At 44.1% G+C, this 144,179-nt stretch overlaps 1 protein-coding gene across 2 annotated transcripts; it reads left to right on the top strand.

Moving 5' to 3' along the window:
- The first annotated feature begins 44,470 nt into the window (after nucleotides 1–44,470).
- Nucleotides 44,471–120,046, top strand: C1AH9orf92 (chromosome 1a C9orf92 homolog). 2 transcript variants are annotated; one of them, XM_030814692.1, is made up of 4 exons: nucleotides 44,471–44,547; nucleotides 108,145–108,272; nucleotides 108,766–108,829; nucleotides 119,940–120,046. In XM_030814692.1, the coding sequence occupies exons 2-4, from the start codon at nucleotides 108,176–108,178 to the stop codon at nucleotides 120,010–120,012; spliced, it is 234 nt and encodes a 77-aa protein (XP_030670552.1). In that variant the 5' UTR covers nucleotides 44,471–44,547; nucleotides 108,145–108,175; the 3' UTR covers nucleotides 120,013–120,046. The 2 variants fall into 2 exon arrangements, with proteins under 2 accessions (XP_030670552.1, XP_003260460.2); XM_003260412.3 differs by lacking the exon at nucleotides 44,471–44,547 and adding an exon at nucleotides 67,731–67,792.
- Nucleotides 120,047–144,179: the final 24,133 nt, after the last annotated feature.

Raw genomic sequence — 144,179 nt, 5'->3', positions numbered from 1 at the left:
GCACATCGTGGATTAGGTTTCAACATAGGAATCTGGGGGGACACAAGCTTGCAAACCCTGGTGTGGAGCAAGCAGAGAAAAAGCAAACTCAGGCCCAGATCCCTAAAACCAGGTGTGATGCAGGAGGCGGCACCCACGGCACCAGCAGCCCAGCAAAGAAACTGCTAACTGAGGTCACGTCGCCTGCCATCACCCTCTCACAGCAAGGGGTTAAACATTTCTTTAAAAACCCTACAGTGCCTTGGAAATCAGCTGAATGGCCTTTCTGAACAGCTCCAAATGTCCCGGGTGCACTCCCTGGCTTTCTGACGAGATATAAACGGTGGATTTTATGGGCAGCGGCATGGGCCAGTGGGCTAAGGACAGGCCGGGGAGTCAGCGAGGACGCCGCTTCCGCGCCTGGTGACCGCTTGACTCAAGGTGTGACCTTGGGCTGGTTGCTTAACCTGTTTACACCTTAGTTTCCTTGGCTGAAAAATGGGAGTCCTGATACCACGGGGCCTCACAGGGGGGCCGTGAGCGGCAGCTAATTGATGGTTGAAATGCACCCTGGATGTATGCAGCGCTAGTAAACTGCTAAGTAATTATGCGGCGCCTCGGCATGCTGGCAGCCAACACGCAGGGCACTCTTCCCAGGCCAGGGGCCCGTGTAGCAGGCTGAGAATGCCTGGCTCAGCTAAACACCAGCCATTCACCTCCCCGGTGAGCCCCTCCTCAAGGTCATTCATCTCCTGAAGATCTTTCTCCTCCGGGCGCTGACATCTCTTCCCTCTCAGACCTGCTTTTACCCTTCTTTTCTGCAAGGTGGGGCTTTTTCTTTAATTGACAGTCTTGTGAACAATCCTGTTTGTTGAGCAGCCACTATATGCAGGACACTTTGCTAGGTGCTTCCCATGTCTTCTCTCACTGAGGCCTCCCCACAGGAAGAGTCTGGGGGACTCTATTGTTCCCATTTAACAGATGCAGAAATCGAGGCTCAGAGAATTTAGGCACTCTGTGTATTCGTTCAGTGGAGCCTGTCCATCACTGCGTCCATTTAAGGGACGAGGCTGCACAGTCCCAAAGAGCCATGCGAAGGGTTCAAAACTAGAGTTTTCTGAGAGACCTTCCCATCGCTCTGCATAGCCCTCCCTGTTAGCTCTTTATTTCATGTAGTGGACCAGGGGATGGAGCAGGAGCATCACTGCGCTGAGGTGCAGGGAACCTGGATAAGCTTTCCCTGTCTCGACTGCAAAACTATTGTGAGGCGTGGGGCAAGTCACTTGACCTTTCTGAATCCATTCTGTCCCTGTGACATCCCTTTTGGCTCTAATATGTAACAACTTGACACTGCGGATGTATATCACATTCACAGATACCTACTCTCTGCTTGTTCGAAAATTTAACAGATAATATATCCACTCTGCCCAGCTAGGCTAAGTGATCCTTGTGGTCAGAGATCATACTTGTATCCAGTCGTCTGCAGTAAAATGCACATACAGAATGTGCCAGGGAGTGTGTTAGGAGTGAGAGTGTGTCCCTGCCCTGAGGAGAAAAGTCTAGTCAATAAGACAGATGCATGAGCAGGAGGTTCCAGGAAAATGTGGCCCTATACCCCAACAGAGGTGGCCTTCCCGCTTCTTGGGTCCACCTGGTCTGACTTGTCAGTGGGCAAGAGCTGTCGAGCTAGCCCCTGAGGGGCTGCTCCTTGAGAAACCAAGTGATTCCCATCAGCTCATTTGGGAAGGGGGAAGTGGGTAAAGAAAGAGTTGAGTCTGCCTGACACCTCTCTTACAGGGAGGTTTGGCTCTGGGGGCTGCGTTGACAGAGACCTCATCCATTGGATGCACAAGGATGCTAGAGAAAGCCAGCGGTCCTCCCCTCCTGGGACTGATCAATAATCTCAAATCCCCAACTGCCCCAGAGGAGCACTCATAGGTCACAAAGAATAAGGAACAATGCCATCATCAGTTTGAGCTGGCACAGTGATGGTGGCACTGTTTAATTTTGTATTTCTTAAACTGTTGACAAAGCTGTGGAACATTTCACCAGCCCAGGCCTCAGACTGCCAAAATCCAGGCAGGCTGACCGCCCCCTCCCTCTTTGGGCACGCTCAGAATAGCTGCATCGAGACCCTGCGTGCCTGCTCCTCCTGCGTCTCTGCCCCTCTGTGAAGGCTCTGCCAGCTGGCCCTTTTCAACCTTCCCAATATTTTCACTGTTCTCCCCCTTCCTGGTCTGAATAAAGGATTGGCAAAAATAGCGTAATTCTTGGTACCTGCAGGGCCAGCTGCCAGCCGCCAGTCCCACCATCCCTACCCCTCCTCCTCCCCAAATCACAAGGCCCTGCTGCATTTCGGTCCACATTTCTCACCCCTGAGCCTCAGCTCCCAGGAGAAGGGCCAGAAGAATGTGAGCTTCCTTTAAATCCTGCTTTCCCGGATGTTTCCAAGTAAATGGGATCAACCATCACTTCCTATTAGCACAATTTGGCCTTTCCAGCAGTGATGGGCAGCCCTGGGCTGCTCTGCAATCACTTAGAGTCATAAAAACCGCTGCATGGGCTACCCCTGCATCATGGAGGGCTCTGGGGAGCAGCTGAGGGAAGAGGATGGGGGAGCAGAACACCGATAGCTTTGAATCTTTTGCTAAGGCCGTCTGTGCCAGGCTCTCCCCGCCCAGCCGGCTCTGTCCCCTTTCATTGGATGGCACCAGGAACTCACCAGGGACAAGGACATGGAGCTACAGCAGGTAACATGAGTGGCTGCAACCCTCAGCGCCTGTGCCAGGAACTGTTCTCAGGTCTCAGGCAATCCTGCCATAAAGTCTATGATACATTTAAACACGAGGCTCAAAGAGATTGACTCGCTCAAGAAGGGGCAGAGCTGGGATTCCACTGTCATACTCCTTCTCCTTCCCCAAGGGGCCATCCACTTGCCTGCAAGGGAGGACCCTATAATGTAACTCAGCTCAGAGTAAGCTGTGCCCCTTATGGGAGACACTTCCTTCCAGAAGGGCCACATCAGAGCAGAACAACCAGAGTTAGCTGTCTGGAAGTCACAGGGACCACCTCTTCAGGGCCCACCCAGGCACTCGGTGGTTAAAAGTGAACATGTAGGATTTATCCCTCTGCCTCCAGATGTATGGGGACACTGCTTCCCTCCAGGGAACAGACCCCAGGGTTGCAATTCCAGCTCCAAATTTTCCAGTAGCTCATCTGACTCCCCTGCATAGAGCATGTGGTATGGACAGCAGGGCTGGAGATTTTTTAAAAAAATGAAACAAAACTGAAAAAATCCTGATGTGGAGCTGCTGTGAACCTGGTGTAAAAGCAAGTGTGTGAGAAACAGATCTTCAGATCAGTCCTCTCGCCGGGCTCTGAAACTCCTTCACCAGTCCATTTCCCAGGGTGGCCGGTGGCGGGGCCCCAAGGCAGAAGTGCATTACTGCGGCGGAGGATTCCCGGCTTGGCCTGCATCCCGTCTGTCCTTCCCAGAATGACCCTTCACTCCTTCATTCTTTTCGTGCAAGTTTCTGCCAAAGGAACACAGATGGAGAGTGAAAAATCAGGGCTGGGTTTAGATAGGGGGAAAACATTCTCAGAATGCCAATATGTTCATCCTGGATGAAAAACTTAAAACAATTAACGAATCATTTTAGGGTTTATGTGGCAACACACACACACACACACACACACACACACACACACGTACAGAAAATGATTGGTTCTCATGTTGTGCTTCTTTGAGCTATTTCTAGAAAATAAAGGTGCTCGCTGGAGAATATTGCAGAGGTGTAGGGCTAGCTTTCAGGCTTTTCTTCCGTTTCAGTCCTCAGGGCCTCTCCTGAACCTCTTGCTTTTTGTTCTTTCCCCCTGCCTCTCCTTTTCCTCTCTGTCATCTCAAGTCCTCAAGTTCTCCTCTCCCTCTCCCAACAAAAACTAGCTTTGCAGAAAGACTGTCACTCATTTACTCCACAGGGAAAAGGACTGACATAAAGTGTCCCCTTCCTGGAGGTTTTGCATTTCCAGGGACAAATGGCTGTGAACGTGTGGAGTCTCATGCCTCAGAAGCACTGAGGTGGGGGATGCGGGAGGCACCCTGAGTTGAGGGCTGCTGACTCCTGCTTGCCTCAAAGGCCTGCTCTGAGGATAAGGTCTTGTCTGCTGCCCCTTGCTGTTTGGAATCACCCCTGCAGGCTCTGAAGGTGCTTGACGGATAGAAAGAAGTCTTGTTTTTTTTTTTGGATGGAGTCTCTGTTGCCCAGGCTGGAGTGCAGTGGCGTGATCTTGGCTCATTGCAACCTCCACTTCCCGGGTTTGAGTGGTTCTCCTGCCTCAGCCTCCCTGGTAGCTAGGATTACTTAACATGTGTTTCTTCTTCACATTCCAAGCAACGTTCCCACCCTCCAAATAGAGGCACATTGAGAATGAGCACAGTTTCGGTTGTGGCTAACTGCATTTTCAGGGACTAGACCTACTAACCTGACTGAGGATGGTCTAGTTTGGCAGGCGCTGCCCCGGAGGTGCCCAGAGCTGGAGTTGGAGGGCTCTGTCTGATAAACAGTGCTCTGGCAGCAGTGAAAGGGCAGAGGGAAGGCTCAGGCCAGACGCTGAGGGGAACTGACAGTAGAAGCATGCCTTTGCCCTTTCTTCTCCTGAGTGACAGGGTCCTGGAATTTGAAAACCCCTAAATGTGACATGGCCCGACCTTTGGCATCTGGGTTTTGGGAACTGGTAACATGACAAGAGAAGCTGCTCGGACTGAAGCCCGTCCTAAAGTGGACAGGGCTTTGCTAACACCATCTCATTAGGTCCTCAAGAGTGATGTGGGCAGATTTCTCACTAACCAAAGCATCAGGCTTTCCTTCTAGGGAATGGGATGAGGGTCTGCTGAGGTCACCAGATGTGTGAGTGACAGAACCAGGACTAGAACCCAGGTCTTCTAACTCCCAAGGGTCATCCTGCTGACTTTTCCAGAGGTGTGAGAAGTAATCCTACAGGTCACGGCAAAGTTCAACAACAAATAGCATGCAAGTTCCATTTATATGTGTGTAATGTATACATTACAGAGAGATTTATACATAACAGAAAGCAACACTTTCTAGCAACTCATGGTCATTTGATCTTCTCACACTATTTAACTTAGTTTTCATAGGAGTAACATTTCCTCTTTGTTCTCATTATATCATGTTTATGAACATTTTGTTAAATTACTTATTGCAATAGGCTTATTTTTGCAGTAGGAACAAAGATCCACAGAGTCTTAGTAGGCCTTAGGATCAAAACATCACACTGTAACCCTTAAATATACACATTATTATTTGTCAATTAAAAACAAATCTAAAAAAGATTGGGAAAAAATGAAGACATCAAAAATGATCCTTCATTCAGATTACTTGGCAAGTGTAAATTTTTGTATCACTTTAAGGAAATGGAAGCTGGAAATGCCAGGGATGGTTTGCTCAGGAAAGACAGCTGGACACGCCCATCCATGGACCCATACTCAAAGGAAAGCTGTTGTGCCTAGATCTGAGGACTGTGAAAGGATGTACATTTATGTTTTAAGTTAAAATGTTGAAGGTGTGTCATATAATTTTCTCTGATTTGTCTTCTTGAACAACTTTTTCCATTAGCTGACAAACAGCAGTCCATATTGCATCAGATAAAAGGGACCCTGATCTAATAGCTAACAGTTATTGAGCAATTATTCAGTGCAAGATGCTATGCTTAAGTGCCTTTTATGTAACAGCTCTTTTAATCCTCATAATCTACCCAGGAGTTAGATATTAATATTCCCTATGGTGGGACATGGGCCAATTTTAAAAGATCTTGGTCTCTCCTGCCTCCCATCCACTCTCCCTTCTCTTGCCAGCTAGTAGCCCATTGCTGAACTGCATCCCTATAAACCAGTACCCTGCCTCTCACAGCCTTGTGTTAGAAGGTGCTGAAGTCCTCGGATCTTTGGAAAGACCAGCCCCTGATGGATCCATGGGGGAGGGGTATGGTGGCTTCCAAATGGCCCAACCCGGTTCCAGGTTTCATGGACAGACATGAAGCAGTAGACAAGTAAATCCATGGGGTGGGAGCTGTGAAGTAGAAAAACTGGTGGAATGTGCTCAAAAAGGATAAAGCCCAGCTCTGGCCCTTTCCTATGAAGAAGGGTGAAGGGCCAGACTGGAATATGCAGCAGCAAAACCCTGGGAAAACCCGTCCGAGGTGCTCAGGTGGCATGGGGTTGTGGTGGGAAGGACTGGAAGTTGGGGAAGTATTCCTGGTGGCATGCAGACCCGGGGACAGAGCTTCCTGCTTCAAAATGGAGTCTAGAAATGGGGCAATAACAGCAGCAACAAGAACCACTGAAGGAAGAACAGAGAACAGTGCCTCCTTCAATGAGGGGTATCATGGAACCCGTGAGTCCTGCAGCTCATGAAGCTGCAATCAAACATATTTAGTGAACAGTTGTAGTTGAGGCAAAACTCCAGGGTCCATTCAGGTCCATAAGGTTGGATGAGCAGGATGCTAGGGGGGGAATGTGTCAAGAGCTATGCACTGGGAAGACAGACAATCCTTGCGACACACACACCTGATGAAGCACTCATATCCAGGATACATACAGAACTCTTACAACACAAAAAGAAGAAGACAAATAGCCCAATTAGAAATAGGTGAAAGATTTGAGTGGACACATCACAGAAGAAGATATGCAAGTAGCCAATAAGTCCAACTTCATCAGTTGCCAGGGAAAGGCAAATTCAAGCCACAGTAAAATAGCACCATGCAGACACTAAGGTAGCTAATGTCTAAGGCTGTCGACCAACCGTGGGTGAGCAGTGGTGTGCCCAGGGTGGAGCAAGCAGGCTGAATAAGGGGGTGCATTCTCTATAGAGAATTTTCAAACAATAGTAAAACTGCAAAGACAATCTGCTTTTTATTATCACCATGCAATGGCAATTCTAAACAATGTCAGTGATAAGATATTCCTCCCCAGCTAGGGCAGACCTCTCCCACAGCCCCTCCCTTGGCACCCCACTTCTCTTGGCCAGGATGTGGAACCACATCCCAGCGGGATATGTGTGTGTGTGTGAGATGTAGTACAGCCACCTCAGAGAATTACTTGGCAGTTTCTTTTAAAATTGTAGAAATTGCACTTCTACATATTTACCCAAGAGAAATGAAAACACATGAAATGCATGTTTATAGAAGCTTTATTTATAATAATCCCCAAATGGAAACAATCTAAATGTTCATCAATAGGTGAATGAATAAACAACATGTGGTATATCCATACAATGAAATGCCGCTCAGCAACTGAAAAAGAATAAGACCCAATGCTCACAACCAGTAATGAATCTTAGTAACATTATGCTGAGCAAAAGAAGCCAGACACAGAAGAAATCACACTGTTTGATTCCATTTATTTGAAGACCAAGAACAGGCAAATCTAATATATAGTGACAGAAAGCAGAACAATGGTTGCCTAGGGCAGAGGGTGGGGCAAGTATTGCCTGGGAAGGGCTACAAGGGAACTTTTTGGTGTGCAGGTAATATTCGTTAGATTGATTGCCCTGGTGGCTAGATGGGTGAATGTATTGGCCAAAACTCATCAAAACTGTGTACCTAAAATGTGTGCACTTTATTGTATGTAAATTACACTTTAATGAGTTTGATATGAAACCAAAGTTTGAAACAAAGGAGAAAAAAAACCCTAGGGTTGGGACCAGGACGGATATTGATTAATTCAATAATATGTCCCAGGCTTTTTGTGGTTATTGCTGAGCGGAACCCCATCAACAACATTCCAGAGCTGTGCATGTAGACCACACTTGCAGGGTTCAATCTGGAAGTGCATTTACATTAACCATTATGGGGAGCTCTGCATGTTTGAACCCACAGAAGTTTATATTTCTTCCCTCTGAAGTGTTTTTATGCGTCTCTCAAGTTCCAATATTTTTAACTGCTTCAGAAGTAGGTAAAAACTGCTGTTTGAATTACAATGATAGCGATGATAGTAACAGCGAACGTTTATTGAACACATACGGTGGCCAGATACTGGGCTCTGTAATTTACCTGCATTGTTTTATGTTATCATCACATAACCCTGACCCTGTGAGGCATTGTCTCCGTTTTTTCGAAAAGGATGGCAGTTCAGAGAGGTGAAAGCTCTTGTCAAGAGCACACAGCTGGTCAGAGCAGTTCTGGTCAGAACTGACGTTCAAGTATGTCGGATTAGGTTGCTGTGTTCTTGTCACTGCACCCCAGGGCTTCCTACCCTGGGCCAGGCTGACCCCTCCTTCCGCCGTGGGAGGGAACAAGGCATGCCTGGTGCTGCGGAGCGCACATCGTTGCTCTGCTGCCAGCGTCTTCAGGGCAGCTTCCCGTCCCAGAGGAGCCCGCTGTAGCTCAGGCTTCCCTGCAGTCACCGCGGTGCCTGGCAGATAGACTCACACTGTGTGACGAGTTCTTGTTAGCATCATTCATGGACTGCAACCAACTGCAAAGTTGAATTGCCTTGTCCTCATGGGCTTTCGGGGTGGGGAGAAAATTCCTCCCTGACCTTCTACTCCTGCCCCGAGCTGTACGTTCTCCCTCTCTTCCCTCCCCTACGATTCTGTGAAGTTTATTCTTTTGAACTGTGACCGTGACTGTATATATCTCTGGGTGTCTTCTAACAGGAACCTGTGTTCCTTCCACCGCTGAGCTGGCTGGAAAGAGGTTATGCAGGGCCCAGGGGAGTCCTGGAGGAATTTGTTCAATTCTGCTGGGGTCTGCAGCCTGACACTCAAGTGCATAAGTGCGGCCGAGCCTGTTTGACAATCAAACCCAGGCATGAACGAGAGGGGGGAGGGGCTGGGGGGCGGTAGGAACCCCAGGCTGAGCCAGCGGCTTGTGTGAGGAGGCCTGTCTGGAAGCCTGGTAGGGGACGTGACAGGGAAGAGGGGCCCCAGCTGGGGAGGGGATACATTCGGAGAAGAGAGGAGAAGATAATGGAATCCAATAGAGCTCCCGAAAACGTGTCATCTTGCACCGCCGAAACCCTTTGAATAAGCTAAATCCTTAATCAGAGTAGCCTAAAACTGCGATGACTACATGGAGACATGTTAGTCCAGATAAATCCTTGCAGGTTTCAAAGATCTGAAGGGCCCGGGCACTTCCCTGTGCAGCGGCTGCCCTCTGCCCTCTCCTCCATGATGTCATTATTGAAGTTGCGCTCTCACCGCGCATGGTGTGAGCTGACATTGACAGTTGTAGCACTCTCACGCCGACTCTGGAGGATTATTAGCTTTGAAGCTATTTGGCCTTGAGCGGTGAATTCCTTTTTGAGCTCACACTGGCTTATAATATCTGAGAAGGCTTGCTCCACTCTGGCCCCAGCTTGAATTAGGAGAAGAAGGCCGCTTTCCAACTTGGAACTGATCCCAGCAGGAACAGAACAGGGAATATTATCCATTTCTGATGGGCAACAAAGTTAGTGTTCTCGAATCCCCCAGAGGCCTTCACACCGAGTTTCCATTTGAACATCAGAGTTGGAGCCGCGGCCTGGGCTGCGTTTGCCGGTAATCGCGGCGCAGTCTTGCAGCTCGCAGCTGGACCCAGAGGGGGACTCGAGGAGTACACGCTCCTCTGGCCTCTAATCTGTTTGTTATTAGGCTGTTGGAAACCCCTCAGTGGGGCTGGAAGCTGATGTCAGAAGAGTATAATTCAAGTGAATGTTTGGAAAAAAAATAGCAGGGGGAAAAAAAGCGCCCTTCTGTGATAATTTGCATGTGGTGAATGTAAGTGTCTGGGGGGATTAATTAGCTGAACAAAGCTGAGGAAGGGACTGCCAGTGAATGGGCAAACATAGTGACCCGAAGAGCTTCTGACCTGCCCTTAATTTCTTCCCAGGATTTAAGCTAAGGTCTTGCAAAGCTTATTCCGGGGAAAAGGGACCCCTCCCCAATCCCCAGTGCCTCTCCCCATCCCCAGGCTCAGCCCACGACGGCTTTTCCGTAAAGAGAAAAAGTGTGCTCATCACTCTCCACAAACTGTGCCAATGTGCACAAAAGCAGCTTGGGGAATGTGACATGGTGGCCTCAGTTTCATTAGGGACCAGCAGCTGGGGTACATGATGGTCTACGGAGGAATTACGCACAGCTCTCTGATGAAAGAAAGGAAGAACTCCCAAGTTTTGGGGTTGCTAATTTAGAGAGAAGAAAAGTTTTCTTGAGATTATCACTTATTTATCTACATGTTCTTGTTTGTCTCACAGTTATCACTTATTTATCTGTCTGTGTGAAGGTCAATCTTCCCCAATACTATTTATGTCCATAATTTATAGACTGGCTTTCTTATGATGCAACTGGTTTTTGGATGTACCAGCCTTGGAGCTTATAAAAACAAACAAACTAGATGCCTTCAGATTAGAGCTGGCCCCCGTTTTTTCAGTTGGCTAGAAAAAAACTCAGCACCACTGCCAAACATCAAAGCTGAAGAAGTAAATGTGTCCAGGAGAAGATGCTAATAGAGGTGAAAGTACAGCCTTCCTGAAAACGGGGAACCCAGACCACAGCTGGAGGGGATGGGTTAAGTTACAGGACACAGACACACCTAACAAACCCAAGCACATCCCTCTTTGCAGTGGTTCAGTTGAATAAACCCCTTACATGTTATTTCTGTGACGCTCAGGCAAGTAAACAATGCATTTCCGGGCCAGGTGTGGTGGCCCACGCCTGTAATCCCAGCACTTCGGGAGGCCAATGCAGGTGGATAACTTGAGGTCAGGAGTTCGAGACCAGCCTGGCCAACATGGTGAAACCCTGTCTCTACTAAAAATACAAAAATTAGCCAAGCGTGGTGACGGGCGCTTGTAATCCCAGCAACTCAGGAGGCTGAGGCAGGAGAATCACTTGAACCTGGAGGCAGAGGTTGCAGTGAGCCGAGATCACGCCATTGCACTCCAGTCTGGGCCACAGAGTGAGACTCCATTTCAAAACAAAAACAAAAAAACAAAGCATTTCTGTAACTCTAGTGGACGCTCCCCACCCAGTCCTCACCATTTCTGAAATTGAGACATCTTACAGTTGACATGTGCATTAGATGTATCAGTGCCCACCAAAAGGTGATATTAACATGATATGTCTTAGAGTGTGTGCAACAAGGAAATATGGTAGGAAAAAAGTATTTAATATTTAAAAAATGACAGTGAGACTTGTAATCATTATTTCCACAGTCTAACTTGTAAAAATGATTTGGGTATACACTGAGGTGAGAGTCTGTGAACTGGCTTTGTTTACCTGTGTGCCTGTGTGATATCCAGACAACGAATGGGTGGTTCCGATGCTGACATTCCCATTATTGACTTATTTATGAAATTGATGGGTGCTCACCTCATCAAGGTTTACTTATTTCGGCAAAATGATAAATTGCACTCTTTTTTTTCTGCCTCAAGGCAAGTTGGTGAGCTTTTTTATTTTTTTTATCTTTTTCAGGTCTGTTAATAATTTCCAAAGAAAAGAGCAGTGAATTGTTGAATAAATAAACCATTCTTGATGACATTTTAAGCACTGGAATGACAATATATGTGCATGTGTGTGCTTGTGTGTGTGTGAACGCACAAAAGTGCAATCTATTTCTGATTAATCCTATTAATTTGGGAAGTACTATAGTAGCTGTTTCTGTGTTTAAGTGTGTGCATTTACATATGCACATGTAATATCTTGCAGAGAAGAGTTTAAAAATAGATAGCTAATGTGCAGGGTTAGCTAATGACAGATAATTAACTAAAAACAAAGCATGAGAAATTTCCAAGAGTAATTTAGTAATTTATAGCCACAATTTCAAAGGTAGGGTGGGCTGCCTTGGGAGGTAGTAAGTTTCTGGTCACTGGATGTGCTTGCGTTACAAGTGTTGAAGGACCACTTGATGAGAATGTTTTGGTTGGAGTTCTTTTATCAGATGTGGGGAATTGGATGTGGTGAATATTTTAGCCCTTTTCAATGAGAGAATCTGTAATTCTGTGACATAGAATATACAATATCATCTTAAGTGAGAGTGCATTGAAGTCAGGGATTACATCTTATTTTGGCATAGTCCATGTATATAAGATCAATGTATGGAAACATGAATGGATGGAACTAGATGATTTTTGATTTTTGATACACCTTCCAGCACAAAGATGGCAGTGGAATTAATGTATGTCAGCCTATGCAAATAATGCATATGTGGCACGACTTTCTTGATGCATGACTTTCTTCCTCAGGAATGTATTTTACTGAATCTCTGGTTCTCTCTCTTTTGCTGTCTGTGCTCTTTGAACCTGAATTTTTGGTGGCACGTGTGATGGAGTTAAGTTATACCCACAGACATTTGACTATTCACTTGCCAGCCCTATAGTGCTGAGTTGCCTTGGAATAGACTTGTTGACTGCCTGGGTCACACACTGTTCTACCTTCCTGAGGAGGGGTATCTCATGTCCCAGTGAACACCCTGTACCCTGGGCACCAGCTTCTCCTTCAGCCTCACCTCTTACACATCCTCACCCGCAGGAGACCGTGCTCCACCCTCTTGCGGGGCTGGCTTAGCTTGCCTCCACCTGACGGACATCACCTGAACAGAATATGTCACTGTTTTACCAGGAATCAATTTTACACTAAGCCTGAAATCTGGTGGCACACTGCTGAGAAGCAAGAGAACCATTATTCTGAACGTTTCTGTACTGTGGAACACCTAGTGTTCAGTGATTAAACAGACCGGGTCGTACTTTAATCCTCAATGCTCAAGTCATCCAATCACCTTGAGTATGAACTTTTCCGATGCTCTGTGTTTTTTGTAAGAAGTTGAGCTTCTCCTGTACTGGGCATGATTTTCAGAAACTGCTGAAAATCAATGAGGGTTGGCAGAGCCAGGGTAGAGCAGCTTCTAAGCATGGGTAGCTCCATAAAAACAATCGGTGACAATAGAGTAGGCTTTCAACAGCAGTTTAGCAGTTTAGCACCCTGGAGCTGACTTAAGTCATACAACTGTTTTTCTGACTCTGGCCCCAGATTCAGCTTTGCTCCTTTTTTTTTTTTTTTTTTTTTTTTTTGAGATGGAGTCTCACCCTGTTGCCCAGGCTGTAGCTTTGCTCTTGAAGTTTAGCTTTCTGATGTCCTTGAAAGGGTCCTTGGGCTATGCCTGGGCCACATACATATATGTCTACTAAGCAGTGCCCTGCACAACTAGGGAGTGGAGGTGGTAGAATAGATAGATGTAGATTTAGATGGAGACCTGCTCACCAACTGTTGCTAGCTACCTCTCCCCACTAATTTTATTCTTTCTTCTTGTGCAAAACTGAGTTTGCCTAGTTTGCTTCACCACATCGTAGGTTCAATGGAGACTATAAAGGAGATAGGTTCTTGTGATTTTCGATCCATGTCTTCCATTTCCTCCCAACAGTTGGCAACACTATTTTCCCCGCAGAAGAATGCTGACCTCCAGTTTCACATGGAACGCACTGGGGCTCAGCAAGTCTTCCCAGCAGCTTTGATTTTAATTCTAGTGATGTGAGCATTGAGGACTTCTCAAGAGGATATCTTGCAAACTTCAAATTGCTATTGCCTTTTTGGGACTTTAAAGCAAGTTTCTTGTGCCCCTAGGCTTCCCCGAGGACACTTCCAAACACCAAATTTGCTTTGACTTAAAGAAAGTCGACAAGTGCACATGCAATAGAATGGTAAGGAGCAGTGAAGAATAAAGATGTAGCAGAGTTGCAAATTCACTCACACTCACTCAGATGTGCAATATTGTATAGTTTCTGTGTTTCCTAAAGCTGACCTGATCTTCCTTAGATATTCCCCTACTTGCCAATTAACACTATAGCAGTCTCCTCCAAGTTAAGTGTTCTTATTTTAATTTAAATAGTTTATTAATCAGATGTTCAATCCTTTCCCAAGGCTGGTTTAAATGTTCCCTTTTAGAAATCTCCTCCTCTTTAGGTAAAGCTCATTCTCCATCCCAAGGTGATTTCAGGGTGGTTAAGGAAGCTCGCCTACTATTTGGTGGAGAGGAGAAAGGGGATCATGTGAGATCCTCCAGATTCTTGCTGGTCTTTGCTGCAAAGTGGCCAGTCTAGCCTGCTTCCTGTACTGGTAATCACTGCCTACCTGGAGTTCTGGGGTAACATGCTGGCATCCTCTTCTGATCATGTTTTCTGATTTCAGGGCTGCTTCTGGCCTCTTCATTTTGATCATGGTTTTCATCCTTTCCACCAGTCTTTTTAGTACCTTCACATCTCTATACTCTAGTTCCCCAATGTGCCATCCCTAGGGCAGTAGGGACCTAGGAGCATTGTTCTGGGCTCACTTGCTGGTTACCTTCTCCCTCCATTGTTGCCCCATTGCCTTGCACCATGCTGGCAGTGACCACTCACAGGACTTCTCCTTAAGGCTTGTAGCCTTCCACTAGAATCCCCAGATATGCGTGACAAGAAATGCTTCAATACTCTGCTGACATTTGCAGCCTTCCCCTCTGTCTATCTAATATGCCCCCGCCCCCTTTCCAGGATACAGGACTGGAGAGAAGAACTGGGGACCTAACTGGCTTCCCTTGACTCCCCTGCCCTCTGCCTTCTTCATCCAATCCCTCAGGCTGAAAGCAGCCAGCTTTCCACTCCTCCACATCCTATCCTGATGGCATATAGTAAATCTCTATGATCTATTCCACCAGGTATGGCTCTTGATACACTAATGGGAGCTAAAGGAATTTAGAAAATCCCTTTCCTTCTCAACAATGCCTGGCTTTGAAGACTATTTTCTTGCTTAAGAGGTCAAGAAAGTCAGCTTTGAGATTCAAACTGATCAATGGCCTCTTTGTTCTAGGCAGTATCCCTGGGGCCGTAAGCCTCGTGCCTCAGCCTTGGAGGTGGAAGACGGCAGGGGAAGGTGATTTAAGAGGAAACTGAAAAGTTAGAAGTGTAATATTTGCAAAATATTATTCTTGTTACAGAAATATGGTTCTTAGCTTTCATGAAGCACCGTTAAACACTCCCCTTCTAGGAAATGTCCATTTATACAATTTTCCTGTTGGAAACATCTATAATTTTCGACTTCCTTCCTAAAACACTTTCCCCAGAGTCATATGTTCTTTGAAAGACTGTCTTTGAAGGATTCCATTCCACATCCTTTCTCTATTTTTCTGGCTAACAAACAACACTGAATCAGCAATATGTGTTATTTTTACCTATTTGCTCTTTCTCCGCAACCGGAGACTGTCTCCTCATTTAGCACCCTTTTCATTTGTAGGAGCTCTTAAGCTAGGAGGGCATTGTGCAGAACAAAATTACAAACCTTGTGGCTGGAAGAAAGTAGGATGGTTTGGTAGCAGTATGCTGGGTGGTTGCTGTGATCATTACTAAGAAAGAACTGCCAATTTGCTTTTCATTCGGGGAATAAACTCTAGTTCTTCTTCGCATGCCATCTCCACGATAATGGCCATGACCCCAAAGAAAATGGACACAGCACGGAGAGGAGTACGTTTTCCTTATGCTTGTCAAAGCATGTCAGTGTTCTCCCATGGAATGTAGTACTATTCTCCTAATGCAATTAAGCAGCGCCTTCTTTTTCCATGGAAATGCACTTACAAATGTCAGACTGGCTTGCGGTCACCAGTCTGGGAAGAACTTTTGTTATGGAACCTGAAACCTGGCCTGATTACACGTTTTGCACAAAACCCCAAAGTTCACATGAACTTTTCAACTGGTGAGTTTGGCCAGGGGTTCATCGTGGATTCACTCGAGTTTTGGGGCAGAGGGTTTTGACTCAGTGATGCTTAGTATGATATTGAGTTTCTGGTGTCTTCTTGTTACCGGAAAGAGGTCCCCATCCAGACCCCAAGAAAGGGCTCTTGGATCTTGCACAAGAAAGAATTCAAGGGTAATCCACAGAGTAAAGCGAAAGCAAGTTTATTAGGAAAGTAAAGGAATAAAAGAATGGCCACTCTATAGGCAGAGCAGCCCTGAGGGCTGCTGCTTGGCCATTTTTATGGTTATTTCTTGATTGTATGCTAAACAAGGGGTGGATTATTCGTGAGTTTTCTGGGAAAGGGGTGGGCAATTCCCAGAGCTGAGGGTCCTTCCCCTTTTTAGACCATATAGGGTAACTTCCTGACATTGCCGTGGCATTTGTAAACTGCCATGGCGCTTGTGGGAGTGTCTTTTAGCCTGCTAATGCATTATAGTTAGCATATAATGAGTGGTGAGGAGGGCCAGAGGTCACTTTCACGGCCGTCTTCATTTTGGCGGGTTTTGGCTGGTTTCTTTACCTTAACCTGTTTTATAAGTAAGGTCTTTGTGATGTGTACCTTGTGCCAACCTCCTATCTCATCCTGTGACTAAGAATGCCTGACCTCCTGGTAATGCAGCCCAGTTGGTCTCAGCCTAATTTTACCCAGCCCTTATTCAAGATGGAGTCACCGTTTTTCAAACACCGCTGACATTGTCACTCTTCCCAAATCTTGCAGGGAGTGCTTTCATCCCCATTCTTTGGATGTGACAAAAAGCCACTTTTCCTTCACAAAACTCAGTGGAAAGTATGCCATCTCCATGAGATGCTTCAAGTTAGAAAACAGCTCGTCTCTGCTCATCAACATCACCAGCCCTGCCCCTTGACTCCTCCCATAAGTTTGGTTCCACCTGGCCTGCAACGACAGTCTTGCCCTTCATTGGGAGCATATATGCAATAAAAATCACAAGTCTTTACATGAGTATTGATATATAACAATTGCTCAACATGTTCACATACTCTGTATCAGTTAATTCTTATAGACACCTGCACTGCCCCCACACTGCCGCTGAAGAAACTGAGGCTTGAAATTGAAGTTCAAGGCCATGGCCAGAGGAGTATGTGGCAGAGACAGGATATAGCATAATGGTGGTCCATACAGCCCTTCTTACCATTGTACATTAGTGGTTATGAGAATGGGACTTACCTTGTGGGTGCAATATGATATAGCACCTAATAGCACCAGCTACAGAACTTCCTTTCCAAGTCCACCTACATTTGTGGGGCCCAGTGCAAAATGAAAATGCAGGACCCTTTTTTAGAAAGCAGGAAAAAATGGCACTAATGCTATAGAAATATAAAGCTTTTTCCTTTCCTCTGTAGTCTCTCTCTAAACTTACCATGGGTTTTAAAATTTGCTTTTTAATGCCATTTACATGAAAAAATGAAAAATCTTGAATTATTAGCATACCTTTTACATTCAGGTTTATATTGGGAAAGGCCACTTTTAAATGCGGACATTACAGCATTTAACTGCTGTGTAGTCATCAAAATTACACAATTTGTATTTTGTAGCTTGCACACGTATCTCATTGTTACTAGAATGGTGGAAACGCTCCACGAAACTAACCCAACTGTTTTATTTCAGTTCTTGATATGCGTGCGTTCTACCAACACTCTCTACCTTCAGCTAGCTGCTGAGTAAGGAAAAGGAGCTTTGGGCTGTCCTATCTCTTCTGTTTCCTTATCATTTTCAGTGTAAGTGGTTGGCTAATAAAGGGAAGTAATAACAGCAAGAAAGGATATTTATATTTCCTAGAATGCCATTGCCCTCTTTCTATGTTTGAAGCAAATTCTAGTTCAAATGAGGATGAAGCCTCTCAGGGCTCTCAGCGCCACCCCTTTCCCACCACTCCCAGCCTGTTCACTTAATTTGTAGACATAACACACTTATCTTGTACTCACTTTGAGTCTCGTCCATGGGTTTCTAACATTCTCCGCCATGGGGCAAATACTCCATGTGAAGGGGATGGCAAGGGACAGCAGATACTCATACTGTGCCTGTCTCCTCTGCTTACAAGTGTGCTGCATGGTCCTATCAGCCTTCACTTATAAAACCCAAGTTCAAAGATATTATGTGACAGCAGCCCTGCCTCATATGGGCCTGATTAGGGCCATTTACCCCTGTTAGGATGGGTTACTTCCCTTGTTGCCTGAAGGCTTCTTGTCTCCAGAAGCCTGAAGTGACTAGGAGGTTCCCGTAGCTTCAAGTTTAATGGGACTCTTGCTGGGAAGCAAGGTGTCAATAACTTCCAGCAACAGTCATCCAATTCTGTAATCCTTATATTTCCCCCAAACCTCTTGAAAGTCTGAGATATGAAAATACCAGCATATTTCCTTCCACCACTATCCCACCTCAGCTCACCGTTGGTGCAAGTGCTAACAATCACATTGCTTGTAAAACCCTAAATGACAAGGATCATATCTTGCAAACCACCATATTCCCATTGCCTTGCCCAGGAGCTGTTGGTGCTGCCTGTTCCTTTAGTCATGTGTAGACACATAGAAGGTGCCATTTATGAGAAACAGGCCCTTATCAGACACTGAATCTGCTGCCACTTTGATCTTGGACCTCCCAACTTCTAGAACTGTGAGCAACAAATTTCTGTTGTTTGTAAATTACCCAATCTAAGATATTTTGTTATAACAGCACAAATGGACCAAAACAGTAAGGCACTAGTGATATGGTGGTGAGCAAAACAGATATTGTCTCTGTCTGCACAAAGCTTATAGATTAGGAGGGGACACAGACTTTAAGCAATAATTATGAACTATGAGGAGGACCATGAAGACACATTACAGGGAGCCCTGAGATTATACAAGAAATCCTGAAATCTAGGGGGTTAGAGTAGATTTCCCTGGAGAGCTGATCTTAGAAATCTGAGGGTCTTTTTAAAAAATTAATTTATTTTAATTGTATTTTTCCATAAGCTATTGGGGTATAGGTGGTATTTGGTTACGTGAGTAAGTTCTTTAGTGGTGATTTGTGAGATATTGGTGCACCCATCAACCAAGCAGTATACACTGCACCATATTTGTAGCCTCTTATCTCTTGCCTTCCTCTCACTCTTCCCTACAAGTCCCCAAAGTCCATTGTATCATTCTGATGCCTTTGTGTCCTCATAGCTTAGCTCCCACATATCAGTGAGAACATGCAATGTTTGGTTTTCCACTCCTGAGTTTCTTCACTTAGAATAATAGTCTTCAATCTGGTCCAGGTCACTGGAAATGCAGTGGTATATATATACCACAGTTTCTTTATCCACTCTTTGATTGATGGGCATTTAGGTTGGTTCCACAATTTTGCAATTGTGAATTGTGCTGCTATAAACATGTGTCTGCAAGTGTCTTTTTCAAATAATGATTCCTTTTCCTCTGGGTAGATACCCAGTAGTGGGATTGCTTGATCAAATGGTAGTTCTACTTTTAGTTCTTTAAGGAATCTCCACACTGTTTTCCACAGTGGCTGTACTAGTTTACATTTCCAGTAGCAATGTAGAAGTGTTGTTCCCTGTTCGCTGCATCCATGTCAACATCTACTGTTTTTTGATTTTTTGATTATGGCTATTCTTGCAGGAGTAAGGTGGTATCACATTGTGATTTTGATTTGCATTTCCCTGATTATTAGTGATGTTGAGCATTTTTTCATATGTTTATTGGCCATTTGTATATCTTCTTTTGAGAATTGTCTATTCATGTCCTTGGCCCACTTTTTGATGGGATTGTTTATTTTTTCCTTATTGATTTGTTTGAGTTGTTGTAGATTCTGGATATCAGTCCTTTGTCAGATGTATAGATTGTGAAGATTTTCTCCCACTCTGGGGGTCGTCTATTTGCTCTGCTGACGGTTCCCTTTTGCCACGCAAAAGCTCTTTAGTTTAATCAGGTCCCAGCTATTTATCTTTGTTTTTATTGCATTTGCTTTTGGGTTCTTGATTATGAAATCCTTGCCTAAGCCAATGTCTAGAAAGGTTTTTCCAATGTTATCTTCTAGAATTTTTATAGTTTCAGGTCTTAGGTTTAGGTCTTTAACCCATCTTGAGTTGATTTTTGTATAAGGTGAGAGAAAAGGATCCAGTTTCATTCTCCTACATGTGGCTAGCCAATTAGCCAAGCACCATTTGTGGAAAGGGTTGTCCTTTCTCCACTCTATGTTTTTGTTTGCTTTGTTGAAGATCAGTTGGCTGTAAGTATTTCGGTTTATTTCTGGGTTTTCCATTCTGTTTGATTGGTCTATGTGCCTTTTTTTATACCAGTACCACGCTGTTTTGGTGGCGATGGCCTTATAGTATAGTTTGAAATCAGGTAGTGTGATGCCTCCAGATTTGTTCTTTTTGCTTAGTCTTGCTTTGTCTATGTGGACCCTTTTTTGGTTTCATATGAATTTTAGAATTGTTTTTCTCTAATTCTGTGGAGAATGATGGTGGTATCTTGATGGGGATTGCATTGAATTTGTAGATTGCTTTTGGCAGTATGGTCATTTTCACAATATTGATTCTACCCATCCATGAGCATGGGATGTGTTTCCTTTTGTTTGTGTCATCTATGATTTCTTTCAGCAGTGTTTTGTAGTTTTCCTTGTAGAGGTCTTTCAACTCCTTTGTTAGGCATATTCCTAAGTATTTTAATTTTTTTTCAGGTATTGTAAAATGGATTGAGTTTTTACTTGATTCTCCGCTTGGCCGCTGTTGGTGTATAGAAGAGCTACTGATTTGTGTACATTAATCTTGTATCCGGAAACTTTTAACTGATAAACGAACTGAATTCTTTTATCAGTTCTAGGAGTTTTCTGGAAAAGTCCTTAGGATTTTCAAGATAAATGATCATATTGTCAGCAAACAGTGACAGTTTGACTTCCTCTTTACCAATTTGGATGCCCTTTATTTCTTTTTCTTGCCTGATTGCTCTGGCTAGGACATCCAGTACTATGTTGAAGCGGAGTGGTGAGAGCGGGTATCCTCACTTTGTTCCAGTTCTCAGAGGGAATGCTTTCAAATTTTCCCCATTCAGTATTAAGTTGGCTGTGGGTTTGTCATAGATGGCTTTTATTACATTAAGGTATATCCCTTGTATGCCAATTTTGCTGAGAGTTTTAATCAAAAAGCGATGCTGGATTTTGTCAAATGCTTTTTCTGCATCTATTGAGATGATCATGTGATTTTTGTTTTTAATTCTGTTTATGTGGTTTATCACATTTATTGACTTGCATATGTTAAACCATCCCCGCATCCCTGGTATGAAACCCACTTGATCATGGTGGAATATCTTTTTGATATGTTGTTAGATTCGATTAGCTAGTATTTTGTTAAGGATTTTAACATCTATGTTCATCAAGGATATCCATCTGTAGTTTTCTTTTTTGGTTGTGTCCTTTCCTGGTTTTGGCATTAGGGTGATGTTGGCTTCATAGAATGAGTTAGGGAGGGTTCCTTCTTTATCTTGTGGAACAGTGTCAAAAGGATTAGTACCAATTCTTCTTTGACAGTTTGGTAGAATTCTGCTGTGAATCCATTTGGTCCTGGATTTTTTTTTTGTTGGTAATTTTTAAATTACCATTTCAGTCTTGCCTGTTATTGGTTTGTTCAGGGTATCTAATTCTTCCTGATTTAAGCTAAGAGGGTTGTATTTTTCTAGGAATTTATCCATCTCTTCTAGGTTTTCTAGTTTAAGTGTGTAAAGGTGTTCATAGTAGCCTTGAATAATCTTTTCTATTTCAGTGGTGTCAGTTATAATATCTCCTATTTTGTTTCTTAGTGAGGTTATTTGGATTTTCTCTCTTCTTTTCTTGATGAATCTTGCTAATGTTCTGTCAATTTTATTTGTCTTTTCAAAGAACCAGCTTTTTGTTTCATTTATCTTTTGTATTTTTTGTTTGTTCAATTTTATTTAGTTCTGCTCTGATCTTGGTTATTTCCTTTCTTTTTCTGGATTTGGGTTTGGTTTGTTATTGTTTCTGTAGTTGCTTAAGGTGTGACCTTAGATTGTCTGTTTGTGTTCTTTCAGACTTTTTGATGCAGGCATTTAGGGCTATGAACTTTCCTCTTAGCATCGCCTTTACTGTATCCCAGAGGTTCTGATAGGTTTTGTCATTATTATCATTCAGTTCAAAGAATTTTTAAATTTCCATCTTGATTTTGTTTTTGACCCAATGCTCATTCATGAGCAGGTTATTTAATTTCCATGTATTTGCATGGCTTTGAAGGTTCCTTTTGGAGTTGATTTCCAGTTTTATTCCATTGTGGTCTGAAAGAGTGCTTGACAGAATTTCAATTTTCTTAAATTTATTGAGGCTCATTTTATGGCCTATCATATGGTGTATCTCGGAGACAGTTCCATGCACTGTTGAATAGAATGTGCATTCTGAGGTTGTTGGATGAAATGTTCTGTATATTTCTGTTAAGTCCATTTGTTCCAAGGTATAATTTAAATCCATTGTTTCTTTGTTGTTTTCTGTCTTGATGATCTGTCTAGTGTTGTCAGTGGAGTATTGAAGTCCCCCACTATTATTGTGTTGCTGTCTATCTCATTTCTTGGGTCTATTAGTAATTGTTTTATAAATGAATTTGGGAGCTCCAGTGTCAGGTGCATATATGTTTAGGATTGTGATATTTTCCTGTTGGACAAGGCCTTTTACCATTATATACTGCTTCTCCTTGTCTCTTTTAATTGCTGTTGCTTTAAAGTTTGTTTTGTCTGATATAAGAATAGCTACCCCTGCTCACTTTTGGTGTCCATTTGCATGAAATGCCTTTTTCTACCCCTTTACTTTAAGTTTTTGTGAGTCCTTATGTGTTAGGTGAGTCTCCTGAAGGCAGCAGATGGTTGGTGAGTCCTTATCCATTCTGCAGTTTTGTATCTTTTAAGTGCAGCATTTAGGCCATTTACATTCAATGTTTGTACTGAAAGGTGAGGTACCATTGCACTCATCATGCTCTTTGTTGCCTGTGTACTTTGGTATTTTTGGTTTTTTGCTTTTGCTTTTTAGCTTGTATTTTTGTTTTATAGGTCTCGTGTGATTTATGCTTTAAAAGAGTTCTGTTTTGACGTGTTGCCAGGATTCGTTTCAAGATTTAGTGCTTCTTTTAGCAGTTCTTACGGTGGTGGCTTGGTAATGGCGAATTCTCTCAGCATTTGTTTGTCGGAAAACAACTGTATCTTTCCTTCATATATGATGCCTAGTTTGGCTGGATACAAAATTCTTGGCTGATAATTGTTTTGTTTGAGGAGGCTGAAGATAGGGCCCCAATCCCTTCTAGCTTGTAGGGTTTCTGCTGAGAAATATGCTGTTAGTCTGATATGTTTTCTGTTATAGGTTACCTGGTGCTTCTGTCTCACAGTTCTTAAGATTCTTTCCTTTGTCTTAACTTTGGATAACGTGATGACAATGTGCCTAGGTGAAGATCTTTTTGTGATGATTTTCCCAGGTGGTCTTTGTGCTTCTTGTATATGTATGTCTAGGTCTCTAGCTAGGCTGGGGAAGTTTTCCTCGATTATTCCCCCAAATATGTTTTCCAAGCTTTTAGAATTCTCTTCTTCCTCAGGAACAACAATTATTCTTAGGTTTGGTCGTTTAACATAATCCCAGACTTCTTGGAGGCTTTGTCCGTATTTTCTTATTCTTTTTTCTTTGCCTTTGCTGGATTGGGTTAATTCAAAGACCTTGTCTTCGAGCTCTGAATTTCTTTCTTCTACTTGTTCAGTTCTATTGCTGAGACTTTCCAGAGCATTTCGCATTTCTAAAAGTGTGTCCAAAGTTTCCTGAATTTTTGATTGTTTTTTCTTTAAGCTATCTATTTCATTGAATATTTCTCCCTTTACTTCTTGTATCATGTTTTGGATTTCCTTGCACTGGGCTTTGCCTTTCTCTTGTCCCTCCCTGATTAGCTTAATAACTAATTTCCTGAATTCTTTTTCAGGTAAACCAGGAATTTTTTCTTGGTTTGGATCCATTGCTGGTGAACTAGTGTGATTTTTGGGGGGTGTTGAAGAGTCTTGTTTTGTCATGTTACCAGGGTTGGTTTTCTGGTTCCTTCTCATTTGAGTAGGCTCTGTCAGAGTGAGGGTCTAGAGCTAAAGGCTGTAGTTCAGATTCTTTTGTCCCATGGGACATTCCTTAATGTAGTACTCTCCCCTTTTTCCTATGGATGTGGCTTCCTGTGAGCTGAACTGCAGTGATTGTTGTCTCTCTTCTGGGTCTAGCCACCCAGCGAGTCTACCCGGTTCTGGGCTGGTACTGGGGGCTGTCTGCACAGAGTCCTGTGATGTGAACCATCTACAGGTCTCTCAGCCATGGATGCCAGCACCTGTTCTGGTGGAGGCGGCAGGGGGTGCAGTGGACTCCATGAGAATTCATAGCTTTGGTGGTTTAATGCTCTATTTTTGTACTGGTTGGCCTCCTGCCAGGAGGTGGCACTTTCCAGAGGGCATCGGCTGTAGTAGTGTGGAGCGGGATCAGCAGTGAGCAGGGCCCTAGAACTCCCAAGATTATGTGTTCTTTGTCGTCTGCTGCCTGGGTGGGTAGGGAAGGACCATCGAGTGGGGGCAGGGCTAGGTGTGTGTGAGTTCAGACTCTCTTTGGGCGAATCTTGCTGCAGCTGCTGTGGGGGATGGGGGTAAGACTCCCAGGTCACTGGAGTTGTGTACCTACGATTATGGCTGCCTCTACTGAGTCATGCAGGTTGTCAGGGAAGTGGGGGTAAGCTGGCGGTCACAGGCCCCACCCAGCTCCCACGCAAACCAAAGGGCCGGTCTCACTCCCACAGTGCCCCACCAACAGCCCTGAATCTGTTTCCAGGCGGAGGGCGAGAGGGGCTTGAAAACTTGCCCGAGGCAATCCGCCTTGCAGCTGCGAAAGAAAAAAAAGGGCTTTAGTTCTTCCCCTGATTTCTGGCCAGGAGGCTTCTTGCCCCATACAAATTGTTACAAAGTTTGGCTAGAGAATTCCTTCTCCCTGTGGAGTTTCACCCTCCACCCCTCCTCTGGCCACCCTCCGGGCAGGAATGGGCTGCTTGGGGATCCATTGAGCTCCCAGGGCCTTTCTGCTGCTTCCTGTACCCCTGTATTTCACTCGGCTCTCTAACTTTGACTCAGCTCCAGGTAAAGTTGGAAGTTTCTCCTGCAAACATACCTTCAGCTTCTCCAGTAGGGGTGTGTGTTCGGGAGAGGAGGGTCTCCCTTTCACACTTCTGCTGTTGGGGCACTCACAGTACTGGGGTATCTCCCAGGTCCTGCAGGAGCAGTCTGCTTCTTTCAGAGGGTCTGTGGGTCCTCTTGGGTTTGCTGGTTTGTTCTTGTAGTCAACCTGGATCTAAAATTCATGACGCAAGCCGCCAGATGCTGCTCTTCCTGGAGCTGCAATCTAGTCCTGCCTCCCATCCGCCATGATCCCCTTAAACTTGAATCTGAGGTCTTAAAGGAGAAACAATGGCCAACTAGGCAGTAAATCCAAGGTTCTTTCTAGTTTCTATGTTCTGCGAGAATTACTTGATCCTAAAACTATTAAAGAGAAATTAACATTTTATTTTAAGAATTAGGACTAACTGGGCTAGGTTAGCAATGAGAAAATTCATTCCTTCTTGATTCCTTGGGCACAGTTGCTCTTTTCTGTGTCCTAGAGTGTGAGTGTGTGAATTTGGGAGGATCCCAGCATTGCTGGCAGAGTCCTGGGGTGATTGAGGGGCGGAACACTTCACCACATCATTCCGGGTGAGAGAGTCAATTACTTCTGCTTTCTGTCAGATCATAGCTAGAATCCCAGATAGCCAAATGGACAGTGGAAGCCAAAGTCTTTTCTACTTAGTGGCTTTCTCGTGACAGCCCCCAAAACTTTCACAGGCTGTTTTAAGTGAGTGCCAAAAGCACTGCTGCACTACAGAATGACCCCCTGGCTAAATGAGTGTGCAGGCAACAGCTTTTACATCAGAGTCTAAAACAAGAATTGAAAAACTCCTTGTCTCCTATCCATCTGCTTTCCAGGGGCATGAGATCCTCACTGCCTCAGTCCCTTTGGGCTGCTATAATAAAGTGCAGTAGACTGGATGGCTTATAAACAACAGAATTTTATTTCTCAAAGTTCTGGGTCTGTAAGTTTGAGATGAGGGTGCCAGCATGATTGGGTTCTGGTGAGAGCCCTCTTTTGGGTTGCAGACTGCTGACTTCTCATTTGCTCCTCACATGGTGGAAGGAGGGTGAGAGAGCTTTCATGCCTCTCCTTGTAAGGGCACTAATCCCTTTCACAAGGGCTCCACCTTCATGACTTAAGTATCTCCCAAAGGCCCCACCTCTTAACACCATCCCATTGGGGGTTAGGATTTCAACATATGAATTTTGGGGGGCACAAACATTCAGACCATAATGAGAGGTGACAGCATGCTGGCAGTCCTCACAGCCCTCGCTTGCTCTCGGCACCTCCTCTGCCTGGGCTCCCACTTCAGCAGCACTTGAGGAGCGCTTCAGCCCGCCGCTGCACTGTGGGAGCCCCTTTTTGGGCTGGCCAAGGCCAGAGCCGGCTCCCTCAGCTTGCAGGGAGGTGTGGAGGGAGAGGCACGAGTGGGAACCGGGGCTGCATGTGGCGCTTGCAGGCCAGCTGGAGTTCCGGGTAGGCGTGGGCTTGGCGGGCCCTGCACTTGGAGCAGCCCCCGGGCAATGAGGGACTTAGCACCCAGGCCAGCGGCTGTGGAGGGTGTACTGGGTCCCCCAGCAGTGCCAGCCCACTAGCGCTGCGCTGCACTGCGCTCGATTTCTTGCCAGGCCTTAGCTGCCTTCCCTCAGGGCAGGCCTCGGGACTGCAGCCCGCCATGCCTGTGCCTTCCCCCGCCTCCGTGGGCTCCTGTGCAGCCCGAGCCTCCCCGAGGAGCACCACCCCCTGCTCCACGGCGCCCAGTCCCATCGACCACCCAAGGGCTGAGGAGTGCGAACACACGGCGCGGGACTGGCAGGCAGCTCCACCTGCAGCCCCGGTGCGGGTTTCACTGGGTGAAGCCAGCTGGGCTCCTGAGTCTGGTGGAGATGTGGAGAACCTTTATGTCTAGCTCAGGGATTGTAAATACACCAATCAGCACTCTGTATCTAGCTCAAGGTTTGTAAACACACCAATCAGCACCCTGTGTCTAGCTTGAGGTTTGTGAATGCACCAATCGACACTCTGTATCTAGCTGCTCTGGTGGGGCCTTGGAGAGCCTTTGTGTCGATACTCTGTATCCAACTGATCTGATGGGGACGTGGAGAACCTTTATGTCTAGCTCAGGGATTGTAAACGCACCAATCAGTACCCCGTCAAAACAGACCACTCGGCTCTACCAATCAGCAGGACATGGGTGGGGCCAGATAAGAGAATAAAAGCAGGCTGCCCGAGCCAGCAGTGGCAACCTGCTCGGGTCCCCTTCCACACTGTGGAAGCTTTGTTCTTTCACTCTTTGCAATAAATCTTGTTACTGCTCACTCTTTGGGTCCAGGCTGCTTTTATGAGTTGTAACACTCACGGCAAAGGTCTGCAGCTTCACTCCTGAAGCCAGTGAGACCACAAGCCCACCGGGAGGAAGGAACAACTCCAGACGCGCCGCCTTAAGAGCTGTAACACTCACCGCGAAGGTCGCAGCTTCACTCCTGAGCCAGCGAGAACCACGAACCCACCAGAAGGAAGAAACTCCGAACACATCCGAACATAAGAAGGAGCAAACTCCAGACGTGCCACCTTAAGAGCTGTAACACTCACCGCCGGGGTCCGCGGCTTCATTCTTGAAGTCAGTCAGACCAAGAAGCCACCAATTCCGGACACAATAACACACACATTTTCTGAGACCCTACTGTGTGCTGGGGGCTCCCATGGGCTTTACCTCATTCTATCCTGCAAATCCATTTATTTTTTCAGATGAGGAAACATGTTCATAGGTGTCTAGTTAATTAGTCAAGGTCTCATAATGAGTTTGTGGCAAAGCTGGGTTTCAGAACCTAATATGTAAAGCTCACCTTTCTCCTAGCATCCCATGCATGCATTGTCTATTCTGATGTTTGGACTATTAGAAAAGCTGATACCAAAGCATCCTTCAGTCTTCTTCATTCCACTGTGCTCCCTGTTACACGGGCCAAAGCCCTTGAGAACATTCTTGATTTCTTGATATGAGAAAATATCACATGTTCAATCCATCATCAATAGATAAAATAACAATAGCCATTTATGTATACATAAATACCATTGACATAAATATCGGTTATTATGTGCCCAAGTACTGTGTTAAGTGCTTTGCCTTTATTATCTCATTTAATGCTCACAACACCCTGTGAGATAGGCACTACGTCCTATTTTTCAGATGAGGACATTAAGGTTCAGAGAAGTTTAATGACTTGTTCAAGCTCATGTGGCTAGCATGTGGTAGATGAAAGATTTGAACTTATGAAGTTTGTACCCAGGGCCTATGCTCCTAAATCATTACATTTTAAGTATGTCTAATTGACCGTATCCTCCAAAATCTGCCTTGAGTTTGTTTTATCCGACTCAATAGCTACCATATATTTCAAACTACCTTTACTTTATGCCTGGACTTTAGCAACTGTCTTGTTAATAGTCTCTTTGCTTTCATTCTACATTTCCCCTGCAATTCCTTCTTCACAAAGAAGTCAGAGAGGGCTTTTGAAACATAAACCACATTCTGCCACCCCCCAGCAAGAGCCTTCCATATGCATCACCATGACCTGTAAGGTTCTGTGGCCTGCCTTCCTCTCTGATCTCACTCCATGCTGTCTCCCAACATTCATTAGCCTCCAACTCCATTGGCCTCCTTGCATTTCTTGAATACACCAATTTCTGCCACAGGGCCTTTGCACAAGCCAGTATGCTTTTGTGCCAAAGTTTTAGGTAGCTCGGTCTCTGCCTTTTTTCAGATATTTGTTCAAATGTCATCGCCATAAAAAAGCTATCCCTGACTACCCTGGCTGTGGTAGGCAATATTCTAAGATGGCCTTTATGATCCCTGCCCACTGGGGTAATGTCCTCGTGCAAGTGGAAACTATGATTCAAGGGGATATAATCCCTGTCGTGAGGTTACTATTCACTTGACTTTGAGTCGGTGAAAAAAAAGATTATCCTGAGTGGGCCTGACCCAATCAGGTGAACCCTTGGATGAGAAAGAAGCAGTAACAGACATTCTCCTCCTGCCCTTGGCAGCACAGCCTCCATGAGTCCTCCAGCTGCAAGGAAACAAGTTCTTCCAACAAGCCCATGAGTTTGGAAGAGAACCCCAAGCCTTGGATGAGACCCCAGCTCTGACTGATCCTGCGATTACAGCCTTGGGAGACCTAACGAGGGAACCCAAGGAACCTAGGCCTTGATTCCTGACCCATGGAGTGAGACAACAAATGTATCTCCTTGTTAGCCACTCAGTTGGTGGTCATTTGTTAGGCAACAATAGAAAATGAATACACCATCTAAAATACCTCCCTCAACAATTTTCCATCCCTTTGCCTGCATTATTTTTCTTTATAGCATTCTTTTGCTATCTGAAAATGTATTATGCAGTTATTTACTTGTTTAGTCTGACTGTCCCACTGTACTACAGTCACCATGAAGGCAGGGACTTTGGCTCATTTACTGTAGCTCTCAGCTTCTCAGAGTGCTGTCTGACACACAGTGGGTACTCAATAAATGCCTTATGTTGAATAAACTGATAAATAAATGTTTACCTAATTTAAAAAATGGTTCTTACAGGTAAACTTCAATTTAAAGAAACTTGGCATGCAGAATCTCAATTTATATATAAAAAAGAGGTTAGTACTGATTTTTGTTTCCTAAAAGGACACAGAATATGAAACAACTCACCAAAAATGTTGCCACAACTTTGTAGGAGCATATGTATTGTATAAAGCAGGCTAAGCCTGGCTGTTGGACAGCCTCATTACTGTTTCTTTTGACAAATGCCAGTGTATTTTACCATCAAACATATAGGAACAGGACAGAAGACGGGCAACCTTGACAACACGTACTTGTTGAAAGACATTTCAGTTAGGAAGGCAATTGAATGGATGGAACGTATGATAAAAGTGCTGTCAATAATATATTTGCCTTAAAAATATTCCAATGATGGCAGTGCCCGGGACAATCTAATGGTTTATTTAAAATTGTTACAATGGTGAAATGCTTGATGAATTAAAAATTCATAACCAAATGGGAAAAATAAACTTGCTAATATCCAATACTCTCCCTCTTTGTTCATTTGTAAAGATAGATGATACACTGAGATACATTTGGACTTGTTTTTCATTTTTCAAGGAAGGGAATTTTGACATTTGAAACAGAAAGAGATGTTTGCAGGCTCTTAGAACGAGATGCTTCTGATCGTGGTGGAGCCAAAGTGAGCTCCCCGTGCAGGCTTTCTGCTCTGCGCTTCCTGGTGTCACTGCTATTGGATGGGGTGGAGGACTGACAGGTGGGAGTGCTCAAACAGGCCACCAGGTATGTCTCCTCTGCCTCCTGCAGTGCACCAGAAGCAATGCTGGGGAAGCGTGGGTTTGTTTTGAAACCCTGAGATGCTTCTCACACAGAGGGGAAGTTTAGAAAAGCATGAGTTCTGAGATTGTGGTGTCACGTCTGACTTTGTGGGCTACATTGCTTTGCCTGTAGCCATAAGTTTTTTGTTCACACCTCCAGTAGGGGGAGCGTGGTGTCTGACTGTGGGAGGCAGCCTTGGGGCCAGAGAACATCTCGGTAGTCCTGACTGTGAACACTCATCCCGTTTCCACACACAAAATAAAATGACTTCTTTTTCCTTGAAGAAAACATCTGATAAAAGAACAAAGCATCCTGCAAACTTACCAGTAGGATAGACAGTGTTGCTTTTCTTGAGCAAAACCTTTTCTTCCATATAGATAAGGGTCCCGGTGGGTTTAATCTGCATGTCTCCTGGGACTCTGGGATCTGAAGGCAGGCCTGGGTCAGCTTGCACCTGACATACTGTCAGGGTTACCTTCTTAACGATGCACCTATCCAGCTCCCCTTGCCTTCTTTGCTGGCTCTGCTTCTGTTTTGGTCCTCAGTAGCTCTCCCCTGGATCGCCACAAAGTTCTCTAACTGCTTTTCATACTTCCAGTTTTGTTACTCACCCCTCCCACCTCCCCATTCAGCTTCCTCTGGGGCCCCTCCCTAGGGATCAGCTACACTGAACTTGTTGTCCTCAGAATGTTCTAGGTTGTTTCATGCCACATGGTTGTTCCTCACTCTGATCCCCCTTGCTTGCCTGGGACACCTTAAGTCAGCTCAAACTCTGCTGTGGAGGAAGCTCTTCTTCAGACTCAGCTCCTAATGAATTTTCAGTTTAGTAGAATGCTGACTCTGGGCTAGCAGGGGGCAAAACAGTGAAGGGAGGTATGTAAAATGCCACCCCTCTCTTGTCCCCCAGGTACTCTGCAGAGAGCTTTCACAACACTTGCAGCACTTCACCGTACTTATGTCTTCAGTTCTCTGCCTTCCCTCTTAGACTGTGCACTGCTTAAGGGCGAGCATAGTCACTAATTCATCTTGATCTTCCCAGTGCCTATACTTGAGGATGCTCAACAAGGTGTGTTGATGAATAATAATAAATTACAACATCAAACACTTACAGAGGGCTTACCATATGCGAGGCTTTGTCCTGAGTGCCTTATGTCTAATAACTCACAAACCTGTGAGGTAGGTTTTGTTATTATTATCCCTATTTTTCAGATAAGGAAACTGAGGAAGGAGAGTTAATTTGCCCTAAGTCACATAGCTGAATGGCATGTGACTCTACAGTCCCTTCTCTAAACTATCCAGGGTTCAATGATGATGGAAAGGGGCAAAGGCAGTTAGGATACAGTAAAGCCAGGAGGCACGAGCTCCATCTTCAAGCTCAGTTTCACCTTCAGATCTGATGCTGATGGAGGCATCAAGCACCACAAAGGCTGATACAAGAAAACCTGCTGGCTGCCCCACCATGATCAAGACCTGTCTGACTTTTCAAGGAAGGGACAATCTCATATAGGGAGGAGTGATGGGAAGTCTCCCTGCTCCCTGTTGCTTTCTTGTGGAGGAGTCCACTATCACCACAGTTCTGGGGTTCACTGTGAAGATTTGTTCTTTATCGCCAACTGGAGGATCTGTATTAGATTCTGTTAAAGAAGCAGTGACTATCCAAAAAGTTGCATAACCAGTTCCTAAGAACAGCATGGGAGGAAACATGGACATTTCACACTTCGCAGCCGTGAAACTGGCAGAATAAAGTTGGCTCTGGTTGGTCCAAACTTTAAACCTAAGGCTTCTACTCAAGGTAAAAATGCCTTTCCTTTGGAGTAAAAGGAATTACAGTGTTCACTGGGAGTGGAGCTTGCCTGGGACAACTCCAACCACAGTGAACTGTGATGGTGGTGCAGCAATAATGGAACCAGATCTGAGCCCAACGGTGGACCTGGGCTCCAGAAGAAATGGTCCAATGGGAAAAAGTGGGCAAGAAGTAAAAAGGCAATTCACAGATGAAATACAAATGCCCAATAAACATTGAAAAGCCATATACTTTACTCCAGAAATATTTTTTATAAAAAACCAGTTTTTAAAATCTGGTGTATTGATACAAATTAAAATGATAATTTTAATTGCTGGCAAAGGTACTCCAGAACAATACTCATGCAAGTGTAAATTGGTACAAATTATTAAAATTTTTTGAAAAAGTACCCAAGGTAGCTGTCCTATAGAAATAATGAGATGCGATGGTCAAAATGAACATGCAAGGGTGTTTAATTAAAGTTCTACTTATAGTACCATGAAGCTAGGAATGACATGAATATCCATTAATAGGGGAATGGTTACTAAAGATGGGTTACCTCTTCAATTAGAGCTATTTTCCCATGGAGGAAAAATAAAATCTGTATATTCTACCGTGAAAAAACCTCAGTTAGCGAAAAATACAATAGTCCACTCTTAATAAGAAGCAACAACACACATTTTTTGCATGGTGAAAATTTTGAGGAATAATGAACAAACTAATAAGAGGTGTAATGTGTGGTTGTATGTGTAAATGTGCATGTGTTTGGCAATTATTATTGACTGCCTACCTAGGGTCCACTGCCTCATTCTTACCTCCTAACAGAACCCTAACTTTACCCAGGTATCCACCCCACAAGGAAAGAGATAGTATTCCCAGCTCTGGGGTGAATCCTGATGAGTCTACACCAATCCTAGTGGTCCCATTTCCTTCCTGGTGATTGGTTAGGAACGGGCATGTGACTTGGTCTTGGCCAATGAAAGGCAATGGGGATCTACTGTTGGGCTTCTGGGAAAGGTTTACCTGTCTTAAAAAAAATGGAGTCATGCCTTCTGCTGAAGTTGTCTTGTTTGAATGTGACAGTTGGAATCACTATGGCCATTTGGGAACCATGAGGAGAGCTAACGCAGGGACCAAGTCCATACATTGAGAATAACAGAGAGGAAAGATAAAAGAAACCTGTGTTCTCATTGATGTGAGTTACTGAGTTAACCAACACTGGAACCATGCTGCTTTGGGACTTCCTATTATGTAAAATAATCAATGTCCTATTGCCTGTATCAACAGAAGCTCCGTGTGTTCTCTTCCATTTGCCAGAGGCCTCCCAACTGTTGTACTAATGAGGGTTTGGGATTTCAGGAGCAGGATGACTTCCACTTCCTAATTTATTTGTGTCTTAAAAGCTGATGAGATTGTCTATAAATTTTATTTTCTCTTTTGTCATTTCTCATATTTTGCAAATAAAAAGTAGAGTATAAAATTAAGTGTGGGCTACAGATAAATCTCCCTGTCTGCACCCTACACAACAGGGCAGTGCATGTGGTTTACCCTGACTCTGGGTCAGACAAACCTGGCCTCTCTTTTCTACCTATAAGACTTTGCATAGAAATCTGAGCAGTCTTCTTAGCCACAGAATCAATTATAGCCGCTACCTCTTATGTTGCAGTGAAGGTTAAATGTGTCCAAGGATGAAATCTGTCTGGCACCTTGATAAATATTATTCCTTCTGCTCCCCAAACTCCAACTCTAATTTTTCTCAGAACTTCTGTAACCCCAGAAAATGAGGTATGAATGGTGATAATAAAGAAATTGGGCTTGGTAAAGAATGGAAGCTCAGGTTTCAGTCCGACCAAAATGGCCCAGGCAGTAAGTTGAAAAATACATCCAATTTGAAAAAGGAGTTATCCTAAGGGCATCGGATAATGTGCTGAGTGATTAAAACATGCCCCAAATCTCTGTCAGTTACACACAAGTTCCTTGAGTTTTTTTAGGCAGCGAGGAAGGCTGCAGATGAGGGGGTGCCACACCTGGAAGTGCTTGCCCCATCTTTAGGCTGCTGCATGGGTGCATGGACGCTGGTTGTCTGCTTTTGCAAAGTTCGCTTAGAACAGCTTCAGCTAAGCACGTGGGCTCCACCCACCTTCGAAATCAGTGCTTTGTACAAGTTCAGAGGCAACAAGTCCTCCATAGCTCCTGGGGCCCTCTGCTCAGTGGGCCACAAAACACAATTGCGCTCAGCAAGCCCTGGTCATCAGTAATAATGAGACGGCTTTGAAACTGCCACTATGAAACCCTAAACCAGGCACAGACCCGCATGCTGGGCCAAGGACTTGGGAAAGGTTGGCCAAGGTTCGCAAGCAATAGCCTGGGTTTGCAGAGAGCTTTCTTAGCTTGGGTTTCTTCAGAGGCTGAGTCTGTTTCAGCAGAGGCTGGTCTGGGTGGTATGTGAATGGGCTGATTTACTGGGCTTGGGCAGAAAACAAGCAAAGCCTGGGGCTGTGAGTAGTTTTCACTTTGAGGTTTTGGGGGAAATGATTGAAGCCTGAGTTTTACCTTCTGGAGGGAATTCTGGCCTCCCTCCCCAACCTCATTCCCATAAGGCTCGTATATTTCTTTCACCCACTGTCCCAGCCTTCTAAGGTGCAGGGTGTGAGTGAAGGGAACTACCTCAAACAGATGGGCTTTTCAATAATTTGTACATGGAAACCTCAGAAGAAAATGGTTTTCTTTTTAATATGGTCTTTAAAGTCAAGCTTTTGATGGCACAGCTCAGTAACTCCAGAAGATATTATTTGGATTTCCCTTCTTCCTTTGAACAAAATATGACAAATAACACCTGGGCTGCCCCTTTCAGTCAGAGCCAGGGAAGACCTTGTCTGCTGTTAGCCTCTGGGTCCCAGCAGTAGGACAGAGTGATAGAGGGCTTAGGGTGGTCCCATAAGCAAACTTCCTAGAAACGTGTCCGTGGTGGCCCCCTTTATACCCTATCCCATGGATTTGGAAAAACCCAGTTTCAGGATAATTTCCTAAATATTCAGTCAGGGTCTCAGTGGGAAGCAGACAACACATTACAACAGGGGGTATTGAAAGGAGGTTAGTGAAGGGACTGTTTTCAGAGGTGTGGGCAGTGGTAAGGGAAGTCTAAAAGGTGCTGGAGAAGCACCCAGGCTGAGCACAGCCAAGCACCAGGAGGGCTGATGGGGTGAGGGGAGGAGTAGTGAGTGAACCTGAAGAGGCAATGGTGGCTGAGGGAGGGCCACCCAAGGAGCTCTGGGAGAAGAACCAGCCACAGTCACCCTGTGGCTTGCTCGGAGGAAGTTGGGGCATGAAAACCCCACTCCACTCTTCTCCCAGCTTCTGATCTGCTAGTGCCTCATTGTGGCTGAACCTAATCAGAAGCCTGAGAGCAGTGGAGCGCATCTGAGTGTGGTCTATAAAGTTCCCATACCTTGGGCACAAAGCAGGTGGGGGAAGGTGACACTGAATGCAGTTGTGCATCACACTCACCTGGAGAGGTTTGGTAACAAGTACGGATTCCCAAGCTGCTCCTGGAAGATTCCAATTTAGGATGTCTGGGATGGGCCCAGAGAAGCTGTACCCTTCCAGAGTTCTCTGGGTGGTTCTATGGCCCAGCCAGAATGGAAAACGCCTTCCTAAGTCATCATAATTAGTCTGTTCTCATGCTGCCTTAAAGACATGCCTGAGACTGAGTAATTTATAAAGGAAAGGAGGCTTAATGGACTCACAGTTCCACATGGCTGGGGAGGACTCACAATTGTGGCGGAAGGCGAATGAAGCACAAAGGCATGTCTTACATGGTGGCAGGCAAGAGAATCTGTGCAGGGAAACTGCCCTTTATAAGACTATCAGATCTCATGAGACTTGTTCCCTATCACTAGAACAGCATGAGAAAAACCTGCCCCCATGATTCAATTACCTCCCATCGTGTCCCACCCATGACACGTGGGGATTATGGGAGCTACAATTCAAGATGAGATTTGGGTGAGGACACAGTCAAACCATATCAGTCATGTGATGGTCTTCTGAATTAAGTGCTATCACCTGGATCTCAGCTCGAGTTGTCCATTGATCCCTGACATCACGTTCAAAGTGGGCAGTAAGGTTTATCCATTTATTCCAAACATTTGCTGAGCACCTAACTGTGTGCCAGGCACATTGCTGGGTGCTAGGGGGCCAGTGGGAATAAAACTTCCCTGAATAGGCCTCTCAAATTCTCTCTTGCTTCTGTGGAAAATTTTATATCCTTGGGAGTAAGACGGAAACATTTTTGGGAGATCACCATATGTTACCAGAGGATACCTTTCAATATGTTCCTTAATCTTCAATTCCTTTGTTTGCAAAATGGGCATGACAATGGTACTTTCTCGCAGGCTTATAAGGAGGATAGAGTGAGAAAATATGTGTAAATCTTAGCTGGAGCCCTGAACATCATACATATCAAATACTATTATTATTAATTTTACCATTATGATTTATTAGTAGGTCTCCCTCATCCCCTGACTCCAAAATAGCAAATAAATGAGAAAATGCAGGTAGCATTTTCTCTATTTTCACTACCCTCCATTTTTGAACATTTCCTTCAGAAGAAATCTTGGCGAAGTCCATGACATGATGGAGTGTATTAGTACCTACACAGCTGCCCTGTCCATATTTTTCCTCAGTACATTTCTGTATAATTTTTAAGATACAAAGCAGGTTCATAGGGATGCAGGGAATTTGGAAATGGTTTGAAGGTAGTGATTTTAAGAGTTGAAAAACAGGACTAATGGGGAAAGATGAAAAGAACTACAATTATTAACTTGGAGAGGAGATGACTGAGGGGACGGGGAGCCATTCTCTGAGATGAAAAGACTATTAAGGAGAAAACGCCAACTGTTGCTTCTCTGGAAAAGGTGAAACAAACAGAAAGCGGGGAGTGTGGCAAGAGGGAATCAGCTCTACTTTAAGGATCATTTCCCAACAGAGCTGGGTATGAGCTCCAGAACTGGCTCAAAAATACCACGGACTTACATGCCAGTCTCTGGACATCCTCCCCTAATGGAATCACATTTGAGCGGGCGAAGAGTCCACAGCAGGCAATGGGGTGGGAAGGCAGGACTGGGTGAAAAACTGCCTGCCGCCACATGCCTCTGTGGCCCCAGCCTCCTCATCTGTCAGGGACAGGTGTGGGACTGCGCCTCCAGAGACTCAGTGAGTCCTAAGGCCCACCTGAAATTCCCAGTCACTGTGGATGTTTGCGGGATGCCCCGTGTGGTGAACACTTTGCTGGCTGGCACACCTTCTGAAATGCTGCATTCTACTTTGAAGATGAACAGTCTTTGTTGACTGGTCAGTTAAAAACTCATCATACTATATATGGAAGCTCGGTATGATTCTAGACAGTTTTTGGGCTCAAAAATGATTTCGTGTTGCAGTATTTCACAGGGTTTTCTACCTCAGGATAAGTCAAGAAGCACCAGATGCCTTAGGTGCGGAAGACCCACTATCACCCGCTGAGCGCCTTCTATTGGCCAGGTGCTTGATGTACGTTTTAGGACAGTTCTATTCTCCTTTTCCCTTTTTGCCTCTTGTGGTCTGTAGACACAAGGCAGGGATACCAGAGGAGACTTTTTTGTTTTTTTTTTTAAGCAAAATCCTGGTGTAGAAGCGTTGTGGATCTGGGCAGGGTGGAAGGCCTGCTCATATTGCAGAAACCACACTGAGGGAGTACCCTCCCGTCTTCCACCTCCTGCCCATTGTTCTACTTTCCCAACTCGTCCAGAAGGACACTAGACCAAGCTGAAGGACTAAGCAAGAGAAGAGGAAGAACCCTAAAGAAAAGACGAAAAAGAGGAAAAGGCTGGAAGGCTGAGAGAGAGAGGCGAAGAGGAGATGGGATGTCCGGGGTGGAAGACTTCTTTGGCTAACCTCCATGGCTTTGTGGGCTCTCTAAGGGCTGACAGCTAAAAACCCCAAATAAAGAAGAAATTGGGGATAGGACAGTTAGCAGGTTAGACTGCAGAAACTCTCCTGAATGTTTATTCTTTGCGGTATCTGTAGTACTTGGAATGTCCAATTAAACCGACTATAAAATCTATTTTTTAGAGCATTCTTCTAGACCAGGGGTCAGCAAACTTTTTCTGTAAAGAGCCAGAGAGTAAATATTTTAGTCTTTGAGTCCTGTTGCAACTACTCAACTCTGCCATTGTAAGTGAAAGCAGCCATATACAACTCATAGACAAATGGGCATGGCTGTGTTCCAAGAAAACTTAGTTTACTAAAGCAAGTAGCTGGCTGGATTTCGCCACAGATCGCTGCCCCCATTCTAGATCAGAGCTTCTCAAAGGTTCATGCACACACTCATCACTTCAGGATCTTGCTAAAATGTAGATTCTGGACCGGGACCAGATTCTGCACTTTGAACACACTCCCAGGTGCTGCTGGGGCAGAAACCACACTTTGAGAAGCAAGGGTCTGGGCATCTCAAACTGCAGGGGCCACAGAAGCCAGAAGTGGATGTGAGTGAGGAGGTGGGTGTAAGGGCAAACACTGGCTGAGAGCTGGGGTCTGTGGGACCTGGACTGAGCTTGCCTGTCTAGAGGAAGCGGCTCCTCATCCTTGCAGGTCCTGCTGTCTGTTGATCTGTGGAAATACTGTCCTGTGTGCCCAGATATTCGGCTTCATCTAGAGGAACCGGAAATACAGGTTTTTATGGGAAAATGTTCTGATTTTTGTGCAAGTCAAATAAAACACCTAGCTGGAATGGCACTCACCCACAGACTGCCATTTTGCAACCCTAGTTTCAGACCCTTGAGCAGTTACCCAGGACTGCACTGGGCCTGCCTTCCAATGATAGGAGTGTGGTGCTTGGATTATGCACACAGCACCTCTCAAGCTCAAGGCTTGGAAAAGAAGGAATGATCTTGATTTTCCAGATGTGGTTGATGAGCCTTGAAGAAGTCAGGAAGAGGGCTGCAATTCATGCTTATGGTGACTAAAATTAAAAGCTACATCCTCAGGCCGATGACTTTAGAAAATGCACCTCCTCTGAACAGACAAACTGTACAAAGCCCTCTTTGGCAGGGCAGAAACTCTACAACTGATGGTGGTAAATGGCAAGCAACTTTTCCAAACTCCTTGGGCTAGCAGTGAAGAAGCAGGGATTTGAACCCAGGCCTTTCAGACTCCAAATTCCATGCTTCCTCCACTACCACCCATTGACTCTAATTTGATGGATATTTGAAAGTGAAAAAGTTCAACCTGTCATCTCCCCCTAATCCCGGATCTAAGCCACATTTGTAAGATGCAGGCACAGCCGATGTGATATTTTTATCTGAAATATTTACAGGTGGAAAGGATTAAAGCAAGTGATGGACTATTGAAGGTTAATGCCATCTTTTAATATGGAAAAACTACTCTCTCTACAAGAAATATACTTATGGGATAATCTTGAGATATGTGTGTGCGTGCTCAAAATGTCAGCTAGAGTTTCATTAATTTCAGCCTCCCCCAAGAACACTATGTTATGGTTCTGAGGCTGCGTGTTAGCGTGCTGACACAGGTGGGACCCACAGCACCCGGGCCTCAGGGGTAAATTTATGGTATGATGTGTGAGGAATCCATCATGCAATTTGGCCCATGCCCCCAGCTGCTTAATCAGAGATGGGGGATGCAAGACAAATGTTGTCTCCTGGCTTTGGGTGCTGTGTCTGTTTCAAGCTTTGACCCATCAGGACAAACACTCCCACTAGGAAGGCCAATTAATAAGATGGCTCATTAACAGCCAGCCTCTCAGAACACGGAGTGCTTTGCCCTCAGCTTCTTCTGGGCTATTATTTAACCATTCTCTAGGCTGAAGGATCATGTCCTAGAGTTTTTAGGCAAGCATAGGCCTTTGTGAGGTATCTAAAGCATAACCTCATTTTCTCTGGATGAGTTGTGAAGATCATGCTTACAACTGGACCACAGCCAGTGTGTAAAGATGATGGGTCCAGCAATCCCGTCACGGGCATCTACTTTACAAGCCCATTTGAAGGGCTGATCTTCCTCCCAGCAGAACAGAGATTAAGAGGCAGCCTCAAGGGGCAGCTGGCCTTCAATTCCTCTCCCAACTCTTCCAGTTGTAAGCTGAGTAAATTGTGAGAATACACAAGCCTTACTTTCTTCATCTGTGCCATGGGGGCAATAGTAGCAATTCCTACTTTGCAGCATGGTTGGGAAGACTAGAGACCCTGTGTGGTACTTTGCTAGTACCCAGCAAAGTACTTGACCCTCAGTAAACCATTGCTGGGTTGTGTCCTAGGTTTGGAGGTGTCCCTTTCTATGGTTTTGCTTCTGTGTAATGTCCTGGCTAAAATGACCCGCTTTGGGGCAGCTGGACTAAGGTTAGGGTTTCTACTGTACCTCTTTCCAGCTGTGCAATCTGGGATGAATTATTTAATCTCATGAAGGATCACTTTCCTCATCGGTAAGATACAGATAAAAATAGTTCTTACTTTGGAGAGCTAGGGTTAAGATTGGATGGGCAGTTGTATGTAAAATGCTTATGTTACATTGCTTGGCATAACCAGGCACCTAGTAAAGGTTGTAAATAGTAGATAGGATATGTACTTTGGAATCTGTGAAGGCTTTGGCTACATGGAAAGATGATATTTCTGCCCCTTATCCAAAATACAGTTGACCTTTGAATAGCATGGGTTTGAACTGTGTTGATCCACTTATAAGTGGATTTTCTTCTGCCTCTGCCGCCCACGAGACAGCAAGACCAACCTCCTCCTTTTCCTCCTCCTCCTCCTCCTCCTCCTCCTCCTCCTCCTCCTCCTCCTCCTCCTCCTTCTCCTCCTCCTTCTCCTCCTATTCCTCCTGTTCCTCCTCCTCTGGCTACTCATCCTAAAGATGAGGGAGATGAAGACCTTTACGATGATCCATTTCCACTTAATACACAGTAAATATATTTTTTCTTCCTTCTGCTTTTCTTAATAACATTTCCTTTTTCTCTAGCTTACTTTATTGTAAGAATATAGTATACGATACACATAACATATAAAATATGTGTTGACTGTTTATGTTATTGATAAGGCTTCCATTCATTAGTAGGTGATTAGAAGCTAAGTTTTGGGGCAGTCAAAAGTAACATGTGAATTCTCGGTTATGCAGGGGGTTGGCATCCGTAACCTCTGTGTTGTTCAAGGGTTGAGTGTATATCAAAGTAATATGGAAAGCCTAACCAGCCTCAGGAACTTTGATCTGTAAATTCTGACATTGTACCAAGTGCAAACCTATTTGCACTTACTGGGAAAATAACTTTCTAGGGTGCAGAAGGTATCTTAAAAACCATCAACTGCAGCTCAGCCCCTCTTTCTGAAACAAATACATGAGCCCAATGAACCCAAGTCAGAGTTACTACTTTTTGGGCAACTATACTGTGTGGCATGCGGAGCCGGATGCTGGGTAAGTGCTCAGTCCAGCAACCTTGGAAGGCTACTTTTATTATTCGTATCTATGCCGGAGGAGCCCAGGGCTCAGGGTAGATGAGTAACCAGAGCTCAGAAGTGAGAGAGCTGGGACTTGAGCCCTCTCACTCCAAACTCCATGGTAATCACCTTTGTCAGCTGTCCTGAGGCATTCAGCAAGACAGGTGATCGTGTCTCTCTTTTGTAGAGAAGAAAACTGAGGTTCAGAGAGGTCAAGTAACCCACACATGCCCACACAGCTTGGGCCGGCTCCTTGCCCAGAACCTGGGTGACTTCTCCTGTAACCCACTCACAGATGCGTGTGTGTGCTAGCGGAGGGTGATTCTTATCTGGGTCCCTTAAAGAAGTGACGTTTTCCCATGATTGTTTTCCTGCTGGCAACCCCTGTCATCTTCAGAGGAGACCCAGAGACTGTGGGCAGGGTGGTGATTCCCTGAGTCAGCCACGGAGGGCAGAGTTCCCTGTGATGCCCAGACAGTGAGCCTGTGTCTCAAGTACACATTTCTCACTATAAAGCAAACAACCCGACTGGCAGAGCACTGTAGGGAAAATGACATCACTGCAGAATTTTAGGGCTAATCATTTAGCTGGATTAGCCCCAAAGTGCTGTGTCTAAAATCAGCATCCCTGCCTCTTTATGTACTCCAGATGAAACACATTAGCAGAAATATGGCAAGGGACACTCACAATACACGGTTCTACACTCTCAGCAGTTTTTGCAAATCTGCAATTAGTCTAAAGGGCCTGGGTAAATTAGGCCTCTTGATAAATGAAGCACCTAGACAGGCCTCAGATTTATTGGATCCCGCTGTCCCGCTGTCCAGAGCCCTTGTCAGCTCCACTGCAGAGCGGGGACTGTACAGGGAAAGAAAACGGAGCCAATTCAGGCTCGGAATTGCCCCCAAGTCTTTGAAAAGCCTGTGTTTGAGACTGCTGCCTCGGTGGCCTTAAAAGTTTCTGCCGGGAACATAATAGGTGAAATAGGAAGCCTTTGCCAGGAAGTTTGTGAGGGGGTAGAAGAGGCCTGTTATACACTCCAGGCAGAAGGAGAGATGGGGGAAGGGTTTTTGTTATAGGCAGGAGGGAGGGGGCCACCAAGAGGCCTGCATGTGTCAGCAATTCTTCACCCCATCCCACCCTGGGCCTCTCCAGCCTCCTCATGTCAGAGATTAGCAATGGGCATCGACGGGTACCAATGGGAACCACCAGCCTCTCTCCCAGCACTCCAGGTCTGGGCTCTGGTTGTTAGTTAACACACTCCTTTCCCAAATGCAATTTTCCACATGCTTCAGATATTAATAATAAATGACCTGGTGTTTTGACAACACAGAAAGGTTACAGAGATTCTAGAAAAGCACCCTCACCTCCAAAGTTGGGGGGTGGGTGTTTGTAATGCCTTAAAGCAAGCGTCCAGGGGCCAGAAGACTGTGAGTGGTTGTGGCTTAGGTACAGGGGACATATGGGAAGGGGGTAGTATGGGCCTGTTGTTCTGATTCATGTCTCTGAATCCTGAGAAGCGGTTTGCAGCCATATTGGGGTGACACCTGCTAACTTTGCTGCTGGTGCTGCTGCCGCCGCCGCCGCCGCCGCTGCTGCTGTGAGTGCTGAAGTCAGCTGAACCAGGCCAGTAAGGGGCCAGCAGATGCGCAGATGTTTTTGGGGTGGCGAGAGTTATTTTTTGTTAAGTCTATCTTATTTATTTATTTATTTATTTATTTTTGCAACATTTTCTTTCCTGATTACTAAAGTAATTGCTGTTTGGGGATAGTGGGGACATGGTCTGAATTTTTAATTTAAAAAGTAGTAAAGGACAATTTGTAGTAGGAGACAATTTGAAACGGAGGTCCCTGTTTTGTCTGTGTGTGTGTGTGTGTGCGCGCGCGTGTGTCTGTCTGTCTGTCTGTCTATTTCTTGCTCCCTCCCTATCTCTTTCTGTCTGTATCTTACAATCTTAGGTCCTCTGTCTGCTTCCTTCTGTGTGTATCTCTCTGTTCTCAGTAACCCAGCAGAGCATGTTGTGGCCCTCTGTACCCCCAGCACAGTCCCCACAACTGAGCACTTTGCCACTTAACTCTTGGTGGCTTGGGCAACTGGGTCCACGGGCTCCTTTGGGGTTAGGAGCACCCCAGGGTGTGAGCTTTCCAAGACCACTTTCTCCCAGAGGCTGCAGGAATGGCCTCACTGCCATGCTGCCTTCAGCTGCTGTGATTCAGTGTCTCTGGTCTGCAGATCAGCTGGGCGATTCTCCTGTCAGCCCACATTGATTTTCCTGTGGATTACACTACCTCCAATCACAAAAGAAATTGTGCTCCTCTCCTGGAGTGTCAGGGCAAAATGAATAGCAAACATTTTCCTACAGGCAGCTCAGCTCTCCTGTCAAAGGCCACTTGAGCAGGCAGGGCACTGTCCTTGCTCCCCCAACCCCCAAATCTTTTCTCTCCAACTCAGTGGAAAAGTTTCTGGGATGAAGTGGGGCATCACATGCAACTTGGAGCACACAGGATACCCAATTGTGCCTCAGTGAGATCCTTTGGTATCTTAAGACCTTCTAAATTATGGAATTAAGAGGGTTTAGAGGGGGAAAAGAGCGGGTGACACCAGATGTGTTAAGAATTTAGAATGTGCTTTATCATATATTAAAAAAAGACTCTTTGAATATCATCAAAGAGATTGAGCAATTTTTATTCCTTTTAAAAATACTGATTGGGGTCTCTGGTCTCTGGCTGGTATGTGTGTGTGTGTGTGAGTGTGTCGGGGGGACTGTATCACAAGGGCCTCTCTTCCTACGCTTGGTTGGTGCCAGGTCCACTTTCTGAAACCCTGGCATGCAGGGCGAGCCTTGCTTGTGTGGGCAGCTTTGGCATGGAGTCCTGGCACGGTGGATGAAGAGAGGCGTCAGCACTTTTCAAACAACTGACTAGCAGCAGAAGGCGGGCGCCAATCTCCAAAGTGGGCTTTGTGGGAGAGAGGTCTGTGTCCAGGCAAACAACCTGCTTGTAGAGGCTGGAAGAGGAAATGGCCAAAGACACTTGAAAAGTAAGAGAGAATCTTCTCTAGGGACACTGGGGGGCACATAAACACACATTCCTGCCCAGTTGAGCATGGGTTTCTGTGTATCCCATGTGTGTGTCATGAGATACTTATAGCAAGAATTTTCACTGATAACTTAGCCAATGTTTATTGAACAACAACCATGGGCCAGACACTGGGTCAATGCTCTGCCTATCATTGACCTCTCTTTTCACTTGTCATCTAGATTGAATCCTTGCAGTGGGGAAGGCAGTGTCATCCCTGTTGACGTGATCTGGAAACAGTGCATTAGAGAGTATAGGAGACTTGCCAAGGTATTGTAGATTGAATTGTGTCCCTGACCCCAAGAAATGTGTTGAAATCCTAACCTTCCCCACCTGTGAATGTGACGTTATTTGGATAAAGGGCCTTTGTGGATGATCAAGTTAGGAAGGAGCCATTAGGATGGGTCCTGATCCGATATGACTGGTAGAAAAACCAGGGAGATTTGGACACAGAGGGAAGACCATGTGAAGACTCAGGGAGAAGAGGAAGGACAACCATCTGTAAGCCAAGGAATGCCAGCGATTGCTGGGAGGGAGGCCTGGACGAGATCCTTCCCTCACAGTCCTCAGAAAGAGCCAACCCTGCCAACAGCCTGATAGCGACCTTTTAGCTTCCAGAACCATGAGACAGTGTATGTTTGTTGTTGAAGCCACCTAGCCTGTGATACTTTGTATGGGAGCCCCAGCAAGTAACTACACAAGCTCACCCAGCCGGTGGGTGGTGGAGCTGGTGTGTACGTATCCAGGCCCTGCCTGTCCCCGCGGTTATGCAGTGTAGCCTGCACACTGCTGGTTTCCTTGATGAGTGCCCAGCCAGCGCCTGGATGTGTTCCCGTGGGCCTTGGATGTTTAGGAGTTGGTATGTTGGCATGGTTTGGGGGCAGAGGCCAAAGGGATACTTTAGGATGAAGCTAGCGTCTTATATATACTTTTGCTTACAGGTCTAGGAATCTGCTAATTTTATCATTTATATAAAGAACTTTAAAATGTCTATATCTTTTGACCTATTGCTCGAAATCTATTAAAATAATGATAAAAATGGTGACATATTTCTGTAGAATTATATATCATAGTACTACTTATGAAACAGGTAGGAACGTTCCACATCCCAGGAATGTATGAAATGCCACGTTTCTATATTTTCTAAAGTGAAATGAAATCTGATAGAAGTCGATACTAGCCAAGGGTGGTGAGAAGAGCTCTGAATTCCTCTACGCCAGCTGGGTCGGCAGAACCTCTCCAGCCATAGTGTGTGGTGTCAGCCCATAGACAGCCACGTAGCAGTGCCCGTCTGAGGTCACCCAGAGCATCGGGCTCAGATAGGGCCATATCTCCACCATAGGTCACAGTTCAAGTCTTATTTCTTTTCCCAGTCTTGGGGAGTCATTTAGCCAGGGAGGAGCCCATCTGTTAAACGTCTGCAGCCCACATCCTTCAACCTCTTCCTTGGACGATGTAGTCTACAGGTGTCAAGGGCCTCTGTCTTTGAAACAAAAAGCCCTCTCACAAAGTACCATAATCTCCTTTAAATAAGCAAAATAACCTTTCAGAAGTACATTTTCTGTCTCTCTCAGGGAAAGAGAGCACAGCAGTTGTTGAGAAAGATGTTTCATCTTTCTCTCATGTGACCACAGGAGTCAAAACAAACACAAATAACAAAACAACACAACTTCCAAATAACATATCCCTAACACAAATAATGGCTACAGTTAAATGCCCAATCATTCAGACTCATTACATTGATTATAATCCAAATACATACATTAGACATAGACATTAAATTTTTAGTTAACATTAATAGGAGACAAAGTTCAAGTTGTAATGTGAAGTGAAAAAATAGAACATTATATTATTTTCTATTGCTGCATAACAAATTATTGTAAGTTTAGCCACTTACAGCAACACCCATTTACTATCTCATGGTTCTGTAGGTCCAAAACCCCAGCAGTCTTGTTTGCGTTTTCTGCCCAAGGTGTTGGCCAGAGTGTGTTCTCATCTAGAGCTGGGGTCTTCTTTCAAGCTCATTCATATTTTTGGTAGAACTGAGTTCCTGTGGTTGCAGGCCCAAGGTCCCTGTTTTCCTTGCTGGGTGTCAAATGGGAGTTGCTCTCAGGCCCTGGAGGCTTCTAGCATTCTTTGCCATGTTGGGCTGTCTATCTTCACAGTCACCTAAGGAGACTCCTCCTTGTTTCAAGTCCCTCTCATGCTTCGTATCTGTCTCCAGGAAAAGCTCAATCTCTGTCAAGACTCACCTGAACAGGCTAGACCAACCCAGGATCATCTCCCACCCTTAAAGTCATGCCATGGAACATAACCACATCATGAGAGTGATGGCCCATAATAGTCACAGGTCCCACCTGCCCACATTCAAGGGGGAAGGGATTACATAAAGCCATGTGGATTCCGGGATCATCTTAGAATTCTGTCTAATACAGACACCAGTCATAGATACAGCAAGATCTCAGCCATGTAATGTTTATGAGCTCAGAAGAACACATGTATGATATAAACCTCAATATTAATAAGACTTTTCTGTGGGGTAGGATTATGGATGACTTTTATTTTCTTCTTTATACTTTTCTGTATCTTCTAAGCATTTTATAATGAGCACGTTACATTTATGATCAAAGAAAACACCCACATTATTTAGATAAAGAAATAATTGGGCCTCAAGCTAGGATAGTAACGCATGACTAGTAGGCATTTGCTCTGTAAAATTAAGTGTGTGTAGCCGAATGGTTTGTTCGTTCATTTATTCTTTCGTTCATTCATTCACTGGCCCCCTTGGGAAGAAGGTGCAGACAGATTGCATTTTCCTATAGGACTGCATGCTGATGGGGTCCCTCTGTTCAGAATATCTCTGGAATCGCTTCACACTTTTCAGCAAAAAAAGATTCCAAAAGACAAGTAGTATTTCTATTTGTTATTACTCCTGGGGAAAAAAAAGCAAAGGAAAATTACTCAGACTGTTTGAGAAATACTTTGCAATTTCTATTTTCTCACCAGTATCCTAATAGCTTGATAATGTTTAGGTTTTGAAATTTCATATTGTCTTTGTGAGCAGAAAATACCAGCTTCTCATAAATAACTGAAATGAAACAACAGAACTCTTGGCTCGAATTCACTTTTCAGCCCGACGTGTCAGAAGGAGCCCAATGCAAAAACTCTCTCCCGAAACAGAAGCGTGGCCCAGGGAGACCAGCAACACAAATGATCCAGAAACCCTTATGGTGGGAACTCCCTCCACTAACAGAGCAGAATTGCTCAAGGATGGGAACATCAGCATGTGGCAAACCATCAGAGGGACATTGACTGGCCATCTCAGGCCATCCCGTGCCAGTAGCAAGTCTAGGGGCTGAAGTCCAGTGAGAGCATGAAGTAAATGAGGTTGTGCAGAAGAATAGGGCAAGGCTGCCCTGTACCAAAGGGTGATGTTGGCATGATTTGCCTTTGGACTTCCTTGTCTCCTCTTCCTTCTTCATTCATTCCCCTTCCCTTCACTGGTGCCCACTCCTGCCCTGGTGCCGGCTTCCATCTCCCACCCACTTTCAGTTAATGAAGATCATTAAGGGTTTTTTTTTTTTTTTTTGAAATGCAGATACTCTCAGGAGTATCTGCATTTTAATAAGGAATTATAAAAGGTGAAAAGGCCTTGAAGATAGCAAAGAATAGTTTGCTAATAGTGGAAGGACCAGTAAGGAGGTTATTTTTGCTTAGGGGCCCTGCCCGATGCCCCCAAAGTCATCTTCCAAATACTATTTTTTGTACAGTGTTGACCTGGCTCAGGAACGGGCTGCAGGGATTCTATTCTGTCAGCATTAAATGGGTGTTGACAGCTGGAAGAAAGGCATCAAAATATATAGGAAACAGCGTTCTTGAAATGAGAACTAAAATATCTGCTGTGTGTCTTCCACACCGTGTCAGGGGGAGAATCAGATGAGGTCATGTATGTGACAGAGTCTCATAAGAGACTCAGAAATGAACACATGCAGAGTAGTATCAGGATACGTGGCTTATGTGGTTGTCCCCAGCACAGTCAGAGAACAAAAGCCTGGGTGCAAAGATGATCGGGCTTTTGACACGGTCGCCTGCCTTAGAAACTGACACTAATTCATTAGGCCTTTTCTGCAGGTAGTCATTATATGTAAATGTCATGAGCGAATCCACTGAGATATAAAGGAGCATTCGCCCCTTGAGAGTTGTTCTGGGTTCCAGAGACTCACCTCATACTATGCCTCAGTTTCTCATTTGGTAGACCTGAAGATGAAAATAAGTATTGGTCTTCCCTCAGCAGAAATAGGAGAAGTGAATGGGCAGCTGGGGTGAAGATCTTTGAGGCCTCCCTGAAGAAGGGGGAAGAAGTTCTTCTTCCCGAGACGGGGTATATTTGGGCAAAGGTGAAATCATGTTGGTTTTAGTTTTTTTCCAACTTATCAATTATTTTCTAAATATAAACTTATAAACTATGAAGCATGAGAAGTAAATGGAGAGCCATGAAACTTCCACCCACTTAACGATAAATAACACCGTCACCCTCCACTCCATCCCAGGGTCTCTTCCTCACGCTGGGCCCTTCCCTTCCCATCACCTGAATACATGGCAAGGAACCACTATCTGAATGGTGCTTTTATTTTTTAAAGCAATATTCTTTATTCCTATTTCGTATCACAGTTTGACCACATATCCATTAACCATATATCACTTAGTCCTGCTTATCTTTTAAACTCCATATAAATGCCATCACCAGGTATGTATTCTTTCGGGACTTGCTGTTTTCAGCCAACGTTATGTGTTTGTGATTTGACAGTTTTTATGCCTCTAGGTTTGGTTCATTCATTCTCATTCCATTGTGTTCCATTTATGAATATACCACAAATCAGTCGTCTCTTCTCTTCTTGATAGCACAGCTTTAGTCTTTGCATTTATTTTAAACACGCTTTCACTGTAGGATTTAGGGTGCTTGTCTTAGTTCAGGCTGCTGTAACAAAATACCAAAGATATAATCTTTGGTTTATACCACAGAAACATATTTCTCACAGTTTTGGAGGCTGCCGGTCTGAGAGGGGGGTGTCAGCATGGCCGAGTTCTGGTGAGGGCCCTCTTCCACTTGCAGACTGCTGACTTCTCAGTGTGTCCTCACATGGCAGAAAGGGGCTGAGTGAACTCGTGGGCTGCCTTTTCTGAGGGCATTAATCCTACTCACGAGGGCTCCCTGCCCAGACTTAATCACCTCCCGAAGGCCCCACCCCCTAATGCCATCATGTTGGGGGTTAGAATTTCAGCATATGAATTTCAAGGGCAGAAACATTCAGTCCATTACAGTAGTGTTTATTCCAGTAGAGGTAAAGCCAAGGTGTGGTTAAATAGGACTAGGTGATTGGGCAAAGGAAGTAGGAAACTAACTGTTTTTTTTTTTTGAGACGGAGTCTCACTCTGTCGCCCAGACTGGAGTGCAGTAGAGCAACCTTGCCTCGCTGTAACCTCTGCCTCCCGGCTTCAAGAGATTGTCCTGCCTTAGCCTCCTGAGTAACTGGGATTATAGGCATGCGCCACCACGCCCGGCTAGTTTTTGTTGTTGTTGTTTTTGGTATTTTAATTAATAGTAGAGATGGAGTTTCACCATTTTGGCCAGGCTGGTCTCAAACTCCCGAGCTCAGGTGATCCGCCTGCTTTGGCCTCCCAAAGTGCTCAGATTACAGGCATGAGCCGCTGCGTGCCCTGCCAGAAAGTAACATTTTGAAGGTAAACCAGGACCTAGCCCCCAACTCTCCTAATGGTCTTCCTTGTACATGTTATCTCACCATTCTCAGAAACACTTTTTCAGTAAAGAAGTTGAGTTGGATAAGCCTCAGATTCTCTTCTAAGGCCACCTCCTAATTCAACAAGTTGTTCACTCACTGAACACATAATGAACATCTATTTGCCTCCATTACTAGATTCAGTAGAAAACGAAACAGGTACATCACAGAATTTCAGACCACAGAAGATATCAGAGAAAAAAGGAGTAGGCCACTAAAAAGTTTTTTGTTTTTGCTATTGTTGTCTGGTTTGTTTTTAAATTAGAAACTGTAAGTACTATTATAGAAACACCCATGGGTGAGGATACAGAGATCTGGATGGATCTATTTTAGGTAGAATTGTCGGGAAAGGCCTCCAAGAGAATGAATAGCTAAGCTTGAGAGGCACCAGCCACACATGGTCAGGAGGAAGAGGATTCCAGTCTCAGAGAACTGCCTGGGCAAAACCTCTGGGTAGAACAAGAGCTTCGTCTGTTCTAGAACTTGGGGGAATTATGTGAGAGGGAAGCATGCCTCCAGGTGAGCCCTGACTCTTCAGGGAGGGGCTCTGTGGGCCATCAAAAGGATTTGAGTTTTTTCCTAAGTGCAAATGGAAGGTGTTAAAGGATTTTTCAGTAGGGGAGTGACATGGTCAGATCTGTGTTTTTTAAAGATTACTGTGGCTGTTGTGAAGAGAATGGGTAGGAGGGGGCTAAAGCGAAAACTGCAACTGTCGGGCCTCGAGGGAGGTGATGGGGCTCAGGTTGGAGCGGCAGTCATGGAGGTGAGAGGGAGGGGACGGGCTGGGTCCCAGGATGATGTGGAGCCAAGTAGGGGCATTGCCACAATGTATTTTTAATTAGAAACATAATCAACATTGGGGGTAAATGGGGAAATAATAAGAACCAAGCTCACTTCACTAGAGAAGAGAAGGTTCAAAGAAAATGGGGTTGGTCAAGATAAGGAAGTTGGAGGAAGCTGTGATTCTTTAGTAATGGGACACTACAGATCCTCTGCGCATATGCCTCCTTCCCTCCCTCTCTTCCTTCCTCCCTTTCTTCCATCTTCTAACTACCTTGTCTGAAGACTGTCTCTAAAACTCTTCTCAGTTTGAAGATAACCTTCTTTACCAGAATGGAGCAGACAAGAGCCACCTCCCCAGTCTTCCAGAGGAGAGGGGACATCCAACCCCTCCCAATCCTTCCTGGCCAGAAAAAGTGCCTGAACCATTGTGTCAGATCCCAGTCTTGGCATAGGCTTTATATCTCCCTAACAATATACTGCCCATTTAAAGAACCGTAAAACATGACCGAATGGGGAATAGCAGTGGCTGTTTAGTATGCTTTAAAATTCTTTAATTTGCTGTGCCACAATAACTTGCACTTTAATAAAAGCAATCTCTCGTCTTAATAGCTACACAATAAAGAGTTATTTATATGAGTCAGTGTGCAGGCCCGGGCCTTCCAGGTGTGCCCCAGATTTTAAGCACTCCGAGCGATTTGCAGGCTGGCGCTGCCTGATGCAGCCCATGGAAGGCTCCTGACACTGCCATTTTGCAGTGTCACAACTCCAGGGCCACGGCCCGCCCCAGGCTCCTGGCCCTGCACAGCCCACTCGGCGCGCTGATTTATTTCGGTATTACGTTTAATTGTTTCCTTCTTGTGGAAGCCTTAACATGCAATGCTTGTAAATCTGACCCAAATCCTCCATATGGCACTCTGGTTTTCCATTTTCAAATGCATTCGCCCTGGAATAATGACTGTGGTATAACTCAATTTGAGTTCTGCTGCTGGGGACTTTATTACATAATGCTTTCTAATTGACCCTCATAGTTTAATAAGACAGAACATTTCACCAGAACATTGACAAAAGTTATTAATTTTCACTTCAGCAGAGACCCTTGTCCCAATTAAATCCCCTGATAATGCCTGACTGACTGACCTCGTTATGGCTAATGCTTATTAGTGCTGCAGAGGGGATAGCATCACACACTGTTAAAATGCCTAAATGAGCACATACAACCATCCACTGTGATTACAATTTACATACACGACAAATTTTACTCCCTAATCCTTGTCTGGCAATGAATGTGGCATGCTGCTGTCATACCACGGGATCAGCCATTGAGGATCTGGGAGGTGTAAAAATGCTCTGCGAGTGTGCTAAGCTACACCCAGTTAAATTCTATCTGCCTTTCTAGGAAACTATTTCAAGTGTGTGGGCGTCTTGAAACAGGGAGATTGACTTCTGCCCTTTCCTTTTTTAATGAGAACAACTAGTACTCATTTGTTTGTTTGTTTTTAGCTGACTTCAAAAAATAGAAAACCCACGAGCAGCAGCAGCAGCAAAAGGCTGTGATTTCAGCCTTCCTGCTTGGGTAGCTCCTACTCCCTGAAGTGGACTTTTCTTCCCTGAGTTTAGTTATATTTTTACATTTTTTCTGAGCTTTCATTTTGCAGGGGACAGTGGGTGGGGGCTTGTAGACTCAGCTTCCAGTGAGGGTATTGTAGACACCACCCCATTTAACTAATGACAGTGCCACCTACTCAAGCTAGTCCCGTATTGTGGGACAAGCTGTTGGAAGGTCAGTCGGAAGAAGAATGTATATTTGCACGTGCTGATAAAACGGAAGCCTCAGACTGGCAAGAAAATGAAGGCGAAAAAGCCTTACAGTGTCTGAGGCTTCAGATTGTTTTTCGACCTTTCTTCTTCTGGTCCACACAGCAGTGTTTATCTTTGAGGCTATCTGACCACGGCTCGATGTCTGTTTTTCCTGCGCAATGTAGTCATTCCCCCTGGGCTGTATGATTTGACACATGACAACAATCTAAGAGCAGAAATCAAACTTCTCAGACTCGTGGCAATGTGACAAGTAATGTGTATTGACACAGCAAAGTGCATTCTGGAAATACGAGTGGTTGGGCGGGCACAGCCCCTTGCTCAGCTAGAGATAGCTTAACTCATAGGCTTCAGTTGCCCACAAAGATAAAGCCAAAATTTAAATAATAATAATAACCAGCTGGAAGCTGCAATTCATTGAACTCTTTTCTGTCTCTCTTTTTCTTTTGGTACCATCATGTTGAAAGCAGAAATTTTGTGGGAAAAACAATAGTAATAGTAACAAAAGAAGAAAGTGAAAAAAAAAATGAAACTAAACCTCCTTAGGGAATATTTTAAAGTACTGCATATTCTCCTCCATCACTCATTCTGCAGATGTCTACTGAGTAGCTCCTTCGTGTTGGGCACTGTGCTAGGTTTCCAAATACTAAGGTGAATGACCTAGAGATAGGGCACATCATACCTACTCACAAGACACCCTACCACGTGATGCTACAAAGGTTTATGGGACTCCCAAGAGGGGGCACGTAACCCATATTTGATAGTTCGTTCCTCCATGCGTTCGACACATGGGCCTTTAGCCCTACTATGTGCTAAGTGCTACTGAGTCTGTCTATTCCCAGTGTTAAAGAGTGACTCCTAGTGGTGACCCAAGGTGTAGCGGCTTCCTCAGTGAGACAAGCATTCAATAGGGCATTGCCTATGAAAGGCTTTCACTGCCTGTTTGTGGCATCAATGATTGATGGCACATATACCGAGGAAAAGTGAACTCATTTGCCCAAAAGAAGATTTTTTAAAACACTGCTGTGGGAGAAGAATCATCACAGAGTTGTGTAATCGCAGGGAGAAGAAGGATCCATTTGAAGGATGGAGGTAGGTTTAGAGAAGATGTTGTGAAGGAGGTGGTCACAGAGTTCTGGGTATGGCTTTGGTGCTTAGACTTGAACCCACATCCTTTTCCCCTGTTGGGGTCTCCTGCCGTTGCGCTGGAGCCAGGTCAAACTGGCCCAGAGAGCCAGTTATGTCTAACTCTTTCCTACGGCATTTTCAGTTCTGTCGCATTGGTAGCTTGAGTTTAGCCATGGTGGGAGTATTTACACCACAGAAATTGGCAAACTCTACAAGCCAGAACTCTTCTTCTACAGCTACCCCTGCCCCCAGAACCAGTTGTTAAACACTGATCAGCATACCACTGTCTGCACACAAGAATCCCTAGCTGTGTGAAAAACTCAACACTGATTTCATTAGATGACTGGCAAAGGCTTATACCACAATGCAAAGCTCTGGTAAAAATTCACACCATGCCTTAGGCTTGGGGCCCCTAACTTCCATGAAGGCAGTGCTGGGACCCTATGCTCAGGTTGTCCACAGAGAGACAAGAAAGACTTCTAAGTCTGTTGAGAAGATTCTGAGCCAATTCCCTGAAGCAACTGCATGGACGAATTACAGAAGTGGTGTGAACTGGTCAGGACAGGCTGCTGCCCTAGATGACGGGTGTCCCACTCAAGGGCACTTTACTCAAGGGAGCAGCTGTGAAATAATAGTAATGGGGATGATCCAGGGCTTCTCTGAGAGAGCCAGAAGTGGAATACACCATGCTTGGGGATTTGTGTTCTCTTTCAACTCAGTGACCCCACTCTCTAGGAAACATGACTCACTTAAGGCTGGGCTCTGTCTTCTCAAGCTGAGCACCTTGTCCCATGGAGTGGAGCCCACAGGGAATGGGGAGGACTCAGAAGTGTGAGGAAGGTCTGTCTCCTAAGGGTTGAGGAAGAAATCCGAGTTGATAGATACCTCTTCCCTCCCCAGCAACGAGGGCTGAATAAATGGCCACCGATGGGAAAGGCAATAGGGCACTAGAATAGCATGTGGAAAGGCACAGCATTGTGGGCAGAGGAAACCGTGGAGATTTCTGTGGGACCTACGGTGTGTTCTCAGGGGAGAGGGTGATGGCAAGAGGAGAGCATAGAAAAGAAGATGGGACCCAGACTGTGTGGGCTGTGGTGTTTGTTCTTTATTCTGTAGCCAACAAGGAATCAACACAGATAGTTAGAATAGGGGAACGATATGGTCCAATCTCTTTTTAGGGACATGGAGGGTAGAGAAGTAGGGGAAGAGTTTGATGGCTGGGGGACCAAGACCAGGCTTTTGCAGACACAGTTATTTGCTTATTCAGTATCAGTTCTCATTTTCTTCCTTCCTAACAGAACCTCAATTTTATTCAGAGAGGCAATGTGTGCTGCATGCGAAAGAAAACAAAAGAAAGAAAATAATACCATTCCCAACCTTCCTTGCAGAGGGAGAGGTCAGACAACGCAGTTCTGGCCAATAGAAATGTCAAGTGATATTTCCCTGGGTGGAGCTTCCAGGAGAGCTCTTTGAAAGGGGTCAGATTCAGGAGGCAGTTGCTTCTTCTCCCTTGCCCTTCCCTTTCTTCTAACCTGGAATGTGGATTTGGAAGAAGCGCAACCATTTTGCGACCATGAGGTGACAAGCATACTGAGGATAGCCATATGGCAAGTGTGGCTGATTGGAAAGATAGGAGGCATGCGGGGTCCCTGGAGGCATTGTGGGGCTGCCATATTGGCTCTAGATCTCCTGCATCTGGATTTCTTATTGTGTAAGGAAAAAATCGTACTCTATTTGGTTAAGCCACGGCAAGTTCACCTTTCTGTTACATCAGCTAAACCTATTCTTAACTCTTTCTGGTACTGTTTCATAGGTCCAGGTGACAGCCCCTGAGTACCTGAACTACACAGCAGCCAGTGGCATGAAGAGGTGAGGAACAGCTCTCAGGTAGACTTGGCAGCAACATCTTGTTAGGGAGAGTGAAGCCTGAAAGACAGTGTAGTTCCTGAAACTGACTGAAATATAGACGGCAGAATCGGCCCACCCCAAGGATTCAGGTTTAAGGGCTGGGTAGGACACATGCCAGAGACGATGAGCTCAGTCAAGGGCAGAATGAGTTTGAAGTGCTCAACGTGCAATGTAGACGGGGCATCTTCTGGGCCACTGGAAAGGCCTGTCTGCATTCGGGAAAGAGGTGGGGAGAGTTCTGAAAAAGAGATATGGCAGTTACCGGCAAAGTGATGGTGGCTGGATCCATGGGAGTGGACAGGATTACACATGAGACAGATGTGTGAGGAGAAGAGGGGCAAAGAGACAGCTTTGGGGAACACCACCAGGCAATGGACAGGCGGTGCTGGGTTGGAGGATTATGGGGGATAGAGAAGGAGAGTGAGAAGGGCTGGGAGAGAGCGGGGAGAAGAATTCACAGAGGCTGGGTCCCAGAAGCCAAAAGCAGAGATGGTCTCGAGAAGGAAAAGAGCAGTCAAGAGTGCCAAATGCAGTGGAGTTGTCAAGGAGGATGAGGAATGAAAATTAGCCTATGGATTTGGCAATTATGATGTCAGTTTTTCTGCTAAAGCTGCTCCCACTGAGGTCACTAATGAAGCCAGAGAAATAGAATGATTTGCCCAAAGTGACATCGTTAGTAATGAGTCTAGCATTAGAAACTGAGGCTCCCGACTCTGGTTAAGTGCTCTTTCTCTTTTATTACACATACTTTTAGGCTGCCCCAAATCACAAAATCAGGTTTTCATAGAACAGCTTTTGGGTATCATTTATGATTAGGTGCAAAAACCTTCTAGCTGTCTTTACTGATAAGTTAGTTTAAATAGGTGTCACTTTGTCCTCAGATTAAAGTATCTTCTTAGCTAATATTTTGATGTGCTGAGATCTCCTAATGGAGAAAGAAGCAAGTCAAGACAGGCACTGTCCACTCCCCTGCTTGTCACTCAGGGCTCTCAGCCCTGGCTGGAGGCTGTCTTCATTTCTCGGTCCACGTCCTGCCCCACAGCCAGAGGCTGAAGAGAGAGTCTGAAGTATTGCCTGGCAGAGGAGTGCTGTTTCTTTCATCTCAAGCAAGAAGGAGCCTTTCCAGAGACTGGCCCATCCTGAGCAGACTAGTATCCAGCTGGACATACAGCATTGACCCCCGTGGGGACCAGAAACAGCCTGGGCATGTGAAGCTAGCGGGCAATATTTTAGCCAGAAGTTCTTACTCTATTTCCAGACCAATCAACATGAAGGTCACAGTGTCTATAAAAAGCCTGAGCTATCTATCTACATGAGAGGTGGGGTTCAGAGAGAGAGGCAAGAGAGTCCGTCTTGAAATTCTCAAGGCTGAACTTGAATCTGTCTCTCTGTCTTTTTTTTCTCCCCTCCCCAAAGCAGAGGTCAGAAAGGTGTCACAAGGTGAGGGCAAGATTGTCAGAACCCCAGTGTGTTTCAGCCCCTGCTCTCCCAGGCGATCACACACCTATCAGTACTGAGGATAGCACAGTAGGTGCACTGGCAGAAACCCCTCTTGCAAAACCTTCCCTATCCGACAACAGAAAGTAAAGCAAATAAACATCCTGAGGCTGTGAAACTCTCCAATCGCCACCCCCGGCCCCAGGCTGACAGGGGGCGAGTCAGCAGCCTGGATATATAGTGGCAGTTGGCAGGAAATCCCGGTGGGCTTGCTAGGGGGGCCCCTGCAATCCATAAAGGAAAATTGTCTCAGCAGAGCAAGAGGTTTTTGTTGTTGTTGTTTTTCCTGAGCAAATGAGCACTGGTGTTTTCTCCCATGCAAGAAAGCTGCTACAGATCTGGAGTCAATTTTTCTCCGATGGACAAGGTAGTGAGGGCCTCTGGCTGATTAAAGAGAGTAGCTACCATTCACTATTTCTCAGAAGAGGGAACATAAAGACAGAGATGCAGCCAAAATAAACAGATGGCTGGATCGGGTGGAGGATGCTGTCACGAGCACACACACAGGTAGCATGGGCCCCAGGCAACCACACAAAGCCATTAAGAGGAGCCAAAACTCAGCAAAGAGTTCTAGAACCCTGGGAAACAGATTGTGCCCTGCCCCAGGGGGGTCTCCTTGGAATTGTCACTGATCCAAAGGTAGTCAAGTTTGCACTGAGCAAGCAAGGAAGCCCGGACACCAGGAGGACTGAGAAAAGACAGAACTGAGAGTAAAGGGGTGAGGCAGCGAAGTCAGTGTAAACTCAGAACCCCTCAAGTGGCTGGAAGGTTGAGCAGCAGAGAGGATGGTGTACCGACTGGCGGGCTGCTTCCAGAACCAACTCAGGGCCACTGAGGCAATTCCACAAACATTTACTGAATGCCTTGTAGGTACCAGAGCTCTGCCTTTGAGGATCTTGTGGTCTGGGAGTGAAATGTTTATAAACAGATAAATGACACTGCAATACAATGATTATGAACAGAATCCTGAAGGACCATAAGGAAGAGAGCTGTCAGGGAAGGCTTCAGAGAGGAGGTGACACTGAGGCTGGTTAATAAAGACCGAGCACGGTAAAGAAGGAAAAATTGTACCAAAGACTATAGTTGGGTAACCACAAGACTATCATAATGAAGGCTCTGGTTGCAGAGAAAAAAAGTTCAGTTAAACTAGCTGAAGTTATGAGGAACATTACTACAGAAGTACAACAGAGACTCTTACCAGAAAGTAAGAGGAAAGAAGTGCTGTGTGTTGCCTTGGGGACTGGACCCAGGAAACCATGATCCAGTGTCAGTTCCTGACAGAGGCACATGGACTTGCATCCACCAAGCTCTGTGCCTCTGTCCACTCCCCGTCTTCCTGAGGTCCATTCTTCTCTGGTTACATGTGGCCTAGGAATCCCATATCTTTGCCTCATAGGCATTCGTGGCTTGCTCTGGCAACAACTTCAGGACCGATTTCCTATGACCTTTCAGGTAAAGTGCCTATCATCCTGTGGGCACACCTGACTCCATCCCTCAGTGTTCTACTTCTCAGGACAGAGAACCCAGTTGGCTCTGATTAAGTCATTCATATCTGATTGGTAAATTGGTGCCCGGAGCCAGAAGGGGTAAGTGCAGGTTGTATATAATGTCTCTCTTTCTTTCTTTCTTTCTTTCTTTCTTTCTTTCTTTCTTTCTTTCTTTCTTTCTTTCTTTCTTTCTTTCTTTCTTTCTTTCTTCTTTCTTTCTTTTCCTTCCTTTCTTCTTTCTTTCTTTCTCTTTCTTTCCTTCCTTCCTTCCTTGCTTCTTTCTTTCTTTCCTTCCTTCCTTCCTTCCTTCCTTCTTTCTTTTTTTGACAGGGTCTCGTTCTGTCACCCGGGCTGGAGTGCAGTGGTGCAATCTTGGCTCACTGCAGTCTTGATTTCCCAGGCTCGGATAATCCTCACACCTCAGCCTCCCAGGTAGCTGGGACCACAGGTGCCTGCCTCCACACCTGGATAATTGTTTTGTATTTTTTGTAGAGATGGAGTTTCATCATGTTGTTCAGGCTGGTCTTGAACTCCTGGGCTCAAGCAGTGTGCACACCTCGGCCTCCCAAAGTGCTGGGATTACAGGCATGAGCCAACACACCCAGGTGAATGTCACCTTTCAAGGTGTGAGCAGGCGTGGACGGGGAGGTGATGACTGGCATGTTTACTAAGGTGCATGTACTCGTGTGAGCACTCTGGAAACACAGGGTATCTGCCATAAGTGTCCAGGATAGACTTTTGGCTCTCTGGGCTGCAATTGTACAAACCTTTATCTTAACACCGAAAATATTATAAAAATTTATCTTAATTTATCCTTCATCACAGTTTAAATCTTAAGGGTAAACACTTTAATCATATGTATTCATGTTTACCATTGCAATTCCAGAAAATAGCATAGCATCAGGCACCTGTAAGGCTGAATAAACTTTGATTGTCTCGGTTATTTCTGCCATCATTTTCATTCTCAATTTTCCATTCACTGTAATCCTCTGTTACCTGCAGCTTCCTATGGTGGGAGAGAGGCATACTCAGTATGCTATTTCAGTGGAAGACTGAGAACAGAGATTTTACACATGTCAGAAGTGGACTAAACTTGTGTCCAAATTCCACATGTATGCAGAGGGTCCTAAACTGTGACCACTATAGAATAGTATCTTAGTCTGGGCTGCTCTAACAAAAGTACCATAGACTGAGTGGCTTATTTCTCACAGTTCCAGAGCAATCAAGGTGCTGACAGATCCAGTGTCTGGTGAGGGCCTGCTTCTTGGTTTGCAGATGGCCATCTTCTCATTTATCCTAACACAGAGGAGAATAGAGGGAGAAAAACAAGTGCTCTCATGTCTTTTTTTATAAGGGCACTAATCCCATTTATGAGGGTTCCATCCTCATGACTTAATTACCTCCCAAGGGCCCCACCTCCTAATACCATCAACATCGAGGGTTAAGATTTCAGCATATGAATTTGGGGTAGATGCACAAACATTCAGTCCATAGCTGATAGACATAGCTAGGTGCGTTTACCCCAAGTCTTCTTGCAGGAGGTGCCAAGGAGACATGTGGGAGAACTCATTCTAACGGATGATAAAATTGGCAGATGTATGTCATCTCAATGGCAGAGAAGCAGACAGTGTCTGAGTGTACCTGTCTCAAGCTGCATGGACTCCTGTCTGAATACTAAGAAAGGGGAGCTGGAAGTTAAAACAAATCAGGGTGCTTCACTGAAAGATCTAGAAAACGTGTGGCATAGGGCATCACTATCTTGGCACCTGAGGACAAAGAATAGTATGGAAGGTAAAAAGGCTCCTACCTTCTATCTTCATGGTGTGGCTTTGGGATCTTAAGAACTGCAGTCTGCGCCATGGCAGTGCAGGTGTCTGGCAGCACCTAGGAGGTGGTGCCAGCCAATGACAATACTCAGCAGAAGTGGCAGCAGTGCCCAGCATCAGTACTAGTGCCAAGTGGTCAGAGACATCCAGAAGGTAGACATTGGCTGAGGAGTCCGGAGGATACCATTCTCATCTGACTGTCTTGTTAGTGGGATTCACTCTCTGAGATTCACTGAACTATGTAGAAAAGTATTTGGTAGGGCTTGAGGGCCTGGCAGTATCTGTAGAATATTACTGTAAGGCGATTCCATTTGTACCCACAGGCAGTCTGACCCAGGGAAACTTGGGTGACATGTAAACTGAGGCACCTAGCTTCCTCTTGACCCGTGGTCGAATGTCAGGAGTTACTGCTTATTCCGTTATGGGCTGAGTTATGTCTCCTTAAATATACATGTTGAAGCCCTAACTCCCAGTATCTCAGAATGTGACTGTGTTTGGAGCTACAGCCTTTAAAGAGATGATTAAGTTAAAAATGAGGCCATTAGGGTGGGCCCTGATGTAGTCTAACTGGTGTCCTTTTAAGAAGAGGAAATTTGGGCGCAAAAAAGAGACACAAGAGATGTGCTCACATAAAGAAAAGTCCATGTGAAGAGGCAGCAACAGGGTGACTTTCCAAAAGCCAAGGAGAGGGACCTCAAAGGAGACCAACCCTGATGGCACCTGGATCTTGGACTTCCAGACTCCAGAACTGTGAAAAAATAAGTCGTTTAAACCACTCAGTCTGTGGTATTTTGTTAGGGCAACCCTAGCAAACGAATACACACACCATATAAGGCTCAGCAGGCATTAGGACCCTCTTTGAAGGACATGCAGGAGATCCCAGATCAAATAAAGTAGTCAGTTCCTACCAAGAAAAGCCAAGGGCGCGAAGAGATTGAAAAGAACAGCCGCCGATGGAAGAGTGTAATCAGAGAGAAATGAATAGAAACTGCCCAAAGAAAATATGTGCTACCTAGCAACAAAAACACGAAGTGTAGAGAAGAGGCCAGACAAATAGCTCTAAAGAGGATGTGGTAGTGGTAGGGGAAGTAATCAAAACTAGGAAAGCGAGAAAGTATGAAAAAAATCAAACAGCGATTCAGCTAGAGAAATTATAGCGCAAAGTTAAGAAAGTGCAAAAACATGATAAGGAAAGCAAAGGTGAGGAATGAAAAGAAGATTGCGAGAGAGGTTAGGATAAATAATAAGGCATTTTTCAAGTGCAGAAGGAACAAGAGGTCAGTACAAGAGCCAATAGGGCCTCTAAAAGCTGGCAGAGGCAATTTATTGACAGAACATGAAGACATCGCTAAAAAATATTAAAGGGCTCTCCCCCACTCCCGCTCCTTGCTTCTCTTTTCACAAAGGAAGGTGGGGACATATGCTGAAGCAGACATACATTTCCCAGGAGTGGAAAAAAGACATATTGAAGGAAATCAGGATCGTGTCAGCACAGGTGATCAAGAAATTAGGACATCAGAAAAATTGCCTAAAGTCTAGAGCCAGGCCAGAGCCTCATGGAATGAGGGACCCAGAGGCCAGCGTGGCCCGAGGCCAAGGCCAGGGAGGGATGAGTACGGGTCCCGGTGCACAGGCGCAGAAGCTGCTGCAGGAAGCAGTCTTGGGCCGAACCTGCAAGTTCATCTTGTGGACGAGTTTTCATCTCTGGTAGGGGGAACGGATTCAGGGTTGAATCAGGCTTTTATACCCAAAGCAGCTGGCATTTGATCATCTTTGATGGGGCCCTTGTTTTTAAGAGTACCTGCATGACCTAAGTTTTGGGCAAAAGTTCACTCTCCTTCCCAGATCATAGTCGGAAGACCTGGGTTCAAGTCACGACTCTGCTACAGACCTGCCTGTGATTTCAGGCTAATCGCTGAGGGTCACAGAGATATAGCTGCCTCTTCTCTAAAAGGAAGGTGAGCATTCCCTTGCTCTAAAACGGACTGTGATGCTCAGATGAAATCATTACTCATTCACCAATACGACAAGTAATCTTGAGTGCCTTTAATGTGCCAGGCATGTTGTAGGTCCAGGGAGGGAGGAGTAAAGACAGATCCCTGCCCTTGCATGGTTGACATTCTTTTGTGGGGGAAAGAGAGAAATAAACAGAAAAATAAACAAGGTAATTTCAGAGATTGAGGAGAGCTTGGGAACAAATGCATAGCTGTGCAAAGCCCTGCCCCTACTGGTAGTCAGGGTAAATGGCATTGAGTTGAGGTCTGAACTAGGAGGAGGAAAGATCTGGGACAGAACATTCTAGAACGAGGGCAGCAGGCTTCAGTCCTAAAGTTAATGTGTAAAGGCATTGTTTAGAGCATACGGTGTGGCCAAAATGCTGGCTCTGAGTGACGTTATCAAGAGCCTTTTCTGAGGCTCAGAATTTGATATTTCTCTTCTGTCCCCTTCAATCTGACTAGACTGTAAGGGTTGTCAAATCAAGGCAAATTTCAACAAGACAAACCTGGCAATGAAGAAGTATAAAGCATACAACACATATAACACTGATTCCTGGAGGAGCTGGGAAGGACACCCTTTTTCTTTGCAAACATAGAGCCTCCCTTGTCACAGGGAGACTGAGGCTATGGTCACTGCTTGTGGCCTGCCAGAAAGTCCTAGACAAATAATCAGTTTCAGGTATATTGCTTACCTTGGGCTCTACAGATGCTGTGTAGTGAATGTGGTAAAACACGAAGATGCGTGGATGTGCTTCCCTGCTAAAAAGGACCAGCCCTCCTTGAAATGGATTCCTTTCCATTCCCACACTCTGCAATATTGTGATTGAGTCATGCAGCAATTAAAGAGAAAAATGTCACTATTGTGCTTCCAAATATATTATTTAATTTTCATAAAACAAATCAAACTCTTGGTCTTGAATGCTGAGAGAAGAAAATAAATGGAACCACAAATCTCTAACATTTCATGTTAACACAATAGTTCAATAAGAGAGAAGTTGAATTTCCTTTCACAAGTGTTTATTGAGCACCTACTAGCTTCAGGGCATACGCAAAATAAATACTACCTGGTCTTTGTCGTACACTAACTCATGGTCTCTACTTTGAATCACACTCTTTCAAAATATAGTATCTATTGGATCAAGAGAAAAGCTTTTATAGTGATTTTTACAAAGAAATAAAGCAGAAGCAATTATACTTCATTTAGGAATACTGAATACTCACAGGTGAACATGTTTTCAAGCACACAAACCCCCAGATTTTTGTCTCTAGTAGAGCCTTAAAAGGAGTTCTACAGGACAAGAAGATGGGATTTATGCTCAGACAGGCCGGGACTGAAAGCCTAGCTCATCTCCTCACTAGCGGTGTGATACTTGGCAAGATACGTAGCTTCTCAGTTTCCTCATCTATAACATGGGACTCATGGTACTGACCTCATGGAGTTGCTGTGAGGATAAAATAAGATCATGCATTTAGGCTGAGAGCTTGGCTATTGTAGGTGCTTCACAATTGCCCCTTTCGCTTTTTAACTGGGGTCATTGAAAAATAAGCAATTAGATGGTTGAAAGTGTGCAATTGTTTGTGTCTTCCTTTTTAAAAAGGAGCTAATACCAGCTCAATGTTTTGAAACTGTTGCCTACAATGTGTTTCATGTCTTTCTGTCTTCAGAGAGAATAACTCGTCATTTGATAGCGTAATCCTCTGATTCTCTGGGTCACACCAGCCTGAGGCAGAACAGCAATAGCAATAGCTCAGCGACAGAAGAGACACTGCCACTGCTTGTATTGAGGGAAACACCCCTCCTAAAATCCTCCACGTGGTGCTGCAGTTTCTAAGTTTAGTCATGATGCAGTTCACCGAGTGCCTGCTAGGTGCTACTGAGGATAAAGTGGCAAAAAACAAACAAAAAAAACCCATGCAGCCCTTGTTCTCAAAGCACTTGTACCTTGGTTGCTGAGCCACATGACCACACAGATGCATGCTGGTAATCATTTGACTGCAACTTCTTGCAACTGTGGCAGGTCTTAAGAAGAAGGTGTACATGGTGTTATAGGAATCTTAAATAGGGAATTCATCTTAGGCAGGGAGATGAGAAGGCGATGCTTGAGCTGAGTGGAAGGCCAGGAAGAATGAAAAGGAAGAGGAGAAGGAAAGCATTCTAGTCAAAAGAACCGAAGGAGGCAAGTGCCTGGGGCTGGAGTACAAAGAATGGTGAGGCTGGCACCATGCACAGCCTGGTGGGCCTCGCTGTGAGTTTTCTGGGCTTAACTTAGGAGCAATAAAAATCTCCTGAAGAGCTTTGTGTAGGTATGATTAGATTGGAAAGATCACTAATGTTGGAAACTGAAAAAGAAGTATGTAAACCTATTAGAGGGAGTTATGAGTATCTCGAGAAGAGTTGATGGTGGCTTGGACAGGGTGGTGGTAGAAGTTGATAGAGGGAATTTTATAGATTTTAGGTTTATTTAGGGGATGAAAATGAGAGGAGCTTGAAGATGGTTTGTATGGAATTTGGGAGGAGGAAGGCAGGTTGAAAGGTGAGAAAGCCTTGAGAGATTCCTAGAATTCCACCTTGAAAGATGGATGAGAGGGGACGGGAGGGAGGGGGTCACTGAGCTGGGGAACACTGGAAGGCACTGGGGACATGGAAAGATCACGAGTTCTGTTTTGGATGTTTGATCTTGAGACTGCCATTGAGAAATATGAAAGATGTCGAGGAGCAATTTAGATTCTTGGATCTGGAGCTCAAAGAAGCCTGGAATAGGTGTAACAGAAACCATTATTTTTTTTGGAGGAGGTCCTTAGAAACACCCTGAGATGAGGGGTCATGTACAAGTTACTTATTAAGGCTGTGTTCCCCAGGGAGACTGGTCAGGGAGTGGGGAGTGGAGCAGGCGAAAGGAGGAAGCTGAGCACAGGGTTATCTCAGGGTAAGGTATTATCAAGGGGTAAGCCCTGCAGAGGACAGGCTTTCGCCTGATCTCTCAGGGGCTCTGGTGAATAAGCCACAGCTTCCCCAACTATTGCAAAGGAACCTCACTGGGAGGGGCTGTGCAAACTCCTGGGCAATCCCTGAGGGCAATCTTCTTCCACCTCTTCCTCCTCCAATGGCTGCAGGTGCAGCTGAAAGCTCACCACAGCTGGTGAGGGGTGAGGCACAGAAGCCCTAAAAAGAGATCCCAGGGCAGCTGGGTGGAGTGCTGACATCCTCACTATTGGGGTGGACAAGAATTGCCTAGGGAGATGGAATAAGAAGAGAGATGGTCAAGGCTGCTTTACTGAGGCCTTCCAAAACGTACTGACTGATTAGAATAGAAGCTTAGAAAGGAGGCTGAGGACTACCGTTTCACAACCACCCTGCAAAGACAGCAGCAATATAAGTATTATTATCTCCATTATAAAGATGGGAAAACCAAGGCTTGGGGAGCTTAGAAATTGAACACAGAGCTCCTGACCCTAAGCCTGGTGGTCCTTTAAACCCAACAAGGGAAGGTTTCCCAGCGTTGGAGCGCCCGAGTAGTGAAAAGAACTGGTCCTCTTTTGAAAGTGTTTATAGACGCCAATGCTCATGATTTAATAATACTCACCTTGCCAGATTTCAAAACCTGGGGAGAAAGGGAAGCTGGGGGGTGATTTACAGTGAGTTTTACAAAGAAATAAAGCAGAAGCAATTATACTCCATTTAGCAATACTAGACACTCATAGATGAACATGTTTTCAAGCACATGAACCCTCAGATTCTCATCTGGCATAGAGCCTTCAATGGAGTTCTACAGGACAAGATGGGCTCTGTGCTCAGGCAGGCCCGGATTGAAAGCCTAGCTCATCTATCCACCAGTTGTGTGATACTGGGCAAGATATGTAGCTTCTAAGTTTCCTCATCTGTAACGTGGGACTCATAGTACTTACCTCATGGAGTTGTGTGAAGATAAAATGAGATCATGCCTTCAAGCTGAGAGCTTGGCTATTATAGGTGCCCCTTTTCCCTTTTAACTGGGGACATTAAAGATAAGCAATTAAATGATTGAAAATGTACAACTGCTTGTGTCTTCCTTTCTGAAAAGGAGCTAATACCAGCTCAGTGTTTTAGAACTGATGCCTAGCAACGTGTTACGTGTTTTTGTCTCTTCAGAGAGGTGGGGAGGGGAGGCTGGAGCCATTCCCCTGCATCCCCGGAGACAAAGGTGAATGCGATGAGGGTTTGAGGCAAATGTGTGGGAGTCTGAGCTGCCCAGAGCACAGAGCCCAGCCTGCTTGCTGTCTACCAATGCTTTGAATTTATTTTCTGCCTCTGGGGAAGCTGCTGTTGACTTTGTCCATTAAGCAGGCTTGCAGGATGTCTGCTGACCCCAGGTTCCTTCTCCCCTGAGGAAGCCCCACTGCCTCAGAGATCAGCAGAGGTGTGCTCATTCCCAGGGCTTCCCCAATCCAGAGGGAGTGTGTTGGGGGTGAAGTGAACTCTGGGCTGGGACATAGGGGCATGCCTCAGGGACACAGAGCACGACCCTCTGTTTGCCAACTCTCTGACTCTCTGGCTTGAGGAGCAGTGAAGAAAATCAGAACTAAGAATACCTGCCCCCTGAATAGTCTGGGATTAATTAGGAGACTGATAATGCACAGTGTATGCCTAGGATGAAAATGAGTTATAGTCTCGTTACTAATATAGCTGGGTGGATGATTAGTATATAAAACAAGGCCACTTCTCAATAAGCCAGAGGTCATTAGGTGTCCCCATAGAGTGACTTAAGCCAACCTTGTATTTTTGAGGAATTCCCACTGATTTACCAGGGAGTAAGAGCCAGCAAATCAAAGATGTTTTGCCCAGTTTAGTAAATAAAATGCAAAGACCCTGCATGATGCTTGTGTTTGTTTGTTTGTTTGTTTTTTTCCCTTATAGAAAATATTTTCCATGGAATTGAACACCAACATTAAAAGTAAAAAGGGGGTGGGAAGAAGAAACCTAAAACCAATGTAAGTTGGAAGCAAACTAGTATTCATTTCCTGTAGAGGAATTTTATACTTTTTAATGGAGTTACTGTGGCTTTTTATTTCAGTATAAGGTGAAGAGTCAAAGTACGAGGATTTAAGGCTTCCAAGTGTGTGCAGTTATATGAACAGACCCTTAAATTTGCCAGCACGCCCCAGGCACTGCTCCTGCATAACTAATGTCTCCCTCACCAGGTCCAGGGCGGAGGGCCCTTTGACTCCCCTGGAAGTTATGCAGGGATAAGGGGAGTGTCAGGAATGCAGGATTAGGCCTCGTAATTGAAGCTGTCATTAGCTGAAGATGCAGGCGGGCTTGTGAGCCTTTCCAAGTTTGCATTTGTTATGAGATGAAGATATGGCTCCTTTGGTATAAAGGGGGTAGAGGGAATTCCTGCAAGTCGGCAATATCTACCCCCCACCACCACCTTTTTAAGTTGGTTTGTTCTACAACATTCATTATGCTCTTCTTAGTAGATCCCAGAAAAATCATCATTTAGAGGATTTTCCTTGTCTTTTGAGGAAGGCCAGCTGGAACCTTCTGAAATGATTCCCATTCAGCGTGCAGCCACAGACAGTACCAATGGTAAGGATGAAACACTATTTTTGTAAAGTACATGTGGATACAGCAATGCCACTTAATTAGACACTCTTATTGGATGATGAGAATAGAGACCATGGGGCTGAGCATCCTCTATGGCATGAACAAGCCAGGAAAGTGAAAGGTCTTAAGGCTGTGGAGAGAAGAGATTACTGTGATCATTCCTCATATCCATGCAAGTAGCATTCTACGTACACCTGTTCTTTTTCTATTTAAGTTTTTTTTACTGTGGTAAAATATAAATAACAAATTTAGCATTTTTAGATGTACAATTCAATGGCATTAAGTACATTCACATCATTGGGCAATTATCACCACCATCCATCTCTAGACCTTTTCCATCTTTCCATACTGAAACTCTACTCATTCAACAACAACTCCTTCCAGGCCCTGGTCCCTGTATCCCTCCAGCCCCTGGTAACCTCTATTCTACGTTCTGTTTCTATGAATTTTACTCCAGGTACCTCATATAAGTGAAATCACACAATATTGTTCTCTTTGTGCCTGACTTATTTCATTTCATATAATGTCTTCAAGGTTCATCCATGTTGTAGCACATACCATTCTTTTTTAAGGCTGCATAGTATTCTCTTGTATGTATATACCATATTTTCTTTATCCATTCAGCCATCTATGAACACTTGGGTTGCCTTCACCTTTTAGTTATTGTGCATAATGCTGCTATGAACATGGGTCTATAAATATTTCCTCCAGACTCTGCCTTCAATTGTTTTGGGCATATACCAAGAAGTAGAATTTCCAGATCATACAGTAATTCTATTCCTGATTTTTTGAGGAGGCTCCGTACTGTTTTCCATAGCAGTTGCACCATTTTACCTTTCCACTAACTGTGCAGAAGGGTTCCAGTGTCTCTACATCCTCACCAACACTTGATACTTTCAGCTGGCTTTTTATTGTTAGTTGCCATCCTAATGGATGTGAGGTGGTATCTCATTGTGGTTTTGATTTGCATTTCCCTAATGATTAGTGAATCTGAGCATCTTTTCATGTGCTTGTGTATAAATATTCATTTCAGCCCTCATTTTCAGTTCTTTTGGGTGTATACCAGAAGTGGAAGTATGCACCACTCAAACGTTGGAGAAGCCCCCATAAGACTTGCTGGGCAATACTTTGAATGGGTTATGACAAACCCTGAGGGTATAAGAAAACTTCAATCAACCAGGATTGTAAGAGGTAGAGAATATTCTGGCTAACAGAAGATTTATTAGATCTTTTCATTTTTGTTTCAATCATGCTTACTAAAATTCTTCCCAAAATATTTTATTATGTTTCTTAGATGAGTTCCACAACCTGTCCTAGGAGAATTTTCATTATCCTAGAGGAATAGTATAGGATGACCACCTGGGAACTAGATGCATAATGCTGGAGTTTTAGGAGAGGCATCAGATACGTTTAGCCATGTTATAGGCCAAAAGGTAACTGTTGTATAGGATTGTGAACCTGAAGTCAGTTAAATATTTGGGGTCGTGGTTTCAGAATAAATGGTCTGTAGCTCTTCTTTCTGGCAGTGACTGGAGAGCAGGGCCTGTTGTCTATTAAGGCCACTCCTAGTTCACGAAAATAAAACCATGTCAACTTCGTATAAAAGAATGTTTATCTTTCTGTTCTCCTAGGAGGGAATTGGAGGCCAGGCTGGGAAAGTGTCTTGTTGATCCAAATGTGGTAGCATATCATTGATGTTTCAATGGAAAAAGAAAAGTGCGTTCAGAATTCATCTTTTGTTTCTCCTCATTGCAAATGAGAATTAAGGCGGTTCTGCATGTATTCATAATGATATCCCTAGCACCAGTCTAGTGCCAGGCCATAGTATGTGATCAATAACTATTTATTCAATGATCAATGGTGCCTGCTCCTTTAAAAGACTGCCCTGCTAACCTCATTCTCGTGTAATGTCAAGATGGTAGTTCTCTATCCGCATTGGAATTGAGCCTTTGGCTGGCCAAGCTGGGTCCCAGGTGTTGGTAGTGTAGACAGGCCCCCTTTTCACCCCTTATTTGCATCTGTTTGTGACTGTTCCTCTAATTGCATGGGTAACATTTTCTTTGGGAAAGAGGCAGAAGGAAAAGGGAGATATTGGGTAGAATGCAGGAACAGCTATTTTGAGTCTGGTCTGGCAGACAGGGTTTGAACCCACGCCTAGAGGATCGAGAGTTGGAGCACAGGAGAGCTGTTCTCCTGAGAAGGTGAGATTCTGGCATGGATCTGCTGCTTTGGGGCCCAGGTGATCCCATAGCCACAGAAGCTTCTATTCTTCTCTTTCCTGCAAGGATCCACAATCTGCTCTGGGCACATAACAGATGGCAGCCTGGGTGGGAAATGGCACTCTGGGGATGCTCACTGTCCTGGGGCAGCAGGGGCTTCTTTAGGCAGCTCTATGGGAGCCATAGAGGAAGGACAGGAAGGAGATGCAGGAGAGGAAAGAAATGCGGGCACCTGGTGCCCACTGAAGTTCCAACAACAAACTGCAGGCTCACGCAAGCTCCTTTCTGGAGCGCATGCAGGGTTCAAAATCATAGCTTGTTATGTGTGTGTGTGTGTGTGTGTGTGTGTGTGTATAATCACCAGCTGGTGAGACCTGGGGTATATTTATTTGTGCTCCAAATTACTACCTTTGTACCTACAAACAAACAAGCACAAAACAGATACCCACTTTGGTAGCTAATAGACAAGGAAGGGACAACAAACTCCACACCAAAAAGTCATCTATAATTCTAAACAGATTTATTCACAGCTTGGTAGAAAGAATGGTCTTTGTGTCAAATAAAAATCCCAGGTTTGAATAATGATAACAATGATAATAACAGCAGACACTTTCCCACAGTGTTCCCTGTGTGAAAGGTACAATTCTGAGTAATTTATATGTTTTAAATAATTTAATCCTCCCAACAGTCCTATGAGATAGGATATCTTAATACAGCCACTCTACAGAAGAGGAAACTGAGGCACAGAGAAGTTAGGTAACTTGGTCAAAATCACACAACCAGTATGCGGCAGAGTTAGGATTCAAACCCAAGAAGATGGCTTTATACCATCATGAGATATGGTAAAGATATCATCCTTATTGAGGTATAATTTACATACCATAAAAATCACCCTTTTAAAGTGTATAATTCAGCAATTTTTAGTATGTTCAAAGTTGTACAACCATCACCACTATCTAATTTTAGAACACTTTTATCACCCCAAAAGAAGCTTGATATCCACTTGCATTACTCCCCATTCCTCCTTCCCCCTCCTCGTAACCGCTAATCTACCTTCTGTCTCTACAAGTTTGCCTATTCCGTGTTGCACATAAATGGAATCGTATAATATGTAGTCGTTGTGTCTGGCTTGTTTTTCACTTAGCAAGATCCTTTCAAGGCTCAGCCATGGTGTGGTATGTATCAGAATGTCAATCCTTTTTATGGTCAAACGATAGCCCATTGTATAGATACAACATTTTGCTTATCCATTCATTAGTTGATAGACATTTGGGTTGTCTCCACTTTGTGGCTCTGATGAGCAATGTTCCTATGAACCAACTATGCTATATTGCCTAACAAAATTGTATTTAAAAAAATAAAACCAGAATATATTTCACATATGATAACTAATAAGCTAATTTTCTGGGAGATTCAAGGATTGCCTCTCTAAAGCCAGGCAGGCACTCCTGTACCTATCTGTATTTAAGGAGCTGATAAAGGTGGCAGAGATTATGCCAGATGATGTATATAAAAGTGCTTTCTAAAACTTTAAAGCATCAGTCCAAATATTGGTCATGAACAACATGAGCTTGTCCAACAACTTGAGAGTTCTAGTTAGAGGATAGTTAGATGACTAATTGAGGTTTTATTGTTAAAAACACTATTTATTTTAAAAGGTTCTGTGCTGTGTTAACTGGGAGGCAGGAAAAGGGCCCACTTTGTGTCCATAGCCAGTCACAATGGGCTGTTCCACAAGTGTCACTGTGGGTCCCAGGGATACTAGTTTTTCTGCTACCATATTCCTCTTTCCTATTTGTTACTCACTTTTGATATCTTATTGATCATTCCTCATATAAAGAAAAGGAAATTTTTAACTCTCTAAGCCAGTTACGAATATGTTTAGCTGCATATAACAGAAAACCTAACGGTGACTTAAACAGAATTGTATTTTCTTACATAACAAGACATCTGAAGGCTGCTTTGGCATCCGTGGTGTCGGGACCAATGTCTCTGTGCTGATTTTAACCTTTCTCTCACGTTCACAAGAGGCTTGCCTCACCTTGAGCGGTCATGACTGTGGTCAAGACAGAAAAGGGGCTTGGGTAGGGGTGGTGTCAGGAGAGCTGAAACCCTCCAAGAAGCCGCCAGCTGACTTGTGCTTCTGTCTCATTGGCTAAGAGATCACCAGAGAGGCTGGGAAATACCATATTTAGATTTTCCAGCTGCTATAGTAGAGAGAGGTGAAGAAAAAGGGGGTTGGAAATAGGTGCCAAGTTATTTTTTAAAATGTGTTAGCCACACCTGCCTCTCAAGAGAAGTTAGGAAACCTAGGCAGGTGAGAGGAAGAGGCAGCAGCTCTGAGCTCTGAAGGAAGAGGCTGGCATGGCCCCCTCGCTTTTCCAGGGGTTTTGCTCAGTGAAGTTCTTCGTTTGCCATTTCTGCTCTCAGACTTGTGATTTCACTGAAACCACTCATCTCCCCACAGACACTGGTTTGGCTATATAATGGCTGAAGGCATGTCTGGATGTTTTAATGATGTGACCATACTGCATTGTGACATGATGTGGTCCGGAGACACTGTGGCCAGAACCAGTCTGGCTGGCTGAGCCATGTCTAAATCTCAGCAAGTTTGTCCAGGGTTGAGGGGCCAGCTTGGAGTGTCACAAGTGTTCTGCCACAGGCTTTCTGAATCTGTTCCTCCTCATTAGGATTAAGATGCTGGAGGACAGGACCCAGGACTCACAATTCTGTTCTATTTCCCTTTCCCTGCTACCCTCCCCCACTGTACTGGAACACTCCTGGGCACGTACGCGGGTCTCAATAAATGCTTGGTGGATAAACTCACATTCCTGGTGACTGGTCAAAGATGTGTCACTTCTTATGAAGTGTGCCAAAAAAGTCACTCACTCACTTGTCCAGTAAGCACTTTAGCAATTTAATCTGTGAACCAATTACTTCAATACAGTTTCCAGAAATAGAGTTGTTCATCCTTTGAAGTAGGTTAATTGTCAACCGATATTTTATCTTTGTTGATTCATCTGACAGACAATTAGGGCTTCTAAAGTGTCAGGCACGGTGCTAGGCACAGAGGAGCACAGAGAAAATCATAACACTGCCCGGGAGGCCTCAGAGGGGAGTGGGCTGGACAGGCGTGTCAGCAATGCACCCAGGTCTCTGAAGGGCCGCATCAAAGCTCTGTGGGCCAGTGGGGAGAGTGATTCGTGGCAGGGAGGAGTTGTGGGGTTGTGAGGTTAGATTGGCTGCTGGAGTCTCCTTCCTTAGACATTCTAAGCTGACTGCTGGCCTGGTTCCACCAAGGAGGTCCGGGTGCATGACTCTGTCTGCCTTCTCCACTAGATGGGCTCACTGATGAGAGCACACTGTTTTCTGGAGCTTGTCCACATATGCTCCAAGTTGGCTTTTTCAAGAAGCAGGATAAAGAAGAACATCAAGGAGAGTCAGAATGAGGTTTAGGAAGCCTGAGGCCCAGGTCGCCTCTCTGAGGGAAGCTGGTGGCTCTAGCCTTCTTCGTTCCCCAAAGACTTTGGAGGGATGGGGTGAGGTGTTGGAGGATGTCTGGGAAGGACTGTCTACAAGATGCTCACTGGTTAAGACACTCTGAGGGTGGAACACTACAACACAACTTTCTTCACAAAACAATCAATTTAGGAAATAACATCAGTGTACTTTTGGAGGCATCTTACATTCTCATTCAAATGAAATGGCTTTATGGAGTCCTATGTGGAGGGTGGAGGGGATGCATATTCTTGGGACTTGGATGACCCATTTATGTGAATACTGGAACAGCACTGAGAAAAATGCCACCGCTCTGTAGCCTCTAAAGGGTTAACATCAGGGCATATTTGAAACTTGGTAGCCAAAGGCAGCTATGTGACCTTTTATTGTGAAATCAAATTGGAAGCTGTAGCACAAAGCTGGGGGTGGAGAGTGGAGCCAATGGCCCTGAAGACTGCAGGAGCGGGACCCTCACACCGTGTGGTTAGTGACTGAGTTTGAAAACCAAGCCAGAATGAAGCCTGTATCTCCAAGGGGCATTTCCAAACCAGTAGTTGAAGACTTTTTACAAATTAAATTTGTACTTCTTGCTATCCTTTGATTTTTAGTATGCAATAACAAGACAGATTTGCTAAATCTGGAAGTTGGTAAGCAAGGATGTAATCATTGGTAACTCCTTATCCAAGAATCTCACTGAATATTTCGTATGCTGCCTCATTAATGCCTGTCCCTGCCCATTGATCTCTGGCAACTCTAGGATATTGCTTACTCCTATTTTACAGATGCAGAAGATGAGGGAGAGAAAATTAAATACCTTCAAGGAGAATTAATCATGCAACAGAACCAAGAGCTCTAAGTGTTCTGGCTTCCAGTTCTTGGCCTTGACAGTAAAACTGAGCTTTTTTTTTCTCCTAGGAACAGCTAGAACTTTCACTTTATGGAGCTGACAAAGAAAATCACCATTTGCTGAAAAGGTAGTGAAATGCCAATTCTTTGCTCTCTGGTCAAGGCAAGTTCCTTGAAAGTGCTTAAAGGAGGTTGATGTAAGCCAGATCCAACCGTTTTGTCTCAATTGCAGTGGTGGCCCAGCCACAACTAACCAAAGAAAGGTGGGGGAGCAAAATCTAAACCTATGACTGAACTGAATTCCCTGTTTCTTTGATTGAATTGACTCTTCTTTAAAATGTTACTGAATTTACTGGCCAATTAATTACAAGAGTTGAACTGGTAGTGAAACTTCCGTGGAAGACTTGCATCCATGCCTTTCATGTGTTTGGCTTAAAAATCTATACAATGCATACAGCTGGGTGGGGGGTAAAGTGAGTCAAAGAGAATGCTTTCCAAGCCATATGCTTGTCCTCCAAGGTGACCCCTAGCTACCTCCAAGCTCTCAGACAGTGGAAGGCCCTAAAGAGTGAAGAAGTGAATTCTGAGAGTGTTAGAAAAAGCTGGGAGACTTGCCTGATTCCTGTTGAACTTCAGACCCAAAATGTATGGCGTAAGCAAGAAACTAGAAATTGGCCTAGGAGGCAATGGTAATCATTTTTGGTCAATTAAGCCTAGAAATAAGCAGAGATTTAAAAAACAAAAATTAGACTCGGAAGTAAGCTCTTAAGAGGCTACGGCCCTAAACCAAGGGGTTTGTTCTTTGTCTGTTGAATGCTGTTAGGTTGGTGCAAAAGTAATTGCACTTTTTGCCATTAAAAGTAATGCCAAAAACTGTTATTACTTTTGCATCAACCTAATATTTAATAAAAGAGAATATTTTTGAACTAATATTTTGTACCAGACTTGGAGCTAAGCCTTCATATACATTATTTCACTTAATCTTCACAACAAGCCCAGGAAAGAAGTACTCTGATTATAATTTATTTTTTATGGAAGAGGAAATGAAGCTCAGAGAGATTCAGTCACATCCCTAGGGTCTCAGAAATGGTAAGGGAAGTAGGCAGAATTTGAACCCTGGTCTGCCTGACTCCAGGGACCACACTCTTAACTATTTCTTCCCTGTTTCAATATTTATTAAATATCCACAATGAACAAGGTGCTTCTAATGTGTTGTACAACTATATGAGCCTCTCAGAATTGCCTTAGATGTGACCGTCTGATTTTTTGTCTTGGGCTACATCACGAAAAGTCAAACATTACAGTCGCTGAGGTATAAGAGACAAGGACCCTGAATTAAGACATTTTTTGCTGAGAATGAAGTGGAAGATTCCTGGAGATCCTAAGGAAGAGAGGGTCTCAACATGACAAATCATATGAGTACCTTAGGCTTGAAGATTAGGAGTGGGGAATGAGAAAGAAAATGGCCTCAGGCAAAGACAATAAAACTTGATTGCAGTTTGACATGGTGGCAACTTTCCTTAAAAGAAGGAAGGGCTGGGAGAGAGATGGTGGTGAATAGAGGGAAGAAAGTATGTTCAGGTTTTGTGTGTGTGTATGTGTGTGTGTGTGTGTGAGATAGACAGAGAGAGAGAGATAGAGATAGAAAGACATTCCCTGAGTACGCTACAGTTAAAAGTGATGGAATAGAGGAAGTCTTCTAGAAACAAAGTGCAGAGGTAGCACAGAGCCCCAGGGAAGAAAGCGTGGCTGTGGAGGAGGTGAGATTAATCAGCTTCCCCTAAGGCAGCCACCATTAAATAAAGGATGCAGGGGGAGGGGGGGAAGCATTCTGGAAAGGCAAGGGTCAACAGTGGTTTCAGTGACAGCTATTCAGGGGCAAGGGAACAAAGGTGGGAAGACAGTGGGAGGAGCCCAGTTGGCAAGAATGCAGAAACAAACACCAACCAGGAAATCAGTGGAGGGACAAAGGCAGGAGAAGGGCTGTATTCCTCCCTAGCTGGTGTTTAGGGGCTGGAAGTTGCAGGTGGGAGGGTGGCAGTTAAGGCCTATATGACCACAGGAGGCAGAGGAAAGCTTGGGGCAATCATAAGGAGGGTACTTAGATGCCTCTCTAAAAACTGAAGTTCACTGTGGCTATAAACTGTGAACAAATGTGCCCCAGGCATGTACAGCTTTGGTCCATCTGGCCAGCTCAGTGCTTACCACACAGACACCTGATCTGGTCATTAGAGTGGCTGCAAACACCAGCCCAAGTCTACCAAAACCTGTTTCTGGGAGTTTGCTTTCTGATGGAGGAGGCATCTGATAGACATGTGTGAATGAGGGTAAAAAAATTAAATGCTACAAGAAATGGCTCGCTTTGTAAAGAAGTCCTTTTTTTTTTTTTTTTTTTTTTTTTTCCCCAAGTTGAAGGCCCAGTGAGCTTCACTTTGCAACCGGGTGGAATAAAGGGGGAGGATGTGGGTTTTGGGTCAGAAAGCCTGGGGATTGTGACCTAGTCCTGCCACTTTTGAATTGAGCCTGGGCTGTGATGTCCTCACAGTTCTCATCAATGGACCCTGTGCAGAGTCAGCGTCCAGACAGTGGCTGGCAGCGGAGCGGGCCATGCCTTTGCTGTGGGAGTGGCAGGGAGGTGTGAGGGCAGAAGAATCTGGTAGGACTCAGCAAATTTCCCAGAGCCCGATTTTATAATGGTGTTGAGTAATAAAATAATATAATTTTATAGTTACCCGTCTTTTCCATATAGCCAGGGAGGACAAATCATATCTTGTTTCAAAATAACAGATGCCAAATTTTAGGAGTCTGAGAGCTGGGGATTATGTGATAATAATATGAGGGTCGATCTGTTTTTTTAAAAAATAAGTTTATCATGGCATATTTATTTATTATTACAGTTATTCATCTCTCTTTAATCTATCCTATCCTGTCTGTCTATCTAGCCATCCATCCATTAATCCTGGCTGGAGACACTTGGCAAACTGAGAGACTCTTATCCCTACCTTCTAAATATGCAAGTGTGAGCTTATGAAGTACAAAAAAAGTCGATTTTATATCTGCTTTTAGTGCCACATTCAGACTGTAAAAGCTGCTGTTAAAAAACCTTTAGGTAAATATTTGAAATATTCTAAAACTGACATTCTGAATGATATTCTGATGCCACTTCAATAATGTTTTATAAAATTCAGAGGAAAAATAGAATTAAGTAAATTTGAACTTTCCCTTTTCCGAGACACTTAAAGGCCGTACTATTTGCATATTCTAATGTGGGATCACTGTAGCTGGAGGTACAAAGCTTCAAAAGAAACTGTCCCTAGCAGGCCAAAAGAGCATGAGCCCTTATGGCCTCCGGCCTTTCATCTGTATAAGACAAAAATCAAAGTCTTTCCTTTTCAAAGTGGCTTCTGTGTAACCACTCACCACAGCCCATGCTTTCCAGAGCTGTCTTTGGAAGCACAATTAGAAGGTTTAAAAACCAGAAACACAAGCTCCATCCTATTTACACATTTAAAGTAAAGGTCATTCTCAGAAACTGGGCTTCCCAGATTTCTCCCCCTGAAATCCCTTAAGATATGTAATACCAACATAAAGGGAATCACAAATCCAGTTTTCAGAAAATGGCATTAAATATAGATTTAAACTTTGACCTTTAGTCCCAAGTGAGAGGACAAAAAATTCTCTTTACAGTGAAGGGCATGTTGCTACTAAGCTTCAATGAGTAGGAGCGAACCTGCCTGGTAGTAGCCAGGATTAAGAAGCGCCAATCGATTTACCTCCAATGCAGGTGTGCTGCAAATCCGCTGGGCCCAGATGCAGCGCGTGATTGGGCCAGGCTCATCTATATTCTAGAGTTTGTAGAAGTAGCTTCTGGGAAACGGGGGTCTTCTCGGCTTGGGGAATTGACGTTTCCACGGCAATATTTGAAATGCGTTTGGAGTGAGCAGGAATAAGAGATGGAATACACAGGGTCTCCCACTCCACATTAGGGTCATGAGTAATAGTGGGAAATCCATGGGTAGCAGAGTGACGGATTGGGCAAACAGGGAAATCATGGAGACCCAGAGCATTCATATTTTTACATTCCTTATTACCCTGATTGCTCTGCAGGTGCTGACCAGGGCCCCAGGCTGCTGACCCACTCTGCAGCTCATCTCCCTGCTACATCACTGACAAGTTGATATGGGGGCCCAGGTGACGGCAGGGCGGGGGTGGGTGGATGATGGGCAGTGGGTAATAGAACTTATTGGAGAAAGGGACTATTGGTTATGTGCACACCCAGAAACAGAAGGAGAAATATTCCCTGACCATGGGCTTTGCTAGAACAATTAGGTAATAAAATATACAGGAAAGAGCACTGGACTGGGAGTCCATTTGTTTTGCTTCTAACTAGCAGGGTGAACTCAAGATGACTAAAAAGCACATTTTTTCATTTCACTAGAGGCAGTGACCTTTAGCACAAACCTGATCTTGCTGATCTTATATCCATGGTTGCCTGCCCTGTGCCTGGCTAATACGGGGTACTTAGCAATGGTTGTTGATTGGATAAATGAGGGAAAGAAGAAAATTATTTGTTGTGTGTGGCCCTGGCACTCATCCATTCTCTTTAAAGAAATGGAAGCGTGAAGAGGTGAAATAACTTGATCGAGACCCCACTACTTGTCAGTTGCAGGAAGAAGAAAAAACAAGGTATGCTACAAATAATAACAATGATGATGACGAGGGTTAAAATAATCAAGCACTTACTATTTGCCAGGAGTTGTGCTGTTTGTGTTAGTGATTTCCTCTTCTGTATCCAGGGCTGGGAAGCCTGAAAACTACATCTCCCAGACATCCTTGCCAGGTTCGGTTCCATTCTGTCGATGGGAAGCACTCACAGAATACAGGGAAATGGGAGCAAAAAGTCATTATTTTGATATTTTAACTGATCTAGTGTCTTGTGCTGGTGGCTGCAGCAGCAGCAGCAGCAGCAGCAAACAAGAGCAGGTGACCACGGGGCCCCTAACATAGCTGGTGAGTGATAATGCCCTGGGGTTTGTTGAGCTCCTGGGCCCCTGCAATGACCACAGAGGCCCAGGTCCTTGCTTTTTCATCATGGCAGCCAAGGTAACAACAGCAGAGGAAGTGGAGGCTCCACAGCAGCCCCATGGGGCAGAGCTTGTGAGCTACGGGCAACCGCACCTCCCTACGGGCTCCTGTCCCAGAGGGCAGGGTCTTCCTGTAGGTACCTATCTCTAAACAACACTGCCTTCCTGGTTTTGCTCCAGCAGCCCTTCCAAAACATTCATACCCAATCCCTTGTATTAAACTTCCTTTGTTGAAATACCCAGGGTGGTTTCTGTTTCCCGACAGGACACTGACTGATAATACTTTTCGTGGCTTATCTCACTGCATTCTCATAGAAGCCTGGGAGAGGTGAGCTGTTAAATCTATACTTCCTATTCACAGATGAGGTAACTGAGGCTAAGAGATTCTAAGTGACTTGCCCCAGGTCACACAGCTATGTCGTGGCAGAGTGAGGACATAAATCAGGTTCGTCCGATGGCTAAATCCATGCATTTAACTCTGCCCCTCAAGAATGCCTCTGCTCCCTGCCCCTGGGTGAGTTTATCAGGGCCTTTTTGGTATTCAGGGATGGGGGCTTCGTGCCTGTGCTGTGTGAGACTGGCTTCCGTGGACCCTCTCCAGAATGCCCTTTCTCCAGGGCCCTTGTTTTCTGCCTCTTACCCTGAGCCTCATGATGTAGTCATTTCCTTCATAAAAAATGTTATAGGGACTGGTCCCTCTTTTAATGCAAAAATAGCACAGGGCATGGCACTTGTTGGCAGGAGAAGCAAGGAGGTTACTTCAAGTGAGGGTTGCGGAGAGGAGGATGGAGGAGGATGAACAGGCTTAGGGTTATTACACAGTCGACAGGGGCCCCTGTTCTGTCAGGGCAACACTGAGGGCCCTGGGCCCTGGCTGGGGGTGGGGGTGAGCCGAGGGCCAGGATGGAAGGAGCTGGTTCATAGATATTGTTTAGAATGGTGTCGGGCTGTGAGTACTTAATGTGGTTAAAGAAAGAAAGAGCCATGAGGCATTTAGTGCTGCAGGAGACACCAGGCTCAGGGGACACTTGGACCAAAAGGGCTGAGGCAGTGCATATCTGCACTGGGAGGGAAGAGCTGGGGAGCCAGCACAGACATGCTGTCAGGGGTTCCAGGGGGCTAGAAAGGGATAGTGCAGGCTCTGGGCTTTGAGCAGGCTCTGGAGTAAGGGGTAAGATAAGAAGTGGCTGTACGGGAGGGAGCAGGAGAAAGCACAACTGGAGGTATCTTCAGACTAAATTCTAAACTCCCAGGATAAATACTACAAAACTTCCTGTCTCCCTTCTAAATGTCTGAGAGCCACTCTGAGAGCCTTCAGGTGCCGTTCAGCATTGAAGCTTCCTCCACAGGAGACAAATCCAAGGAATAATTTGGCATCCTCTGTATTAGTCCATTTTCACGCTGCCGATAAAGACATACCCAAGACTGTGCAATTTACAAAAGAAAGAAGTTTAACGGACTTACAGTTCCACATGGCTGGGGAGGCCTCACAATCATGGCAGAAGGCGAAAGGGATCAAGTCACATCTTACGTGGATGGCAGCAGGCAAAAAGAAGGCTTGTGCAGGGAAACTCCCGTTTTTAAAACCATCAGATCTCGTGAGACTTACTCACTATCATGAGAACAGCATGGGAAAGATGCGCCCCCAAGATTCAATTACTTCCCACCAGGTTCCTCCCATGATACCTGGGAATTGTGGGAGTTATGGTTCAAGATGAGATTTGGGTGGGGACTCAGCCAAACCGTATCATTCTCCTTATTCTTTCCAGCCTCTCTCCATCTCTCCATAAGTTCTGTCCACCTCACCCAGCACCCCTGGCCCAGAGCTCAGGACTCCGTCTCTGCTGTGACTCAGTAAGGAAGCTCCTTTACATCAGAACCTTGCTGAAGGAACCTCCCTCATGCCCAAGTCCATGTCTCCTCTCCTGTTCCTCTAGCTTCCTGCCATTGGACTGAATAGCTATCTTGATAAATGCTCTTGAACTTACAATATCAATGGCTTGTTATAACTTAAAATGTTCCCCTTCCAAAAAGCATTTGTATTTTAATACAAGCCTTCAGCACTTCATTCAAAGGAGTGAGTAATGTGGAATTTCAAATGTCATTGACATGAAATTTATATCAGTTAAGAATGCCTTTGGCTGTAACAGAAAGCCATACTACAGTGGCTTAAAGAAGTAAAGGTGTTTATGATAGACACACATTCACACCCACACCCACACCTACGCAAATTGTTGATGTGTCTGTCCAGGGCTTATATGGGAGCTCTATCCCATCACTACTGGCCAAACTTCCCTCTCTCTTCCTGCTTCATCCCCATGGTTGCAAGAAGATCACATGAAGTATTACAACCACGATGGGGCAAAGAGGATGGAAAAGGTGGAAGACACAGAGACGACCTCCCCAGGGACTCCTGCTGACATCCCCTCGGCTAGAACTGAGTCAAATAGCCAGCCCCCAGCTGCAAGGGAGCCTGTGGAAGAGACCTTTTAATTTTTATTTGTTTTAAATAATTTGGCATAGTGACACTCAAAATCAAAAAGGAGGTTCTTTTAGTAAGTGGAAAAGAGAATGGATGGGGAATTGGCCATAACAGTGTCTGCCATAAACAGCAACATGCTGAAGAGACCTCAGAGAATATGGTGTCCCACCCTCTTCCTCTATGGAAAAGGTGCAGAGGGACGTGCTGAGAAGGGAAGAGATGGACCTGTGTGAAACCACACCAGTCTCTGCCTCTCAGCCCACTGCCCACTCCATCACCCCACGTCTCATCTCCTAGAGCCAAGGGGTGTGCTTTAAAACAAGGAAGAAGAGGTCTCCCTTTCTCCCGTGGCCACCCGCTCTACCCGTTGCAGAAAGCCCCCCCTGCTGTCCTCTGGTACAGTTAGAATGGCTTTGGTTTTTTACATTTTTTCTTTGCCATTTTAACCATTTCTAAGTGTAGAATTCAGTGGCGTTGACTACGTCTACAATATACTTCATGTGCAGTCATTGCCACTATTCTGTATTTTGCTTTTCATTGCTAATGTAATGTTGGGTTTTCCAGATGTAGGGTTTAGAGATGGAGATTGGAAATAAAGGCAGCGAAATGTTTAATTCATTCAAAAACACAAAGTGCTTTTACTATTAGATGTGTCTAACAGTTTAGAAAGACATGTAGTTTCTTCCTGGGAACATGTGGTTTCTGATCTGGATTATTTATCCCCCTCCAATAAATGTTATGTGTAACTCTCTTGCACAGAAAGCTGGCATCAGGGCCAAGCTGCCCCATCTTTTATTCAAGGGCATCAGTATCAATCCCCTTGTGTTTGTACTCAGATTCTACAAATAAATTATTTTCTTTGAATGTTCTCGGGGCCATTTTGTGATTTGGGGCAGATGAACATACCTCTGGATTCCTAATCCCTATGAATTGGGCCATGACCAGAAAATGATGAGAAATTTGGGGGAGGTAAAGAGAGTTTCCAGCCCACAAACAACCTTCCACTCTTGGAAAAATTCCTCTGAGTCTCACGGGCAGAAAATGGAGTCCTGTAACTTCAGTAGACAGTAAGACTCTGGAGAGAGACAACTGGTGCAATTTCCATCTCTTGAAACATTTAAAATGTATCTGATCAAAGGAGGAGAAAATTAACCACAGTGTAGGAAACTGGCAGGGGGACGGACAAGATGACCTAATTTGCCTTTCCCATTACTAATTTCAGTAGGAGTCGTCTCTGGGAATTCCACGCTGAAATTCCAAGGCAAGAGCTCCACAATGGGAATTTGTGGCTTCGGAAAATGACACTCTGGACTCCTGATTTTCGAAGCCTCTGCTGTTGCATCCTTCGGGGTTTAGCGTCAAACTAAATTCTTCTCGGATATACACATGAGGCCCCGTTCTTATCTACATAATAACTTTGGAGAAATTTTCCCTTTGGGTTTCAAAGGATGTGATTTAGGCCTACGAAAGTTGGGGCTATGCAATGAATTCATTACTTGCTGAAATAAAAATCAACACAAATATGTCTTTGCCTTAATAAAAAAAAAAAGAACCCATGCCACTTAGTTGCTTTACCAATCTCTGGATTCAATTAATTTTTAACATGGAAGTAAAGTCCCTTTTATTTTTTTTCTCCTTTCAAACCAGACATTTATTTTTAACAAGGGATGAAATCATCTGAGAACAAAACGGGACATCTGTTACTTTATATCTGTTTATTTTAAGTACTTAAATCTGAGTTTGATTTCACACAATTTTGACATTGTTGCTTCATTAATAATCCTTACGTAATTGCGACCTCAGAGTGAGCCCTGCGATTGCAGCATTCACTTCTCATTAGCGCAGAGTCTGATAGGAAAGCCAGAGTCACCCTGGGATGGGAGAGGCTTCCATGTTCAAAGCTGGTCCACACGCCAACCCCAGCAACAGCAGGAAATCACCTCAAAAGGCACAAGGAGAAGGCCTCTGATGGAGCCCCAACATGAGAAAATGATGGCCTGTAGTCTGCTGTTCATGTTTGCATGGTCCGATTTTGCAGAAGTTGTTAGACGGGCAACCTAGTGGCAGCAGTTGTTGCAAGAAAAATACAAGATTGCATACGAAACACATAGAACTAACACCTACATATGTGTACACAACAGTGTGTTGGACCACAGGTACCGCTTCATCTACCAGATCAACCAACTGCCTTCCAAGAGCCCTGGGATGCAGAGTGGTGTGCAGGTAGGAAGTATGAGAGAGCTGCAGAGCTTCACAGAGAGGGGCTCTCTGGCCACAGTGTGGCTGGCAGATGGGTGTGGCCTGGAACCTGAGGCTGAGAATGGAGAAGTGGGGCTCAGAGATGGGAATGTGAAATAAGGGCAGTAGAATTTTTAATTCACTCAATTCATTAGTAGAACATATACTTACTGAGCCCTATGCCGAGCACTGGATATATGTGGTAAACAGATGATCCTTCTGCTTATGAAGGTTAAGAGATTAGGGAACTATGAGAATGACAGAGGGGTCTATTTGAGATTTAGTCGTCATAGAAGGACACTCAAAGAGATAAAATTTAAGCTGACACTAGAAGGATGGGAATGAGCTAGAAACAGGAAGAGGAAGGGAGAGAGAATTCACGCCAGAGGAAACAGCCTAATGGAAAGCCCGGAAGGGGAAAGAGATTGGCATGTTGGAGAGACAGAAAGGGGGCCAGTGTGGCTGGAGTACAGTGAAAGACAGAGAGGGAGTGGAGAAGGAGAGGAGGGAGAAGACAACAGAGATGAAGATGGGAGTCACGCTTGGTTTTACAGCCCAAGGCGAGGCATTTGGATTTAACTGTATATACACAAGGGAACTTACTGGTAGTTTTTAGTAGGCAAGTAAAATGATTGGGTTTATGCCTTCATGCTGGCCACAGAGGAAGTGAATTACAAGGAGCAAGAGCCAAAGCAGGGAGGTGAACTTCTTAAGCTGCTGTTGTGGTCTAGGTATGGCTCACTGCCACATCCAGTCCATCAGCATTCCCAGTGAGGAAGTGTCACAGGATCCTTAGGGTGTCACTTCGCCAGCCAGAAACCTCTGTGGCTGGTGGCGCCTTCTGCCTGAGTATTGCTTATGCCTGCTGGGGTTGTTCTGACCACTTGGCCCAGCAGGCTGTGCACTACTCACTTTGCACTACTGGCCAGGATCCCACACCTGCCAAGCAGGAGCCAGGTACAGAGTGGCGTGGGGTGTGTGGGCAAGCAAGCATGTGGTCCAGCCACTGTTCACAGCTAAGCACACTGGCTGCTGTGGCAGGGCAGGCAACTCCAGGTACCGGCTCTGTGCAAGGCTGCAGCTGGACCAGATATACTGTATGTGGCTTCCTCTGAGGGCACACATTTCTGGACGAGGGGAATGCAGTGCTACCTGGAAGCACGGAGATGCCAGGAACCACAGAAACCCGAAAAGGTGTCACAGCCCTGGCTTGGGGAGCCCATAGGTCTGGGCTCCAAAAGGGCGACAGCTCTTCTCTCCTTGTTGTCCGCAACATGGTGAGCGGGGGGGGCGTGTTTCAGCCCTGTTTGCGTTACAGCTCTTTTAGTCCCACCATTTGGTGGGTACTGAATTCCTGTTCTGTGTCCAGGAAGAATGAGGTACGTGGACAACTGGAGGGTAAGCAAGGCAGAGAAGAGCTTCACTGAGTGGCAGAACAGTCCTCAGGAGATGCAAAGTAGGTAGCTCCTTTCTGCAGGCAGGTTGTCCCCATGAGTGTCCAGCTCTCAGAGGAGACGAGACCTGCAGTGGGTAGCTCCCTCCCACAGGCAGGTCACCCCAACATCTGTGCAGCCCTCAGCAGAGAGGAGACCTGCAGTGGGTAGCTCCTATCCTCAGGCAGGTCATCCCGTCGTCTTCAACCCTCAATAGAGAGGAGACCTGGAGTGGGTTCCTGTTCATAGGCAGAACATTCTGTCCTCTGCCTGAGTCTGGCTGAGTCTGGGGTTTTTATGAGCTTCCGAGGGGAGAATGTGTGTGTTGACTGGTCCATGGGTGCCATAGGTGGGCCCAGTAAAAGCACCATAAATTCTCACTCTGGTCCACAGAACTGACACCCTGGCCCTCAGGCTTCAGGCTGTCCCTGGCTTGAAGGTGGGACTTCAACAGGGGCCCACCTCTTTCCACCCAGGAGCCTGTCTGCCTCCTGTTGCCATCCATATGTCATCTACAGTGCCCATGGTCCCCAGGCTGTTCATGGCAAGGGGTGCCTGCAGGCCCATGCCAAGCTGCCCTCAACCTCCTCTTGGCCTCCCTTCCATGCTCTTTGGTGCCCAAAGTTCAGAGGGAGCCAAGGTGGCAGAGGGCTGGCATATTAGCACTGCCCCAAGCACGTGCACACCAGGCCGGGTAGTGATAATGCCTGGGCTCAGTCACAACTTTGCTCTGAAATCAGAGCAGGTGCTGTGAGTGGGGAGAAGCCAGGCAGCAGGAGCAGACACTTTGAGCCTGCAGGGACAGAGGGCTCTCCCTGCTCCCCTAGAGCACAGGGATGCCTGGGTCTGCAGCCATGGCTGGGTGGCTGCAGCTACACCTGGGAGGGTGGGGCTCCCACCCCTCCAACTTGAGAGGGGGTAGGACTCCTGCCAGCTCCATGGAGTGCACTGCCCCAGCCACAAGTGCCCCACTGCAGTTGGTGTCATGTCAGCAGCCACTCCAGACAGGCTGTCACTGCCATCAGAAAGACGAGGGACCATGACTATTGCACAGGTTTCTGAGTCAAACATCTCAGTGAACAGTGGTCCTATTTGTCAAGATGAAAAAAGTGGGATGGGGTAGGCAGGGAACTAGGTTGTTGGGGTAGGTTTGGGGATGAGAAACTAAATACTCCATTTAGGACATGTTGGAATTGAGATGTCAAATTGTCAGTCAAATATTTGAGTCTAGAGTTCTTAAAACAGGTCTGGCTTGCAGATATAAATTTGGAGTTGTTGACAAGTAAATGGTTTTTAAAACCATGGCGATGAATGATGTTACCTGGATTTTGAATAAAAGTGAATAAGTATTGTGCTGGCTAGAGGTCCTCCAGAGAAGGAAGAAAGGTGCCATATTTACTTCACAATATGTTTTGGAATGTTTTAAAGTAAATTATGGACATGATATTTCACTCCTAAATTCTTTAGTGCACATATTAACAAAATAAGGACACCTTCCTACTTAAGCACAATCCCAGAGATGACATTTAGGTTCATCAACTCAGTGCCAGCTCTTGCCCTGGGCTCAGCAGTGTCCATTTATATTTTTCGTCTAATTCTCACAACAACTCTACGAGGAAGGTATGACTGGCCCATTCTGTCAACAAGGACACAATGGCTCAGAGAGCATTTGTAACTTATCCAAGGCCGGGTAACTAGAGATGTGTGCAGCCAAGATTCAAAACCAAGTCTGCCTGTAGAGCTTTCCCTCAGTCACTACTTAGCTGCAGAAAATGGCCTAGAAACTCATCTGCATGGAAGGCATATGATCTTTCTCCCCCTTGGGCCCCATCCTTGACCTGGCATCTTTGTCTTGGGAAACTGTCTTTTCCTCGGAGCATTTGACAGACCCCACAATTTCCTTTTTTTTTTTCCCAAGTTCAGAAGGCTATACTTTGATTCAGGCCAGGCCTAGCCTAATGCCCTGAAGGCATTAGGAATCTGGTTGCCCAATGATCACAGATTTTTTTTTTTTTTGAGACGGGATCTTCCTTTATCACCCAGGCTGGAATGCAGTGGTGCAATCAAGGCTTGCTGCAGCCTTGACCTTCCAGGCTTAAGCAGTCCTCCCACCTCAACCTCCTGAGTAGCTGGGACTACCTGCATGCACCACCACACCTGGCAAATTAAATTTTTTTTTTTTTAAGAGATGGTGTCTCACTATGTTGCCAGGGCTGGTCTCACACTCCTGGGCTCCAGTGATTCTCCCACCTCGACCTCCCAAAGTGCTGGAATTACAGGCCTGAGCTACTGCACTTGGCCTTGATCACAGATTTTGAGAAGCCAGCTTTAATTCCTTCTTGAGCTGCCCACAGCAGTCAAGGGATGGCAGGGCAGGCAACAGCCTCTCCCTAAAGCTTGGCAAGGGAGTAGAGGTAGAGTGAGGGGTTCTGACAGTGGTTACAGGATGGGGCAGGATGCATTACTATTGTGTATGCTGTAGTCATATCAATATCTCACCCTCCCAGGCCTACCCTCCAGAGGAAAGCCTGGGGTTGTGTCCCTGAGGGACTGCCCCAGCTTCCTGCAAGCCGTGACAGGGAGGGTAGGGGGTGGGTGGAGTTGACTCAAGTGTACTGCCAGTTCTGATCTCCCTAGGAAGGGTGTCCTTAGCTCACCCCCACCATCCTCCTTATTGTAGATTGTGTAGACTTCAGGTGTAGAGAGGTCTGTACCCTTCAAAGGAGGGTGTATGTGCACCAGAGTGCTCATGGTGGCCTCCCCATCACTCTCCAGCCCTTACCCTATTTTATTTTTTCTTCATACCATTTATCAGTATCTGCTGGAAACATGTTTGCTTACTATCTGTCCCTACTATAATTTAAGCTTCCCGAGCAAAAACTTTTACCAGTTTGGCTCAGAATTCGTTCTCAGCACCAATAAGAGTGCCTGGCACATAGTAGGCACTTAATACATGGTTGCCGAATTAATGATTTTATCAATCAATCATGCAGAGCTATAGACATATCTAAGTAATGACCAAGTAGATTCAAAATAGTCCGTAGCAGACTTCTGTCTACCTGCACCTCACCCTGAAAAGCTTCAAAACACTTTCCTGTCTCACAAATCTCAACAGTCAAAAGAATGGGAAAAGGAAAAGAAGGAGGGAAAGTGCTAGAGGAGAGAGTGAGTACAGGCAACACCAGAGCCAACAAGAGGGAGCCTCATTCAGAGCAAAGTGGAGAACCCAGGCTGGTTTTCAAGGCCTCCAGGTGGGGCACAGGAAGGTTGCATTACTCTGAAGCCAGAAAATTCAAGGAGCTGTAGCTTTTGATCATCAACTTATTCCAGGCTGGCTTAGAGGTCTGGGGAGGACATTCAGGTGCTCTGAAATACAGCGATAATCAAGAGAAAGAGGGAGTCTTAAATTGAGGATGGAGAGCAATATACTCAGGTTAATGGAAGCACTAGCAATATTAAATGAAATTGCTCTACCACTTCTTCATAAGGCGGCACTGGGGAGCCCGCTCTTTGCATAAGCAGGGAGGGTCCTGGGATTTAGCAGGAGGGCGGAGAAGCTGGGGAATCAGTCATGCAGCAACCATTACGGTTCATGGGCGCCCAGCTCGTAACCCCTCGGCGCACCTGCCGCATATTTACTCAGACCCACGCAGGAGCCAGGCAAATTTGGGCAGGATTTCAAGGGAGCCTGGAGCCAGGGGAGCCTGCTTTAGTCCAATTAAATGAAGCAGTATCAGGTGGAAAGTAATTCTGAGTATTCACCATTATGGGGAGTTTTGTGTTTAAGCCCCTCAATGGACTTTCTTTTAATGAAGAGCTAAATGCGGGGTCTGGAAGTGGGCAGGAGCAGAGCTGAATCTCTCCCTGAGGAAGGCACACAAGGGCAGGCAGAGTTTCCTAAGGGCTACATCTCGTGGCCCCCACTAGACACTCCAACCTGGATCGCGGGACACCTCTATGGACATGTTACTTCCATTTTGTAAAGATAATCGGGAAACCTCACCAGGCCTGGGGCGCTAAGAACCTGATTTGAATCATCACAGGCGGATCCAATGCACTTAAATCTTTGGGGATCTTCTTCCTGCTTCCTGCCTGTCTGTCTGCCTTCCCCAGTGTTGGTCTTCCGAGGCAGTGGAAGCCAAACGAGTGAAGATGAGCTAACAGGGTTGCAGAGAATCAAGAGTCTTATATAACCGTCTTAGGGAAAAACAAGCCCACTAGTGTAGGTAATAAATGAAAGAGGAGGAGAGTGCAATTCACGAATTCGAACAGCACAAAGAGGATGAGCTGTTTTTAAACTGTTGATACCAGAGAAATCTCTCCATCAGTGTACATTTACGGAGGACTTCAGGTGTGCCAAGCACCTGAGGAGACAGGGGGTACCATCCAGAGAAGCACAAAACAGGATTTTGGCCCTCAAGCAGCTCATGATGACAATGCCCTGAAGGTATCTGTAGAGCTAAGAAGACAAAGCAAAATTTCGTTAAATGAAATAACCATGCATAATTTAACTACACAAACAATACCCAGACCCTTATTTCAGGCCCTAATTTTTGTTGCCTGCAACAGTACTCCAGGCATATCTGAGTATCCAGTCCTGCTCACCATTCCCATGACTTTTTAGATGTAGACCTCAAGGATGGGGCAGCCAGAGCTAAAGGCCCCAGTATCGCGGTGTTGTTGGCCAGATTTTTATTATCACTGTACACCACTGATTCTAAAAAAAAGTCAGTGATAAAATATGCCTCCGCTACCCCCCACAATCCTCTGGTGGATAACGTTAAGCAATTGTTAAAAATTTCTATAGAGTGTTATTTACATATGTGTACATTTTTATTGTTTATAATTTAATAAACTCCATATTCTACGTGGAAGTTAATTGATAAGTTCTCATCCATATGGTCTCCGATACAGGGAGACACATATATTTATCTTCCTCTTGAGAGTAAATTCCTGCAGGTACAGATTATTGGGGTTTACTTTGGGTACAGTATTTGCAGGGAGTCCAGGTTTGTATCTTCCACTCCTGTGATAGAACATACCCCTGCTTTTAAACAACAGATTTTCTTTTTTTTATTATTATTATACTTTAAGTTCTGGGATACATGTGCAGAACAAGCAGTTTTGTAACACAGGTATACACGTACCAGGGTGGTTTGCCGCACCCATCAACCCATCACCTACATTAGGTATTTCTCGAAATGTTATCCCTCCCCTAGCCCCCTACCCCCTGACAGGCCCCAGTGTGTGATGTTCCCCCCATGTCCATGTGTTCTCATTGTTCAACTCCCATTTGTAAGAACAGGCGGTGTTTGGTTTTCTGTTCTTGTAATAGTTTGCTGAGAATGATGGTTTCCATCGTCATCCATGTCCCTGCAAAGGACATGAACTCATATTTTTTATGGCTGCATACTATTCCATGGTGCGTATGTGCCACATTTTCTTTATCCAGTCTATTATTGATAGATATTTGGATTGGTTCCAAGTCTTTGCTGTTGTGAATAGTGCTGCAATAAACATATGTGTGCAGGTGTCTTTATAGTAGAATTATTTATAATCCTTTGAGCATATACCGAGTAACAGGATTGCTGGATCAAATGGTATTTCTAGCTCTAGATCCTTCAGGAATTGCCACACTGTCTTCCACAATGGTTGAACTAATTTACACTTCCACCAACAGTGTAAAAGCTTTCCTATTTCTCCACATCCTCCCCAGCATCTGTTGTTTCCTGACTTTTTAATGATCGCCATTCTAACTGGCGTGAGAGGTTATCTCATTGTGGTTTTGATTTGCACTTCTCTAATGACCAGTGATGATGAGCATTTTTTCATATGTCTGTTGGCTGCATAAATGTCTTCTTTTGAGGACTGTTTGTTCATATCGTTTGCCCAATTTTTGATGGAGTTTGTGTTTTTCTTGTAAATTTGTTTAAGTTCTTTGTAGATTCTGGATATTAGCCCTTGTCAGATGGATAGATTGCAAAAATTTTCTCTCATTCTCTAGGTTGCCTGTTCACTCTGATGATAGTTTCTTTTGCTGTGCAGAAGCTCTTTAGTTTAATTAAATCACATTTGTCAATTTTGGCTTTTGTTGCCATTGCTTTTGGTGTTTTAGACATGAAGTCTTTGACCATGCCTATGTCCTGAATGGCACTGCCCAGGTTTCCTTCTGGGATTTTTATGGTCCTAGGTCTTACTTAAACATAAGTCTTTGATTCATCTTGAGTTGATTTTTGCATAAGGTGTAAGGAAGGGGTCCAGTTTCAGTTTTCTGCATACGGCTAGCCAGTTTTCCCAACATTATTTATTAAATAGGGAATCTTTTCCCCATTGCTTGTTTGTGTCAGGTTTGTCAAAGATCAGATGGTTGTAGATGTGTGGTGTTATTTCTGAGGCCTCTGTTCTGTTTCATTGGTCTATATATCTGTTTTGGTACCAGTATGTGCTGTTTTGGTTACTGCAGCCTTGTAGTATAGTTTGAAGTCAGGTAGCATGATGCCTCCAGCTTTGTTCTTCTTGCCCAGGATTGTCTTGGCTATGCGGGCTCTGTTTTGGTTCCATGTGATGTTTAAATTAGTTTTTCCAATTCTGTGAAGGAAGTCAGTGGTAGCTTGATGGGGATAGCATTGAATCTATAAATTACTTTGGGCAGTATGGCCATTTTCACGATATTGATTCTTCCTATCCAGGAGCATGGAATGTTTTTCCATTTGTTTGTGTCTTCTCTTATTTCTTTGAGCAGTGGTTTGTAGTTCTCCTTGAAGAGGTCCTTCACATCCCTTGTAAGTTGGATTCCTAGGTATTTTATTCTCTTTGAAGCAATTGTGAATGGGAGTTCACTCATGATTTGGCTCTCTGTTTGTCTGTTATTGGTGTATAGGAATGCTTGTGATTTTTGCACATGATTTTGTATCCTGAGACTTTGCTGAAGTTGCTTATCAGCTTAAGGAGATTTTGGACTGTGATGATGGGGTTTTCTAAATATACAATCATGTCATCTGCAAACAGGGACAATTTGACTTCCTCTCTTCCTATTTGAATACCCTTTCTTGCTTTCTCTTGCCTGATTGCCCTGGCCAGAACTTCCAATTCTATGTTGAATAGGAGTGGTGACAGAGGGCATCCTTGTCTTGTGCCAGTTTTCAAAGGGAATGCTTTGAGTTTTTGCCCATTCAGTATGATATTGGTTGTGGGTTTGTCAGAAATAGCTCTTATTATTTTGAGATACATTTCATTGATACCTAATTTATTGAGAGTTTTTAGCATGAAGGGGTGTTGAATTTTGTCAAAGGCCTTTTCTGCATCTATTGAGATAATCATGTGGTTTTTGTCATTGTTTCTGTTTATGTGATGGATTGTGTTTATTGATTTGCATATGTTGAATCAACCTTGCATCTCAGGGATGAAGCCCACTTGATCCTGGTGGATAAGCTTTTTGATGTGCTGCTGGATTCTGTTTGCCAGTATTTTATTGAGGATTTTTGGATTGATGTTCATCAGGGATATTAGCCTGAAATTTTCTTTCTTTGTTGTGTCTCTGCCAGGTTTTGGTATCATGATGATGCTGGCCTCATAAAATGAGTGAGGGAGGATTCCCTCTTTTTTCTATTGATTGGAATACTTTCAGAAGGAATGGTACCAGCTCCTTTTTGTACCTCTGGTAGAATTCGGCTGTGAATCTGTCTGGTCCTGACTTTTTTTGGTTGGTAGGCTATTAATTACTGCCTCAATTTCAGAACTTGTTATTGGTTTATTCAGGGATTCGGCTTCTTCCTGGTTTAGACTTGGGAGGGTGTAGTGTCCGGGAATGTATCCATTTCTTCTTTATTTTCTAGTTTATTTGGATAGAGGTGTTTATAGTATTCTCGGATGGTAATTTGTATTTCTGTGGGATCGTTGGTGATATCCCCTATATCATTTTTTATTGTGTCTATTTGATTCTTCTTTCTTTTCTTCTTTATTAGTCTGGCTAGCGGTCTATTTTGTGGATCTTTTCAAAAAAGCAGCTCCTGGATTCATTTATTTTCTGAAGGGTTTTTTGTGTCTCTATCTCCTTCAGTTCTGCTCTGATCTTAGTTATTTCTTGTCTTTTGCTAGATTTTGAATTTGTTTGCTGTTGCTTCTCTAGTTCTTTTATTAGGGTGTCAATTTTAGATCTTTCCTGCTTTCTCTTGGGGGTATTTAGTGCTATAAATTTCCCTCTACACACTGCTTTAAATGTGTCCCAGAGATTCTGGTACATTGTGTCTTTGTTCTCACTGGTTTCAAAGAACATCTTTATTTCTGCCTTCATTTTGTTATTTACTCAGTAGTCATTCAGGAGCAGGTTGTTCAGTTTCCATGTAGTTGTGCGGTTTTTTGTTTTTTTTTTTAATTATACTTTAGGTTTTAGGGTACATGTGCACAATGTGCAGGTTTGTTACATATGTATCCATGTGCCATGTTGATTTCCTGCACCCATTAACTCGTCATTTAGCATTAGGTATATCTCCTAATGCTGTCCCTCCCCCCTCCCCCCACCCCACAACAGTCCCCGGAATGTGATGTTCCCCTTCCTGTGTCCAAGTGTTCTCATTGTTCAATTCCCACCTATGAGTGAGAACATGCGGTGTTTGGTTTTTTGTCCTTGCGATAGTTTACTGAGAATGATGTTTTCCAGTTTCATCCATGTCCCTACAAAGGACATGAACTCATCATTTTTTATGGCTGCATAGAATTCCATGGTGTATATGTGCCACATTTTCTTAATCCAGTCTATCGTTGTTGGACATTTGGGTTGGTTCCAACTCTTTGCTATTGTGAATAGTGCCGCAATAAACATACGTGTGCATGTGTCTTTAGAGCAGCATGATTTATAGTCCTTTGGGTATATACCCAGTAATGGGATGGCTGGGTCAAATGGTATTTCTAGTTCTAGATCCCTGAGGAATCGCCACACTGACTTCCACAATGGTTGAACTAGTTGACAGTCCCACTAACAGTGTAAAAGTGTTCCTATTTATTTCTCCACATCCTCTCCAGCACCTGTTGTTTCCTGATTTTTTAATGATGGCCATTCTAACTGGTGTGAGATGGTATCTCACTGTGGTTTTGATTTGCATTTCTTTGATGGCCAGTGATGATGAGCATTTCTTCATGTGTTTTTTGGCTGCATAAATGTCTTCTTTTGAGAAGTGTCTGTTCATGTCCTTTGCCCACTTTTTGATGGGGTTGTTTGCTTTTTCTTGTAAATTTGTCTGAGTTCATTATAGATTCTGGATATTAGCCCTTTGTCAGATGAGTAGGTTGCAAAAATTTTCTCCCATTCTGTAGGTTGCCTGTTCACTCTGATGGTAGTTTCTTTTGCTGTGCAGAAGCTCTTTAGTTTAATGAGATCCCATTTGTCAATTTTGGCTTTTGTTGCCATTGCTTTTGGTGTTTTAGACATGAAGTCCTTGCCCATGCCTATGTCCTGAATGGTATTGCCTAGGTTTTCTTGTAGGATTTTAATAGTTTTAGGTCTAACATTTAAGTCTTTAATCCATCTTGAATTAATTTTTGTATAAGGTGTAAGGAAGGGATCCAGTTTCAGCTTTCTCCATATGGCTAGCCAGTTTTCTCAGCACCATTTATTAAATAGGGAATCCTTTCCCCATTGCTTGTTTTTGTCAGGTTTGTCAAAGATCAGATATCAGTTGTAGATATGCGGCATCATTTCTGAGGGCTCTGTTCTGTTCCATTGATCTATGTCTCTGTTGTGGTACCAGTACCATGCTGTTTTGGTTACTGTAGCCTTGTAGTATAGTTTGAAGTCAGGTAGCGTGATGCCTCCAGCTTTGTTCTTTTGGCTTAGGATTGACTTGGTGATGCGGGCTCTTTTTTGGTTCCATATGAACTTTAAAGTAGTTTTTTCCGATTCTGTGAAGAAAGTCATGGGTAGCTTGATGGGGATGGCATTGAATCTATAAATTACCTTGGGCAGTATGGCCATTTTCACGATATTGATTCTTCCAACCCATGAGCATGGAATATTCTTCCATTTGTTTGTATCCTCTTTTATTTCATTGAGCAGTGGTTTGTAGTTCTCCTTGAAGAGGTCCTTGACATCCCTTGTAAGTTGGATTCCTAGGTATTTTATTCTCTTTGAAGCAATTGTGAATGGGAGTTCACTCATGATTTGGCTCTCTGTTTGTCTGTGATTGGTGTACAAGAATGCTTGTGATTTTTGTACATTGATTTTGTATCCTGAGACTTTGCTGAAGTTACTAATCAGCTTAAGGAAATTTTGGGCTGAGACAGTGGGGTTTTCTAGATATACAATCATGTCATCTGCAAACAGGGACAATTTGACTTCCTCTTTTCCTAATTGAATACCCTTTATTTCCTTCTCCTGCCTGATTGCTGTGGTCAGAACTTCCAGCACTACGTTGAATAGGAGTGGTGAGAGAGGGCATCCCTGTCTTGTGCCAGTTTTCAGAGGGAATGCTTCCAGTTTTTGCCCATTCAGTATGATATTGGCTGCGGGTTTGTCATAGATAGCTCTTATTATTTTGAGATACGTCCCATCAATACCTAATTTATTGAGAGTTTTTAGCATGAAGTGTTGTTGAATTTTGTCAAAGGCCTTTTCTGCATCTACTGAGATAATCATGTGGTTTTTGTCTTTGGTGCTGTTTATATGCTGGATTACATTTATTGATTTGCGTATGTTGAACCAGCCTTGCATCCCAGGGATGAAGCCCACTTGATCATGGTGTATAAGCTTTTTGATGTGCTGCTGGATTCGGTTTGCCAGTATTTTATTGAGGATTTTTGCATCAATGTTCATCAAGGATATTGGTCTGAAATTCTCTTTTTTGGTTATGTCTCTGCCAGGCTTTGGTATCAGGACGATGCTGGCTTCATAAAATGTGTTAGGGAGGATTCCCTCTTTTTCTATCGACTGGAATAGTTTCAGAAGGAATGGTCCCATTTCCTCCTTGTACCTCTGGTAGAATTCAGCTGTGAATCCATCAGGTCCTGGACTCTTTTTGGTTGGTAAGCTATTGATTATTGCCACAATTTCAGAACCTGTTATTGGTCTATTCAGAGATTCAACTTCTTCCTGGTTTCGTCTTGGGAGGGTGTATTTGTCGAGGAATTTATCCATTTCTTCTAGATTTTCTAGTTTATTTGCATAGAGGTGTTTGTAGTATTCTCTGATGGTAGATTGTATTTCTGTGGGATCGGTGGTGATATCCCCTTTTTCATTTTTTATTGCATCTATTTGATTCTTCTCTCTTTTCTTCTTTATTAGTCTTGCTAGCGGTCTACCAGTTTTGTTGATCTTTTCAAAAAACTTTTTTTGTGTCTCTATTTCCTTCAGTTCTGCTCTGATTTTAGTTATTTCTAGCCTTCTGCTAGCTTTTGAATGTGTTTGCTCTTGCTTTTCTAGTTCTTTTAATTGTGATGTTAGGGTGTCAATTGTGGATCTTTCCCGCTTTCTCTTGTGGGCATTTAGTACTATAAATTTCCCTCTACACACTGCTTTGAATGTGTCCCAGAGATTCTGGTATGTTGTGTCTTTGTTCTCATTGGTTTCAAAGAACATCTTTATTTCTGCCTTCATTTCATTATGTACCCAATAGTCATTCAGGAGCAGGTTGTTCAGTTTCCATGTAGTTGAGCAGTTTTGAGTGAGTTTCTTAATCCTGAGTTCTAGTTTGATTGCACTGTGGTCTGAGAGACAGTTTGTTAGAATTTCTGTTCTTTTACATTTGCTGAGGAGAGCTTTACTTCCAACTATGTGGTCAATTTTGGAATAGGTGTGGTGTGGTGCTGAAAAAAATGTATATTCTGTTGATTTGGGGTGGAGAGTTCTCTAGATGTCTATTAGGTCCACTTTGTGCAGAGCTGAGTTCAATTCCTGGATATCCTTGTTAACTTTCTGTGTCTTTGATCTGTCTAATGTTAACAGTGGGGTGTTAAAATCTCCCATTAGTATTGTGTGGGAGTTTAAGTCTCTTTGTAGGTCACTCAGGACTTGCTTTATGAATCTGGGTGCTCCTGTGTTGGGTGCATATATATTTAGGATAGTTAGCTCTTCTTGTTGAATTGATCCCTTTACCATTATGTAATGGCCTTCTTTGTCTCTTTTGATCTTTGTTGGTTTAAAGTCTATTTTATCAGAGACTAGGATTGCAACCCCTGCCTTTTTTTGTTTTCCAGTTGCTTGGTAGATCTTCCTCCATCCCTTTATTTTGAGCCTATGTGTGTCTCTGCACGTGAGATGGGTTTCCTGAATACAGCACACTGATGGGTCCTGACTCCTTATCCAGTTTGCCAGTCTGTGTCTTTTAATTGGAGCATTTAGCCCATTTACATTTAACGTTAATATTGTTATGTGTGAATCTGATCCTGTCATTATGATGTTAGTTGGTTATTTTGCTCGTTAGTTGATGCAGTTTCTTCCTAGCCTCGATGGTCTTTACAATTTGGCATGTTTTTGCAGTGGCTGGTACCGGTTGTTCCTTTCCATGTTTAGTGCTTCCTTCAGGAGCTCTTTTAGGGCAGGCCTGGTGGTGTCAAAGTCACTCAGCATTTGCTTGTCTGTAAAGTATTTTATTTCTCCTTCACATATGAAGCTTAGTTTGGCTGGATATGAAATTCTGGGTTGAAAATTCTTTTCTTTAAGAATGTTGAATATTGGCTCCCACTCTCTTCTGGCTTGTAGGGTATTTGCCAAGAGATCCACCGTTAGTCTGATGGACTTCCCTTTGTGGGTAACCTGACCTTTCTCTCTGGCTTCCCTTAACATTTTTTCCTTTATTTCAACCTTGGTGAATCTGATGATGATGTATCTTGGAGTTGCTCTTCTCAAGGAGTATCTTTGTGGTGTTCTCTGTATTTCCTGAATTTGAACGTTGGCCTGTCTTGTTAGATTGGGGAAGTTCTCCTGAATAATATCCTGAAGAGTGTTTTCCAACTTGGTTCCATTTACCTTGTCACTTTCAGGCATGCCAATCAAACATAAATTTGGTCTTTTCACATAGTCCCATATTTCTTGGAGGCTTTTTCATTCCTATTTATTTTTTCTCTAATCTTGTCTTCTCTATTTCATTAAGTTGACCTGCAATCTCTGATATCCTTTTTTTCTGGTTGATGGATTTGGCTACTGATACTTGTGTATGCTTCATGAAGTTCTGTGCTGTGTTTTTCAGCTCCATCAGGTCATTTATGTTCTTCTCTAAACTGGTTATTCTAGTTAGCAATTCCTCTAACCTTTTATCAAGGTTCTTAGCTTCCTTGCATTGGGTTAGAACATGCTCCTTTAGCTTGGAGAAGTCTCTTATTACCCACCTTCTGAAGCCTTCTTCTGTCAGTTCATCAAACTCACTCTCCATCCAGTTTTGTTCCCTTGCTGGTGAGGAGTTGTGGTCCTTTGGAGGAGAAGAGGCATTTTGGTTTTTGGAATTTTCAGCCTTTTTGCAGTGGTTTCTCCCCATCTTTGTGGATTTATCTGACTTTGGTCTTTCTTTGATGATGGTGACCTTTGGGTGGGGTCTTTGAGTGGACGTGCTATTCCTTTCTGTTAGCTTTCCTTCTGACAGGCCTCTCTGCTGCCAGTCTTCTGGAGTTTGCTGGAGGTCCACTCCTGACCCTGTTTGCCTGGTTATCACCAGTGGAGGCTGTAGAACAGCAAAGATTGCTGTCTGATCTTTCCTCTGGAAGCCTCATCCCATAGGGGCACCTGCCAGATGCCAGCCAGAGCTCTCCTATATGAGGTGTCTCCCAGTCAAGATACACGGGGGTCAGGGACCCACTTGAGGAGGCAGACTGACTCTTAGCAGAGCTCGAATGCTGTGCTGGGAGATCCACTGCTCTCTTCAGAGCTGTCAGGCAGGGAGGTTTGAGTCTGCTGAAGCTGCACCTACAACCGCCCCTTCCCCCAGGTGCTCTGTCCCAGGGAGATGGGGGTTTTATCTGTATGTCCCTGACTAGGGCTGCTGCCTTTTTCTCAGAGATGCCCTGCCCAGAGAAGAGAAATCTGTCAGTCTGGCCACAGCAGCCTTGCTGAGCTGCAGTGGGCCCCACCCAGTTCAAACTTCCCAGTGGCTTTGTTTACACAGTGAGCGTAAAACTGCCTACTCAAGCTTCAGCAATGGCAGATGCCCTTCCCCCACCACCAAGCTCAAGTATCCCAGGTGGATCTTGGGATTCTCTGCTGCTCTGCTGGCAGCAAGAATTTCAAGCCAGTGGGTCTTAGTTTGCTGGGCTCCATGGGGGTGGGACCCGCCGAACCAGGCCACTTGGCTCCCTGGCTTCAGCACCCCTTTCCAGTGGATTGAATGGTTCTGTCTTGCTGGCCTTCCAGGTGCCACTGGGGTATGGAAAAAAAGAACTCTTGAAGCTAGTTTGGTGTCTGCCCAAATGGCTGCCCCGTTTTTTGCTTGAAATCCAGGGCCCTGGTGGGGTAGGCACTGAAGGGAATCTCCTGGTTTGCGGGTTGTGAAGACCGTGGGACAAGTGCAGTATCTGTGCCAGAGTTCCTTGGACTCAGTCCCTCATAGCTTCCCTTGGGTAGGGGAGAAAATTCCCCGACTCCTTGCACTTCCTGGGTGAGGCAACGCCCCAGCCTGCTTCGGCTTGCCCTCCATTGGCTGCACCCAGTGTCCAACCAGTTCCAATGAGATGAACCCTGTACCTCAGTCGGAAATGCAGAAATCACCTGCCTTCTGCATCAATCTCGCTGGGTGCTGTAGACCAGAGCTATTCCTGTTGGGCTAGCTTGCCAGCCTCAACAACAGATTTTTTTTTTTAAGGGATGGTAGTATGTGATTGTAAGGATGAAAAAACAAAACTTGGGTTATATCAGTGTTGTCATTTTACGTGACCTCTTGGAGTCTTTGTGTTTGAAATTCAAGACAGTGAAACAGTGCAAACTGTGAGATGTTTTTGTTTAATAAATATAAATTTTAGTACATATATGAAATATTTTGCTGACTTTGACTTGTATCTTTAAGGTTGATATTTCTCCGTTTTAAGTTGCTAATTGTTAGTTTTAAAACTAAATAACAAATAAAAATTTTGTAATTGAGTGCTACACGCTGATTCCTAAAAATTAATGTGATATAGGGGATGGTGTTAAATAATGACCTGCTCTGAGCGTAAAATATGTTAGGACATCCCTGCTTTCTAGAAATTCCAGAACTTGTCCTGGAAGAATTCAGACCTGAATTCATGACCTGGATGTTGCTTGGGTTGGTAGAGTTATCATCTTTTTCACATGCCATGGCAATTCAGGTCCCTCTATAATCCCACCTCCACGCTACCTTTCTCCTCCCTGTTCCCCAAGACTTTCCACTCTGGACTATAGTTCTCCTATCTATCTCATATTCCACAAAAAGAATTTTGAAAAACAGAGTTGACTATTTTTTTCTTGTAAGCCTGCTACTTGTTTAACCTCTTTCCACCTCCTGCTTGCTTTATGGCCCCGCCTTAGTTCTTTGATATCTATAAAGGAAGCCTAAAGAGAAAGGGTGCTCTTGGAGAGTACAGATCAGTAGATTTGAAAGAATTGCCCTTCCCTGCCCCCAAATTAGAAACTGATCAAAACAATTGCTTAAGAAGTGAACTTGTTAAAGGACTGAAAAATACGAATCACTATCAGGGGATTTATCAGAAGTATTAAAAGAAGACATGTGGGACTGATTTCCAGAATAGGGAAGCATTATTTCCCTGGAAATAATCCAGGGAAAACACAGAACTGGGAAGTTCAATGTTTTGCAAGAAAAGGGAACAAATCTTAAGAGAAAAAGCCTCAGTATCTACAAGACAACAGGACAATGAGAAATTAACATGGCATATTTCTGAAAAACTGAGTTTGCCAAACAAACTTGAGCTCTTTGCATACTTCAGTTTCAGGAGTTTCAGGATTAGCAAATGTGGTGGCTTTAAACCACTTCACCTATCTTCCTTTCTTTGTTGGATTTGATGTGAAGACTAGAATAGGGTTTGCAGCAGTGAGAAGTGTAAAGACCCTCAAATACGTGGCACAGCCCCAAACTCAGAAAAGAGGTTTTCAGCAAAGTACTAAAAGGATCTCTCTTTGGCCAGGGTTGTTTTGTCGATATTCTGGAAAGAGAATCAAATAGCATAGTAGTGGATGTGGGAATCCAGGTTTAAGAATCATCCATGTGATCGGGACCTAGGAGAATTAGCAGAGCCTGTGATCAATATAAATCTAGCTCTGCACACCTAGGCAGCTGAGAGTGTGAACTCAACTGGAGCTGACATGGGGAAGTAGGGTCCTCAGAGCCCGGCTGGCAGGGTGCCACCCTTTCAGGCACTGACAAAGAGAAGAGTGCATTCAGAAGAGACTCCCAGGACAGAGGAGTCTGGCGAAAATTTGGAGGTTATTAAACCAGAAAAAGAGAAGCTTCAGGGATCACACAAGTGACTGACTTATCCATGTGTCTAAAGCACTGATTTGCAGACAAGAGGCTGTTATGGTTTGAATTTTCCCCCCTTATATCCCCAAATTTATATGTTGCAGAAAGCACAAGGAAGAGCATTCTAACAATTCAGACTGTCTGAGAGTGGGCTGAGCTGCCTTTTGGTGTAGTGTGCTTTGTGGTATTGAGGATGTGTAAGTGGAGACGATGAGATGACCAGTTTCTGGAGCTATTATAGGGAAAATTCCCGCAAGCGGGGGATGGACAATCTCCAAGGTTTCCTTCAATTGTAAAATTCTATGCTTCCAACTCCAAAAGTATTCAGAAACAAAAAATTAGCTGAAGATTTTAAATTAGGAATTGTTCTGTTTTTAGAAAGGACAGAGTCTAAACAAGCATTAAAAAAAGAACCAGTAAAATGTAATTCTACACAAGAAAAAGTGCAAGTTTTTGTTTGTTTGTTTTGTTTTGTTTTTTTGAGATAGTCTCACTGTTGGCCGGGCTGGAGTGCAGTGGCACGATCTCAGCTCACTGCAACCTCTAACTCCTGGGCTCAAGCAATTCTCCTGAGTCAGCCTCCCGAGTAACTGGGATTACAGGCATGCACCACCATGCCCGGCTCATTTTTGTATTTTTAGTAGAGAAGGGGTTTCACCACATTGGCCAGGCTGGTCTCAAACTCCTGACCTCAGGTAATCCACCTACCTCACTCTCCCAAAGTTTTGGGATTACAGGCATGAGCCACTGCGCCCGGCCAAAAAGTGCAAGTTTTCTTTTACTCTTAACTTAAGATCTACCCTCTTAGCAAAATTTTAGGTATGCAGGACAATATTGTCAACTCTAGAGACTACACCGTGTAGTAGCTCTCCAGGACTTACGCATATCACACAACTTCATGCCCTTTGTCTAACTTCTCCCCATTTTTTCCCTCCCTCTGACCCTGGCAACCACCATTCTACTTCCTGCTTGAGTTTGACCACTTTAGATTCCTAACATAAGTGAGACCATGTAGTATTTGTCCTTCAGTGTTGGGCTTTTTTTTTACTTAACACAACGGACTCCAGGTTCATCCATGCTATCAAAAAGGGCAGGGGCAGGGTACAGTGGCTCATGCCTGTAATCTCAGCACTTTGGGAGGGAGGCCGAGGAGGGCAGATCACGAGGTCAGGAGTTTGAGACCAGCCTGGCCAGCATGGTGAAACCTCGTCTCTACTAAAAATACAAAAATTAGCCAGGTGTGGTGGGCGCCTGTAGTCCCAGCTACTCGGGAGGCTGAGACAGGAGAATCGCTTGAACCCAGGAGGTGGAGGTTGCAGTGAGCTGAGATCGCATCACTGCACTCCAGCCTGGGTGACAGAGCAAGGCTCCATCTCAAAAAAAAAACAAAAAGGCAGGATTTCCTTCTTTTTAAGGCTGAGTAGTATTTCATTATATGTATACACCACATTTTCTTTATTCATTTGTTGATGGACATTCAGGTTGCTTCCATGCCTTGGCTGTTGTGAATAATGCTGCAGTGAACACTGGAATGCAGATATCTCTTTGATATCCTGATATTCAATTCCTCTGGAAAACAGCAAGAATTAACAGGGAAAATATTTCAAGAACCCAGTGGGCAGGAAGTACAAAAAGAACAATGATGCTGGGAAACACAGGGCATTGAATGATATTAAATATGTTGGATACCACATGGCTGCAAAACAGGGTGGCTTACTATGAGCAGTATCTGTAGCTTTAAGCCAGGCAGGTTCCTGTCCTTCCACTTAAGAGCTCTGTGGTCTTGGCCCATCTATGTAACTTGTCTGAACAAGAGTTTCCTCATCTCCAAAGTGGGACAATATCACCTGGATCACAGTGTCAGGAGGATGACATGAGACAATTAATGAAAACTGTGAGACATGTGGTAAGCATTCAATAAAGAACTATGAATTTCATTATGAAATTAGCATCTTCAGAGCCAAAACCAACGGCTTATTACACACACACACACACACACACACACACACACACACACAGAAACGCAAATGACAAAATTAAAGCTTTAAAGAAAATTTCTTTGTTAGAGCCCATGATGTAAATAACAATCTTTCCTATGTCACTGTAAAGTTTCATTTGCTACTATTTTATCTACATTAAATGATTAGAAGTCATGATTTGCCACATAGAACCAAGTGGAATGGCAGATTTTGATTTTTTTTTTTAGTGGGTATCCAGCTCATTTGAAAGTACTGAAGGCGGGCCCATGTTTGAAACCTTTGGTCTGATGTATGGCCTTGGATAAACTTCTGTCATTCTTGGTTTTCTCATCTGCACCTAACTCATCAAGTTGCTGGGATGATGAAACGGGACTAGGCTTGGGCAAAGTGTTAAGTAGATGGCTGATGAGCATGTTACCATCGCATCCTCGTAGCTTTGGGATGGTGATTGTCGGTACTGGCTCTACCCCAAGGATAAATGCCATAAATACCATGGGAAGCAAGGGTCAATTTATCCTGATAGAGCCAGTCAAAACGAGGAATAATGCGTGAAATTAAGGTAGATGAGGCTTTAAGGAAAGGAAAAACTTCTGTTCAGCAGGATCTTTTAGATAATGAAGTGGTCTCTAAGGAAACTTGAAGGAGCTCTACACTGGAAGAAAAACTAAAATGGGCAACCACTCTGCCTACTGAAATATGAGTGATTTCAAAGCTTCTGCCTTCTCTTAGGCTTTGCCGCTTCTCCTTCCTCTTTTAGTTGTATGCTTTCCCCAAGGATGTTCCTTGATCCAAATTGCTCTTTATTCGAGGCTGTGATTCATTCCTGGTGTGGTTTAAATTGGCCCATGTTTGCAGTAGCTGATGCTAGAGAGTCGTGTCTTAAAAAGGCAACGGCCATCTTTCCCCCGGGTTCACCCTCGGTGCCTTCCTGTCACCCCACTCCATGTTTGCAGCAGGCCGTCCGCAGCCTGGCCTGGCTCTTCTGCCTCAGTGTCAGCCTCCTCATTAGGCATGCTCTGGAGCTGGCTGGTGTCAGAGCCGGCCGATGCATCAGAATGCAGGGCATGCCTCCGGCTCCTGGGAAGCTGCACATTCCGCATGAAATATGAAGGCAACAGCCAGCCCACGGGAGACCCAGGGTGGATTTAGAGGAAGAGCAGCAAAGGTGGCTGTTGGGGGAGGGGCATTCTGCAGGGCCAGAGAGACAATGTGGGCACCTATCACATATTTTAAAGGCACTGCTTTGGTGGGGGAGAGCGATGCTGGGAGGGGCACCTGGTTTATGTATCCTCTTGGCTGCTCCTGACACACACTCCCTCGGTACATTCTTTCTGCATATGCTCATGGTATATCTGTGATTATGGTGATGTGCCCTTTTGAGATAGGCAGCCGGCTCATTCCCCGCTGTGCTCATCACTGATTCTTGAGTTTCTCTTTTGGGATAACTTGAAATCATAAGAGCAGTCCATGTGGATTTCGGAGCACCTGACAGTAAGAAACATAATAAAAAGTAATGATTGTCCAGCAAGCCCTGGGGATGCTTGTCACACACCACCTTGGGTCCACAGAGGTTAAGCGTGCTTAACAGGCGGTGGCCTCAGATGGTTCCAAGGCCTGACATTAGAGCCTGTCCTCGTCGTTGTCCAGAATCCTCTAGTTTCCAGCCAAGGCTCCATGCTGGGGTTCCACCCAGCCATTCAGAGATGAGGAGAAAATCATCCCCACCATGGGCACTAAGAGATTACTGCATGCCTTAACATGTCATAGTGTCATGTGCTGTGCACAGACCCTTAGAGCACTTACCCACTGTAGTGTGCTTGGTTTATATGCAGGTCCCCGACTTAGCCACTCTATCCATGAAGCAGAAATGCTGGATTATTTGTTTTTATATAACCAGAGGATTGGTACATAGTAGGCCCTCAATAAATACTGAGTAAATTACATTTGATGAGGCTGTCCTCCCACACCATCACACATCCAAGTCATCAGAAAACACAAGTCTACTGGTCCCTCCCAATACAGAAATTTTGGGAGGCCACCGTTTCTCCCCTAACCTAAATCCACAATGCCCATTACAGTCTACTCAGGGTGTAATTCCATTTCATATCATTGATTACAGAGTATTACAGAGTATCCCACTTTCTTTTGATCAGAGAACATATATACACATACACACACATACACACACACACACACAAGGAAGCAGCTTGCAATCCTTGTGTGTGAGATGAATGTGAAAGTTTTCTGCAAGAAACTCCAAAGCAGTGATGTCTCCTGAAAGCCCCGGCCGTTTCTGGTTGGCAGTACTGCCTGCTGCACACCTTCCAGAGGTGCCATTCAACAGGCGGGTTCCACACTGAGGCTGCCCTGCTGGCTGGAATGCGAGACAATATGGATGCTTGCTTTACATGTGGGAACGTTCAGTGTACAGAACTGTATTTGGTGACTTTCTGTTAATTTTATAAAGACATTGGCTTTTTTGTGAACAGACAGGACTCTGTACTTCTGTTTGGTTCTTGATGCAGAGTAGCAGGTAGCAGCAGGATTCAACTAAAATGTTGGCTCTTCACAAGACCATAAGCTGCCTGGGAGCCGGGCATCGTCTCCCCTGTCCACTGCTGTGTTCCCAGTGGCTAGATTGTAGCTAGAACGGAGATATGAATGGAGATATGAAAACATTGGGTTGAGTGGAGCCTTGGACCTGCACTGTCATTTAGAGAGGGTGTCACTTAAACAGATCTGTCTAGATCTGCACTTTCTGTAGCAGAGAAAGTATAGCGCCTTATCCTTTAGCCAGTAATATGTTCAGGGTTGGGTCCATCAGAATCCACCCTGGTTTTGATATGCCTATGCTGAGAGACAGAATTTCTCTGTTGGAGCTACCAGGTTGAGAGTAGGATGCTAATTCGAAAGAGTAGAGAATTAGGCTATTAGACAAAATATGGACATGGAGAGAGAAAGAGAGCCAGCAAAGCGGCTAGCCCTCCCAGCATCATATGACTTTGTGTATTCAGCCCCAGCTGGAGCTCTAACCCAGAATGTCTTGGTTATGTGAACTAATAAATTACTGATTTATTTATTTGCTAGAGTTAATATAGAAGAAGGTTTTCATCACTTAAAACTAAAAGCAGTCTGACTGACAGACTTGTTTCATACTATCCCCGTCTACTTTTAAAGCTATTCATTTGCTCCATGCTAACAGCTAATCTTCTCTTTACATTTAATGCATGCGGATCTCCTAAATGTCTATTTTCCCATGGTGGTTATTTCGCCCAGTCCTTTTGCCTGCTTTAAGCAGAACTGTGTTTAAGCCACATACTCAGGCTAGGTATATCTGTCCCACATAAAGGCTATAGAGAGAAGGAACACTTCCAATTTCTGGATAACAGACCTAACAGTTCCCACTGGTGTCGGATCCCCCAGCCCTACAGCACACAGCACCCCCTTGACAGTACACATTAACTCTGCAGTGGACCTTGGTGAGGACACCCTGCTCTGGACTCAGCTCTGGTGTGGCTGCACTCAATTGTTTGTAACTTGTTTCGTAGGAATGGGGCTTGGCCCCCAGCTAGAGGCGAGATGGCTAGTTTTCAGAGAACAAAGGAGAGGGAAGAAGACAGATGTTCCTTGAGCATCTACTATGTGAGAAACACCACCCAGGGCACTGCACCTGCCTGTGAGTTACATAACTTCTCTTGTCCATAGCTGTGAATGCAAAAGGCTCAGAGTAGTTCAGCAGTTGCTTGCACGTGGGCTGAGCCGTTCAAGTGACAGTGCAGGTCTATCTAAATGCAAGCATCCATGCTTTTTCTGCCACCACTAAGTTGTCTCCTGGGACCATATTTTGATTTGTTTTGTGCAGTCCAGACCACTCTGCACCATGCTGGCCACACTGTAAGTCCAATGATGACAGCGCTGTGTTTATCGCCATTTCATATGAACCTAATGAGGAGGGAATGTTACAGAACACCCCCTCCATAGTGTGAGAGAATTGCTTGACATGGAGATGCACAGAAATAAGAGAAGTTTGGAGTCCAATTTCCTTCCTCTGTGGCCCACCCAGCCTCTGGGGTTGAAAGCGTGGCCAGGGAAAGCGTTCTGTTCCCGTACATGCAGGGATGCCTCTGGCTGGGTGACAGCTACTGACCCACCTCGTTTTTGTTCTGCAGGTGTTGGAAAGAGGATGCAACCATCCCCAACAGGGAAGGGTGGAAAATGCTGCACTGTGCATGGGTGAATGTGCACATGTGTGTATGTGTGGTCCTGGGAGCAAGGGCCGGGCAGGGACCAGTCTGCAAAACAACATTAAGAAACCGAAACATTTTCCACTGAGAAACAGAATTACTGCCCATGGAATTCTTACCCAGCCTGAGAAGCTAGCAGCAGCCCCTCCTTTTCATTAGTTAAACAAAGAGGGTTATTTTTCAAATGAAAACTTTCAGTGTGGAAAACAATCTAATTCCCGGGGCTTTTTGAGAAGTGAGATTCTCACTGCTCCAATAAATATGTCTATGTGGATATGCAGCTGCAAAGGCAGTGTGGGTGCCCTGACCAAACGAGAGGGCAGGCCTGGCCAGTGGGGGACACGGGGACTTAGCTTCAGGCCTCTCATAACAATCCCAGGTAGAAAGGCCAACAGAGGGAATGATCCATGGCCTGGAAGATTTGAACTGTTCTGCGAGAGAAAAAAAGCGAAAACAAAAATATTTTCTGTAAGTCCATTAAATGATCTCCTTTCTTCCTCCAAGTCAATGAACTCCTTCTGGTTGGAAAATAATCTGCAAACTCAAGCCCTGCTTGGTTCAGTGGGGTGTGTTCTGCCTTATTGAATTCCTGGCCTTCAGAGATCTTTCAAAAAAAAAAAAAACTTGCGCCCACTTATGAACCCATGGGGTAATGTCACTGCTTTCTTTTGAGGGGCTTTCTTCATGAAAGCTCCTGGGTACTTGTATTTGTTTAAGAGTGGGCAAGAATAGGAAGGCAGACTGCCAGGGTTCAAATTTTGGCTCTACCACTTACTTAAAAACAGTGTGTGCTTACTCTCTCTGGACCTCAGCTGGCCCATCTGCAAACAGGAGTAAGAATGGTACCTACATCACAGAGTTTTCATAAAGATTAAATGAGAAGGTGCTTACAAAGTGCTTATCACAGTTTCTGGACAAAGGAAGACCTCAATAAAAGTGTGGCCATTATTATGAAGTTAAAGGCACATGGCATATGGTCACAGACCTGAACATTTTAAATTAATAAATATTCTTTGAGGTTTCTACTTTTCCCATCTCACTAATGGAAAGCATGTTATTTAAAAAAATAAAAGCAGACACAAAATAGCCTCTCTTCAAATCGGAGCTTCCTTCTCTAATCAGTCCGTGAATGTTTCGGGGAGTGCTCTATTTAACTTGGCTGGCCCCTGGTTTTGCCGTGAGTAATACATTGGGCTTAATTTCAAACTCCACACAGCCAAGATCACTGGATACTTGAGCTTCCCCAAGCTGAGTTGATACAGCTGCTCTGCCCCTGGTCACTGGTGAGTTGTCCCTGTGGATTCCAAAGGGTCTGCATGAAAACAGGCCAAGGTGCATGGGCCAGCCGAGATGGTCAAGGACATGGGTTCCCACTGAGCAGGTGTCCAAGTGAGACAAGACTGAGGGGGCCAGGGGAGCCCTACAGTGAAGTCAGAAGAAACTGAGACAGACAGAGGGTGGCCAGAGATGATGGAGAGAGGGGCCTTGCTGACACTGGGGGAGAGTGTTGCTTGGTGAATCCTTGCTCTTACAAAGGCAGCATAGGTGGTTGAAAGAAACCATCCTGATTTTGACATTGCCACAATGATAAATGAAGGGCATGAACTCTCTCCAAATTAGGGTCTCTGAGAGCAATTAGGTCAGACGATGAAGATTTGCTTGAAACATAAAATCGAGTATGGCTTTCTTTTAAACAAGGCTTACATTTCAAATGGAACTGAATAAACCAAATTCAATTTAGACATGTTATTCCCCAGGAACTTAGCTCTGGCATGAAATAAGGCTTGCCTGAGGCCACTTGAGAACTGCAGTCTGTGGGACAGCCCTGTGATGGACAAATAGAGCAGGGTGTTAATTTTGACACCTGTCGAATCCCAGTGACAGGCGGGCTGGTAAACAGATAGAAGAAGCTAATGACTATTTAGTGCTTTCCAGGATAGGAAATGTCTCTTTGGCTTCTGAGGTAGCAACACCCTTACCTTAAAAGGTTTGGATTGATGATCTGGGCCCAATAAAAGCCCCTTCTGAAATCTGTTGGGAAGCCCAAGCATTTCAAAAGTGAAAGATAATGAAGATGTTCTAGAAGCAATATCATTATGAGTATACATTATAAATGATAATTACAATTAATCATATTAGCCTTCATAATCTCCCAACACTATAACTCAACAATGGTAGATTCATCTTCCTTGTGTTCTTTGGAAGAAGATTTTGCCTTGAGCTACACATTTTCTTCTTTAATTTGACTTGCGGTGGTTTCTGCTTTCTGACTGATTCTCTGTCTCCTGAAGACAGGCATGTGATGGGGAGGGAGGTTTGGGAATTAGATGAAGTTGTGGGGTCATGATGCCCGGCAAGTTCTAGAACCCCAGAATTTACTTGGCCCCGAAGGAGACACTCAAACAAACAGCCCATCTTGTTATTTCAATGCTGTCAGAACTCTTTCATGCCTCTACATATGAATCCGTGGTCAGGCGTTCCCCAATCCCCGCTGCAATCTAAATCAGCCTCCTTCTTTTATTCTCTCTCATAATTCCCTCTTCTTTCTCCCCAAGCACTAGTCATGGTTTTTAATCATTTCTTTATATTTATTTGATGTTTAGCTCCTCATTAGATATGAGCTCAACAGGAGAGGGGCCATGTCTATTATTTTGTTCACTACCATATAATGAATACCTAGCTTTGTGACTGGAATAGGCAGGCAACCAATAGATAATTGTGAATGGAAGACAGAGTGGGTTGCACAGCTTGGAAAAGCATGCCCCTTAGAATGAAGCCCTCTCTTCTCTGTCTTCCCATTGACACCAGACATTTACTACCTCCCTATATTCCACAAAGGCCCACAGTGACTTCCCGTGTGCTGAGTCCCGTGGCTTTCTGGGTCCTCATCCCTCGGCTGAGTTGTAGAGTCTGATACAATGAACTCTGCCCTACTAGAAAGCCTGCTTTCTTGGCTTCTGCGGCTCCAGGCTCCCCTCTCTGGTCTGTGCTCACTGACTCCTTCCTCCTCTTATGCTGTAAAGGGAGTAAAGCCCATGGTTCTGGACACAGCCTGATCACATCCTCATGCTGTTCCTTGTCTTGACAGCTCCTCCACTGTCTTGGCTCCAGCCTGCAGCTTTTGACTGGGACCTACAAAGTCTACATTTCTAACCATGAAATGCTCTTCCTCTTGGCCTTCTTTTTCTTCTCCCAGTCACCAGGCTGGACAACTTAGTGTCTTTCCTCAACATCATTCCTCATATTTTCCAAATAGTCAACATATGAAAATATTGAAAATATGAATTCAGTGTCTTATTGTCTATGACTCAAATCTCTTGATTGTCCAGACCGTCCCATCTTTTCCCAATTTTCTGCTACACATTATCCAAATTTCTCTTATGCCAATAATGCCTTTTCTATTAATACTGCCAACATTCTACCTTTCCTTCAAGGTTTATCTCAATTTAAGTCCCCTGTGAGCTTCCCAATCAATCAATTACAATTTCTCCTGCTTTTAATTACCAACACACTATATATCTTTCAGTTGGCATTCTCTTAACTTTTTATTGAATGATGAATTTCTATGTATTTGTCCATATTTTCAGGGAAAGCCTAATAAATAGATCCCTGGAGAGACTGACCTGGATAAATCAAAAGCATAAACTACTAACACACACCCTAAAGACATTAAACAAAATATTAAGATGATATTAAGAAGAATTTTATGTCAGTGGCTTTGAACATGCAGGTGAAATGGAAACACACCTAGAAAAATGCAAAAATTGACATAAGAAAAAAAGGATAATTTGAATATTCACATATTTGCTAGAGAAATTGAATCTATAATTTAAAATTCCTACAAAGAAATATTGAGGCCCAGACATTTGAGTGAGGAGTTATTTCAAACATATGAGGAAAAAATGAGTGTTACACAAATTCTTCCAGGGATTGGAAAAAGGAATACTTCGCTACTCATTTTATGAGGCCAGCATTACTTTGATACTGAAACTTGTCAAGGGCATTCCAAGAGAAGAAAATTATAGGCCAATCCTTCATTGTAATATAGATCTAAAACTCTTGAGCAAAATAGTGGCAAACCAAATCTAGAGATATCTTAAAAGGATCAGATATCATGACAAAATAAAGTTTCTTTTAAAAATGCAAGGTTGGTTTAACACTTAAAAATCAATCAATATAATTCACCACAGAAACAAAATAAAGAAGAAAAACCCCATGAACACCTCAAAAGATGAATAAAAAGCATTTGTTAAAACTCAGAACTTGTTCATCACTGATACTATAACTGGCATGAAATTAGGACTAGAAGGGAACCCTTTCATCTATAAAAGCCTATACTTAATAATGAAATATGAACACTTCTACTGGAGACCAGCAACGAGACAAGGATGTTCGCTCTTACCACTTCTATGTAACAGTGTACTGGAGGTTCTAGCCAGAGTAGTTTAGTTTAGACAAGAAAAAGAAATTTCAAAATTTAAGGATTAGAAAAGACACAAACCTGATATTATCTGTGGACATGATTGTATGCATAGAATCTACAGGTGAATTATTAGAATGAGTCAGCAATTTAGCTAAATAATGAATATAAACTCAACATACAAAAATCAGCCATGTTTTTGTATACTTGCAACAAATATTAGAAAATAATACTTTAAATTTGATGCCATTTATAATGGTATTTAAAAAATTAAGCAACTTGTTAGGAATAAATTTGGCAAAATATGCACCTGACCAATGCATAGCAATGCAGAACATTGCAGAGAATAGTTTTTACAGACTTAAATAAATGAGAAGATACAACATGTAAATTGGATTGGGAGACCCACAGTTGTAAAAATGTTAACGCTCTTCAAATTGGCCTATGCTTCCATGCAATACTAGTCAAAATCCAAGCAGGTTTTCTTTCTCTCTCCTTCCTCCTTTTTCCCTTGCTTCCTCTCTCCCATCCACCCTCCCTTCCTCTCTACCATCCACTCTCTCTTCCTCTCTACCATCCACTCTCCCCTCCTTCTTAAAATTGGTAAGCTAATTCTAAAATTTATGTAGAAATACAAAGTGTTAAAAATAGTCAAGACAAAATTGAAAAAGAAGAAAGCTGAAGGACTTGTACTACCAGAGATATCAAAACTTATACAGCCACAGTAATTAAGGCAGTGTGATACTGGTGTAAATAGAGACAAATGGATCCATGGAACAGAGTTGAGAGTCCAGAAACAGAGCTGCATAGAAATCACCTAATTTACAACATGGGCACCACTGCAATGTAGTGTGTGAAAACAAATGGCTGGGTTAATTGGATTTCCAAAAGAAAACAAATTCTTTGACCCCCTATCTCACACCATACACAAAAGTCCATTGCAGATGGAACATAGGCCTAAGTATAAAAGGTTGAACAATAAAGCTTCTAAAATACAACATATGAGAATATCTTCATGAGCTTGGGGTAGATAAATCAAAACAATATATAAAATTTACTAACCATAAAACTAAAGATTGATAAATTGGTCTCACTAAAATTAACAACTTCTCATGAAAAAAAGTAAAGAAAACACAGACATACACATACCATTCATAGAGTGGGAGAAGGTAAATATATCCAGAATATTTAAAGATTTCTTATATAACAACAACAACAAGATGACATATAATGTATTAAAAATGGACAAAAAATTATTGAACAGTCCCTATACAAAAGAAGATGTTTAAATTTGTAACGAACTTATGAAAATATACAAAATTAGGAATGCAAACTTAGAATCATAATTCAATATTAACCACTTTCTTATTAGAATATAAATTTCAGATAAATTGACAATGCTGAATACTGGTGAGAATCTGAAATGACAGGAATTCTTACGTGCCATTAGCAGGCATGGAACCTGATGTCATGGTTTGAAAAATTGTTTTTGTGGTATCTACTAAAGCTAACGTATGCATAGTCTCTGACGCAACCATTCTTCTTGATATATACACAAAGAGATCTGTGTATAAGGGCATTAAAAGTCACGCACAAGAATATTCATAGCAGTACTATTTCTACTAGCCAGAGCCTAGAAGCGACACAAATGTCTATCAACAGGAGAAAGGTGTTCATTATGGCATATATACAATGGAATACTATATAGCACTGAGAATGGACAAACTACCGCTATGTGCAACAGTATGGATAAAAATTATAATGTTGAGTGAAGGAAGAAATAAAAAACTATTGTATGACTCTATGGACCTTCAATGGCAGACAAAACTAATCTATACTGATGGCTGTCCAAAGAGGGGTCACTCTTGGAATGTGGGAGTAAAGATGGTAGCCTTACAGTAATGGCATTATTCCATGGCCAGGTCCGAATGGTGGTCACGTGGGTGTGTCCACTCTGAAAAATTAATCAAACTGTACACTAATGCTAGGTATCTTAGTTATACTTCAAATTATGAAGTTTATCAAAACAACCACAATAGCAAAAACCCTTTACCAGAGGATCTGTATGAATTCATTTGAGGCTTAGCATTCATTTTTGTGGACTGTTTTGTGTCTCTGTAGTTCTGGGGCTGTCTGCCTTCATAGTTGCCATTGCTTCTGTCTGTCGACATGGTTCTATCACTTTCTTCTATTCAGCCCTTTGCTTTCAATCTAAACTTGATATATTCATCCTGATCCTTCATCTAGTTGTTTTGCCCTTGGAGCTAATTTCTCATTCTCAACCTCTGTTTCAACATTTCACGGCTGGGCGTGGTGGCTCACACCTGTAATCCCAGCACTTTGGGAGGCCGAGGCGGGTGGATCATTTGAGGTCAGGAGTTTGAAACTAGCCTGGCCAACATGGTGAAACCCCATCTCTACCAAAAATACAAAAAAATTAGCTGGGTGTGGTGGTGGGCACCTGTAATCCCAGCTGCTCGGGAGGCTGAGGCAAGACAATCGCTTGAGTCCAGGAGGCAGAGGTTGCAGTGAGCAGAGATCACGCCATTGCACTCCAGCCTGGGTGACAGAGAGAGACTTCATCTCAAACAAACAAACAAATAAAAACAATAACAACAACAACCAAAATCACATTTCACTAATAATGTCCCATGTCAGGTAGTTCTACTTCTTCTGTATATTTTATTAATGGCCTTGGTTTAATTTTATTTCTTAAATGTTCACTCTTTCCTTAATTTTTTTCTGTTTTGGCCTAATGATTTTTATGTTCTTTTTATCAATAATTTCATAATTACTATTACATTATCTGCTTGGCAATCTTTTTTTCCCTCCCAATATCACAACTTTTAAACAAAGCTTTCTCCTCTACTCTTCTGCCTAATGGGGTAGGAGTATGGGATATGGAAGAGAAACTCTTTCTCATTCTTTACCCTTTACATCCAGCAAAAAGAAAGAGCCAGGTGATCCGACATGCAATAGGAAAGGGGAAAAACGAAGATTCACAAATGATAACTAATACAAGTGCTTCCCAGTTGCCCAAAGTGGTTTAACAGATTACTTTTCTTACAGATTTAGCTAAGAGGCCGTCTGACCTGAGCTCTTTTATGGAACTTTTCGGCCTCGCTTTCATTATTTCTTTTTAGAAATAAATCCTCTCGTCCTCAATCAGAGACACTGAAGAAAGCAGGGAGTTTGTATTTTTTAAATCCATATGAAGGTTTTGGCCAGGAATTTTTCAAACACTAGAATAAATTTTTAATTTGGACTTTGATATCCAGACAAGCCCAGCTCAAGTTCTCTTGGGTCTCCTTCCCAAAGAACAGACTTCAAACAGACACTGCTCGCTGTCTTAACAGAAAGGCACCACAGCAGCTGCGATGGCCGCGGTCAGCAGAAACTGCTGCACATCCTGCCTGTCTGGGTGGGACCTCCATTTGCTACATTGCCCTGGGAACCAACACACCCTATTCCGTGGTCCTGACGCAGCAGTCCTCAGAAAAGAAGGAAAGAGCATGGAGACCATCAGAGCAGGAAATGCTGGGTTCCCTGCTGAGAGCATTCTCCATAACATGAGATTAAAATATTGAAGGGAAAAAGACAAACACTATTTTATTCCACATTATGATTTGCTTCTTATGCTTTTCATTTTTGACTTTGTCTTTGGAGTTTGGATTGTAGAAGAAATAGATGAGTTTCTTACAGATGAGACCCCAGAGAACCTTTGGTTTAACTCTTAGTTTAACTTCCTGAAACTTGACTGACAGAACAGAAACTGGGAAAGATTAAAATAAAAAAAAAAGTAACTGATTTTCTGTGACAACTATAGAAGCAGTTCATTTCCTTTTGGGGACTTAGATGAGATGGGAGACTCTAAGTAATTGAAACTTAATACGCAGAGTCCCTCAGAAAAGTGACCACCCTGGGGCTGTTGGCATCATTTCCTGTTAATTGTCACCTGAAATAACCAGTTGTGGAAATGGCACGGGGGGCCTGAAGCAAAGGAATGTAGTCTAGCCCACTCACGGCCCATAAGGAAATACAAATGATTTAACAGCAGTACTGACAAGGTTCTCAGAATAAATCATTTCCATTCTCACCACTTCAGATCACTTACTGTAATTGCCCTAAGACAGAATGCGGGAGTTGGCCATTGGTTAGCTAAGCTCTGCGACAAATCCCCCCCTTTACCCATGAGGACAAAATGCAGTTCTGACCTAATTTACTTCTCTTCCCTAAGGCTGAAGCGCAAGTACTTTCTGTATCCCAGGAAAATCTAGAAGTTAAAGGTGGCCAGAATAATTGCAAAGTTCTTCTGAGAATCCTGTACCTGTGTGTTGACTCCGAAGTGGCCTCTCGCAGGCCCGAGTGCTCAAATGAGCTGCTGTGGCTGGGCTTGCCTGGGTTTTCTACCAAATCACATGCCTGGATGGATCTGCTGTAGTTTGAATGTTTGTGTTGCTCCAAAATGCATGTTGAAAATTAATTCCCAATGCAATAGCATTACTAGGTAGGGCCTTTTGGAGGTGATTAGCCCTCATGAACGGAATTAGTGCCCTTATAAAAAGGGCTTGAGGAACCAAGTTCACCCCAGCCACCTCTGCTCTCCCTTCCGCCATGTGAGGACTCAGCACAATGGGCCATCTTTGAAGCAGAGGCAAGGGCTTGCCAGACACCAAACCTGGCATGTTGGTCTTGGACTTCCCTGCCTCCAGAGCTGTAAGAGACACACTGCTATTATTTATAAATGACATAGTCTGAGGTATTTTGTTGTAGCAGCACAAATGGACTCAGATAAGACCCAATCATACCCTTCTGTGTATTTCTTCTATTTTCTCCCAATCTTTCATCCCACTGCAATGAGTAAGGTTTGGAACCTCTCTTGCTTTTTTGGAGAGGCCAAGTTCCTCTGTACCCTTGATCAATAGGGAGTCACGAGTCTCTGTGAACTATGCTTCTCATTTGAGTTAGTCATCCTGTTCTCCTGGCCTCCTCTGCACTTTGGCCATGGCTGCCTATCAGTTTGTCTATCTCCTTTGGGGCTGAGAATATCTGGGGCGAGGAACCTGGTGTGTCTCATCATTGTATCTCCACCGTCTGCCAGAGCACACAGAGAACAAGTATCTGAGGAAAGCAAGGGAGGGGAAGGATAACAGGAAGAAGTCTTGGCCTACTGGCCCAGTTCCCTGGATGTGGTTGCAAATTGATAAGATGCACAGAAACAGAACTTCCAGGGAAGCTTCCTGGAAAATCTTTATGCTCAGGTGGAAACTCTGATATGAATGCCACCACAGTATTCATAGGATCAGGATGGCTGGGCAGCCATCTCCCCCAAGACCTGCCAAGACCATATCAGTTCCTTATCTGATGCTGAGAGTCTTAGCTCTGGCCCTTGATACCCAACACAAGGTGGCCATCCTGGACAAAGCGTGTGTCTAGGCTCCTGCTGGCCCACTCACCGTCATTCCACTATGGCCAAGTAATCGTTCCCAAAGGACAGATCCTACCACTGTCCTATTCAAGAATCACATGCTCATTCCCAGGCCCCACCTGGCCTTTGAGGCTCTCCAACAGTGCCCGCGGCACCACACAACCCTCCAGACTCCCCGAGGATGCTCAGGCCAATCCTCTCGTCCCCACTGTGCTTAGTCCTAGCTTGGACCTTTAAATGCTTCTGGGCCAATAGGTATCCATCTGTTATTTCAAGAAACCTTTCTGAGGAACCATATCCAGCTCATCTTTCTCACACTTTGTATGTCCTCCTTGCTTGGGTGCCCCATCTGGACCACATCCTGCCCATCCTTCTCCTCCCTATGCATTCCTTCTGTCGATGCCTATTTTGAGAACTTTACCAGGTGCTAGGCCCATACCTTGTGAGAGGCAGAGCTGAGATTCAAATCCAGATCTAAACAACCCAAGAGACTGGCTCTCCATCACAACACTCCATGGCACCCCCTGCCCCTGAGGCCTCTTTGACCTTGCCTTAGCTTCCTTTCTCAGTGAAAAGAGACGTCACTTTGGCCAGAAAAGCAGGAGTCCCACCAGTTGGGCTGCAGCCCCCAGGATCCATCTCTTCAATAGTTTCCATACACCAGTTGTGGAAATAACATCACTTTGCAGGCCTGGGAGACACCTTTCTTGGAGTGCAAGACAGCAGAAGGGCTTCAAAAAGAGACCTGAGATTGGGATAGAAAGAGGAAAGCATTCCTCCCTCTTATCCAGTGCTCCCTCACACAGTAAGTAAGTGGAGACCCTTCCTTTGGGAAGGAAGGAAGCAAGTAAAGGAGATGGAGGCAGTGGTGAGGAGGGGACTCTGCCAGCCAGAATGATGAGTCACCATCCAGACCCATGGCACAGCAGCTGGACCAAGAAAAGGATAAGGATTTGGACATAGGGGCTGGTACCCTCTTCCCTTCGTAGCTGGCTGGGCCTGTGGAGAGGGAATCTCTGGACGTGGGCCTGAGGTTTTGAGTTCACTCATAGTGGGTGACAAAAACGAGATGGTTATTTGTTTTATGTTAATGATCTCCATGAGGCTCCAAACTCTAGGACTGCAGTCGGCACGCCACGCGGCAGGCCTTCCTTCGGGTGCGAAAGGATTTCCTTGGTTTGGTGGGATTCGTTTGTTTTTTAAATGAGGCTGTTTATTTTATCTTCTTTTAATGTTATGATTTTTTTTCAGACTCACAAGGAAGATACATAATGTACAGCCGAATCTACAGTCTCCTATTTTGTCAGCTGCTTGTGTTGATTAAAACTTCAATAAAGATCATCCTGTGATAAAACAGAGCTATGTTCAAAGGATCCTGTTATGTTTTTAAAGGGCTGAGCTTGGCAGAAAACATGTAGAGTATAGCTTTGCTACCTTGGTATATTTCCCCTTTTCCAGGTTAAAGAGGGAGAAGTGGAGGAGACACATACAGTGGTTTCTAGTACCTGTGGGATCGTTAGACAGCACGTGTTTAACCAAGTCCCAAATAATAAGCAGGGTCCAACTTAAATGCATGAAAATTGTTTATCAAACTGGTGTTAAACGTGTGACCAAGAGCAGACCTCCTCCCATAGGTCTGACTGACAGCCTCTCTCTGCAAGAGGTCCCAGCCTAACAGGGAAGGGGAGGAGGCAAGCCAGGGGCAAAGTGAGGACACAGAGCTCCAGGAATTCCATACCCAGTGATTCACCCAGCTCGCCTAAGATGATCCATTCCAGCAAGATTCCAATAAACTGCCAGTAACACATCATTTTAAAGCTCAGAGATCACTGAAGGCTCTCAAGGGAGAGGTGTCAGTGGTGCCATCTACTCCCCAACCCCTTTTCCCCCTTCCCTCCAGACAGCCCATTCCTGGCAGCCGCTGAAATCTCTCAACTCTTATTCTGAAAGAGGCCGAGAAATGGATGTACGTGAACATCAGGCTTGCCAAAGTCGCTGACTTTATGCAAAGCAGGCAAGTGCAGTCAAAACACTTACAGCAATCAATTCGAGTTGTTGGGTAAAGTTTTTTCCATGTCCCATACATTATTGAACAGTTAATTTCGTCTTTGTGCCTGCAAGACATTCCAGCTCTCAGATGACAGCTTTATCCATTAAGGAGTGCCTGGTGACAGCCGTGCAGCAAGAGCTTTGCCAGCCTGGCCTGCCGGGAGGCGCGCCTGCATCACCACCGAGAAATCCTGGGACACATCAACATCTTAATCAATATGCGAGAGTCAATTACCGGGGAAGCGAGGGCTTCAGCAGGAGCTGATGATGAGGTTCACGTGCAAATGGACTTGATCAATACGCAGCTGAATCTCACACGTGGATTCACATCAGTCCTCCCATGGCACCCAGTCCCCAAATGGCAGGCCAATCACACCGCTCCTAGCCTCCAATCATCTGCTTTACTAGATTCATTACTGCTTTTCTTTGATTCATTCCTTTGATAAAAGTATTGGGAACAGAGAAGCAGAGTTGAGAGAAACAACGAAAATGTGATGACTGGACTCACGGAGAACTCATGGAGAGTTCTGCACAGAGCCTGGATGAACTAGCTCAAAGACCAAGGGAGAGGGTTTCTGCAAAGATGTGTTCTCTCCACATTCATATTTTTTTTTTAAACAAACAAACACTTCTTAAAGGAAAAACCAATTCAGCTTCTGAGGGAACAATATTTCTTTTTTACTGATGAGAAAGCTGAAACTTAGAAAGGCCAGGAGCATAGGGTTACACAGAGTGGATTCACAGCAGGGACTAGAACCAAGGTCTTTAGATTCCAATATCTACCTAATCTAATTGAATCACATAGCTAAGGGTTAGAGGACTGCAAAAAATGAAAGAGCCACATGAACTAATAAAGTGAAAGGGAAACTGTGTTTTCTTGGTTGCAGTAGGAATTTCCAGCTGGACCTTGGAGAGTGGAGAATGACTTGACAAGCATTGGGGAAAAGGCAGTATTCTCTGTGGGATGGGGGCCTGCGTGTCTGATGAGCAGCGCAGAACCACATTAATGGCAAATGGCTGCACTGATGCGGAAGGGGATGCACTAACAGGAGGTGAGGTGGACGGGCAGGGCAGGGCAGGGCAACGTTATTCAAGTCAAGTTAGTCATTGTGTTTGGAACACCAAGGCCAGGATGACAAACTTTGACTTTATCCTCCAGGGCAGTCTTTCTTAAACTAGTATGCTATGGAACACTCGCCCTCTAAGATGCTTCACAAAAGAGGGCAGCAACATGAAGGACACTTGGAAGATGCTGTGTACAAAGTCATCCCCTCAAAAAAGTCATACTACATTCTAGCACATCGTCACACTCTGAGAAGACCTAGAACAAAGACGTGTCTTTAGCTTTCCTCAACCCAGTATACACCCACAAACAGCATCTGGATCTTCTTCAAAGAAACCTCCCTGACCAGCCAGCTAGGTGAGATTGGCTCACCTTTCAGGGGCTCCCAAAAGCATTCTGCATTTTTCTTCGAAACATTCATCACCTATGCAACTTTCATCCAATGTCTACTTTTTTATTACCAGGAAAGCTCCATTCATTTGTCTCATTGACTTCCTGGCACAGAGCAGATTCTCACTCCTCCAACAAGGGGAAGTGTGCGGAATACTCCAGGAACGTAGTTTGGGCAAGGCTGCTCTCCTGGGAACCACTGGAGTTTGCTTCTTGCTCAATATGGTAAATACAGCACCTTAAGATGAGCTCTTAACGTTGTTTCTGATGGAAAAAGGTTGAAGCCAGGGAAATCATGGTGCTGGGGAAATCAGTCCAGGAGAAAGGTGGTGAGGGACAAGGTGAACTGGGAATAGACCAGTGTTTATGACTTCAAGAGATATTTCTTGGGAAGAACTGATGGGGATCTGCCTGATTGATTGCCACAAAGTATGGAGAGATTGTGAGTGTAGGCGCTGAGGAGGGGCAGACCAACATCAGAATTGAAACCCACCTCTTGTGGCACCACAAGCAGTGAGGTGACCTTGGGCCAGTCCCTTCCCATCTCTGAGCTTGTTCCTCATCTATAAAATGACAATGGCATATGGAAGAATCTAATTAAAGTTAGCTATGATTATTAATACACGGCAACTATTGTTACTATTAGGAAAGACAGGAGAGTGAGAATGGTTTCGGTATTTCAGATGTGTGTATTCAGAAAATTGGGGACATTGGCTCAAGTATGAAACTTTGGGAGGAAAAGGGTTTGTTTTGGGGCATGTTGTGTTTGAAGTGAGGCCAGCATGTTTAAATGTCCCACAAGCAGCTAAGCACATAGGACTGAGACCCTAAGGAGGGGTCAGCATAGGGCATGGCTGAAATTGAGAGAATAGATGAGCAACTCTATAAAGGGAATAGAAAGAAAGGGCAGAGAGCAAGAGGCTGCCTTGGGCAGCTGCCTTATTTTGGGAGCAGGAGAACGAAAAGAAAAGTCGACCTCGTTGCTGTTATGAGAAGATGCTGTGGTTCTCAGGCTGCCTTAGACAGCTGAGTAGCACCGCATCAGCCTGAGCTAAGGAAAGGCTGCTGTGTGGGCTAAAGCTTATGTGGTACTCACAGAATATGTGGAAAGTTCCCGTGGCAACTTCTTATTGAAAATCCTCACCCCAGTTATTTTCCATTCCTGCTGAGACATCTCTGTGTCCCTCAGGTTATGGTATAAATATTTTATGAAGTACAGAGGGTTGAGATATCTTAACACTTTAACTGAAAACTCATTTTTCTGAAAGTTAAAGGATGAATTTTCCACTTACAAAAATATGAAACTCCAGATTGGACAAAGAAATGGACATGTCACACTGCAATATTTTATGCAGTGTTTTTCAGGGTCTCAAAGTACTTAAGATGTTAATTCCATTCCTTTCTCCATGAGACTTGTAAGTTTCATTATCCAAGTTTAAAGGTGGGTAAGGACTAAGCACAGAGCCCAAAAGATAGTAGGTGTTCAATTAATGTGTGTCCTCTTCCCTTCTTATATGATGAAGGTCGAAATGGGGTCTGTAGACTCAGGGAGGTAAATAATCTGAGATATTTCCAGGCTACGCTTAATGCCATTAGCAGGGGTTAGAGGAGAGAAAAGAGAAGAAACTTAATTAGAAGGAGAATAGGCCGGGCGTGGTGGCTCATGCCTGTAATCCCAGCACTTTGGGAGGCTGAAGCGGGCGGATCACGAGGTCAGGAGATTGACACCATCCTGGCTAACACAGTGAAACCCCGTCTCTACTAAAAATGTAAAAGTTACCCAGGCGTGGTGGTGGGTGCCTGTAGTCCCAGCTACTCGGGAGGCTGAGGCAGGAGAATGGCGTGAACCCGGGAGGCGGAGTTTGCAGTAAGCTGAGATCACACCGCTGCACTCCAGCCTGGGCGACAGAGTGAGACTCCGTCTCAAAAAAAAGAAGTGGAATAGAAAAGATATTCTGAAAGGCAACTATAGAAAGCTTTATGATGAAGTGGAACTGCAGGACCCCCAAATAGAGGAAATGATCCATAGTTTATGAATTAGTGTAGACCTTAACACTGACAAGTGGTCCTTTCGCTAACTGCCCAGAAAGAGTCACACAGACTCTGCCAACCCAAGTTCTGGCAAAATCATCTTAGCCCCAGTTCTCTCTGTGGATCACAACCACCTTATAAAGAACAAGAACATGTGAAGGAACCAAGGAATGAATGTCACCAGGCTACATCGATCCTGCGCCCGCTCACAACCTCTACCGAGGTTTGTGTGTCTAGAATCCTGTTCCTACTTTATTATACCTGTGGCTTAGGGAATTAAGCAGCTGGGGGGAAACATGGTTTTTGACACCAAAGAGCATCCTGCTAACTCAAAGGCTGTGTCCTGGGCTTCATTGGCCTTTGTTTTTATCAGAAGTGGGTGGGTAACACGTGAGAAAAAAAAAAAAATTGGCCCCATAAAGGGATCCGGAAAGAATGACATATTTGTCTGTTAAGTATAAATACGAACAGCCATGGAGATATGGTCCTGTGGTGCTAGGTTTTCACTCCAGCAACATTCATCTATTGCCAGGAAACGCTAGATTTAGTACCTGAGGGACTGGAGTTTCAAATACCTTATACTTTTTTTTTTTAATACTCTGCCAAGAATTTAAATTGGTAAAAGCTGGGGACTGACAAAACTTGATCCCCAAGAGCTTTTCTGGCACTGGTTTATCAGAGAATATGGTGCCATTATTTTTATTATAATTATTATTTTTTTCTTTGGTGGGGAGAGAGCTCATTTATAACCCAATGACTTCTATTCCCACATGTATTTTTCTTTTTTCTTTTAAATCCCAAGGCTTAAATAAACAGAGGCTTTGCCTTTTGTGGTGGCCTTAGAAGCTGTCATTGGATTTACATGCAAGGGGGTGGTTGTGAGCCTTCTCACGTTTTTAGATCAGATCAGAAGGAGTTGAAAGGAGAAAGCTAATTTTAGGAAATGTGTTTCCACCAGCTCCACACTGCACACACCTTCCTCCCAAGCCTCAGGTCTCCACCATGCCCTGACACCAAAATCACTTAACAGGGCTTTGCAAAGAGGGCCTGCTGGCCCTAAACTGGGACAGCTGTGGAAGAGCAAAAAAGGCCAACATGAGTTAGAAAGCCTGGGTTTGAGTCCTGGCACCATCATTTTTTAGCCATGCAACTTTAGACAACTTAGCCTCTCTTGGATTTTTCATCTGTAAAATGATAATTGGATTTTCCTGGGAGGGTTGTCCGGAGGATGAAATTAAACAAGACAAATTATGTGAAAATGCTTGGCGCTGTGAGTTTTTTAAATGGCCACCTATAAATGACGAGTGTAGGGAAGGAGGAAGAAGGGAGAGAACATCATGGAGCAGTACTGTGGATTTCTCTCCAAGGTTAGGCTCTTGACATAGACATTCTAGCGGAGAAAACAACTGCCACCACGGAGACACATAAAGCAAGAAGATACTATTTACGGTACAACATCTTTATGGTCGCTCATGGCTCCCCGCAGCCATATTCCCGACTGCCTTCAGATCCTCAGCTGATTTTACCCACAAGCAATTTCCAGGGTCAGCTCACCTCTCTCGCGCCCAGGGCAGCGGCGGCAGCGGCAGCAGCAGCCCTGGCATGTCCGATCTGGCTGGAAATGATTTGAGTTTTATTATACAATTAGATCAAGTCTCTTAGGTGTAGTAGCCTTCCAAATACTTAGAAGAATAGATTAGCCATTAAGACTTTGTATATTTTTCCCAGTAATTGACACCACATCCCATTTTCCTCACCAAAGGGAAAAATAATCACATGAAACAATCATGATTTGGGGGGCAGGAGGTGGGGAACCGGGGCATTCACAATGCAACAATGTCTCAGTCCCACCTCAATCTCCTTCCTTTGCCCAGCTTTGCATGTCTCTAGGAGCCAGGCAGAGCGGGCCTCCGGTTTGTTTTGTTTTGTTGTTTTTCCATTCCAGAGCCCCTCAGGCTCAGTGTCCTAAGCACTTTACTAAGAATAAACCAGTCATCATCTCTGCCACCGAGAAACGGCAGCCACCACTGGACGGGAGCCTGGACATTCTTAAAAAGCCCACATAAACATCACCAGAACAGAATTGGTTTTCTTTCTTTCTTTTTCTTTTTTTAGTGCCTCCAAGGTATCCCAGGATGCGTCTATCAGAAACCCTTTCCGTCAGGAGCCCCTTTCTTGTCCTGGTCAGAAAAGGAGTGGGGCTATTGTGGGGTGGTCCAAGCAGTGGTGAGCTGAGGCTCTTTGGTATCCAAATTAGGAAAAGGAGAGAAAAAAAGAATTCAAAGTCCAGAGGGTTCAAACCACACCTCTGTTTTTTTTGTCCCGTCTCTTCAACCACTGTAAGTTTAGATTTGGAATAGAACACGGGGAAACCCATCTTACTGAGGGATTTAAACAGAGACCAGTGCAATCCCCTAGGCTGGCTTTGCCTGTATTTGGCATATGGTGCATGTCTGCAACGGGCCTCCATGTTGCATCTCAGCCAAAAGCAGACACCTCAGGCCAGCAGTCTGCATCTACACAAGCAAAACAAAACAGATGTTCTCAGATGTCTGGTCAAACATTTGTTTCCTTTGGTCATGTTCTAGCAGCCCAAACTCAGATGCCAACTACAAGGCCTGGTGGCACTAACAGACATTTTTTTTGTTCCATCCATTGCTGCAAAACATCTGTGAGCTAAAGGTTCTTCCCAGTTGCAACAATCTTTGTGCCAAGGCTTGGTGGGTCCTTGACAGCTTCCATGCCTGCCCATAGGCCTGTGAGGCTGCTCTGGTGCAGACATAGGACTGCAGAGAGAGGTGGTCACTGTTCCCAGTCCCTCCCTTTCTTCTTGGATGGGCCATCAGACAATGCAGCTAGCAGTACCAGAATCGGTAGACATGAAGTGTTTTCATACATTTTTCAGCTTGGGTCAGTGTGTCCAAAGGGACTCTTTGCTGACATGTCTGGGCTGGTTCCCTGGAGAGAAGCTGAAATGCCCATTTTCCAATAAGGTCAATAAACCCACTCAGCTCTGACCACAGACCTTTCCTCAGGTATCCTCCAGCAAGTCAGGGTGTGCTGGACTTTCACTGTGGCAATGTGACCCAGTGTGCCACCAGGAACTTGTACTTCAAGCTGAGTTTACTTTCCTGAGGACAAAGGCAAAGCCCTAAAGCTTTCAATTTGGTCCCCAAGGACCATGGAAAATCACAAGACGGAAAGTGACCTTTCTTTGGCCACAACTGGTGATGACTTGTGAACATGTCTCTTTTGCCCAACTTGGCTTTAGCTAAAACCTACTGTTTTGAATAAAACTTGGGCCATTCTCCACCCTCTTCCTACCCTACCTCTAGGCACCCACTGCCAAGTCCTAAGAGGCCCTGCCTCTTTTTAACAAGGAACACAAAATGAAGCTGTAATCATAACCTCCCTTGCTGGTTCAGAAAATATGCAGATGCGATTTTTCTTTTTTTTTTCTTCTCAACATACCTATGTCCCTTCGTTATTTTTTAAACTTTCTCATACTGTTCCCCCACTCCCACCCCTACTGTTCTTAGCTGGGGGCCAAGTTCAATCAAACATCCCCCAGTCGGCACCAAATGGGCACCTGAGGGTAACAGGGCGCAGTGGCACTTTCCCGCCTCCTTCTTTCTCCAGTTGCCAGAAGAAACCCAGCTGGGTCCCTCAGCCAACACAGGCCCCTAATTTAAGTTTAATAATACAGCATTTTTACTGCTTTTGGCCAGGGCGTTTTGAGAAAGGGTAATATATGTGAAAAATATACCCTAAAAAATTCTGTTTAGAAAACAATTCCAGTCTAAGCGCTCCATGCTCTCAGTTGCTGGCCCTCTTTTCAGGAAAGCAGCTCCAGCAACCACACAATTTAGATCCATTTTGGGGCAGGTAGGGGGTTTCCATTTCCTTCCTATGGGATTTTTTTACTAGGTGTTTTTTGTTTGTTTGTTTGGGTTTTTTTTGCTATTTTTCTTTCCCTATGCTGGTTTACTGCCTTGTATCTATCTACCCTCAAGGAGTTTAAAAACCTCAAGTAAGTATTATTAGATTTTTCTTAGTGTATTTTTGGATATTTCTGGTTGAGAGTGTGTGGTCAGGATCTGTGTGTCTGTGCTGGGAGGGTGGTGGGCTGCATGCCCAATGATGATGGCCATGAAAGCTTGGGAGAGTCAGCAGAGCCTCCCGAGCACGCGTGGAACATGGAATTGCCCCTTGCTTTCACGGTAGTGAAAACCCTACTGGTTAAAGGTTGAGGCACCTAGTAGGCTTTTAACAAGTATCCATTTTGTAGACAAGGGAAAGAGAGAACATTAGGTACCATTTCTTGAACTTCTACTTTGCATTTCATAATTGGTGCTCTAGGTAGTTTAATTTCATTCAACCCTCACAACAGCACTGTGATGGTGACGTACTCCACTACACAAAGGAAGAAACTTCACAGGTTAAAAGGGATACGGTTACTTCCTGTAGCACACACGGAATAAGGCAGGATTCTAATCCAGGTCTGCCTTTCTAATGGAAAGAATCTAAACTGGGTGAAATTATTCAAAATCATGATCCCCACTCCCCAAAAGACAAAACATATTGACTGGGAACCACGAGTAAACGTTTGGGCCTCTTAGAAAGAGGCAACTGGTTGTAGAATCATTGCCTTGAGACATTTGAAAAGTTCAGTTAATTTCTCTGGGCTTCCTCCTCCTCTGAAAAAGGAGCATGTTGGGCTTGATTCAAGAGAGCAAGGAGACCTCACAAGTTGCTGTTACCCCCAGCAACCCCCAGTGCTGCCCCGTGCGCCATGGCAGACGTCACTAACAGACAACGCATGGGGCCTCAGACTCCTTCTCTACACAACATTCTAGGCAGCTACTAACAATATTCTCACTGCCCTTCAAGGCAGCACAGCCAGCTGTGGCATCCCCCAACCTCCAGTCATCTGTTCATCTCCTTCATGATTTTTACTGTATCTATCCTCCCTATCATCTCAATATATTTACTTAATTGATTTACAGTGATTCCCTTTTTTTAAGCCGAAGAATAGCCTTTTTCTAAGAATAATATCCATGCTTTAATGTGGTAACAATAAGATTTTGAATATGTTTTTAAAGTACATAATTATATAATTTTTAAATAAAGTTGTCCAGGATCCATTCAAGGTTAACTTGGCATGTTTTCAACACTTTCTATGATGCTGGCATGGCAGGAAGACCAGAGATTTGAGGCTCAAAGAGACTTAGTTGGAACCCCTGCTCAATCCTGTACCAATTATGTGGCCTTGAGCAAATTATGTAATCTTTTTGAGTCTCAAGTCCCGATTATGGGAATAATAAGCCTTATCTTTGCTGTACTGTTTTGAGGGTGAAAGTTAACTTAATGCAATAATCTGCACGAAGCTCCTGGCATAGTCTTTGGTTCAAGGTAGATGTTCAATAAATGGCCACCATTGCAATTGTTTGTATGCTAATACACTGTGTTGCTGGTATCACAATCCCCAGTGCTGTGTCAAAGTCCCTTTCTTTCCTGAAACCCAAGCTAGATCCCATCTGTCTAAATGCCTGGAACTCCCAGAATATAGGATTGAGAGTCCTCAAAGATGATGTTCTTTAGGGACAAATATTTACCCAAAGAAGGTAGGTCCTTAAAGAATTCTGTCATTGCTGTCCTCTCAGAGGAGCCTGGCAGCACTGTCACAGGAACATGGCTTTGGTGATAAGACTCTGTCATCATTAGGGAGCCATTTTATTTTGGTGATACTGTCATCCCCAGGGCCCAGCACGCCTGATTACATAAGTGGCTTTTCTTTCCTGCCTCATCTCTGTTATTACTTCTAATGCTTTTCTGCTTCTGAAGGATGGGAAAAATGAAGCATATCTATGAACAATGCCTCTAAGTTGGGGAGTGGAGTAGAAAATACAGAACAACCTTTCCCTGTCCCTGTGACCAGCTGGACTGCCAATGAGTCCCTGTTTTTATTTCTCCAAGCCCAGCTGAACATACCTATTTTATCGGTTGACTTTGTCAATGCAAAGCAGCAAGTGACACTGAAGCACCTGCATTTTGAGGCCCTGGTCATCCAAATTTGCCGTGAAAAGTAGATGACACAGTAGCACAACACTGAATCCTCCCCCATGTTTTAGCCTGAAAGATGCCTTTGCTTATTTACTTAAAGAAAGGAGGGAAAGGCGTGGCAAACTGCCTGTGTCCTGAAAGACTTCAGGAGTTATTCCTGGCACTCTCTTTCTGTGAACTCGGAGGTTTGGGGATGGGAGAAATGAGAAGAAAAGATGTGTCTCCAGAGTACATGGTGAGATCTGCTCTCTCTGCCCCTGCCCACTCCCATATTGTATTCTCATTGAGGTCCTAACCAGCTGTTCTTAGAATGGGGGCTGAGGAGGGTGAGAAGTCTGCGGCCTCACTGATGCCGCTGGGGACAGATGTAGGTCCAAGAGTGATCATTTCTGCCAGGCAGAGGGGAGGGAAATTTCTGATAAAAACAATACAACTCAAAGAGAAAGGGAAGAACCAAAATCATGCCTGGAATGTAGGGAATTCACAGGGATGGGAGAGAAGATGAATAAAATGTCTGAAAAAGACACAGGAGGACAGGCAACAGCACATCTCCACCTCTGATTCTGCTCAACAGAACCCATCTCTTCCCATCAGACAACGGCAAATACCTGGGCAATCGTCAACCACCTCATTCTCTGACCGGCTGTGAACCTAGACGCTCACAGTGTGTGTGTACATGTGTATGCAAAGCAATTAAAAAGGAAGACTGAAGACAAAACAAATCAATGTTTACAGATTCATAATAAGTTCCTTTCCATATATTTATTTATTTTCTCTTTCGCCACTAAAGAGGCAACAGCAAACTTGCAGGGAGCAGTTGTTGCCAGAGGGTGAATCATGGCTCTATTGATTTGATTATGTAAAAGCTCAGAGGAACCTAAAGCCAGATACAGAAATATCTCATAGCCCTGAACCCTATGGGACACACACTAGTAAAAAAGCAATCTTTATATTGTTCCTGATAAAAGCATCATTAGTTTCCTCATAGTGAAACCATTTCTCTGCTGATACAGTATATGGTTTTCTTTTTCTCCAGAATCCACTCAGACGTAATTAACACTCAGTTACTAGACTTGAGGTTCCCCGGGGTGACCTGCTCAAGTTGGGGAGGAGAGTGAGGGGCTAGAGATGGAAAGAAAGAAAGACTGAGAGAGGGGTGGGAAGGGAGGGAGGGGGCAGGGAGGAGAGAAGAGATAGGAGAAGGAGGGAGGCAGAGGCGGGTGGGGTGGGGGTACAGTATCGAATAGATCCTTCCTTGGTCTTCCTGAACACCGCCCCGTTGCCTGCACTGCGCGGGAGAAGAGAGCCAGCGCGGTGGCGCCCTCTGCTGGGCCTGCTTACCCTCCTCGCCACGCAGTCTGGACCAAGCCCCAAGCCATGCAATTCCGGGGACGACTCTCTCCACCCCTTGTTCTTTGCTTCCTTAGGAATAGCACTCCAGCCATCGCCTTCCCGTGAGAGAAGTCTGGACTGACCTCTCTGCAGACAGACAAATGCCCACAGACGTGCTCACAGTTTGTGCTAAAACTGCAGCAGCGACAGCAACAGATAGCAATATGCTCTGCCTCCTTGTCCCTGTCAGTGTAGGCAGTGGCTCCCTGAAAAGCCCTTGAATAAACAGTGTTGCTGGGGTCAGCAGGGCTGGCCTTGGATGGGTTCCTAAGATTTAAAGGTTTGGAAAAATGGAACCTGGAGGGTCCTTCCATATCTCTGTTTGATAGCTGGATAGCTAATGCCTATGAGCCCCAGGGACAGGTCCTGGCTGCCCACAGGAATGGGCTCTGGCTTAGAGAGCCTGCATACCAGCGGACTCTGTGTTTGTCTCCAACTGGGCCTCAGCTTCACTAAAGATAAGAGAAGAATGCCAAATGTATTGCTCATCCTATGGACTTCTAAGCAAATAATGGCCCTTTCAGGAAAAATAAAAATTGTTGATTTTAGAATTCCTGGATGTGAATTTGAATTCACTAAGAAGACAGAAACCAAGTCACTTTACAAGGAGGCTATTCTTGCACCTTTCATGTATATTAACAAGCCCATGGATATATATACAAACACATATATGCACACACACACGCACATGCATATGGTGGGTATTAGAACATAAATGCATGAACACTTTCACACACAGGGACACCCAACCAGAACCACATGTACACAGACTTCCAAACACATGCATACAGATGTCTTCATGTAATCCCATATGGACTGCATCTTCCAGCCACAGACTCACCCTCCCTGCCTTCCTCCCTCTGCTCCCAAGTTGTGTGAAACTTGGGAAATTTCCTCTGGGAGTCATTCTGTTGCTCTATTGTTCCATCCTGAAGGCCCTTCCAGGGACCACTTCCCAGACAGCAAAGTCTCTGTGCTCCCACTGGTACCAGATCTCTGTACATTCATTAGTTTAGGCAGATCGCAGGGGATTTCAGTAAAGATTGCTGGAAAAATTTAAAGAACAAAGCTCTGAGGTCAGGCAGGCTTAGTAGCTAACAGTATGGATTCTGAGCCAGATTGTGTGCATGCACCCTAGTGCTGTCATGCACTAGTGGTGTGCCTTGGTTGCCTCATCTATAAAATGGAAATAACAACAGTACCTGCCTAATGGGGTTGTGATGGTCATACAATGGGTTAATATTCAGAATCTGCTGGAACAGCATCTGACACATAATAATCACTATATAAATCTTTGTCAAATAAAAGTACATAACCCAGGCTGGTTCTGCTATTTCCTGAGTAATCCTGGGGGCCTCTTCCCCTGTCTCTCATTAGGTGAAAGGAAGAAGAGAACACAAAGAAATGATGACCAGTGCCATGCACAGTGGCTCACACCTGGAATCCCAGCACTCTGGGAGGCCGAGATGGTGGATCACTTGAGCCCAGGTGTTGGAAACCAGCCTGGGCAACATGGCAAAACCCCGTCTCTAAAAAAAAAAATACAGAAATCAGCAGGGTGTGGTGGTGCATATGTGTAGTCACAGCTATGAGGGAGACTGAGGTAAGAGTATCACCTGAGCCCAGGAGGTCAAGGCTGCAGTGAGCTGGGATTGCACCACTGCACTCCAGCCTGGGTGACAGAGTGAGACCCTGTCTCAAAAAAAAAAAAAAAGGAAAGAAAAAGGAAAAGACATAATAACCAGACAGACACATCCTTCATACTTTTTCAGTCTTAGGGACCCTTTCCTGTACCTCATTGATTAGCTTTATTATATGTTATAACAGCATCATGACCTGCAGTCAGTTTGAAAATCTGCAATGCCTCCTCATCTGCAAAGCCTCTTGAAAATCCCTTTTAGTGTACATGATTTTAAAAGTCAGATATAGGCAACTTTTAAACCTCATTTTTATTTTTATTTTACTGTAGCTTCTGGGATACAAGTGTAGAACTATTTGTTGCATAGGTATACGTGTGCCATGGTGGTCTGCTGCACCTGTCAACCAGTCATATAGGTTTTAAGCCCTGCATATATTAGCTATTTGCCCTAATGTTCTCCCTCCCCTCACCCCCACCCCCCAACTGGCCCCCATGTGTTAAACCTCATTTTAAACATTCATTTCAACCTTCTCCATTGATTTTTACCCCCTTTTAAAAGTTAGAATTGTCAAAAAGTAGAATACTTGACTGTTTTATATTCCCTTCCTTATTTCTTTTTTATCTTTCCCACTTTCTCATGGAAGTATAATTAACAGTGAAATAGCAGAAAGCATGGTGATTAGGGTCACAAGATAAGTTGGCCAGTGAGCTTTAAACCATCAGTGCATTAAAAACAAAGCCAGACGCTGACATGATGGTCTTAGTAGGAAGCCTAATAATGGAACATGCCTCCATATTGATTTTCTTTAAATATCTGTTCAACATTTTTGTGGAGGAGTAAGGGAAAGACAAAGAGGACAGCTGATAAAAGTGATAGGCCTTTCCTTTGCTCTTCTAACAATTCTGCTCTGCCTCAAATTTGCATATCCCACTCAAATAAACAAAAGCTCTGCAGCAAACTAGACCTGACTTCCTTTGAAGATGAAAAGACATGCAAGTATTGTGAAACCCCAACCCACTGCAAAGAATATTTAATTGAAATATTCCATCTACACATGTACTTTTGATGAATACAACTTTTCTCATCTTGTTACATTTCTAGTAAGGTTTAGCATTTAAGTGATACTTCAGTGCTCCTATAGGAAGCAATGCCCCTGGAAACTGCACATAGACCCTACTCAGCAGCTGGTTTTGATTAGGAGGGAATTTTTTTCATAGATGCCTTTCTAGCTCTGGGTCAGAGAAGACCCAAGACAGTGTTTATGGTGGTATCTGTCCTCTGGAATGGCCCTGTGTTGCTCTTTGAAGGTCTTCTTATTCCAGGAATAACCTGGAAGACCCATGACTTCCTAAGTTGACATCCACACTCAACCCCCAGAGCAAGCTTGGTGGTTTCCACAGGAAAACATTCTTTGCCCTGTTTTTCCCTCTCGGCATCATATACCTAATTTGTCTTTACAACACGGACTTTAATAACTCACAAAATCTGCAGTGCCTTCTTGGTAGTGAGTCTTGATAGAAATATTAAATCAATGTGCAAAAATCACAAGCATTCTTATACACCAATAACAGACAAACAGAGAGCCAAATCATGAGTGAACTCCCATTCACAATTGCTTCAAAGAGAATAAAATACCTAGGAATCCAACTTACAAGGGATGTGAAGGACTTCTTCAAGGAGAACTACAAACCACTGCTCAATGAAATAAAAGAGGATACAAACAAATGGAAGAACATTCCATGCTCATGGGTAGGAAGAATCAATATCGTGAAAATGGCCATATTGCCAAGGTAATTTACAGATTCAATGCCATCCCCATCAAGCTACCAATGACTTTCTTCACAGAATTGGAAAAAACTACTTTCAAGTTCATATGGAACCAAAAAAGAGCCCGCATTGCCAAGTCAATCCTAAGCCAAAAGAACAAACCTGGAGGCATCACACTACTTGACTTCAAGCTATACTACAAGGCTACAGTAACCAAAATAGCATGGTACTGGTACCAAAACAGAGCTACAGACCAATGGAACAGAACAGAGCCCTCAGAAATAATGCTGCGTATCTACAACCATCCGATCTTTCACAAACCTGACAAAAACAAGCAATGGGGAAAGGATTCCCTATTTAATAAATGGTGCTGGGGAAACTGGCTAGCCATATGGAGAAAGCTGAAACTGGATCCCTTCCTTACACCTTATACTAAAATTAATTCAAGATGGATTAAAGACTTACATGTTAGACCTAAAACCATAAAAACCCCAGAAGAAAACCTAGGCAATACTATTCAGGACATAGGCATGGGCAAGGACTTCATGTCTAAAACACCAAAAGCAATGGCAACAAAAGCCACAATGGACAAATGGGATCTAATTAAACTAAAGAGCTTCTGCACAGCAAAAGAAACTACCATCAGAGTAAACAGGCAACCTACAGAATGGGAGAAAATTTTTGCAATCTACTCATCTGACAAAGGGCTAATATCCAGAATCTACAATGAACTCCAACAAATTTACAAGAAAAAAACCCCATCAAAAAGTGGGCAAAGGATATGAACAGACACTTCTCAAAAGAAGACATTTATGCAGCCAGAAGACACACGAAAAAATGCTCATCATCACTGGCCATCAGAGAAATGCAAATCAAAACCACAATGAGATACCATCTCACACCAGTTAGAATGGCCATCATTAAAAAGTCAGGAAACAACAGGTGCTGGAGAGGATGTGGAGAAATAGGAACACTTTTACACTGTTGGTGGGACTGTAAACTAGTTCAACCATTGTGGAAGTCAGTGTGGCGATTCCTCAGGGATCTCGAACTAGAAGTACCATTTGACCCAGCCATCCCATTACTGGGTATATACCCAAAGGACTATAAATCATGCTGCTATAAAGACACATGCACATGTATGTTTATTGCGGCACTATTCACAATAGCAAAGTCTTGGAAGCAAGCCAAATGTCAAACAATGATAGACTGGATTAAGAAAATGTGGCACATATACACCATGGAATACTATGCAGCCATAAAAAATGATGAGTTCATGTCCTTTGTAGGGACATGGATGAAGCTGGAAACCATCATTCTCAGCAAACTATCGCAAGGACAAAAAACCAAACACCGCATGTTCTCACTCATAGGTGGGAATTGAACAATGAGAACTCATGGACACAGGAAGGGGAACATCACACACTGGGGCCTGTTGTAGGGTGGGAGGAGGAGGAAGGGATAGCATTAGGAGATATACCTAATGTTAAATGACAAGTTGATGGGTGCAGCACACCAACATGGCACATGTATACATATATAACAAACCTGCACGTTGTACACATGTACCCTAAAACTTAAAGTATAATAAAAAAAAAGAAAATTCACCACTCTCTCAATAAAAAAAAAAGAAATAATAAATCATGCACAGAGTTATTTCAGACCAAAGTGGTGTTTAACTGGATTCCAATTATTTGAAAATCAGTAAGGTATTGACGATCTCTGTGTAACCCTTAGTTAAATGAAATAGTCAATTAACCACCACAACTTTACTTACTCAGTCATGCTAAGTAGGAGTTTGCTATGGCCGTGATGTGACTTTTCCTATAGATATACGGTTTCTGTCATTAACATGTGTGCTTTAAGGCTTCTCAATTACCCCCAGTAAAATGGATGGAACTTACCCAGCTTGAGCATGACCAGCCAGATGCACTAGTGGGACAATTAGCTAGTGGTGGTCACTGTTTGCAGCAGGCATCAAAGAAAGCAAACCAGACCATGTGGGAAATGAAATCAAGAGACTGACTTCATTCCCAGTCTGCCCAGTCTAACTAGATACAGCCAACATGAAGATATTTTCCTCTTTCTCCCATACCCACCATGTCTCCTCAAAGGCCTATTGGTGTGGGAAATTCTATCTGGGGAGGGACCAAGATCAGACTGTGGGCATGACCTGTGTAAGACTCAGACGAAAACACTATAGAAAGCCTGTCTGCATCTACCTGAACACATGAGGGGCCTGTAGGAAAATCCCAGCAGCTCTACACAACCTAACCTCAGTAGTCACAATTCCCTGCCCCAACTGTGTTCTCTTCTACCTTGTCTGCTCAACAAACTTCTACTCATTCTTTATAGTCCAGCTCAAATATCTCCTCTTTCAGAATGGCTTTCAGGACTGTCACCCCAATCCAGGCAGAAAGAGGCTCCTCCCACCTGGACTCTGCCAGCACTCTGCTCATGCTTTTTTAAAAAATCCCAGCTCTACCAATTATGAGCTGTCCTTGTAAGTAAAATGGGGATAATGTCAGTACCTATCTCATAGTGTCGTTGTGAGGGTTGAGTTAATGCAAGTAGAACCTCTCTGGCAATGATGGGCACACAGTAAACTATCAATACATCCTGGCCATGGTTGTTAGTGCACTGTATGCAACGGACTGTAATCATCTGCCTGCTATATTGAGGACTGTGTGCTTCCTGGAATGTTTCTCAGAGCTCCATCAAAACAATCCTATAATCTAGTCTAATGAGGTGCATAACTAAGATAAACCTTCATCCTTCTGGTTTTATTAACTGACAATTGTGAGAGTCACACATTTCTTGAATGTTGTTGAGATTTCTCAGTGCTCCTGTGGGCCTGCGTGGTGGTTTTTAAATATCCACAAATAGGCTGGGCATGATGGGTCACACCTGTAATCCCAGCATTTCGGGAGGCCAAGGCAGGAGGATTACTTGAGGCCAGGAGTTCAAGATTAGCCTGAGCAACATGGCAAAACCTGGTCTTTACAAAAAATTTAAAAAGTTAGCCAGGCGTGGTGCTGCTCACCTGTAGTCCTAGCTACTTGGGAAGCTGATGCAGGAGTTTGAGTTTTCAGTGAGCCATGATCACACCACTGTACTCTAGCCTGGGTGACAGAGTGACACCCTGTTTCAAAAAATGGAAAATAAAATAAAATAGAAATAATAAATATCCACAAATACTTTGATATTCTTTGCTTCAATAGGTACACCCTAATTCCCTCTCTGAAATGCGAGCGGTACTTACTGACTTGTTCTAAGGAATGGAGTGTGCCGGAGGGGCAGTGTGGGTCTCCCACGATTCAAACATAAATGGCACCAGGACTTCCTCCTTTACCTTGGATTACGCACTCTGGGGAAAGCTGGCTGCCATGTCATGAAGACACTCAAGCAGCCCCAGGGGGAGGTCCATGTGGCAAGGAAGTGAGGCTTCCTGCCAACAGCCAGCAAAGAACTGAAATCTCTTGCCAATAGCCACTGGGTGAGCCATTTCAGAAGTGGGTCCTCCAACCCCACTCAAACCTTGGATGGCTGCAGCCTTGGAGAGACCTGGAGCTAGAACTCCCAAGCTATGCCGCTCTGAAACTTCTGACCCACAGAAACTAAGATAATTAATGTTTATTATCTTAAGCTGCTAAATGTTGAGGTAAGCTGTTATGTACCAATAGATAACTAATATAGATGATGACAGTACATTTTGAGTCAGATTTCTGTCTGAAAGTGACATGCCTTTGAGTGGAAAGAGAAGGCAGAGAATAGGATTGGTAATTTCCTACAAAACTTTATGTGCTAGGGAAAGGGACAACTCTTGTCATCTCTCCTGAGGGCTGGCCAGGCTGCTACTCCTTGGGGGTGCCATGGCCTCCTGGAGAGGGCTTGGTCTGCTCATGGGGGAGGGAGGGCCCACTGCATGCTGTTACCCCTGAATCCTGCTGGCTGCTGGTCACTGGCTACAAAGCCAACCTGAAACAGCTTGTGAATATCTTCAGTTCCCTGGAGAACCCACCTAGAGTAGGAAAAAAACACCCAACCCAAGGACTCGAGTCACACCTAGACTCTGCCCCTTAAGTCTAGAGCTTGGAAAAGTCATGCAATGTCTCAAAGCCTTGGTTTTTCTCATCTGAGAGATGGGAATAATAAAAGTATCTATCTTTTGTGTTGGGGGGAAAAATGAAATACACAAAGAATTTTTAAAACCACAGATTGATGGTGTCATATCATATATCATATTATACTATATCATAGTTTTGTTTTGTTTTCTCCCACAGTCCACACAGATGCCCAGTAATCTCAAAATCATTCAGCAATTCCCTACTGCCCTAGAGAAATGTTATTTGATAAGTTTATATAAAGATCGAAAGAGAATGCCTGGAGATAGGTAGCCCAAACAGATGACTTTTAACTCACAAAATTTTAAGGCAGCAATGGAAGAGAGATTGGAAAAAAGGGCAACTACCTGGTACTCCTTCACATAGATCAGATATCAGGTCTACTCTCCTTGACAAAGGAGGCTTTTGGCAGCATGAGCAAAATGGCCTAAATATATAGAATGCCCTTGTTGCCAGTTTGAAACAGGAGGTGCATCTCCCCCGGTTTTAGAACAGTCCTGCCTGCAGAGGGCCTGTAGTGTCTGACCCTTTGAATTCCTTCCAGTTTTATGATTTCATCTTCACTACATCCTCCTCCTTCCTCCCCTCCTCACCTCCACCTCCACACACTTCTACTTTGTCAGACAAAACCCAGAAATATTGAAATGTGGTTTGAGTATCACGGCAGCCAGGAAGTTGAGAGAACAGGTTAAAACTATTTTCTTAACTCCCAGCTTCTTTCCAGGAAATACAGCACTTAACAATATGTAGATAAATAGCCAGAGCCATTTAGATGATTCCACTTGTCCTTTCCCACTTGTCAAAGCATTGAGCTACCAGCATGTCGGGCCCTATTTAAGTAAATGGACCCCTCCCTCAGCCATAAACAGTGGCTCTTCCCTGGGGTTTTGTTCTCAGAATTAGGCCACAGGCAATTCAGAGGATTCCCCACCAAGCAAACTCTGCTTATCTGAGTTAGTTACGAGGCGTGCCCCTTCTTAAGGGTTAGTTCTTAGGAATAACACTGCTGAGGTCACAGTCAAGGTCATACCCAGTGGAGCCAACTTCAATTTCCAGACTTCTAAGACAAATTTTAGAGTAAGCCTCTCAAACTCTCTGCCTCTGAAAATGGCCTGACAGGGCAAAACATCCAGCAAAACAAGGAGGGTTTATTGTGAATATCCACAGTCATGGGCCGGAATTGGAAAACTGTTAGCATTAGAGACCGTTTCATGAGTTTTAGAGACTAGTTCTTTCTTGTCTCTCTCCTTCTTTCTCCTTCCTTGTCTCTCTTTCACTCTCTCTCTGTTTCTCCCTGTACATCTCTTTCTCTTCCATCCTTCAGTGACCTACGTTCACCTTGTGCACCACGTCTTTGTACCACATATTTCCCCTGCCTCATATCTCCTGTGTCCCTGTAATATCTACTTCCTCATCTCAGAATTTGTTTCCCCAGGATCTTGTCCAGCCTAATTCTACCCCAGGACATCCTTTCTACTTCAGCTCTCATCGATGATACCTCATTGCGTTCTCTCAGCTCAAATGAAGATCTTGGTTAATTCAGCTCATCTTTTTGGGGGCCAGACCATGCCTTGTGTCTTTGGCTTGGCTTCCTTAGAGTACTGCCTATCCCTGGTCCAGTCATCCATACCTGGTCCAAGTCGTATTGTATCAAAGATGACAGCCCTAAGTCTTTTAAGCGGAAGCTGCAGGGAGGGAAGGTTCTCCAAGAAGGGGAACGTGGGCATGCCAGGTGGTCTTAGTGCTGTACCAGCATAATCAAGGTGAGGCCTGTGACTAAGGCAGGTGACTGGTCTCATCTGAGAGTCATCCAAGTTTCCTTCATTATCCCTATATTTACAAGTAAAGACCATTAAATGGCTGGGCGCGGTGGCTCATGTCTGTAATCTCAGCACTTTGGGAGGCTGAGGCAGGCGGGTCACCTGAGGTCAGGAATTGGAGACCAGCCTGGCCGACATGGCGAAACCCTGTCTCTACAGTGTTCACACTAAGTATGTATTAGGGCTGTTCTATATCAGGAGAATAGGATTCCGAACTGGTTAACCCCAGGCCTCAGGAAGGCTGAGTCTGTTTAGTATTCACAACTGGTCATCTGAGTACCTTGGTACCCAGAGTAAAGCCAAGTGCTTCCTGAGGCTGGAGTTGCAGCTCTGAGTATCAGTGAAGCCTGATTTATTGATTTGCAGATTCTGGTTATTATACTACTTGGGATCAGATTCCCTGTGTGTCATATAATAAACCCATGGCTTAATTTGGAAACTCCTTGAAGTATAAGCATATACCAATGATGTCCCAAAGAAAAACCATTTTGTAACTGTCGTACAGATGATGGAATGGTTAAAAGGACAGGAAATCAGCTATGCAAATTATGAGATGTAAGTCACACTTCTATTTGCACCATGACAGTGTGAAAATTGGAATTATTTTTTGTCAATATAGAAAAATAGTCAGAGACTATTGAGCACTGTCTTATGAAGAAAACTACTGTTCTATGTCCAAATTATCTGTGCTGGGCCTCACTATCCCCTTGATTTTTTTTTCTTAGCCAATGGCTCAAGGACTATCAGTATTGTGCTGAATTTGGTTTTTCAAAAACTTAATACAGTGAAAGTATACATGTGACTATTGATAAACACTGCCCTGGCTGATAATGAAGAAACAAATCATGCCATATTCTGTTGATAATCAATTGGTTTAATTCTGCCAATTCAATTTCAAAGATGTGGAAAGTAATGAAAAACTAAACCTGAAGTTCAAAATTTGTCACTATCAAACAGATACCTTGGTTAAAAGATCCAGACCACTGTGTTAAACTATAAGTTTCATGGCCTTGAAGTGGCATTCAACTACTTTATGGAAGATAGCATAGTGTTACATTAAGAATACGGGCTTGGCAGATACACATTTCTCCCACTAATTATATAATGCTTCTAAGCCCTGAGTTGCCTATTTGTAAAACAATGACTATGACAGCTTGTTCTAGAATTCTTGGAAGGACTTCGTTGAGATGATGACTATGAAGTATTCAGCACAGTGACTGGCACATGATATATACCTAACGATAGGCAGCATTCATTATTATTTTGCCCATTTTCCCTTTTTGAAAGAAAAAGTACTTAAAGAGCAGCTCACCTCAGAGGCAACTCAAAATATAATAAATAACACAAACCCCTAACTGTTATTAATCACAGCCTCATTTAACTTTAATTCAATTTAAAAATATATTTGTAATTCTTCCTGAATCTTTATGGTAAAATCAGATATTTCCCAGGTTGGGATATTTGGCATAAATGTCTCACAGTAATCAGCAATGTGTTCTTCTTCAGTTACTGGTGGAAAAATAATGATATCACAGCAACAGCAGCAGTAACAGCAGCAGCAGTAGTAGCAGCAATAATCTGCTTGACTATTGATCTTTATTAAACAAAAAACATTGGTCTGCCTTTCTAGCGTCTTTCTGAAACTCTTGCCCTCCAAATTCCTAAGGGCACAGGAGAGTGACCATCCATAGGCATGAGCCAAAGAACTTCCCGGCAAATAGAAATTCACTTTGATGCTTCCTGTTTTATTTAAAAAATTCATGTGGGTTTTGAATTCTTTTTATAATATATTGGTATTTGTTTTAAAAACAAAATAATGTTCATCTTTGACCTTTGTCTAACTGCAGTACACCAACTCAAACATCGGTGTGTCAATTAGAAAGGGTTTCGGCTGCAGGTAATACAATACCTAACCATAGTGGGTTAAGCCATTAGTACCTACATTCCGACTAAACATGTTTAAGTGGTTCAACTCTGTCATCAGTGACCTGACTCTTTCGAGCCTAAGTTAATACACCATCTTCAATGTGTTGGCTCTCCATGATTGTCTTGTTTTGTTTTTTCATGATCACAAAATGGTTACCATAGCTCCAGGCATTCCTTTTCACACTGTCATTCCAAGAAGAACGAAAGGTAAGGGACAGGCCCTCCAAAATATATATATACATAAATCTGTTTGGGTGACACTTGCTATGATTCTTTCTAGCTACCGGGGAGGCTGGAATGTAAGTTCTGGCAAAGGGGAATGGAGTTCCCATGACTGGTTTAGACTAATCCTGATTCATTTAACTGGCTAACTGGGAATAAGAAGGCAGGAAATGTCTATTGAATAGACAAATATAAGAGTCTCCCTTTATCCATAGCTGACAAGTTCCAAGACTCTCAGTGGTTGCCTGAAGTCACGGGTAGTACAGAATGCTATATATGCTACGTTTTTTCCTACACATGCGTTCCTATGATAAAGTTTAATTCATAAATAAAGTAAAAGATTAACAGCAATGAATAAAACAATGATAACAATATACTGTAATAAAAGTTACGTGAATGCAGTCTCTCTTCTCAAAATATCTTACTGTGTTGTACTCATCTATTTTTGAAGGCAGTTGACCGTGGGTAACTGAAACCATGGAAAGCACCACAGCAGATAAGAGGGGACTATTTAAGAACGTCTGCCACATTCAGTTTGCAAAACACAGAGTTAGGAAATTTCACCTTTCCTGCTTCCTCTGAGTCCTCTGTGTTCAGGCACCAAAGAACAAAAAAATTGTTTAACTGTCACATGAAATCTATACAGTTTCTTTCTCTCTCTCCAAATATGAAAGGAACAATATTCTACTTTTTCTTTAAAGAAGAAAGAAAAATATTTTACTTCCCAACAGAATTGTCTAGCACTGAATGGTGCCATAGGAAACCTTACAATTCAAATACGATTAGAGAAGAAAACCTGCAGATTGAGCGAGGTCTATTGTTGGAGCCTCGAGGGCATCTACATACATTGAGACTTTGGGTTCTTAAGAAGAAGTGCCTATGAGGGGCCAACGAAGGGTAGCTTTTCTGAGCCATGTTTTTGACACTAAGGGTTGGTGGTGGGGAGAGCTGAAGGATGTGGTCTGGCTTTGAAGGGCTCAGCAGGTGAGATCACTTCTCCCCTG

This window comes from Nomascus leucogenys, chromosome 1a (assembly GCF_006542625.1).
Source record: "Nomascus leucogenys isolate Asia chromosome 1a, Asia_NLE_v1, whole genome shotgun sequence".
In the NCBI taxonomy this organism is placed as follows: Eukaryota; Metazoa; Chordata; class Mammalia; order Primates; family Hylobatidae; genus Nomascus; species Nomascus leucogenys.
Note: the sequence above shows the minus strand (reverse complement) of the source record. Positions and strands in the feature narration are given on the sequence as shown.

Coding starts and splice junctions, on each gene's coding strand:
- C1AH9orf92 (XM_003260412.3), top strand. CDS start 67,731: ATGGAATTGAACACCAACATTAAAAGTAAAAAGGGGGTGGGAAGAAGA. Junction 108,273..108,765: donor CCAGGGCACTGCACCTGCCT/GTGAGTTACATA, acceptor TTTGTTCTGCAG/GTGTTGGAAAGAGGATGCAA. Junction 108,830..119,939: donor AAATGCTGCACTGTGCATGG/GTGAATGTGCAC, acceptor ATTTTTTTTCAG/ACTCACAAGGAAGATACATA.